Source organism: Myotis nattereri (assembly GCF_964212035.1).
Source record: "Myotis nattereri genome assembly, chromosome: 4".
NCBI lineage: Eukaryota > Metazoa > Chordata > Mammalia > Chiroptera > Vespertilionidae > Myotis > Myotis nattereri.
The window spans coordinates 54,526,582-54,670,760 of record NC_138079.1 but is presented as its reverse complement, the minus strand read 5'-3'; the positions used below and the strand labels follow the sequence as shown (position 1 = coordinate 54,670,760).

Here is a 144,179-nt window from a genome sequence, read left to right as displayed (position 1 = left end):
ATTCCATCATATAGATATACTGCCAATTTCTAGAAGCTCTCTACCCTCTGTATCTTTAAGATTCTTACCCTTTTCCCCACCTCAGTCCCCACAAAACCTCTCTCAAATACCCTTAGTATATTTTACAGAGTACCTACCATTGGAGTCATAATCACAATCTGTGCTAAGGCAACCTGCAATCTTCATGATCATGGTATCTCCCCTGCCAGGTAAGTATGGCAACCTGCAATCTTAAAGTCACCTACAATTAATAGACCAGTGATGGTGAACCTTTTGAGCTCGGCGTGTCAGCATTTTGAAAAACCCTAACTTAACTCTGGTGCCGTGTCACATATAGAAATTTTTTGATATTTGCAACCATAGTAAAACAAAGATTTATAATTTTGATATTTATTTTATATATTTAAATGCCATTTAACAAAGAAAAATCAACCAAAAAAATGAGTTTGCGTGTCACCTCTGACACGCGTGTCAGAGGTTCGCCATCACTGTAATAGACAGTCTGTGTTCATCAAAGAGAGCTTTTCTCTGTTAAATGACTTTGACTATATGAAATTGATGGCATCATACTTGGTTAAAATTTAAAATCCTAAAAGATCAAACATGGAAGAATCATATTAAAATTTTGCTCAAATTATTCAGTGCTGCCTATGTTGTGGTAAAATGGGCACAATTCTGTAAAGTAATATATACTTAATGGTAATGGAGTTTGGCTAACTCTTTTGGAAAGCAAATACCTTAAAATTGTTCTTATCTTTGACCTAGTAATTCTACTTCTGAAACTCTATCCAATGAAAATAATGCTAAATATAGTCTAAGGAAAGAGTGAGCCTTATGCACAAATACTTTCGCTAAAGCATTATTTCTAATATAAAAAATTGATACTACTTAAATATCTAATAGAAAAAGAAACGTTTATATTCACAGCCATTTAAAGTGCTGTTTATGAAAAGCTTTTAATGTTACAATATTAAGCATATGTACATAATGTATAAGCTCAACTCTAATTTTTTTTTTAACATAAAAGAACAAACTAGAAGTCAATAAACCAAAATCTTAGTGGGGACTATAGATTTTTTTTGTCTTCTTCCTACTTGCTATTTTTCAATAGTGAGGCATGAAAATAATAAGATTTTTAACCTTATAAAATTTTACCTTTTCATTGAACTTCTGAGCAGGAAAAAAACTTTGGAAAGCTAGTTTACCCCCTGTACTTTATTGATAAGAAAATCTTATCAATAGGAGGCACAGAGAGTTTGAAATATTTGTATAAGTCCACAAAGTGAGTTGATAGTACTCTAAAACTGATATTATTGGACACAATACCACATTTTGGTTATTTTTGCCATGTTCCAGCCTCTATTTCTAGGGTTAGGGCTTCATATTTGGTTAAAATTTGGTTCACAAGAGCAATATTTAATTAAAACAATTCAAGGTTTATTAAATAATACACCTCAAACTTAATTTTAATATGAATGCTCTAGAACCTGGAATATGGGGGGGGGGGAATTAGTTATGTTTTCAATGAATATTACAAATGCTAAGTAAAAGTGAAGTTTTATTCTAGAAAGCTTTCCAGTTTTGAGATTTAAGATGAATAATAAAGAATCTACATTTTATTTATTAAAAGCTCACTGTCCACTTGTTAGAGTTACTACTGTTTGTTTTTAGTTGCTCAAACAGAAATGACAGTGTACAATGTGACCTTATAAATCAAGACTTTCTGACCCCGATAAATTAAAAAAGAAAACCACTTTCTGTTATGAACTTTACTGTTCAGCTCTCATGAGCTAATGATATAGTACTAGTATTGCCGATAATTAACTACTAAATCATACATTGGACATAATAACCTTTAACTTGGTTTTAAATATTCCAAACAATTTTTTCTGAAGTCTTTCTAAATATTAAAAAAAAAAAAAGTTTTTAGTTTAACATTGCATACCACTGGAAAATAATCCAAAGGGAATGTTTAAGGTTAGTAGAGTGTTTATCTTATCAAAAGTGGTTTGGTCTCTTTGGGTTACTGTTTGGATTCCAGCTAATCAGACCTATTTTCTAGATTTAAAACTTTCAGCAATTAACAGTGTTGAACCTGCACCAATCTGCTATGTTATTTCAGCTGGGAAAACAGCTATATGAACCAATACAGTCTACCACTAAAAATAAATGAGAGCAGTTTCCACTCACTGGGGAGCTAGTTTTTAGGTATGTCACAATGTCACACTGAATAACAAAACAAAAGAGTGTGAAACATCTAAATAATAAAAAACCCCAGAAGACATGCCATGTTTTCGAATTTAAAAAAATAATCAAGTAACTTTGCCAATAAAAACATCACTGCAGGAAGACAAAACAAATAAAAGTGAATTTAAGAGGTAGGTTGTGGTCCCTTTTCCATCAAGAACCTTCCTTGTTTTTAAGACTGTTTGGTTATATTGCAATTTTTAACACATGGTGGCTCAAATCAACAATGCATTTGCTCTTCAGACTTTGACACTTCCCCAGCTGCTAGGTCTGTGCTTAACTAAACAAGTACAGTAGTGCAAGTGGAACATTTATGTAACACAAAAACTATAAATCTTTTTTGAGAAACAGAGGCCTTCTCACTCTAGAAGATAGGACAAAGGGATAAGAACATATTTTAAAACATGTGAAACTCCTGTGGGAAATTTATTAACAAAATATCATTTCTTTTCTCTAAATAATTTTTTAAAATTCATTGAGCATCTATCTGGTGTTAGACACCACATGAAGAACTTTACATGTCTTCTCTCATTGAACCCTTGCAACAATCCCATGAGGTATAGATACTAACATTTTTCTTCATTTTGTAAATGGAGAAACTGAGACCTAAAAAGGTTAATACCCTGTCCAAGGTCACTCTGCTAGTAAATACTAACGCATGGTTTGATCTCAGAAGGCCTGACTTCAGAGCCTGTGCTCTTACCCTCTCTTGGCCAGTCAAAATGACACTAAAGGATTTTAAGACTAGAAGGCATATCAATATACCTGAAATAAACATTACTGATAATAAAAGCATAAAACACATCTTATCTACAGCCTTTCTTTTCCCACTAACTTCCCTTATCAATGGTAGCTCTTTTTCCCCTTTCTGCTCCTTCCTCTTCCACTTTCCAGCAAACACACACACACACACACACACACACACACACACACCCCAACAGCTTCACTGATAGTGTATATGGCTCTAAAAAATAGGGTCGGGAAAAGTTAATGTTTTACTTCAAAAATGGACTAAATGGTAAGTGTGGCCTCAGAACTTGTGGGGTGAGATCATTATTTGAACAATTGATTGGATGTTCCCACTTGTTTGTTTACTACTAGGTAAAATCATTTACAGATATATAGTAACAAGAAAAAAAAAGTCTTCATTGAAGAGCTGGTTAACTGGGTTTCCTTCACTTCTCTGCTCAAGCCAAGAGGCCTGCTATTTACCTGACAGAATAAAATGTAGTGAGTTTTCCAGAAGAGTTAAAATGAATTTTCCCTGAATAAACTTAGCTCTTAGTGAAGCAGATCATATAGACTAGTATTTTCCAGTCTATGGAACTTTATATGATGAAAGAAATGTTTAACATCTCTGTTATCCAATATGATACCCACTAGCCACAAGTGGTTACTGAGAGCTTGAAATGTGGCTAGTGGGACTTGGGAACAACTTTATTTATTTATTTATTTATTTATTTATTTATTTATTTAGTGGTAGAGACTGGCTAGCTATTCATGGAACCTCTCAGGAACAAACTTTTTAACTTTATCACATGTTAATTTAAACAGTCACATATGGTTAATGGCTATCAACTGTACAGAACAGCCATAGACTCATCTCAATAACTAGTATTCACTGAGTATCTATTATGTGCTACATCGCTACCTTTGAGAAAGGTACAATTTTGTCCCCATTTTACAGATAAGCAATTGAGCCGCAGAGGGGTTACGTGACTTGCTCACAGATCTGCAACTAGTACGTGGTAAATTCTGGAATTGACACCCATGTCTGTCTCTCTCCAAGCCTGGTGTTTTCACAAGCGGTTCTCAACACTGGCTGTATACTAGATGGTGTGCTTTTCTCCTCTTTTCTTTTTTTATATGATGGTGTGCTCTTCAAAAACACTTGTTCCATGTCCCACTCCCCAGAAATGTTCATTTAGTTGGTCTGGGGCAGGGTCAGGGCACACGCGTACCTCTTGAACCCTCCACTGGGTAACACCGCCCGTGTAGCCCAGGCCCCCCAGCAGTGGATAACCGTTTCCAGAAGGAAGCTGCGATGAAGCTCTGCCTCTGCCTCTTTTGTAAGGCATGTTAATGCTAAAAAGAGTCCCACTCTTTCCTTTTGCAGATCAGCGTCAAATACAAAAGAGCCACTACTCCAAGCAAGAGTGAGGCCACATAGCTGGTGTCTTGGGAGAGCTAAGACCAGGTTTGTATGTAAATGCTTCAATTTCTGGAGTCGTGGGATAGCCAAAAAGCAAAGGTCAGGAGATCTGAGTGATTTAAAGCCCTATTACAGCAGCTCAGAGGCCGGAGGGTAAACAAAGGCTGGGAGTGTGTACTATTAACTATTTCTAGAGCTAGGAAAACTCAGCTCTCCCAGGCTTATCAGCTTCATCCTCTCCACCCATTCTTTCTGCCCTCCCGCCCCCAAAGGTCCTTAGGAGAGATCCAAGGGCTTCTGTGCAGCATTTTTCTCTGTCAAGGTTGCCTTTTATAATTGATACATAATTGGCATATAACATTATATTAATTTCAGGTATAAACATAATGATCCAATATTTGTACATACTGAAAAATGACCACCAAAATAAGTGTAGTTAGCATCCATCACCATACATGGTTAGATTTTTTTTTTTCTTATGATAGGCTGCCAAGTTTACTTCTAATGGATGTAACCCTACCCTGACATATGGGAGCTGTTTAATATTATGACTGTGAAATGAATGAAAGCAGATTTTGGAATTCAGGAGACTCAGCTTCTAGATAGGTTCAGATATCTGAATATGCATTTGGTAAATAATTTTTAAAAAATCAAATTAAAATTCCCTTTAGAACCTTTGCATTTGCCTCACAAAAGTAGAGAAGATGGTATCAGTCTCCAGGACAGGATTATTTTTTGTTTCAGAGATTGAAAGGGATTGAAAGTGATGAAATAAGAATAAAAATGAGAATATTGACAAAAAATTTAAACAGAAGAAATTATACCATACTCAAACGTACTCCAAGTGTCCTGTTAAGCACTGGCAACCTGCATTTATTGTTGCTTTGGGTCAGGAGACCACTAAATCAAGTTCTGGGAATGAGAAAGAAAGTCAACAGTGCAAGGGCTTTAAGGAAACTGCCACAAAAATAGAACAAACTGCTGTAAACCTTAGCCTTCAGACTAGCCAAGTATGCCTTTCTCTCCTACAATAAAGGAATTAAAATAAAAATAATTTGTGTTTTAGATTATCCTCAGGAAAGGTGTGTGACTATAAAATGCACTGTGGAAATCATCTCCATTCAGGAAGTCAGCATAGCTGCTCCCATAAGGAGGCTGTGTATATTCTAAAGCAAAATGAACTTCTGTTCTAAGAATCTGCCTTCAGAAGCAGCATCTCTGAAAGTAATGAGCAAAAATCTCAAGGATGATTGTAGCAAATGGTTTCAAATAGAAACATCTAGTTTGTCGGCAAGTACCCTTTAGAAGGCTGAACTTGAATTCCCTTGAAACAAAATCACCAATCATTCTTACAAAACAGCCTGCTGCTTACAAAAGTAAGAAACACACACAGGTTTTTCAAGCTACAGCTACAGATTCAAAAATCAGTTTATGCCAGTAGATTTTGCTTTAGTAATGTAAAAAGTGAAGCACCCCAATGAGAGCAGAAAGAATTAACTAAGGGTGTTTAAAGATGTGAAAGATGATAATGGTAGAAAAAGCCACCTCAAAAATCTCCAGATTTGAATTTCAAGCCACAATTTCTTCTGAACCTTATCTGGCTGCTTTCCATTCCCCACCCTCCCCCAGACCTACCTACCTACCTACCTACCTACCTACCTACCTCCCACTTCCCCCGGTCCCTTCCTCCCTTCCTCCCTCCCTAGTAATACATGCCCAAGGTTTAAAAATAACACACAGGTATGTAAAACAGAAACTTAAAGTCCTCTAATTCCTATCTACTCTCAACCCTATTCCAAATGCCTATTTTTTTTTTTTGTCATTGTCTGTTACTTAAAAGGTTAAAGCAGCACAGTGTCTGACGTGTAAGTGTGCTGAGGAAGTCTGTTTCTCTGGCCTCGAATTTTCCATTAGGGGCCCGTTGTGTAAGCTAGAAAATAGGAGAGAATCACAGGATGGAAGCTGCACTCCCCACTTTCTTCCCAACCAGGTTTGTGCCTTTGAGCAAAACACTTCCCTCCCTGAAATTCTTTCCTGTCTGGGAAAGTAAGGAAGGTGACTGTGCTGATTCTTGGTTCACTTTGAATTCAAGCCTTCCATACCAGCACTGTCTAACAGAAACGTAAGTGAGCTATAAATGTGAGCCACATTAGCAATTTTATTTTTTTAAATATATTTCTATTGATTTCAGAAAGGGAGAGGGAGAGAGAAAAACATCCATGATGAGAGAGAATCATGGATGGGCTGCCTCCTGCACGCCCCCTACCGGGGATCAAGATCACAACCCAGGCAGGAGCCCTGACCAGAACCCAACCTTGACCTCCCTGGTTCATAGGTCCATGCTCAACTGCTGAGCCACACCAACTGGGACACACTGGTAATTTTCATATATATATATATATATATATATATATATATATATATATATATATATACACACACACACACACACACACACACACACACACACACACACACACTAGAGGCCCGGTGCACAAAAATTTGTGCACTGGCGGGGTGGGGGGTGGGGGGGTGTCCCTCAGCCCCACTTGTGCCCTCTCACAGTCTGTGACCCCTCAGGAGATAACCACCTGCTGGCCTTGGCCCGCTCCCCGGGTGGCAGATGGCAGGCCCTATCCCTCGGTGCCTGCCCCGCCTCCCCAGGTTGCACACACAGCAGAGCCGATCCAGGGGTTGGGGCATCGCCCCGGGTCAGGTCACACACAGGATGCCCGGCCAGCGGCCGGCGGGCCAGCAGATCGCTACTGCCCACCCGGCTCCCCCGAATCGGGTCGCACACGGACACCCACCGCCCGGGGTCGCAGACAGCAGGCCCGGATGGCGGCAGGGCAGGCGGGATGGCGCTGTCCCGCCCTGCCTGCACTATGCAAATTAGCTGCCATCTTTGTTGGCGGTTAATTTGCATATTGTGCTGATTAGCTGATGGGAGGTGTAGCAAAGGTACGGTCAATTACCATGTTTGTCTATTATTATATAGGATATTTATATTTATATATTTATATATATATTTATATATATATTTGATTTTTTACAGAGAGGAAGGGAGAGGGATAGAGAGTTAGAAACATGGATGAGAGAAACATCGATCAGCTGCCTCCTGCATGCCCCCTACTGGCTATGTGTGCCCGCAAGCAAGGTACATGCCCTTGACTGGAATCGAACCCGGGACCCTTGAGTCCACAGGCCGACGCTCTATCCACTGAGCCAAACTGGTTAGGGCACACACTGGTAATTTTCAAAAAAATGTAATAACCACACAAAAAAACATGTGAAATTAACTTTAATACTACCTTTTTCAAGCTGTTATAATTCAAAATAGTATCACTTAACATGTAATCAATATTAAACATGAATATTTTAATACTATTATGAACAGTTTACATTTCATTTTTTAAACTCAGTCTTCAAAACCTGGGGTGTACTTGGTACCAGAACTCTGGATGCAGACCAGCCACCACGAGTGCTCGGCAGCCTCATGGAGACCTTTGCTACCATTCGCAGCGCCACGGTTTTATGCCAGTGCGGGACATTATTCCTAAAAAGTCCTTGATCTGTGAGTAGCTCCCCTCGTCATCTCTATACTGGATTTCTTCTGTTGCCAATAAAACATTATTATTGATTATCACTTGCTGGCAGTATCTAATTGCCAGCCACAAATGTTGGACCGGCTCGCATTACTCAGTTTCGGCCTCAGAGCTTTGATTAATATCAGGACCGCTTCCCTGCAATACATTCAGTCTTCAAGGGAATGTTTCTTGTCTGCCCAGTCATTCCGACTGAATTTTAGGTAATTTACTCGAACCGTCACAGAACAACTAGCCTATAATATCCTTGTTCATGAACAATTTGGGAAGGATCCTATGCTCTTAAAACGCTGGCTACATCGCCCACGTGCATCCTGTCAATCATGGTCTGCATTTCCCAGCCCTCCAGCAAAACACCGAACATATTACAAAACATAAGGCTTCGACCGGCAGGGAAAGTTTCGTAAGTGGAATATCAGACACGGTTAAAGTCAACAAATCACTGGCACATACCTTCCACCGGGGCCTGCGCCTGGTTGTGAGGTTCCCGCCTCGGCGGTTTGACTCCAGCGGCTCCGCCCGAGGAGCCGGCTCCGGGGCTCCGGGGGCTCCAGGGGCTCCAGCCGGAGCGGGCGGCGCGGGTGCACACGGCTCGTCTTCTGAGGCCTCTTCCCTCCAGACCCACTGCCCCCCGACTTGGACTCCTGTGTAAGCAGACCTCTTCCTCTCCCTTCAAGCTTATTCTGCCTGGAAAACAAATTATGCTGGAATACACTCCATACCACCTTTGGTGTGTGTTACAAATTTTAAAAGTAGTGCATGCTCACTGTTAAAAAAAAATATTCACAGAAACCTAAAATATATGAAGGAAAAAGTGGAAGCTCACCCCTCTCTTAATGCATTAGCCACCCAGCGCACTTCTCAGGGGTGACCACTGTTAAAAGTGTGAAAAGTAATAAAGACAAACCTCCTTTAAAATGGAGTCGGGAGGCGAGGAGAGAGAACTCTCCAGCCCACGCCATTCGGTGCAGACCCTGACAGGAAGTGGCCCTGACAGGAAGTGAGTGCCTTGCATCTCTGGTAGGAGGTGATACTACTTTACTATCTCAGCAGGAGGAAGAAAAGATTCCTCCTTACCAGTAACAGCCCAGCCAATGGGAGACTGCCATGGTTCAGCCAATGAAAAGTCACTATACTTGGAACTTTCAGATTCCTCCAATAGACTCTAGGTTTACAACAGCCCCTCCCAAGTCCATAAAAGAGTTCCCAGGCTTTTGTTCTTTGGATTTGCAAGTGGTTCCTCATCATATTGCATGTCCTGCATTACAATTCCTTGTTCCCAAGTAAACCCATTTTTCTGGAAAATTGTCTGGCTGTATATTTGTCTAAACTCAACAAAAGTTTTATGAGTTTCATCCCAGAATCCCCCAAACATGTAAATATCTACACTAATAAAAGAGAAGCATGCAAATTGGTGTCACTCCACTATGCCCACCAGCCAATCAGGGTGAGTGTGCAAATTAACCCAACAAAGATGGCGGTTAATTTGCATATGCAGGCAAGGAGCGAAGACTGAAGATAGAGTAGAAGGAAGCCAAGCGCTGCAGAAGGGAGTGAAGCAGTGAAGAAGAGAGGGAGCCAAGGCAGTGGAGATGGGAGCGGAGACGAGGCAGCGGAGAAGGAAGGGAGAAGGCAGCGGAGAAGGGCCTTCTCTGCTTCGCTTTGGCTGCAGGAAGTCCTATTCTTGCAGGAATAGGCCCGAGGAAGCCCTATTCTTGCAGGAATCTTTCTGCAACGGGCCTCTAGTCCTATATAACAAAAGCCTAATATGCTAAGTGTCTGGTTGTCCAGTCGGCCATTCAACCAATCAATGTGTAATATGCTAATGATATGCTAAGGCTGCTCAACCTCTTGCTATGACATGCATTGACCACCAGGGGCCAGATGCTCCGACTGGTAGGTTAGCTTGCTGCTGGGGTCCAGCTGATCAGGACTGAATGAGACAGGCCAGACAGGCCCTGGAGTCCTCCCATGGTCCCTCTCTGGCTGGCCAATCTCCCGCATCCCTCCCCGGCCCCAATCATGCACCAGTAGGGTCCCCTGGCCTGGCCTGCACCCTCTCGCAATCCGGACGAAGGGACCCCCCCACCCACCCCTGAGTGCATGAATTTTGTGCACAGGGCCTCTAGTGTATACATAATTATCACACATGTACACACATGTATTCATATACAAATTTTGAGATAGTATTTTAAGGTAACACATGATTATGAAGAAAATTCAAATAATATAGAAATGTAAGAAATGGAATGATCAATATTCACATACAGTTTTTGTGAGGGTATTTGAAAATAAAGTTAACACATGGTTATCGAGAAAACACAAATTTTTGTAAAATACAAATTATAAAATCTAAAGTGAAATCTTCCTTACCCCATATTCCCACCACCTAAAAATGATAACAAATGCCCAAAGGTCTTTTGTATATATGTGTGTAAAATTGTAAAATTGGCTATGAATGCAGAGATTATATATATACTTAATCCTATATAATAAAAGCCTAATATGAAAATTGTCCCCTCGGGTGGTCGTTTGACCAGGAGTTCGACCACTTGCTATGACATGTGCTGACCACCAGGGAGTGGCACGGAACATGGCAGGCGTCAGCAACATGGCGCTGGCAGCGGGCAGCAGTGGAGGTGCTGTCAGTGGGCCCCGATGACAGCAGGACCACAGCGGGATGGTGGAGCAGGTGAACGGGCGGTGCCAGGCCAAGGTGGATCGAGCGGGGGCCTGATCGCCCCGCCGATCACCCTGCAGATGGCGACCAGCAGTGGCAGTGGGGGCGGGGCCACCATCCAGCTCCCAGGCGCTGAGGGAACCAGGCAGGGGGGGACCCAGCCCCAATCAATTGCTCCGCAGGTGGAATGGTGGAGCAGGTGAAGGGGCAGCACCAGGCTATGGCGGGGTGCCAGGTGGGGCTGCAGGGCTGCAAGGCTGGGGGCATGAGCTGGGCTACAAGCCTGGAGGCACAAGCTGGGGCCTGACCCTTGCAGGCCACCCCAAGGGACCCACCCATGCATGAATTCGTGCACCGGGCCTCTAGTGTAGTTATAAAATGATAGTTTTTATTTTGAAATCTAATATATACCAGTACACATAGATAAGTGTCCAAAACAACAAAGTGAACCCTATGGCCATCACCACCTACTTTCCCTCTCAAAGATTTTCATTATCCTGACTTTTAATCAATTATTTATTTGTTTAATTTTACTGCCTAAGCATACATCACTAAGCACTATAACTTTTCCTGTTTTTAGATTTTCAATAAATAGAGTCATATCATATGTATTCTTCTGTGTCTGGCTTCTTTAATTTGCAATCTTTTTTTTTTTTTTAGCTTAATACATCTTGGGCATCTTAGTCAATATATATGGAATTACCTCATCCTTTTAATTCCATAATATAAAATTGAACAAAAGTCCTGATAAATAACCAAATTATTTTTACTTGGTCATTATGAATAATGTTGTAAAAGAACATCTTAGGCATTCATCTTTGTAAGTCAATTTTTTTTAATTTAAAATGTAATCCTACTGCTAAGGTAAAATGAAGTGGCATGTTAATTATTTCAGAAGTCTTGAACAAAATTCAGTTTCAATACAACAAAATTTTAACAAATGATGTTCCCATCTTCTAAATTTTACTTTGCTTAAAGACAAGAAGACATCTTTAGTTGTGTCACCATTGGGGACTGATGGGTACATGGGAGTCTATGTACTATTTTTATAATTTCCTGTGAGTCTATAATTATTTACAAATAAAATTAGGGGGGTTGGTTTTTTGTTTTTTGTGTTTTTTTTGAGGGGGAAGATGGGGATGTGGAAAGGTGGTTCCAAAACCACCTTTGACATCAGCTGGGAACTTGATAGAAATGTAGAATCTCAGGTCCCATCCCAGATCTAAATTAGAATTGGCATTTTAACAAGAACTTTAACAAGGTGATTCATATGCACATTTAAGTTTATAAGCATTGCTATGCAAGAAGCCAAAATGATATTCAAGTATTTCTTATTCTTTCAAAAAGACAGTTTCTTCATTTTCTTGTCAGAAAGGTTTTTCCAGAGGCTCAGGGCCTAATTCATTAGTATGCAGTTAGTTCAGCCACACTGGGTACTGGACCAAAAGACTCTCCTCCCCGCAGTGAGGTTTAATAGTCTGTCTTGAAATTCTTAATTTTATTTTTGCCTTTGTGTTTTTTAAGTGAAGTTCTATGAGACCACGGAGCATGCACTAGGAACTTCACGCCTCAGCTTATCTAATAGCCCACTTCCCTGACTCACTGCGATGGGGTTCTAAGCTGCCCTGGCCCTTTGGGACCCGCAGCCTCCCCTGTCCTGGTCCTCATCTGGTAATTGCTGTTGACCTTCAGCAGAGGTCTGTGCATAGACAGAAGGGTTGCTGTTGCTCCCTGAGACATCTCAGGGCAAGGTTTAACAGCACCCATTCTTGTCCCAGACTGGCAGCACTATGGGGTGCTTACAGGTGACTGGTGGGTGGAGAAGAGCTTCTTACCCACCTCCAATACAAGTACTTAGCACATTCTGGCATGGAGGTTGCACTACCCTCAGAGGGCCCCTCTTCCACTGTGGGTTCCCATGGGCACTGGGCCCAGGGATGCCTGGCATGATTTCTCCATCTCTTGCCAGGACATGAGTTTGTCTAGAGGCTGGTGGAAGGGGAACCCAGTAGCTGGTGGTTGGCATATGTACTTAGTCACAGGATAGAGCCCTGTGACACACTGCATTTGTCGGGCAAGTGTGACCATGCCTGAGGACACAAAACATTAAATAGCAAATAAAAATGCCATTACAGATTGAAAGACTGTGGAAGACAGGAAACACTTTATATTTTAATTTTCTTGGTCTTTAAATAAGGGGCTCCACATTTTCATTTTGTGCTTGGCCTGGCAAATTATGTAGTCAGTGTTGCAGAGGCCACTGGGAATCAAAAGGAGAACTTCTAACACCCTGATGAAAGAAATGTTTAACATCTCTGCCAATGGTGAACTCTAATGGGTACTAAAAGCAGCCTTCATTACAAGATGGTTTCAGGAATCCTTCAGCAACATAAGGTTTGCTTGTCCCTCTCTTTAAAGACTTTCCACCATGGAAAATATAAGCCTGCATCAAGCATTGTCAGTACAAATCTCTGAATTCTTTCTGTTTATACCTAGTATCCAGTTTCACTTCCCTATCTTCTAAACTTTTAAAAAGATATAATCAGCAGTAACTCTTTCCACTTTTAAAATTTAAAATTCCTGAGTGGCAGAACATTAAAAAAAAAAAAAAAAGTGAGACTTTGGAATAAGTCTGGGAAGAAAGAGAAAGAATTTAAAGTTTTAGGAACTATGTTTATATTCCTACTAGAGGCCTGGTGCACGAAATTCATGCGCAGGTGGAGTCCCTAGGCCTGGCCGGTGATCAGGGCCCCTGCTTGCACCCGCCTTGGCGTGGTGCCACCCACTCACCTGCTCCACCATCCCACCACGGTCCCGCTCTCATCAGGGCCCACCGGGGCTGGCAGCACCTCCACTGCCACCTGCTGCTAGCACTGCATCGCCGACGCCCACCACATTCCACACCGCCCACTGGTGGTCAGCACATGTTTAACTCCCAGTCAGTCGAACTCACACCCGTGGGGACAATTTGCATATTAGCCTTTTATTATATAGGATGTATTTAGCTCTTCCTTAATCCATTCCTACACTAATTATTCATTGAGCCACTCCCCAAAAGATTACTGGTGAACTTAATCCAATTTTCTCTGAAGCAATTTTGAGGTCTTACACTTTTTCTATATTTTAAATCTCTGCCTTTTTCAACTCTTTCCCATAAATAATTTATTACTGAATAAAAAATTATAGATTATTTATTATTCATTGCTTGTTTCTCTACCTTGATTAATGTCAAGCATCCTTTTATTTACATCCTTTATCTTGAACTTATCAATATTTAGCTTATGTCATGTATAACTGAGGAGAAAGCAAAAGTGTAAAAGTTATTTTGTCTTACAAGGTGCTCTCAGTGAGTTTAATGGGATAAAGGCAAAGTTTTATCTGTACTATGACCCCATTTAATCTCATTAATACATAGGATGCCCCCCAAAAAATGTATACACTCACTTTGAATAATTATAAAGGCAGTGTTTATTAAAATACATTTCAAAATTGAGCTATCAGCTGTTAAAGTGTATATACATTTTTGGGGGGACATCCTGTATATAATTGTGGCTAGGAGGAGCTAATACATAAAGTTCTTAGTAATGGTTGTTTTAGGGAATGGAATTATAGGTGATTTGTTTACTTCTGTTTCTCTATACTTTCCCAGTTTGTCCACAGTGAATATTAAGGGGACATTAGCAACATTACATGATAGGGCCCTAATGCTTCTGATACTCATTATTCTTTAATACGAACTACTTGGATTTTTTTCAGAAATGTAAATATATATATATATATATATATATATATATATATATATATATAATTTCAGAAAGGAAGGGAGAGGGATAGATAGAAACATCAATGATGAGAGAATCACGGATCGGCTGCCTCTTACATGCCCCCCACTAGGGATGGAGCCCACAACTGGGGTGTGCCCTTGACTGGAATCGAACCTGGGATCCTTAGTCTGCAGGTCAACGTTCTATCCACTGAGCCAAACTGGCTAGGACTAATTTGATCTTTTGGATACTGCTACCAGTTCACTGACAGGACTAATGAAGCCAAGTGTGAACTTCCCACATTTAAGGGGTGTTAATTCATTCAATAGCCCAATTAAGTAACTACCTGATAACTCAATTCATTAGAACATATCAGATTCAAAACACATGCAATTAATTTACTCTTCTGCTCTACATGAGCATACATATCCTGTCTTTGTTAACTGTATCATTAAGTTTGATATACATTGATTTCAGAGAATAAGGGAGAGGAAGAGAAACAGAAGCATCAATGATCTGACAAAAAATATAGGTATAATTTTTATTACCTCACACCGGACAGCTATTGTTGTACTGGCTGTTGTCATCTTTTAATTTGACAATCTAAGGGGAAAATGGTCAGTGTTCCTGACTAAATAGTCAGGTATTGCATGTTTTAAAAATTCTTTTGGTATACCGGTTGAAATTGCTGATCTAGTCTAGTGGTTCTCAATTCTTACTATACATGAGAGTCCCATAGAGAGGTTTTTTCCCTCCAAATTACAAGAAAAATTTCTTTAGAAAGTTACAGAGGTAGTAGAAGCGAGCCGGCTGGGCTGTATAGGATCAGGAAACAAATTACAGAAGCAAAAGAAAGGTCCTCTGAGCTCCTGAGAGAGAATGGCTAAGGTAAAGAGCCTGAGGGAAAGAAGGGGAAGGGAAAGGCGAGAGCTTACTCCCCAGAGGGGGAGCTCTAGAGTTTTTAATATACTGAAGCCTGAGCCCCACCCAGATCAATTTAATCAGAATGTCAGGGTGGGGCTTGGGCATGGTATCTACTTTATGTATTAGTCACCATTCGGAGTGCCTTTACATATGGTAAATCATTTAATTCTATACCTCATGACATAAGTACTATTATTTTCTACATTTTACCTGTAAGGAACTGAGGCTTATTGAGGTAAGTTGAAGTAAGTGGCAGATCTAGGATCACACCAGGCTGCATCACAGCCTGTATAATGCTAAACAATCTCACAAACCTTCAAACGATCATTCCAGAGCCTGGAGCACTGCCATACAATTCTTGGTCCTGCAGAATTCTACTGGACAAGATACAGCCAGAAATAAATAATGCAGAGATTGCAGACTGGTTTTAGGGAGAGCTAAAGGCACCAATGCGAATTGGAGAGATGACAGAAATCTTATAAGGTAGCCTGAAATTATTAAAATTAAGATAGCATGGTCAGGCTGGTGATGATAAGGTCATGCTATCACTTGTTGAGTGCTATTTTATAGAAAAGAAAACGAAGGCACAGAGAGGTTAAGTAACTTGCCCAGGGTCACACAACTAGTAAATGACAGGACAAAGATCTGAATTGAGGAAATGTGACAGCCAAACCTATGCAACTGGAAAATAGGGAATGAGAAAAGACATCTGCCAACTTGACAATCAAATTCCCCAATCTTTATTTAGGTCAAGTCAACGTAAGAAACGTCCAAGCCTGAAGAGAATTTTTATGCATTTATTTGAGCCAAACTGATGATATTTGCTGGGGAGCAAGATCTCAAATGCTCCAGAGAATAACAGTTATGTACTTTCTTTTATGCATTTGAAATTAGGAAGGAACTAAGGAAAATTACATGAGCGTAGGAGAAATGGAGGTGAGGATCGGATTACAGGGTACTTAAGGTTATGTGCTCTATGCTTTAGAAGGAGGGGTCTGAAAGGGGGCATTTCAACAGTATGTTAACCTAGGTGCACAAATGGGGCTTCCTTAAGACAAAAATAAGCCTTTTATAAAGAAGTTATATGCCTGGGGCATGACTACCCACCAGGACCAGTCCCATTAGGAATTTACGATCAAATCACTCTGAGTTTACCTTCCATAGGACCCCTTTTGTTGTCCACAATCAATTATGCAAAATAAAGCTGTCTTCCTAAAGAAGCTGAACTTTATTAGTATAATCTTATGGTGATTAAAAATGCATATTAGTGATATAGAAATAGCTGACAATTAAGTGACAGAGTTAAAGTAGAAGCAAAATGAGATTTAAAAATTAGGTAAGTGGCCCTGGCAGGGTGGCTCAGTTGGTTGGAGCATCATCCTGTATATCAAAAGATTTTGGGCTTGATTCCCAATCAGGGCACATACCTAGTATGTGAATTAGATCCTGGTTGGGACACATATGGGAGATAACTGGTCTATGTTTCTCTCTCACATCAATGTTTCTCTCGCTCTCTCTCAAACCAATAAACATATCCTCAGGTGAGGATTAAAAAAAAATTAGGTAAGTAATGAGATTGGATGTTCTTTAAAGTACCTTCTAACTCTGGCAGATTCGATGAATGTCTTTGCTTTGTCAAGTTTTGCTTTGAAAAGTTAGAAAAGTTTCATAAGGTACATACATGAACCCAAGCATAAGACTTCCAAGGAGGGAAAAATAACCTCTGCCCTAGCTTGTGTAGGCTCAGTTGGTTGTGTGTTATCCTGTGCACTGAAAGGTTGTCAGTTCGATTCCCAGTCAGGGCTGATGACTAGGTTGTGGGCTTGATCCCTGGTAGGGTGCGTGCAGGAGGCAGCTGATTAATGTTTCTTTTTCCCTCTTTTTTCCTCTCTCTCTAAAAATTTAAAAGTAATCTGTCTTGGGTGTTCTAATTCTGCAAGCTGCAGCACTTTGTCTGAACTTGAACACTAGGTCAGTTAATCTTATTTCCTTTGTTCCATATAGGAAGACCAATTGACATCCTATCATTTTCGTTTATGGAGCTGCTCTGAGTCCAGAAACTAGAAACGCTCCATCTTACCTAAGTATCACAAAAAGGAGGAGGAACTCTTGTTCAAAATATATTTAAGCTATTGGTGTGGACAGATGGAAACATGTAATGCTAGGTCTACAGAATACCTGAAGGAGAATCTGGATTTGATTATTTGCATTTGATGGGATTTTTAGATTACATTTAAAAGTGGGTCATAAGTGCCTGCCTAAATTAGAGGAGGACTCTAGGGACTCCTGTTGTCCTAGAGAGAAATCTCTTAAGAAATCGCCTTTGGGACACAGGTGTCTTGTCCTCAGAAAGGAAACTGCCCTTTGAAGATTACAGGCAACAATTTCTATCTTGTTTCCAATATGACCAGAATGGGATGAAGCCACAGGATTAGACACCCCCTGGCTATTGTCAAGGGATCAATTATAGCTAACTTAATGGGATCCTGAGTAACATCATTAAGGGCACAGCAGGCTATAAATGATTATAAAGAACCTCGAAAAATTCCCCAGGTATCTATGCCTGGTCTACCTCCCTTATCTAATACCATCTGTGGATGCATAGATGACCTGGAAATGGAAATTGTGTAACTAATAACTTCTAATTGAAAGAAATCTAACTTAAGTCTCTGTATACTGCTCATTGCATATATATCTTAGTTAAATACCTTTGGTATCTGAACTATTTATTGCTAACCTCTTTGGAACTCTGAAGCTCAATCATCATTAAGTTTTATAATACCTACTTGCACTAAGTGAAATAGTATTTTAAAAATTCAGTTGAGAGACAATAGTTTTTGTTTGGAGAATTCTGCAACTTCTTTAGAGATGACTCAGGGTGTGAAGTGACATTGTTATTAAAATGCAGATGCTTGGCCATTCACTACTTAGACCAACTAAATCCAAACCTTTTAGGGCTGAAGCCCAGGGACCTATATTTTAACAAGCTCCCCAGGGGATTCTTATGTACTTTAGAGAACTTCTGCACTAGAATATCACAAACCCAAACCTAAAAATTACTTGTTACTACCAAATGTTGTAAAATGTTCAACTTCTGCCCAGCTGGCATGGTTCAGTAAGCATTGACCTATGAACCAGGAGGTCATGGTTCTATTCCTGGTCAGGGCACATGCCCAGGTTGCAGGCTTAATCCCCAGTGGAGGGTGTGCAGGAGGCAGTTGATTAATGATTCTCTCTCATCACTGATGTATCTATCTCTCCCTCTTTCTATGAAATCAATAAAAAAATCAATAGAAATATTTAAATTTTTTTCTTATATTGTTCTTTCTAGTGTATTTATTGACTGATTGGCACAAAAACTTTTCCTGATAGTTGCAAACTTCTTTGATCTCCTAACAGATATTATGCTTTTTTAAAAAAATATATTTTATTGATTTTTTACAGAGAGGAAGGGAGAAGGATAGAGAGCCAGAAACATCGATGAGAGAGAAACATCGATCAGTTGCCTCCTGCACACCTCCTGCTGAGGATGTGCCCACAACCAAGGTACATGCCCTTGACCGAAATCGAACCCAGGACCCTTCAGTCCGCAGGCCGACGCTATCCACTGAGCCAAACCGGTTAGGGCCAGATATTCTGCTTTGAAGTAATATTCATAAGTCTATCTGAACTAATATCTAACATAATTGCAAAAAAAAGGGGGGGGGGTGGGGACAAGGTGAAATCGGCTTCAACAGCCCAAGGCAAAGACCATATCCTTAAGGTATAGGAGGTGAGGCTATCCTCTCAGGTGCTCGAGAATGCTTCACCGTATCCAAAATGGAACAAGTCATACATATTTTGGTCAGAGAATATTTCAGCTTATAAAACTATTAAAGAATTGGTATTTCAGGAACTTTTTTTTTAGAAGTTTCCATGCATATTTGTTTTTCAGGAAGAAGTAACAGCCAGTACAAACACTTGATGAAAACAATATTTATATATCTAACTGAGCTGACACAGACACTGGAAATTGGAACATACTGGTTAAAAATGAAAAGTGCTATTGCTGAAGCACTAGAAATCTTCCATAAAGGAAATTCTCCCAATCAGACACAATTTGGGCTGGCTCTATTAGCATCACTTCTCAAAAGGCAGAAATCTGAAGAGGGATGAATCATAACAGCTCTAGTTAAATGACATAGCTCACAGGGATCCCTTTCTATCTAGAGCTATGGCCCATTCTGAGTTTATAATCACTATGTAATTTGAATAAAGATAGAAGACATTAAAATTGTTGAGAAATAATACATTTGCTTGGATAAGAAGATTGAAAAGGAAATTGACTAGACTGCCATAGAGAACTTGTTTCTACCAGAGAGGTTTAAAGTTATGTAATTCTACTCTAAAGCTACAATAATCATGACAATGTGTAGTATTAGTGAAAGGATAGACACAAAAATCTTCTATGTTCATATGTGTGATATATTTATTCTCCACTTTTTGCCATATCATATTTTAGAAACCATGTTATAAAGTGAGTGGTATTTTCCCATGGGAACAACTACTCATTATCAAATAAATCATAAACAACATGCAATAAAAGCAAAGTTACAACAACTGTAAACCCTTATAATTTAAAATGATATGGACGTTTTCAAGTGGGCATCCTGACTGTATATTTGTTATATCAAGCATTCTAATATATCACAAATTATCTATGCCACCTATAAAAATAAAATTAGCTTTCCTAAATATCACTAAAGTCAATAAGCTAGCTATAATAAACCAATGCTGAATGGATCATTTTATTCGCCTTATTATTATTTAATTGTACATCTGATGTTTGTGTAGAGGAAGTGATTCAAATGACTTTAGTCTGGCTTTCAACACCGACAATAAAACCAACTCCCAAGCTGCCCAAAAAGGTAGAACCAACAATTTCCTCTTTATTAATTTTACTGTGACAACCTGACATGTTCAGTATACTAGTAATTTCTCAGAACTTAGAGCCATGTTCAAAGATAGAAGGGCTACATGGGGGAAAGGAAATCTTAGGATCTGACTACACTCTGTCACTTACCAATTGGGTGATATGCAGCCTCTCTGGGCCTCATTTTCCTCAAAGGTAAACTGAGTACAAAACAATGGCTACTTCACAGAGAGAACATTCAAGGAGACATGTGACTTGATTGCTTTTAAACTGCAAAACCCCATAAAGAATAAGCTATTATTAATTACCAATATTGTTCTTGATATTGGAGTTTGACCCACTATTAGTCTATTTAAAAGTGAAAAGCTGCGGAAACCGGTTTGGCTCAGTGGATAGAGCGTCGGCCTGCGGACTGAAGGGTCCCAGGTTTGATTCTGGTCAAGGGCATGTACCTGGGTTGCGGGCACTTCCCCAGTGGGGGATGTGCAGGAGGCAGCTGATCGATGTTTCTCTCTCATCGATGTTTCTAACTCTCTATCTCTCTCCCTTCTCTCTGTAAAAAATCAATAAAATATATTTTTAAAAAAAGTGAAAAGCTGAAAAGACCACTTTGCCCCCTTTAGTCTTTCTACCTGCCCAGTTTATTCAGAAATACATGTGCTCCTTTTCAGTACAAAACAACATGAAAATAAAAAAAGTTGTGAGGTCACTCTTTACCATTCTGCTCAATCTCAGAGTTTGTTTGACACTTTTCAAGGCACTTTGCAATATGCTAAAAAGCCATAAAAACAATAATATGGGAGAAAAGGCCGCTTTGGTCACTATATTGTGCAATTCTGTAGACAGGACATTTTTTCAAGCTTTTCAAATTACTGTGGTGGACTCATAGATACAGAGAATAGATTGAGGGTCCCCAGATGGGAGGGAGGTTGGGGGGAATGGGTGAAGAAGATAAAAAGGATTAAGAAATACAAATGACCAATTATAAAAATAGTCACGGAGATGTAAAGTACAGCATAGGGAATACAGTCAATATTGACATAATCATGTATAATGTCCTGTCTTACTGGGATGATCACTTCATAAGGTATAGAAATGTCTAACCATTATGTTGTACTGATATAATATTGTATGCCAACTGTAATTGTAAAAGAAAAGAAAAGATACCTTAATGGGGAAAACAAAAGAGGGGGGATTTGAACTGGAGGTAGGAGAATATCAGGAGGATGGAGGGTACTCTACTTACTTCCAGATCACATTATTTGAAATGAACCAGACTGTTCCAAAGAGGGGGGAAGCACTTTGGAGACTAAAGAGTATAGAGGTGGAAGTCTAAGGGTAGGATAGTTTCCCCCAAGATTTGAAAGGGGCAGAAACTGCCAATCCCAGGAGCTGAAAGGACTTGGTGTACCTGAAAACCACTGAGTCCTTCAAACATCTCCAGTTCACTGCCCTTTCAGCACCTTCTGTTTTTGTGGCATTGTGTATGGCCTCCTTCAATCAGTTTGGGTACCTAATGGCCTCTGAAGGCATCTGAATTGGTGACCTCAGCTCCAAAGGACAAGTGAGAAATGGTCAATAAGTATGTAGCAACCAGGAATGAGGGGTGGCCCAGCATTTGGAGGCCAGCAAAGGCCTTGATGTTCACACATCCTCCTGCCTGCATTGTATACTAAACATCAGAGATGGGACAGGCCCTGCATCAGATTACTTGCTTTTTGCTTGTTCCTTGCATTGAATTACTATGTAAGACATATTTTTCTCAGTTATTAAATCCAAATAGTAGCCACTCAGTTAATATAGTGACTAGAAGGACACTTAAACAGCTGATTTAGACTCTATCTCCATCTCTCCTGGTTGCAGTAAGTTGTGTAGAATGAAAATGAATGGAGGAAACATTCAAATTAGAGTCAGGAAACTATGAAGGGAGAGCTCTGAACACTCGTGGAAACTTACATAGCCAGCAAGATGAAAGATTTCTTCCCTGCTTGCCTCAGCATCAGTAAATGCTCTCTGGTTGCTGCTAATAAAAAATTGCCACAGCCTCAAATTCTCCTTTTTCACCAATAGGCTCCTGTTCAAAACAACTCTTCCTAATTTGAAACCCAATAAAAGCTGACCTCCCTTATCTCTTTGTACTTGCCTACGGCTAGCCATAGTTTGTAGGTCCCAAATTGCAATTCCTCTGCTATTCTCAAATAAACTCAGTTGCTACTTGAATAGCCTTTGCTATTTAAATTTAAAGTTTGACAGCTAGTTGTTTTAAAATTAATGGTGTCTCAATTTCCTCATTCGAAAAATGAATGGGCTCACTTAAAATGACCATTAAGATCATTTTTAGTTAGCCTCTCCCATCTATACCACCTCCACTTATCTAGAATCTACGCTGCACTTGAGAGATGTTTAAGTTTCACCACCTCCAAAAAACCTCTCCAGACTTCTCCTTTCTTTAAATTTTTGAGCTTATCACCATTACCACCCATATTAGCATTTATTAAGTATCTACTTGCTTTGCTTTGAGTATGTTCATTCATTTGCTATAGTAAACAGAAAATTCCTTTAAATAAAAGACTATATCATTTTTAAAAAGACTATATCATTTAATTTTTAGCCCCCTCCCCCACAGCATTTTACAATTAATTGGCATTCAATAATTATTTGTTAATTATTCAAACTGAATACAGAAAATATCTACAACATGGCGAACTTCCCAAAGAGCAACGTTCATTAGCCCTCTCAGAAGGAATTATGCTTGTATCACAACTTGTCCATCTGATTCAGGCAGTTATAATGAGTACTACGCAACACTACATGGTCATTGCTTCCTTCCGTAGTGGAAAAGCTCAAAAGAGGAAAACGACAAACAATAACCGACTACAATAATTTATTACCCATTGAAAGATTGTTACCCCTAAAATAGGGGATGACATGAGAAAATTTCTTCTACTACAATTAAGAAAATAAAATCAATTACTAGAAAGTGACTGCACATCAGACATTTGAAAACTGCAGTGAAAACCACCCTTGCTCCTCCCCCACCCCGGATGTCCTCAGAAGTTCTGAGAAAGAGTAGGCCATATTAAGATGCCCTGTGGGAGGGGATTTACCCACCCTCACAGGAAAAGCAGTGGGATACAGGTTTTACTTGTTCTGGTCAAACTCCTCCCCCTGACAAATAATTAAGGCTTTAGATTTGTCAAAGTAAATACTTGCCTACCAAAGTAAAGCAAACACAGGAAAAAAAATTCTAGTATAAACTTATTTTTAAATTTTTTTCTGATTCCCTTAATTTCTCTATTCAATGAATTTAAGATCATTAACACTCTAGTAAACTAAATTAACAAGTGCTAATCTTGTATTCACAGCTAGCCAATTCTAGTGGTTTGACAGTAAGTCAATTTTTAAAATGCTCTCCTGTGATGTACCCAACAGTTAATAGAGATGTTTTCCACGTAACCCATACTCTATAAAAGAAGAATTAGTTCTGTAATTCATACTGTACACGTACAATTCTTGAGCTTCCGAATCAAGAGGTAGTGTACCTGTGGGCTGAGGAAGGAACTTATACAGGTGCGGGGGCGGGGACTGGGGAAGTAAATCATGAAAAATACCCACTTGGACCTTTTTGGAAAATCTAGCTCTATCCAATTTAAAAGGACGGGAAATACTGCCTGTAAATTTTCCTGGGGAATCCCTGTAAAACGCAACAAGGTTTTACAATCTGAGAGAAACAAGCGTCCCAGTATTTTTTTTTTTTTTTTAGAAGTCATCTTTAAAAACTGCTTTTCAACATTTTCAAGCCTTTCCGCGGTTTGTTTTCTATCGGGTGTTTCTGATCGCCCAGTTAATGCCTCCTCCTGCCGGGGAAGCCTGTGGGTCCGTCCACGCACGCACAGCCTCAAGAGGGCTCCTCGTTAGTTCCTCCCCTCGCCACGCCCGCACGCGGAGCGGCGCGAGGAATGGAAACTATGCTCGGCCTCCGCACAGCCTCACACCCCCATCTTCCCGACTTCATCCCAGTAGCTGAAACCCCAGCTAGGTTTGCCCACATCCCCGTCAGATAAAATGGACAGGACTCCAAACCGGATCAGAGAGGTGTCGATGTTTCCTTTGATTTAGGTGGAGGCAAGTTCTCCTCTCCCAGGATCCTTTAAAGGAGGGAACCACCCGCCCCCCGAGAAAAGAAGCACACAACCCCGCCCCACGGCGAGCTCCAGAGGAACGGGACGTGTTCCTATGGGATCCCAAGCGGGCACGGCGTGGGAAAGCCACGAAGTTCCATTTTCTGTAACGCTATACCCACCACACCAAAGGCATTTAAACCTTAGTCATGATATTGTACTGAAGCTGTCCCACACAGTCTAATACAAACCTAAGGTCTAGGGTCGACTCTCGAATTTCAAGTTTAGGGTGAAAACACTAAGAAGGCGTCCCCCCCTCCCCAATTCCATCCGCTCAACAGCGCTAAACCGAGTTTTGAGGAGCAGCCCTCCAGTGACCCCGCCTACTGCATCCTCCTGCAATCTCCCGTACACACACCCCAATCTCCAAACGCTTCCCGCGGCCGTCGGGGGACGAAGTCCCCACTCGGACACACATTTGGAGTTGAGGGCCCTCCTCTCTCAGGACTCCGACTCCAGGTAAACAGACCCGGCTACTTGGACACCCAATTGGCAAGGGACCCCCCATCCAGCCTGCCCAATCGTGGCCGGGGAGCCTAGACAACCAGACGTGACGTCAGATGTGATTAAGTTTGCGCGTCACCTCGACGTCAGCCTCTCACCTCTTGGATGTCCCGTCCTGCGAGCCAAACTCCAGCGACTTTGGGCTCCGCCCCTGTGAGGGCGGCGGCCAATGAGGGCGGCTCTGCGGGGAACCGGGCCAGTGAGACGAGCTGGGGGCGGGGCCCGGGGCAGGAGGTGGGGCGGCGGCGGCGGTGGCAGCCCGAGGTCTCGCTGCGCGCAGTATATGACAGTACGTCAGCCGCGGGATGGCCGTAGCTGTGGCGGCGGCTGCAGAAGCCCGAGCAGCCGCGGCCGCAGTGGAGACTAGAGCCGGAGCGGCGTCGGCGGCGGCACCCCGGGGAGTTTAAGATGGCGGCAGGGGGGGCGGCGGGCCTGCGGGAAGAGCAGCGCTATGGACTGTCGTGCGGACGGCTGGGTCAGGACAACATCACTGTCTTGCATGTGAAGCTCACCGAGACGGCGATCCGGGCGCTCGAGACCTACCAGAGCCACAAGGTGAGCTGGCCGGGCTCAGGGAGGGAGAGGGAGAGGGCGCCCCCCACAGCCTGGCCGCGCCATCCCCCGCCCCCGGGACCCGTCGCGGGACTGGGGGCGCTGTGACTCGCCGGCGCGGCCGTCAGCGCCCGTGGCCGCAGGGCCGGGCAGGGTCGCAGAAGACGCCGTCCTGGGCCAGCCGGGCGCTGGGGCGCCGAGAGGCAGGCAGGCGGGCGGCCCCTGGCGGCGGGGCCGAGGCAACCGCTGCTCTACTTTGGCTGCGCCGCCGCTGCGGGACTTTCCGACGGCGCCCGCGGGTTTCCTGGCTTTTTCTGTCCCAGGGAGGGAGAGAGGGACCAGGGGTCGAGTGAGGAAACCACGTTGCTTACGGCTGCTGGTGGTGGGGTGGGGGTGGGGGATGTGTGTGTGTGGGGGGGGGGGGGGGGTGCAGCGTATCGGTGATGAACTCCCGAGGATCTGCGGGCACAAGCCGTCTGCGTTTGGGGGTAACAGGCACCGTAGACCCGCAGAGACGGACCTAGGCGGCCCGCTTATGGAGCTGGGGCACACCTTGTACTCGCAGGGACTTGGGGACATAGGCGCTTCGTGAACGGCGGGGCACACCATGTACTCGCAGAGATGGGGGCACAGGCACTCCGCATATGGGGGCGGGGGGGACGCTTCGCGTACTCGCAAAGGCTGGGACACAGGCGCTCCGCGTACGAGTGAGGGGGGGGGGGACACCTTCGTGCCCCGCACACCCAGGGACTTGGGGACGAGGCGTTTTGGGTTCCCGAGACGCACGAACACCGCGATCCAGGGAGCTACACACCCAGCGCTCTCCCAGGAGCTAGGCACCGGTTTCGGGGACAGATTGGTGGAGGCTCCTCGTACCAGGAAGATGCCCCGCTTCTCCGGGAGGTGGGAGGAAGGGGGGAAGGGGGCTCAAGGACGTAGAGACATGGAACGAGGTTAAGGGTGGGGGGAGGATATACTGCATCCAGTGTCTTACCCCGCACCGCGTTCCGTACACAACTCGAGTACAGCGAAGGCTCTTGTAGACACACACACGCTGCAATTGGAGTACAAACCTCACGTTAAAAAAAAAAAAAAAGTGAGGGACAGAGAAGAGACACTGCAATCTGGGTGCGTGGAGAAGCCGTTTATGGACATGTGTGGATGAGGGAGACCGGAGTGGACACATCGCCTAAGGGGAGGTATCTACCATATGTGGACGGGTAATATTTACTCCAAGAGGAGAGCCAGTTGGGGAGAGATATAACTCACAGAGCAGCCTAACAAATAGCTCAGTCCATATCAAGGAAACACGCTCTAATTAACTGATGTCATAAAACAGGCACAGAGGGACACTCACATGCAAACTCAGTTATTCAGATAAAAGTGGAAATTTAACATCTGTTGAGCTCCCACTAGTGCCAGGCACTTTAAATGCATACAAGGAAGACAGAGGTAGAGAGCCACAGGAGGTGTGACCCTGGTTCACAGGGACATGTGAACCCGAGCCAAGGGAGACACATTCAGGGAGGCTCCCTACATAAACATGCACACAGCGGGAGGTATTCAATTGTGCACTGCTTGGGGAGTGAGTACATGAACTCACAGGACCGTGTAGGTGCAAACATCAGGAGAGAGAGCGGTGAGCATGGTCTCAGGAGGGCACTCACAGAATTGAGTGGACACATGGATGTTCACATCAGGGCACATATGTTACCCTCCAGAGAGACATATAACGAGAAACACTCAGACTTGAGAGGGGAGGGAGGAGTGCGTGCAGAGGGACAAAGCTACCTTTACCATGAAATCCCAGGGAAACTGTCTCATGTATGGCTGAGAGGTCAGTGTACACCCAGCAATAGGAATGCAATGAGAGGCAAGAAATACAATACTGCATGTGTTAGTTAGACAGGTGCACCTGCAGGGAAGAGTCCAGCACCAGCATGGAGTGTGGAGGCCCATATGGGGGAAGCCAGATAGGCAGGCTGAGGGACAGAGGCAGACAGGAGGGAGAAACTCAGCCCTGCAAGATGGAGATAAGCTTGCCTGTTCCAAGGGGAGGACGTGGGAAGGAATGACAGTGGGAAGAAGGTAGGTCAGGGGATGTAAAGAGAAAAACACAAAGGCGGGAGACAAAGCCAGCAGGAAGAGGCTAACCTCCAGTCAGAAACAGATCCAGGGAGCAAAGAAAGACTGACACACAGGGTGGAGACGCATCTTTGGGGACAGTAGGTCAACTTTGGGAGAACAACAGGTAAACTGTACAGTCGATTACAGCAAGATTGACAAACAAGGATGAGGTGCATGAGGAGGCCCATAGGGGAAGGGGATGGAAAGTGAGGTGACTGACAGGCCCTCAATGCTCACTGATATGTATGCCCACTGAGGCCCAGGAAGCAGGTGAGAATGTTAATTCTTAATGGTTGAAAAGTAGGAAGAGACTGGAGAAAAAGAAATGAGGGACTCTTCAGGTGACTGTCACCCTGTTGGTACTATTGCAGGGTCCTCTGGCACATTCAGATAATAGTTGCCAGCATTAGGCTTCAGGCTGAGCTTTTATCAACCAGTAGAAGGATACTTATTTGGTATTTTACACCTTCCACACTTATCAGAAGTAGGGCTCTTGACTTTAAATTGTAGCTGCTGTTTGGAAATATGTTGGCATGTGTTAGGTAATTGGGAAGAAGTTTCTGGTGGTCAAGCCTATTCTCTCTGGGGGGAAAAATGACTTTAATTTCTTACATAAAACTGCCCCTATTATTCCTGTGTTTGGAAAGGTGCATAATGCTTGACAAGTGGCCTCCAAGTGGCTTTGGCCTGTACAAGATTATTACTATTACTCCTCCTCTTCTAATGACTTTCTAAGAGCCAGAAATTTCAACATGTTAATTTCCTAAATTAAGCATCAGAGAGTTATTTTTATCCAGATTATTTTTGTCCATTGGATTTTGTATTCTAAATTAATCCACTGACTTAAGGTTTCAGGGAGGTAAATTCAGGAATTTTAGGAAACTGTGATTTAGACAAAATACAGTAGTTCTTTAGATATAAATGAGCAAGTATATGAAATTATTAAGGTTCATGAAAACATAATCTTTAATTGGAAACAAAACAAACAAACCTAATTGACCTTCATTATTTAAGTTTTCTATTTTTAGACAAGAAATGAAGAATGCTAACTTGGGAACCTTTTTAAGTAGGGATTGGGGTGGGGGAGAGAGACATTTTGGGTGCAGGAATGGTAGTTACAGTTGGAGTAAATATCCCTAAAAGTTGTTTTTCCACTCAGTTTGAATACAGAAATAGTTTCAAATTGATTTTTATATAAAAAATGTTAAATGGAACATTATTTTCATAGTTTGCAGAATAAATTTAGACATACTGATATTGATGTGGATCTATTGCAAAGGTACTTTCTTTTTTTACTATAGATTATTTTGGATGAGGGAACAAGTTGCTATAAAAAATAAATAAAATCACAAATTATAACTTTATAGTTATCCTAAATTGATGTCTGTGATTGTGTGGTCTATATAAGTTCTACATTTTTTAAATGAGCACATATTACTGTAATTACATATTTCTCCAAAACGTATCCTAAAACTGTATTTACAATTAAAACTTAAAATTCTAAAATATATCTTAGCTAAATTTTTTTAGTAATGTAGCTGGCTTTATTTTGACATTTGAGTAACTTATTGGTAGTAATATAAATCTTATCAAAATAGTCTAAGAAGATTCTGCCGTCCTTGAGCCTGTCAATTTTTTTTTAATGTTTACCTAAAGCTTCAAATGTGGTGGTAAAATAATATTATAATGTTTATCCAACTATTACATAAAAAGTCTTGCATAGATGCATTTGAGGATGGGGCTTGACCTTCATTCTCTGTGTCTGAATATCAGAAAGTAAATGCTTTTAAGAAGGATTCTGTTAACACATTCTCTTGTCAACTCTATTGGTTTAGTTTTCCTGCCTTGATTAGTGTCTTTTAGGAAAATAATTGTGTTTTGAAAGTTTGTACAAATATACTTACATTTAATTTTTGCATGAGGAACTCAATCTCTCTCAGTTGCCAGATACTATTATTTACTATCAAAGCATAAAGTCTTATTTAAACCTCCATAGTAATGTCCTTCATAGTTCCTCCCTTTAATGTGTTACTTGATCTATTAAAATCACTGATCTCACAGGTCATGGGGGGTAGGTGATTTCCTCTCCTTAGCCTTTCATTCTACCAGGATAACTTTTCAGCATTTAATTAATTGTGGTTTAAGGCAGAGAAAAGACTCATACCTTATTTTTCCCTTAACTCTTCCTTTTTTCGTTTGTCCTCAATTGTGTGTGTATGTGTGTTGTGTGTTCAATAATCTACCTTATAAATACTACAGAAGACCCTTTTCTCCCAAAGGCACCATTCTAGCGTCCAGACCTGCCAGCACAGAGCTGCCACTGTCATCTGACATGTAATTAAGTAAAACAATGAGGCTTGCATTAGCACATTCCTTTTGTTGCACTTTTTAAATGTAGCCAGGTTTAATTTAAATAAATTAATCTTACTGACTTTTAACTTAGACCTATCTTCAAGCTGAACTTGATCTTAAAATGCTTTTTATCAGTTAAAGTCGAGTTTGTGCCCCATGTTGCAGTATGATTGAAAAGTTTATTCAAATGATCAGGTGCTCAGGGCAAAGGAGAGGCCTCCTCCCAGTGAAAAGCAGTGGCCAAATTGACTAAAAAGATAGACGGGGGATCTTGGCACCAGAATTGGGAGAAGAAAGAAAGAACATATGTGAAGGATTGGAACATGTTCAAGAAAAGAATTTAAAAGGAAAGGGGCGTAGAATTCTTGGAATGATTTACAGAAAAGCTTACTGGAGGACAATCACCAAATCTGCCTTTCCATTTGCCTCATTTGCACTGTGGAAGTTGTGCTCAGTGCACGTATTAGGTAGTTTGTGATAAAGCCAGCAAAGGGAGGAAAATGAGAATTTCAGCTAAACCAATGCTGGGTCATTTTTAACAATTTGCAGACCACAGTGAAGCTCATACCTGGCACCAGAGTTTAATCGCACTTATTTGCCAGTTTGGGCCAAATATATTTGGAGTACTTGAGAAGATGTCCCTAAAATGTGCTTTTTTTGGCATTTATGCATATAAGATGAGCTAAGTTTTAGAATAAAGAAAACAACATGTATGTAACCCCACATTTGACTGTCCTGCATACCTTTAACTCCATATGACATTTCTCATGACTTAAGCAAAAATCTAGGAAAATGGGTCTGGAATAGAATACAATAATTTAATGGCCGTGTCTCCATAGCCAAATAGAAGCTGAAATCGATGCATGCATAACTCAGGTTAAATTTACCAGGAAGAATTGCTCTCAGGGTTTTTTTTTTCTTTTCTTTTCCTCCCTCCCTCCCTTCTAGTTTATTTACCTATCTATAAATATACTTGCTCAATTATATCTAAATTAATTAGGATATGCTCCTTAAAAGATTAATGAATCAAATTACCACCTTGAATAGGTCTCTACAGTCAGAGCTTTTGGCTACTAGTTTCATAGAGCTAGATTGTTAGACAAATGCCATAGTTTTTTTCTTTTGGGGGGATCCTGTATGTTATTGATCTACAGATCATGCTGGGGTCTTAAAGGATTTTAGCAAGATTTGAGCAGGCAAAGACTAGATGGTGGACCACATTTCCAACAAAGGGAATGGCACGAGCATGGAAAGGACAGCAGTAGAAAAGCTATAACAGGCTTCAAGAATTGTAAAGAAGCCGAAACCGGTTTGGCTCGGTGGATAGAGCATCGGCTTGCGGACTGAAAGGTCCCAGGTTCGATTCCGGTCAGGGGCGTGTACCTGGGTTGCGGGCACATCCCCAGTAGGAGATGTGCAGGAAGCAGCTGATCGATGTTCCTCTCTCATCGATGTTTCTAACTCTCTATCTCTCTCCCTTCCTCTCTGTAAAAAATCAATAAAAATATATTTAAAAAAAAAAAAAAAAGAATTGTAAAGAAGACCTTGTTCCACTTAATCTGGAGGGGAGGAGGAAAATGTAATTGGATTTAAAGAGGAAAGGCAGATTGGAGCAGGTTAGATTTTATTTTGTCAAGACTGGTGAGGCTGAGTAGAAATTTAAGGTGATTTGAGCTATGCTTTCAGATTATTCTGGCCTCAGTGTACATGGTAAATATAAGGTAAATCTGGAAGGAAATAGACAAGTTATAAACAAGTATGTGGTTCAGACCAGAGATAATTTTGTTGTAAAGTAGATGCTTGTGATAAATAGAATCTATAGAATTTAACAACAGGTTTTAAAGGAATAGGGTTGAATTGAGATTTCTAGCCATCAGCACTAGCAGGAGTAGGAACCCTTAGTAGAAAAAGGAAAATCAGAAGCAGTTGGGAGGGTAGGGTGGGGTTGGAGATAAAAAGATGATGTGTACCATGTTAATGAGCATTCATTCTGTCTTTTGTTTGGTGATTAAGAGACTTAGGTTTGATTAGATGTTTTATATTTGAGAAGTGTATTTCGGGGTTTGAGGCTAATCTAGAACAATATTATATTGTTCACATATTTCATATAGACTTACATTTGGATGGAAATTTGAGGGGAAATTGGAATTATTATGTGGAAGAAATTTATGGTTTTAAGCAGGAATTTTTAAAGTGTTGTTTGTATTTTTATGGACTTCCTTTATTCAATAACCTTCTCTATAAATTGCACTTAAAACCATCATAGAACACGGATAATATGAAAGGAAAATTTGATTTTAACATGAAGATGAGACCTGTAGCTTCTGTCCCTGCAGATTATTGAAATGTTAAGTAACTCTCTATAATACACCTGGATATACATTTCAAGCATCATTTTGAAATGATTTCTAAAGGTTTTGAAAGGGTCAGTGTTTTCACTATTTCTACATTAATTCCATTTCTGTTTTAGTGTTTTAATTATCTTCTTTCTTTTTTGATTGACAGTTTCATTGTGAAAAACAAAACAAAAGATCATCATGAGTAAATAATGCTTTTGTACATACATACACATTGTCATGGTCTAGTTATGGGTGCTTGATTCATGGTCCATGAGATAATCTTGGCTAGAAGACTTTTTCACTGAACAGTGAGCTTGTTCAAGGGTGAAGCCAGGCTTATCCTTTCTAATAAGATTCACTAAGATACATCAGAATCTAAATATGTTTACCTGGAAATTTAAGTGTTAGCATATTTTAGAATAACATTTACTTAGTATCATTGCTTTTGTTTTCAATTATTGGAAACCCTTTTGCCTCAGAACCGGAAAACATACCCATGTAATAAAAACTCCGGTGAGTATTTTAAGATGTTTTTTCTTTAATAAAAGATTAAGAGGTAGGAGTCAGAATTATAACTACCAAATATTCATTGATTCATTTAGCAAACATTTATTAATCTTCTGACAAGTGCCAGGCATAGAACTAGGCACTGGAGATGTAAAGATTAATGTTATGGGCAGTCCCTGCCATCAAGAAAGTACAGACATATGGGGAAAAAAATTCAATAAACTCTTTATTCAAGAGGGACATCTATAAAGAGAATAATTATGTTTGAGAATGTGCCTGAGAAGCAGTGTCTGCTTCTTCACTTCCCATCCTCTCCTCAGCCCACTCCAGTTGAGTTGTCTCCACCACACTCCTGAGACTGCAACTGACTAGATCCCTGTTACCAAGTCCGATGTCATCTTTCTGTGCCTGTCTTACCCACCCTCAGCAACATTGCATCCTGTTGTCCAACCTCTCCAGTTAGAAATTATTCTGATTTTCCTCCTGCCTCCTAGCCCAATCTTTCTCACTCAGTTCTGCTGACTAGCCTCTGCTTCCCTAGCCCCTGAATCCTAGAGGTTCCAGCTCCCTTCTCTTTATTCACTCTCCTTAAGTGAGCTCATCTAGCCCTATGAATTTAAATGCATTTATGTTAATGATTTCCAAATATTATCTCTAACTCTGATCTCCCTCCAATGCCAAGCATTTACTTCCAACACCTCACCTCCTTATTAGAGTTTAATAGGTATCCCAGACTTAGCAGATCCAAACACAATTCTTGATTTTACTCCTCAAACTTACATTTTCCTGAGTGTTCGCATTTTTGTAAGTGGGATTAACTAGTAGTCCTTCATGTGTCTCTTTTTTGACTGATCCATCCGCAAGTCCTGTCAGTCTTCAGTCATCTAAAATCTAACTCCATCATCCCCATCACCAAGCAAATGGAGACCAGCTTCTTAGCCTAATATACGACCCCTTATATTCAGGCTCCTGCCTTCTCAGACACAGCTCTCATTAAGTCCCATGTAATACCCATGTAATAAAAACTCCGGTGAGTATTTTAAGATGTTTTTTCTTTAATAAAAGATTAAGAGGTAGGAGTCAGAATTATAACTACCAAATATTCATTGATTCATTTAGCAAACATTTATTAATCTTCTGACAAGTGCCAGGCATAGAACTAGGCACTGGAGATGTAAAGATTAATGTTATGGGCAGTCCCTGCCATCAAGAGTCCCTGCCCTTTTTCAGTGTGCTCTATCAGAAATGTCTTTCCCCCAAACTAGCCCACACTCACATCTGGCTGTTGTCTGCTTGGAAAATTCCTACTCATCTTTCAGATCTCACTCCCCACAATGATTTGACTGCCCCTTTCTTTTCTCATGACACTAAATCACTTCATTGTATTTGTTTGCTTACATATCTGCCTATTCCTTACCCAATTAAACTTTTTATTTTTAATTTGTGATTGCACACCATCTGACAGGTTGCCTGGTACATAGTATATATACTTGATAAATGTTTCTGGAATCTATATAATAAAGAGCCAGGGTCGTAAGGACCGAAAGCTCGACCATACAAGAAGTCAGTGCTGGGTTGGCGTGGTGACCCAGCACTGATTGGGGCGCTGAGGGCACCCAACCAAGCACTTACTGCCTAGGGGGCTGCGGATCAGTTCCGGAGAGAGGCCTGCCGAGAGAGAGGGGCAGTGTCTGATCCATATCCTCTGTGGCAGCCATTGATCAGAACTTGCCTCTCTTTCTCTCCCAGCCTGGCCAACAGCCCTGCCTCCATTTCTCTCCAGGCCTCCACAGGGCTGCTGATCATCCCCACCTTTCTGATCAGGCCCTGTTGATAAGCCCAGAGTCACTGACTGGCATAGAGACTGACCAACCAGAACCAAATCTGGGTGAATGTAAGTAGCCAATGGCTGCCTAGGAGGCAAAGCTTTTGACACTGACTGGCATAGAAACTGTCCAGTTCAGAACCAAATCTAGGTCAACTGTGAGGAGCCAATGGCTGCTTAGGAGGCGAAACTTTTAATGCTGACTGGCATAGAAACTGACCAATCAGAACCAAATTGGCCGGCAGAGGAGGGCAGTTGGGGGCGAGATCAGGCCTGCAGGGGAGGGCAGTTGGAAGCGAGATCAGGCTGGCAGGGGAGGGCAGGTAGGGGTGATCAGGCAGGCAGAGGCAGTTAGGGGCAATCAGGCAGGCAGGCAGGTGAGTGGTTAGAAGCCAGTGGTCCCAGATTGTGAGAGGGGTGTCTGACACCCCTTTAGGGATTGGGCCTAAACCGGCAGTCAGACATCCCCTGAGGGGTCCCCGATTGGAGTGGGTACAGGCTGGGCTGAGGGACCCCCCCCCCCCCCCCCCCGCTCCATGCACAAATTTCATACACCGGGCCTCTAGTAAAAAATTAAAAAACAAAGTAAAACCTAACTCCATCAATCATCACCACTCAAGTCCCAGGCACCATCATTTCTCTTGAGGACCACTGTCATGGACTTCCAGCGAGTTTCTAAGTTTCCAAGTTTCCACTCTTCCTCCCATAATTTATTCTCCATGCAGCAACCAGAGTGATCTTTTTAAAACATTAAGTGTGATCATGTAGTTTTCTGATTTTTACATTTCTAACAGCTCTCTTGTAAAATTGCTTTTAATGCTTCATTTTAGCAATTTCTAGTATTTAAAAAATAATCTCCATCTTTGAATCCAAGCTTATTTTATCACTCTCCTTACATTTCTGCTCTAGGGATTATGATCCCAGGGGATAAATCTTCATTTACATTTATAGTCAGATTTGACATGTAAGGTTATTATACAATTACTAGAGGCCCAGTGTACAAAATTTGTGCACGGCAGGGGTGGGGGGTGCGCTCAGCCTGGCCTGCATGCAATCCGGGACCCCTCAGGGGACATCGGGCCTAACCTGGCAGTCAGGCATTTCTCTCAATCCGGGATGCTGCATGCACCAGTGACCTTACTATTCATACAGGTGAAAGGCATCTTGCTGTTGTATGGGTAGCTACATATTTTTGCCCTGATTATAAAAAGTAGTACAGCCCTAACCAGTTTGTCTCAGTGGATAGAGTGCTGGCCTGCAGACTGAAAGGTCCCAGGTTTGATTCTGGTAAAGGGCATGTACCTTGGTTGCAGGCACATCCCCAGTGGGAGGTGTGCAGGAGGCAGGTGATTGATGTTTCTCTCTCATTGATGTTTCTAAGTCTCTATCCCTCTCCCTTCCTCTCTGTAAAAAAAAAAAAAAAATCAATAAAATATATTTTAAAAAAAAATGGGCATGATCCTTCTGAGGCAGTAGTACCATTTTTCCCATCTTATGGGTGGACAAACTGAAACAGAAGTTAAATAATTGGCTTTGTCACACAGCTATAAGTGTCAGAATCAGGGCTAACCACAAAATGTGCAAGCCAGAGTCCATGCATGTCATCGCTGCATCATCCTGTTTTTTCAATGTTAGAGTAGCCTTGCCAGGTTTTAATTTTTAAATCTAAGAGACTGTTCCCAATAGGGTTCTTAGACCTGGCTGGTGATCAGGGCCTTCTGTGGGGTGAGCGGGGTGATTGGGCGGCTCCTGCTGGCACCCGCGTTGGCTGGTGGCCTGGTGCCACCCACTGTCCAGCCCCGCCCCCTGCAGCCACTGCTGGTCATCGCCTCACTCTGTGGGGCAACTAGCGGGCAGGGTGATCGGAGGGGGCCCCCATGGCACCTGCCTTGGCTGGCAGCCTGGCCCCCTGCACTGGCAAGCTCCACCCCCCCCCCATTGCCGCTGCTGCTCACCTCCCCCTGGTGGTCAGTGCGTGTCATAGCAACCGGTTGTTCCACCAGTCGTTCCGCCGTTCAGTTGATTTGCATATTAGGGTTTTATTATCTACATATATAAAGAGGTAATATGCTAATTGGTCCTAACTGTGTCCCAGTCACAACCATTCAACAGGCTGCGCGCGCACAGGAGCTGGTGGGCAGGGACAGGGGCGGGGACTTGCACCACCGGAACATGAGGCTGCTATCGGGGGTGGCCCCCCTCGCAGAGGTGCGCACAGGCCCACCGCACCACCCGGCCTGGAGGGGGGGGGTGTCAGGATGGGCCCTGTGGCACCCCCATCGGAGGCACGCGCAAGCCTGCTGCGCTGCCGGGCCCAGAGTGGGGGTGTCAGGATAGGGGCAGCCCTGGCACCACCCTGGAGGGGGCCATTAGGACAGGGATGGGGCCTTGGCAGAGAGCTCTCAGCACTCCTGCGTTGGGGTCTGAGGGTGCGGAGAGGAAGGGAGAGCAGATGGCAGTTAGGGGGTTTAGGCCAGGTGGGGAGAGCAGATAGGCAGTTAGGGGGACCAGGCCAGGAGGGGAGTACAGATAGGCAGTTAGGGGGATCAGGCCAGGAGTGGAGAGCAGTTAGGGCCATCAGGCTGGCAGGGGGGCAGTTAGGGGCATCAGGCAGGCAGGCAGGTGAGCGCTTAGGAGCCAGTGGTTCTGGATTGTGAGAGGGATTCCAGATTGGAGAGGGTACAGGCCAGGCTGAGGGAACCTCCCTCCCCCGTGCATGAATTTTGTGCACCAGGCATCTAGTATAGGATAAAGCCCACATTAAGCTCTCTTTTGGAAAAAAAGTGATAGGATGTTATACTTCAAGTATTATTGGTTAAAGGCTGGTTCACAGTAACTAACTTTTTAGCTGGTTCAGATTAGATTTTTGCCTTCTATATTCCTTTAAGAGCTATTTGAAATAGGAAGATTTAAGACAACAGTAATGCTTGTAATAATTTGGCCTGCATCAGTGACAGTTTGCCAGAAGCTATGTTTTAAAACAAGGATTGTGTTAACTATATTAAGTTTTTGACCTCTTCTCACTACTGTTTTGGTAAGCCTTTTTATATTTCACTCTTTTCAATGCTATGATGGCCAGAAAAAGTTTGGATTGACTCACAAAGCAAAATACTAGATTTTGTGGAGCTTAATGACTCTTTTTTGGAGGGTGGGTATCTAATAAAAGATTGGGGGCACAGAAGGAGACAGCCTTTATTAAGGCAGCTTTGGATTATCTCTAAATTTCACATTCATGCTATCATTCTAAACATATTACCAGGCCCTAGCTGGTTTTGCTCAGTGGATAGAGCATTGGACTGTGGACTGAAGGGTCCCAGGTTCGATTCCAGTCAAGGACACATACCCGGGTTGCAGGCTCAATCTCCAGTAGGGGACGTGCTGGAGGCAGCTGATCAATGATTCTCATCATTGATGTTTCTATCTCCCTCTCCCTTCCTCTTTGAAATCAATAAAAATATATTTTTTTAAAAACCATATTACCAGTTTCTGGTAAGAGCTGAGTATATTTGATTTCTTCATGATCAACAGTCTGATTTTCTGGCCTGTTTCCTGCTTTAGCTCCAATTTTCTTTCTCTTCTCTCCCTACCTAGATTTTTTGTTTGTTTGTTTGTTACAGCAGTTAAAATATAATAATTGTATAGTTTTTGCTTTCTCTATCATGAGATATTTTAAAAAACAGAATAAAATAACTTTTTAAAGTAATAAGTCATAAATACAAGTTATTAAAATGGTATAGTACCTCTTTTAGGAATGAAATATAGTCTATCTTATACAAATTGTATACCAGGGAAATAAATACTTTTTGCTGTTTACTTGCACAGGTGAAAACAAATTCAGGTGTCTGATATTTTCCTTAAGCTGTAGTGCAAAACCAAAACTAGTGATCCCCTCAAAGGCTCTCAATTCTTATTTGTTATTAATATCCAGCTTTCAGATGTTTCACTTTTTATTTTTATTTTTTAAAATATATTTAGAGAGGAAGAGAGAGGGAGAGAAAGATAGAAACATCAGTGATGAGAGAGAATCATTGATGGACTGCCGCCTCTATGCCCTTTATGGAGATGGAACCTGCAACCCAGGCAGGCATGTGCCCTGACCGGGAATCGAACTGAGACCTTCTGGTTCATAGGTTGATACTCAGCCGCTGAGCTACCCTGGGCGGGTAGATGTTTCACATTTTATATAACTGCTAGTGGGCCAGTGCACAAATTCATGCGCACTGAAAGGAAATTAATGAGAAGAAATATTTTAATATCTCTATGCGCCGATTCTCTATAATAGAGGTTTCAACCAAATTCACGATCAACAATGACAGATCGAAACACACGCATACAATTGGTGCCAATGAGAGCTTTATAGGTATTGCACATGTGCAAGTCAACATAGCCTTTTATATATATAAAATAAACTTGCTTAATTACACCTGCTTTCTGATGTAGCTAAACTTTTTCCAGCCCAGTGAAACACCCCAAGTTCTCCTTCAGGTAATTGTCAGCAACACAGCAGTAAATATCAACACAAAGCACATTATTATTGTAGATCACGCAGGGAGAACAAAGGGTAAAATATTTAACTGCAGCAGTGTTCGACTATATTCTGCACAGTGAGAAAACCTGAAGTCATTTTCAAGGTCCACCATTTCTTCTTTTTAGTCGGGTCAAGTTTCTAAGCTTTCTAAATCTCCGTTTTCCAGCTAATGAAAAGAAAATAGGATTTCACTGAGTCTCCTATCTACCAACTCCAGGACTTCTGTGAGGATCAAATGAGATGAGGCACAGGAAAACGCTTCACAGACATTTAGTTAAAGTGTGAAATGTTTGTACCTGGCTATAAAGCAAGTCATGTTCATAAGCTGAAGAAACTCCAAGGAGGCTAGTCACTAGGGAGAGGAAGCCAGGCCTTGCTACATGATGTCATTACCTGGCGCTCATAGCCACCATTTCTGGGCTGGACTGGGCTGTGGACCACATTTTGCACCACAGGGTCTCAACAGCATTGGCTGCAATTTGGTGATATGTTGCTCCGGCGTGGTGGTGGGGCCTGTGTCCCACTTGGTGGAAGCCGAGTGTTGCTTTGTGGGCGCCAGGTCCACGTTGCCGTTTCTTTGTAAAAGGCCAGTGCGCATCACGGCAGCTCCTGAATTGAGCACTCGCCTCCTGGTGGTCAGTGCACATCATAGCAACCAGCCAGATGGACACTTAGCATTTAGCATTTTATATATATAGATATTAACTATTTTAAAGAGGGGCAAGAGAGGCTAGCTGTATATAGTATGGGTGGAACACAGTTTTTAAGGTGAGACAGGCCAGGGTTTGAATCTCAGATAATTTATTAGCTATGTAACTTTAGGTAATTCATAAGATTTACCCAAGAAGTGGAAATAATAGTATCTACCCCATAAGAGTGTTCTGAGAATTCCCAGAAGTGTTAATAAAAAATGATTGTAGTGCCTGACACATTTTTAAGCACTCAATAAATAGTGACTAGGTAGCTATAATTGTTTCTTAAAACAACCCCACTTAAAGCACTCACCATTTATAGAGTGTTCTGGTTTTGGTAAAGTTCCAAAACTATTTTTGACTTTGGAATTTTTTTTAGCACTGTCTTTATCATAACTTATAAGGCAGCTTAAGTATTCAGGTAAATATTCGGTATTTACTAGTAATAGATGCTGGTTTGTTGATTTTAAATAATTTAAGAATTCTTAAGTAGTTCAAGAATAATTCAAAAGTTAACTGAGTTAAAGTTCCATGATGGTTTCAGAAGGGAAGCGGAAGGTATTTTAACCTTAGGGAATAAAGTTAGAAAACAGATCTCTACAATGGTTTTCTTAGAGAAATCACGCTTTCTTAGACCAAGAATGCCATTTCTTATGTTTGTATATTCACAAAAACAATGGTGGTTGATAGAGTAAAAATAACCATAGATTTAATTTGTCTACATGCATAAGTAATATATAAACAAACAAGAGATGGTTATAACAACTTTTATAGGGTAAATTTCTTTTGTTCACCTCCAAAGAAACCTGAGCTTTGCTCCTTCTCTTTCATCCTAAAAGAATTATGTCAGAAATTAATATTACTCAGTAAAATTAAGATTACTTAGCAAATTACATATTACTTTTATAGTCCCGACATATTTGAGGAATAGTCCCTGAAACTAAGTGGACATAGAACAATTTTTTGTTGCAGTAGAATTGGCATGTAATGGCACATGTCAAGAGTATAATCAAACTTTTGAGCATTTTAGCATTGCCTACACCAATCATGTCAAACTTGTGGCCCACAATGAATATTTTTGCGGCCCAGCCAATATAAAGGTATGTAAGAAATGGTTTAACAAAAATTTCGTAACTTAATTTTTACAGTATTCTGTTATACATAATTATTAATAATCAACTATAATGATCACTAATGACTGATTACTATAGTCGTGTTGCATTCATTTCCCTTACACGCCTTATGTGCAAGCGAATCATTTCTCTCCACTAATACTAGCAGCAAATATTTTAGCAGCCAAGCCATTAGTTTTGGACTGACTTGTCTGGTGTGTGCAACAGGAAATATTTTGCTTTCAGAGAACAAGAAAAATAGGTTTATTTGCATTACACTTATTAATTTGTGCAGTTATTCAGTGTCTGGTAAGCTAATGTTCAAGAAAAAATAATTTTTATTAAAATGTTCTATTATTTTATGTTAATGATTACTCATTTATTTCAGCCCTTTGTATTCAGCATGTCTCTATCGAAATAAACCTACGTTTCTATGAAACTTGAAGCTTTTGTTTTTTTGCAGCCCACATAAACTTAAACCTTGTTTATTTGGCCCATGTTAGCCTTTGGACTAAGAACTTAAAAGACCTTTTGATTGCAAAACATCACCTTTATCAGGTTATTGAAGCATTTGTCAAAAGGAGTTTCCCTAGCCAGTTCCAGTTTGCATTGTTTCTTGGCTGGATGAAGATACCTGATCACAATTTTACTTAGATTATAAATTGACTACTATTCAGTTAAACCCTATAGTACTTGATTTTTAAAAGAGCTGTTTGGTGTCACTATTTAATTGAAGCTAAAAAATCAAAAGTTGAAGCCCTACTGAAATTTATTTGTAATGGGAATGTACTTAGTGAGTTAAACATTATTTTAAAACATGCCATATCATATTTGGCCACCTATATTTACATGATCATTTAAAAAATGTACAGTGAATTCAGGTTATGTTTGTGCAGTTAGGCTTAAAAACATTTAGATTAAAAATTAACTGCTTGAATCATTTGCTTTTTGACTCTTAGAACTTATTCCTGGTAGCTATCCCATTAATACACTGGTCAGATGCATAAGTGGCATAAAGTTCTAGCTGCCTTTTGCATTTTTTAAAATCTAAAATTGGGGTTAAAATCAATAAAACATTTGAGATTCTCTTCTGTATTTTTCTTTTCTAGGTTGTCAGATATCTTAAGAGAGTTTTTTTAGTAACAGTAATCTTAGTTTTCCAGTTTGGATAAGCACACAACTATTGTAATTTTTTTCATAAATGAAAAATGCTAGCACAAATATTTATTATACATGGTCCTTATAGCAAAAAAAAAAACCCTATTATTTTTATTATTTTTTTAATCCTCACTGGAGGATACTTTTTCCCATTAATTTTTAGAAACAGTGTGGGAGAGAGGGAGGAGGGTGGAAGGGGAGGGGGAGAGGAGAGAGAGAGAGAGAGAGAGAGAGAGAGAGAGAGAGAGAGAGAGAGAGAGAGAGAAACAGAAACATCCACGTGAGAGACACATCAATTGGTTGCCTCCCCCATGCACCCTGATCAGAGCCAGGGATTTAACTGAAACCGAGGTATGTGTCCTTGACTGGGAATTGAACCAGAGGCCCTTCAATCCTCTGGCCAATCCTCTAACCATTGAGCCAAACTGGCCAGGACCAAAACCTATTTTTTAATAAGAAACTGAACTTTGGAAATTGTAGTGGTTTTATGAAATTCATTTTCTTTGGGAACAAAATGCCAGAATAACTGAATGAGCATACGGGCTTTTAAATACTCAGCACTATGAGATAACTGGCTATAGAGACAAGAAAAAGAAAGGGATTCAGGTGGCTGGATTTGAGGTCCAGCTCTGCTAATCATTAGTTTGATGATCCTAAGCAACACACTTTACCTGCTGGAGACTCATTTATCTCCTCCTCTGAAATGGGGAATAATGATACCTTCTTACCACCCAGATTTGGTTTTAGAGGACTCATTTGAGACAATGGGTACAAAAATGCTCTGTGCATTACAAAACTATATAAACAGAACTATCATTTTTGTTGAGGAATCATCAATACAAATAGAAAAATAAGCATATCAGGAGGTTAGGTTCTAAATTCAGTGATAAGGCAAAAAAAAAACAAACAACTGGATAAAGTCAAAATTACTCTTAAAAGTTTCTAAATTGATGTAAAGCATAGTTGTATTGTTTTGTCTATACAACCCTGAATAGTAATCTGTAAGGTATACAAGTATATAGGGTGTACCACATATTTAAAGAGAACATGGCCAAATAATTTTATATTATTTTTTTAGCTGAGCATAATGCAGAATGAATACTTGTAAGCTAAATATGTGTTAGATTCCTCTCTTTCATTATAACTAGGAGTAAGACAATCTATGAAAAAATATATCCCCAACGTAGTAGAATTGTAAACACAGGCATCTGGAAAAACGGCAGCTAACAGGAGTTAATTCAAAGTGGGTATAGGTCAGAATTAGCAAAATGGTGGCAGCATTGTTTTTTTTTGGCCTGAAAAAAATTTAACTTTTAAAAATTTGAATCCTCTCTAGGTTGGGCATTTATTCTTCAGGTGTTCACTCCTTATTGCTTTACACCCTGTCTCACATTTACCTGCCTTATGTTATTAAACACATTAAGTCTTCCATTCCTGATGTATCCAAAGGAAGGCCTAGGTGAGGAAATTAATCTTAAACTTAAATGTTAAGTGAGTGATTAACATGGATTGGCAAAATGTGTTTGGGAAGGTATGCCAGGTTGAAGGAACAGGAAGAAGGTAGAATAATAGAAAAGAAAATGTTCACAAAACAAACAGACAAAAAGGTTAGCATGGCTGAACCACAGTTTAAGTGTAGTATGAAACTGGTTGATCCTGTAGATGGCGGCAGGTCTGTTTTCTATGTGGAGGAGTTTGCTTTGCCTTGATGAAATCCATTGCAGGCTGTGACACATGCTGAGAGTGGTGTCTGAGAGAGCTTCTGCTAGCTATTTGAATTTGGAAGGAATTGAAAGTAGGGAGGAAGGCCTTTATCTAGATCAGCAGTTCTCAACCTGTGGGTCACGACCATTGGAAAACACATATAGCATATCAGATATTTACATTACGATTCATAACAGTAGCAAAATTACAGTTATGAAGTAGCAATGAAAATAATTTTATGGTTGGGGGTCACCACAACATGAGGAACTGTATTAAAGGGTCGCGGCATTAGGAAGGTTGAGAACCACTGATCTAGATCAAGGGTAGGAAACGTCCGGCTCCTTGAAATCATTTGGTCTGGTCCTACCTAGGCATTAGGGGTGAGTTAATTAAATATTTGACCAAATATAGCAGGCTAATTTTTTTTAATATGTATTTTTTATTGATTAAGATATTACATATGTGTCCTTGTCCCCACATTACCCTCTACACCCCCCCCCCCCCCGCTCATGCCCTCACCCCCCCGTTGTCCATGTCCATTGGTTAGGCCTATATGCTTGCATATAAGTCCTTTGGTTGATCTTTCCCCCTTACCCCTCCCCTCCCCTACCTTCCCTCCAAGGCCTGACAGTCCAATCAATGCCTCTCCGTCTCTGGATCAGTCCTTGTTCATCAGTTTATGTTGTTCATTACATTCCACAAATGAGTGAGATCCTGTGGTATTTATCCGCTCTCCAGTTCCATCCATGCTGTGGCAAATGGTAAGAGTTCCTTTTTCTTCTTCCTCTTCTTAAAGAATACCTTTCAGCATTTCATATAATGCTGGTTTGGTGGTGATGAACTCCTTTGGCTTTTTCTTATCTGTGAAGCTCTTTATCTGACCTTCTATTCTGAATGATAGCTTTGCTGGATAAAGTAATCTTGGTTGCAGGTTCTTGCTATTCGTCACTTTGAATATTTCTTGCCACTCTCTTCTGGCCTGCATGGTTTCTGTTGAGAAATCAGCTGACAGTCATATGGGTACTCCCTTGTAGGTAACTGACTGTCTTTCTCTTGCTGCTTTTAAGATTCTCTCTTTGTCTTTTGCTCTTGGCATTTTAATTATGATGTGTCTTGGTGTGGTCCTCTTTGGATTCCTTTTGTTTGGGGTTCTCTGCGCTTCCTGGACTTGTAAGTCCATTTCTTTCACCAGGTAGGGGAAGTTTTCTGTCATTATTTCTTCAAAAAGGTTTTCACTATCTTGCCCTCTCTCTCCTTCTGGTACCCCTATAATTCTGATGTTGGTACGCTTGAAGTTGTCCCAGAGGTTCCTTACACTATCTTCATATTTTTGGAATCTCTTTTCTTTTTTCTTTTTCGGTTGGGTATTTTTTGTTTCTTTGTATTTCAAATGTTTGACTTGATTCTTGGGATCCTCTTATCTGCTGTTGGATCTCTGTAAATTATTCTTTATTTCAGTCAGTGTATGCTTAATTTCTAGTTGGTCCTTTTTCATATCCTCCATGGTCTCACTATACTTATTGAGGGATTCATTAAATTTATCGGCGGTTTCCATAAAATTCTTGAAAAACCTTATAAACGTGGCCTTGAACTCTATATCCAGTCATTTGCTTTCCTCCATTTCTGCCATTTGTGACCTGTTTCTTTGTCTCCGCATTTTGGCTGCTTCCCTGTGTTGATAGAGTGGCCCTGCGCGCCAGGTGTCCTGTAGGGCCCATTGGCTCAGCCTCCCCAGTTACCTGGGGTGGACACTCTTGGTGCACTCTTGGTGCCTTGGTTGTTGTAGGATCACTGGGAGGAATTGACCTCCAGGCCCATTGGCTGTGAGAATCAGCTGTGTCTGAAGTGGGAGAACTTCTGTGCTGAAGACACCCTTCTGGGGCAAGACTTGCTTCAGTGGGGCTTTGGTGCTCACTGAGTCTGCTCCCTGAATGTGTCCCTTATGGATCTGAGGAGTTGCAATCTGGATGGTCCCCCTCTGACCACTGGGTACAGTGGCTCCTGGATCTAAGGAGGTGCTAATTCAGCCTCTGCCTGAGGCCACACAGCAGGAGCCACAAAGAGGCTCAGCTGTGAAGCAATGCAAGCGGCTGTGGGGCCTTGGGCCTTCTCTTGGAAGTTCCGGGTCTGCCTGGCTAGGCTGCAGTTAAGTACATTCACATGGAAAAGCCTCTGCCGCAGCCTGGGTGGGGCGTGGTTTCAGGGAATCAAAGGGCAGAGCAAGCAGCTATGGCTGATTCTCCGCCCAGCCCTAAGGAGTCGCGCGTCTCAGTGACCCGATAATTGCTGCAAGCACCTCTGAGGGAAAGCCGCCCTCAAGTTCGCCCACTGCCCGACAGTCCAGCTTCTCCCCGTATGAGTCCTGGGTCCCCAGAGACTTCCCGGAACCGGAGTTCAGAGCAGTCGGGAGCTTGTGATTCAAAAAGACAGCCGCGTCCTCAGGTGCCACCCCCTTTCCGCGCACGCACGAGCCGCCGTACCTCTCCACTTCACCTCCGCAGCTGCTCTGGCTCTCAGTGTGCTTTTCTTTCCTTCTAGTTGTAGAATTTACACTCAGCCAGCCTTCCTGTTGTTCTGGATGATGTCCACTCTGTCCTTTGCGGTATTTTTCAATTGTTGTGGGAGGCGGCAATTTCCCGGTGTTTATCTATGCCGCCATCTTAGTTTCTCCCCAGCAGGCTAATTTTTAAGTTGGTAATTTTGCATGGCCTGCGAATGATATTATAAATATCCAAATGGCCCTTGACAGAAAAAAGTTCACCACCCCTGATCTAAGTACTTGGTGATAAGGGCTTGAAACAGACAGAGGCTTCCAAAGGTGAGACTAAGCTTAATTTAAGGAAGTTTGGAGCTAACTGGCCAGAGATGATGATTGGGACCTCTGGAGCCACCTTCACTTCATTTTTCTTTGGTGCCTGGTAGTCAAGCTTTTAGCACATTTTATCTTTCTTCCATCGGAATGCTTGTTCCAGATGAAGTAATACTAACTTAGGCCTTTCTCACCAGAGTATCTCCAAATAAAGAATCCCCTGGAGCTAATCCTTTATCCTAGCCCCAATCCGTCCATCTCCATCTTTCGTACACATGACTGAAGGGACTACTTTCCCTGAAACACTTCTTTCAGCAACTCCCTCTCTTGTTCCAAAACTTAGATGAGTCTCCAATTAGTTGTCAGGTCTAAGGCCCTGCCTGAGAGGGTAATGGGAAGGATTAGGGTGGGGTTATTTCACAGGGTGATAAATCTTTTGAAATCCCAGAGGTCTGAAATTTAAATTACTGATTGTCCTATTTATTCTGTAGTGGATAGAAGCAAAACTGAAGACAAATTTTCAACCCAAGGAAAGATTAGACAGGGATTTCCAGGTCCAATTCTTACCCTTTGTGTAGTGTTTCAAGTATGAAAGAACTCTACACAGAGAGACATTTGTCCTTTGCCCACATAGTATTCATTCCTGTCTCCTTGCTTTTCTGTTCAGGCAGAGCACTTTTCCCTGGAGTTAGTATTTTCTAAATTGCTACCCAAGATCCACCCTTTCCACAAGATCTTTGGCTTTTCTAGTATATCTTATAACCTATAATCTTCTTCCCTTTTTGAGAGTCCTTACTACACCTCCTGGTAGTACTTAGCCTAGTATTTAATCATTCTCTAATATTCCCTAACTAAAATGTGAACTGTCTGGCATGAAGGAATAGGCCCCCACACTCTTGAATTTCTCATAGCAGATGTGTGTGGCACACCAGGTAGTAGAAGAAATGCAGCATGACAAAATAGGAGGATTGAGTCCTGAGTCCCAGCTTAGTTAGTAATGGGACACATTGCCTAAGGGGGATGGGCATCCTATCGAATAAAAAGGAAATATGCAAATTGGCCATCACTCCAATACACAAGATGGCCACCCCCATGTGGACACAAGATGGCCGGCAGGGGAGAGCAGTTGTGGGTGATCAGGCCAGCAGGGTAGGGCAGTTGGGAGAGACCAGGCCTGAAAGAGAGGGCAGTTAGGGGTGACTGGGCCAGCAGAGGAGGACAGTTGGGGGCGACCAGGCCTGCAGGGGAGGGCAGTTGGGAGGGACAAGGCTTGCAGGGGAGGGCAGTTGCGGGGGGGGGGGGACCAGGCTGGCAGGGGAGGGCAGTTGGGGGTGACCAGGCCAGCAGGGGAGGGCAGTTGGGGGTGACCAGGCATGCAGGGGAGGGCAGTTAGAGGCAATCAGGCTGGCAGGGGAGCAATTAGGCGTCAATCAGGCTGGCTGAGGAATGGTTAGGGAGTGATCAGGCTGGCAGGCAGAAGCTTTTAGGGGCAATCAGGCAGGCAGGCAGGCGAGCGGTTGGGAGCCAGCAGTCCTGGATTGTGAAAGGAATGTCTGACTGCCCATTTAGGCCCCATCCCGGTGGGAGAGAGTGCAGGCTGGGCTGAGGGACACACACCACCACCTCCCCAACCCCCTCCCCGCATGAATTTCATGCACTGGGCCTCTAGTTAACTATATTATCCCTGGATCAGAATTATGTGATTCTAGTGGCCTACAATTGACTGATAGAATATGGTGGGGGTGAAGAGAGAGAAGACTATAAATTTAAGGTTGTGATCCCGGAGAACTAAAAAGATAGAAGTACCCTTGATTAAAAAGTGGGAAAGAGGTGCCAACTTGGGGGGTTGAAGTGGGGTGGTTTAGTGTTTGCCAGTTTTGCTGTCATTGAGTAAGGGAGGAAAATGTAACCAGCCTCAGAAATGTTCAATGTTTGTGATTTGAAAGGAGAGCCAGGAGGTAGGACTGATGGAAATATTGTGAAAATTTGAGCCTAGACCTGTGTTACCCAAATTGTAGGGCAACTTCTACAGAAGAAAGACTACTTTAGGCTTCTCCAGGCTTATTGCTATTAGTTCAGGAAGAAGTTTAGGTCTGAAAGGTAGGTTTGGGTAGGGTTTTCTTTCTCTAAGGAAATTCTAGCATTAATCTATAATTTGTATATTCATAAAAGACTATGACTTAGAAGGAATCACTATTAAAAATCATTTTACAATTTCAATCATTATCTTTTTATCTTCCCTTTAAAAAAAAAAAAAAACAACAACCCACTTCTCACACACTAAAAAATGAATTTGTTACAAGTATTACTTTGAGCCTGCTGATAAGTCTAGAGTTTAGTGATCATTTTAAGGTAGTAAAACAATGATAATAGTATCTATTATAATGTTTTTTTCCAAGATGTTTATCCATTTATCCTATATAATAAAAGGCTAATATGCAAATTGTTCCCATGGGTGGGAGTTCGACTGACCAGGAGTTAGATGTGCGCTAACCACCAGGTGGCAGCGTGGAACATGGCAGGCATCGGCAATGCGGTGCTGGCAGGTGGCAGTGGAGGCACTGCTGGACCCAATGGGCCCCGATAAGAGTGGGACCGCAGCGGGATGGTGGAGCAGGTGAGCGGGCGGAGCCAGGCCAAGGTGGGTGCGAGTGGGGGCCCTAATTGGCCCACCGGTCACCCCACAGACAGCGATCGGTAACTGCAATGGGGAGGCGGGGCTGGAAAGCAGACAGCACCAGGCCAAGGCGGGTGTGAGCGGGGACCCTGATTGCCCTGCCGGTCACCCCACAGATCAGCCTTGATCACCGGCCAGGCCTAGGGACCCTCCCTATGCACAAATTTTGTGCACCAGGCTTCTAGTATAAAATAATAATAGAATGGTTAATGCTACCATGTGCTTTTATATTTAAATAATCTATCTTTTAAGAAGTACTCATCCTTTCATCTAACTCTTTAGTTTATTGTAATACGGATTAATAAACTTTTAAATCTGCAGGTAATGTGCAGTGGTTGAAGGGAGGGGAACATGGGTGCCTGGCTCTATTTTATTGGAGATCAAGATGAAACCAGAAGCCACTGTTTCTGTTTTTGTGTACTGTATTTGGATATAAGGATATGAGGACTAGTTTACAGGTTGATATGTTATTATTAAATGTTACTCATATCTGATTTCCTTGTGAATTTCTGTTAACAATTTAGAAAAGCATTCCCATAAAAACCATTCTGGTGACTGTAGATATAGGATATCATGCCTGAGACTATGGTAGATATTTATAATTACAGCTTTTCTTAAAATATTAAAGCTATGAGAATTCATTACAAAACAAAATATTGTTATAGAAATTATAATATTCTCCTAGTAAGCATCTTGTGAGAAAATTGGTAACCTGTTTGACCCTTAATTAGAAACTAATCTCTGGTAAAATGTGAGAAAATAGAAACAATCATTCAATCTCAAATACTCCAATTTTATATTTCTTTTAATTTTTAAGTATTTTTTTAAATTTTATATTTCTAATGTTCTATTAGGGTTTTGGAAAATTCCTCCAAATATCTTTCCTATCTCCACCACTTTTAAAAACATATGAAGAGCCCTAGTCAGTTTGGCTCAGTGGATCAGAGCGTTGGCCTGCAGACTGAAATGTTTCGGGTTCTATTCTGGTCATGGGCACATGCCTGGGGTTGCAGGCTTGATCCCCAGTAGAGGGCATGCAGGAGGCAGCCAATCAGTGATTCTCTCTCATCATTGATATTTCTATCTCTCTCTCCCTCTCCCTTCGTCTCTGAAATCAATAAAAATATATTTTAAAAAGTATGAAGAAACTAAGCCAGAGTATGATTTTTCAATGTACTAGTAAAATTGAATTTGTATACTAATCATATTTTTACCAAATTGTATCAGTCATTTAAAAAAACCTGATCAGCTATACTGCCAAAAGATACCTTTGGTTGTATTATTCAGAGAAATGTCAATAGTGTGCTACTGTTCATCAATGCATCTTAATAAAGTGATGTGTAAACCTAAGTACATGATGAAAAAGTATTTTCACAGACTATACCACTGACCAAATGCACAGATTTAAAGTTTAAACGTTTAATTCTGTGTCACAGTAATCAAGTTTGACCTGTTTGTTTCTTATGTTTCTTTTAACAGAACTTAATTCCTTTTCGACCTTCAATTCAGTTCCAAGGGCTCCAAGGGGTGAGTACTCATTGATTTAGCAAGAAAAGCTATTATTTTCATACATTGTTTTACCTAAGTCTTAAAATTTGTTTTCACCTGTGCCTCTTAATGTACTCATATTTTATGAACTTTGTGACTAAATGTAAATTTCTGACACCTTTACAACACTTGAATTATCTTCTTTTTAGTTAAAAAATAGTTAAGATATACTTATTGAGTAGATTTTTGCAAATCATGGGTAATTGCATTTTTTAACCATTTTATTGCAATGTAACATATTCAAAGTATAATGAGAATGTCTTGTTTACCACAATCCTATATAATAAAGAGGTAATATGCAAATTGACCATCACTCCAACACACAAGATGGCCGCCCCCATGTGGTCAAAGATGGCCACCATAAGATGGCCAGCAGGGGAGGGCAGTTGTGGGGGATCAGGCCAGCAGGGGAGGGCAGTTGGGAGGGGCTAGGCCTGCAAGGGAGGGCAGTTGGGGGAGATCAAGCCTACAGGGGAGGGCAGTTAGGGGTGACCAGGTTGGCAGAGGAGGGCAGTTGGGGGCAACCAGGCCTGCAGGAGAGGGCAGTTAGGGGGGACCAGGCCTGCAGGGAGGGCAGTTGGGGGGAACCAGGCCTGTAGGGGAGGGCAGTTGGGGGGGACCAGGCCTGTAGGGGAAGGCAGTTGGGGGGAACCAGGCCTGCAGGGGAGGGCAGTTAGGGGCAACCAGGCCAGCAGGGAGGGCAGTTGGGGGTGACCAGGCCGGCAGGGGAGGGCAGTTGGGGGTGACCGGGCTGGCAGGGGAGGGCAGTTAGGGGTGACCGGGCTGGCAAGGGAGGACAGTTAGGGGAAAGCAGGCCTGCAGGGAGGGCAGTTGGGGGTGACCAGGCCAGCAGGGGAGCAGTTAGGCGTCGATCAGGCTGGCAGGGGAGTGGTTAGGGGGTGATCAGGCTGGCAGGCAGAAGCAGTTAGGGGCAATCAGGCAGGCAGGCAGGCGAGCAGTTGGGAGCCAGCAGTCCTGGATTGTAAGAGGGGTCCCAGATTGGAGAGGGTGCAGGCTGGGCTAAGGGACAACCCCCACCTCATGCACGAATTTCATGCACCGGGCCTCTAGTTAAGTTATAAAGAGTTATTAATTTCAGGCAAATTCTGATTATGTGATATTGTTTTTATTAACAACTATTCTATTTAATTTCTTTGATTGTAGATACTAGGAAATTAAATGTATAGATAGAAAATTGAGTTTTTCCAGTACACAGAATAAACAACGAGTTCTATTTTATTGCACATTTAAAAACATAATAAATGATAACTCCTAATAAAATGCACCTATGAATTTTCTGTTTATAATAGATGATAGACCTTACAGTACTGTCAGTATTATTTATTACTATTACTATTTAATATTAAATAAATAGACACAGTCATTCCGTCATCTAAATTAACATGCATTTCTGAATTTGTCTCTGTATAGTATAGTATGGAGAGTTGGAATATCTGTAAATAGAGTTAGCCTATAGAGAAAAGGCAAGTTGGGGAGGCGGGGAGGTTATATTTCTGCTTACTATAAATCTACATACTTACGACTTTTATCATGTCACAAAATGCAAAGTTCAATGTAAATAAACCCAATCTTTCTAAACTTTATAAGTTGAAAACATTTCAAGAGTTGAGATTAGTTATATCATTCAACACCAAGTAAGAGTACTTTTAAATTTTGTGTAATGCTAACTTGAAAGAGATGTTTGTGTGTAGATGTCAGAGCTTTACGTGATAGCTTTATAAGAACATCCTTTTTTTTTTTCTCCCAAGTTACCAAGTGTTCATGAATGGGATTGTAATTGGAACAAGGTTCTCCTGAATTTTGTTTTATAGCTTTTTAGGTAGTCTTTAGCACATGCTGATTCTGTCTCTTTTGTTTTTTTGTTTTGTTTTTTTGAGGTGTTCATTTCAGTTGTTTACTTAAGGCTTCTTAAAAATTTCTGGAAATTTTTAATGGTATTAGTTATATCTTAAGAGATGTTCCAGAGGCAGGCCTGGGTCCATGTACCCTGGAGGGCTCTACAGAAACAGTAAAGGGTTATGTTGACACAAGAAACACTCAGACCTGCAAGAATTTTTATGAGTTTATTTGAGCCAAACTGAGGACACTTGCCAGGAAGCAAAATCTCAATGGATTGAGAAAATGCTCCGGAAAAATGGCAGGTTTTTGTTTCGTTTTGTTGTGTGTGTTTTGTTAGTGTATGTTTATTAAACCTGGGGACAGTGAATGGTTTAGGATAGAAGAAGCAACTGGTGAGAGCCTAGGTGGGGCTGCTTGGCTCACTGGGAAGTCAGAGGAAAGGGGGCCTTGGAGACAGGTTTAGTGGGTTAGCCCAGGACAAGCTGCCACTGCCCTTTGCTCCCCTGATTGTAAGTCTTGTGGGTACCCTTAGAGTTTAGGAGATGCACACCTGAGAGGGAAGAAAGGCATGGGCATGCTCCCAGGAGGGAGAGCACATCTAGCTTTAGCACTTATTGTATACATCGGATTCAAAGGGGGAGATGTAGATGGGTTACATGAAATTTGCTGGTGATTAGGGAGACTAGAGAAAACAAAGCAGGAAATCTCTGGGTTTGGATAAAAAGTAAAAGGAATGGACATACACTTCTTTTGCATAGGTGGATATAGGATAGTTAATAATTAACACGATAACAATAACAATGAGGGGCTCTGTAGTCTTCTGCTCTGGTGGGAAATAGTGCCCTGAAGGATTTGGTAAAAGGAAATTAACCCTAATTTTCCAAAGGTATGTTATCCTAGATGCAAAAAGATAATAACAGACAGGCTCATTTAAGGTAAAGATTGACCTTTGTCAAGGAAGATGCTGGCCTAGATCATGACTACTCACCATGACTTGCTTTTATATGGAAAGTTTTTATTTCAGACCAACTTATATCATTACTTTAGGTCTCAGAATTTATAAGGTCTACTATACAGGCCTCCCCTGAGCTTGTCAAGGAGGAGAGGGCAAGACCCTCACTCACAGCTGCCCCTTTGGGTCTGCTTCTGCCTTAAGTCTCTCTCCCAGTTAGAACATGGATGCCAGGGCAATGCAAGTGAATAACATTTTCTTAGGGAACACCAGTTTGGATTGAATAATGATGAACCAATATGTGCAGGCTTTCAAACTCTTGATTCATGCAGACATATGCAGCTTTTATCAGTCTTAAGGAATATAGTTTTCCTACCAATTGCTCTCAGGCTGTAGGCATCATTGCAAAGCAGGCAGTTTATATTTGAAACCTTGTACATCCTTTTCTGAATTCGACTACTTCCCCCAAGCTTGTCTGTCTCAGCTTCCCCAGTTTATCTATGCAAGCTCCATTCTCTCTCCCTATTCCATCCTCACCTGAGTATAATTCATGATAAAAGTAATTTGGATATAAATTCCTGATAGGTTTAAATTTTAATAGGTATTTTAATTTTAGCAGATAGGCTTTTTAACTCAAATGAATAGTTATTGGATTTCATAGAGTAGAAGATAGAGGGGTGAAAGAGGAGGAAGTTGCAGACTGACAACTGTGGGATATGTGGCCCAACCTTGCTTATTGTGGGTTCTGTATCCTTGTCCCCTCCACCCCAACTGCTGTCCACTTTTTATTCTAACTGGGAACAAAATATATGGACTCAGCATTGTTTCATAGCCTGCAGCTGCATTCCATCTGCCCCTCCCCCCTTCTCTTTGCCTAGCTCTCACCAGCCTTTTGGGACTTAGAGAAAACAAAGAGTCATTACGGGGGAGAGAGTGGGTTGGCACTGCCCACAGGGAATACACAGGGCCACAAATGTGAGGGTCTCTGTACAGTGCTCCTCTGTTTGTCTAGAGAGGCATGGTAATTTAACATTGCCTATGCTGATTGCTCTAGAAACTCTTAAGATATACACTTACAGTTTTCCTACGTGGAAAATGTTTAGGACTTCAAGGGGAAGGTTTAAATTTAGGTTCCCACAAAAGATACTTTTCCTTAATGAGAAATTTTAGTTCTCTTTTACTACAGTGTTTCAGAAACTTTGAAAAATGTTTCTAGAAAGGATTTAGCAAATCAAACAAATTTACAGTTTTTACATCAAACATGTTTGAAAATATACAACTATCATGATAATGTCATATGTAGGCATATTTGAAGCATAACCGAAGCATTGTTAAAATATCATTTTAAAAGTGAACATTTACTGTTAAAAATATATCTTGATGCTGAGCACTGCATGGTTATATTGTTCCTTGTTACCAATATAGGATTTCCCCCCCCCTCAGTAGTGTCTTTAGAAGGTCAGAATTTGAGTTTTGGCAGGTTAGCTTTTAAGCATGTTTACTTTTATGCCTGAATATGTTCTCTGAGGTTGAAATTTTCTTCTAAAAAAAGGCAGAGTGGAACATTAAACAAAGTATAGCAATATACTGTTACGGAGTAAAAATTCTGAGAATCATTGATTACCTGGATTTTTATCATCACAACTGGGCAGCAACTTTTATAGCATAAAAAATGTAAATTGTATCTTTCACAATTCATCTCCCCCCTTTCCTTTAGCAGGGTCGAGGTGGGGAAATCATTTGGTCTAGCCCTGCCAAGGCATTAGGAGTGAGTTAATTAAATGTTTGACCAAATATAGCAGGCTACTTTTTAAGTTGATAATTTTGTATGGCCCTCGAATGATGTTATAAATATCCTTGGCAGAAAAAAGGTTCCCCACCCCTGCTTTAGAGGAAGAGGGTGCTCAGGAAATTGAATGGTCATTGAAGGCATTTTATGGATTCAGAAAGAGGAGGAAATATCTGTAGGAGTAGTTGATTGTGATTTCTAAACTTGTGATTATCAGGAGCTACATAAATCAGCTACAAATGTCTTATTAACTTCCCTGAAGAGTATGAGTCAACTAATTATCCTCACAGTTCTAATCCATATCTATGATGCTCACTAACTAAAGGTTTCCTAGGATTATACATCCTGTAGACCCATTTCAATTGAACAGAAAAAGTGGTAAGATTCACGTGGGCTACAATATTGAGGTGTTCAGGTTACAACATTCAGAGGAAAATGCTGCATCTTTATTGTCAGGTAAATTTTATACAAATCAGAATAGTTCTGTTTCTTATATTTTAACGGAAATATACTGAAATTGTGGCAGGTGGAAATTTTCTCAAAAAGTGTGTCTCAGTGCAGTTTTAAGAACTAAAACCTGTATTTTAGACAAATGTTGAACAGAGATATGGAGGCAGACCTGTAACTACACTGTAGGTCTCCACATCACCAGGGGAAAGTTCTCCTTGCTATTATTGCAAAGTTTTAAAAGGAGAAGCAAATTAAGTCAGTGTTTTAAAGTAACAGCAGTTGTAACTGATGAAGTTATCTATTAACATAATTATTTTTCACAATAAACTGTCATCAGTGGATGTGCTAATAGTTTTATTGTTCTGCTTGTTTCTTATTTTAGGACACATTCTTTTAGCCTAGGGGTGGGCAAACTTTTTGACTCCAGGGCCACAATGGGTTCTTAAACTGGACTGGAGGGCCAGAACAAAAGCATGGATGGAGTGTTTGTGTGAACTAATATAAATTCAAAGTAAACATCATTACATAAAAGGGTACGGTCTTTTTTTTTTTTTAGTTTTATTCATTTCAAACACCGTAGTTTGCCCACGGCTGTTTTAGCCCCTATAGTTCCACATACTCTGCTAAGTGTTTAGTGTGCAAAGATACAGGGGTGGGTAAAACATAGGCTCTGCCCTCAGAGCACTCCTTCTGACAAACATACAGACTAATACTCAGAAAAGAATAATAATGTAGAGCATATCCAGAACCCTCCACTGGGGACTTCTATAGAAATAGGGGACTGTCAGGAATAAGGCTTATGTGTATATTTCTGATTGATATGAATCAGCATTTTATTTTTTTATTTATTTTTTAAATATATTTTATTAATTTTTTACAGAGAGAAAGGGAGAGAGATAGAGAGTTAGAAACATCGATGAGAGAGAAACATCGATCAGCTGCCTCCTGCACATCTCCTACTGGGGATATGCCCGCAACCCAGGTACATGCCCTTGACCGGAATCGAACCTGGGACCTTTGAGTCCGCAGGCCGACGCTCTATCCATTGAGCCAAACCGGTTTCGGCTGAATCAGCATTTTAAACAAAGGTTTCAGTAGATGCAAAATACTATATCCTGGCATAGGTATGTAAAATTCCTATGGGCCTATTAAAATCCATGCGCACACATACACAAAAAGATAGATCTGTGGTATGTTTATAATTTGGACAAAATCTGAAATGGCAACGTTTTTTGCAGAAAATAAAGGCCACATCCTCTGGTGTGCGGCAGCCTTGCAGAGTGGACTTGCCTGCTGCCTCAGGGACTCAGGTGTGCAGGGAATGATTGCCACAGGACATTGAGAAACAGTGTTAACTTTGTCACAGCAAATGGGATCCCAGAATCCTATATTAACTCAGTATTTGCTATGAGAATGTTGTTCTAAATTCTTTCTAATTTAATTGCTTACTTCAGACTCAGCAATCCCAGAGGCTTTAAAAAACAGAAGTTAGGTTTGCATACATAATTTAGAAATTACTTGTAAGAAAAGGACTGAAAATAGAATATATATATAAATAAAATAGAGGAATATGCAAATTGTCTGTTACAGCATCACGTTACAACTGGATCAGCAGGCTGTGTCCCGTTCTCTGCTCAGGCAGCTGCAAGGCCCAGGGTAGGATAGGTTATGATAGGAGGGCATAAGAAAGGAGAGGGAGAGGAAGGCAGGCCTACATGCAGACATGCCAAGAGGAGAAACAGAAATATAGAAAGGGAACAAGAAAAAGATGCAGGAATGGAAAAGGGAAGGAAACACAGGGCTGCACAGGGGCGGGGGTGGCGACCATGGGAGGTGCCCTGCCCAGACTCGGGAGGAGAGCGGTGGCCCCCGAGGCGGGCCATTGGCGGGGAGGCACCCGCAGGTCCGGGACAGAGTGGTGGATGGTCCGAAGCCTTCTGGGCAGAGGCACTCCTGCTTTGTGGCAGCAGCCCCCGGGCCATGCGGGCCTCGGCCACCCTCGCTGGGCTGGGAGCAGGACAGCAGCGGGGAAGCTGGGGAAGGGGAAATGGCAAACACCTGGCCGGGGCTGAGTCCTGGGCTGGGGGTTAACGCCCCCCCCCCCCCAATGGAAGCTTTAAGAAGGGAAAGAGGGAGGGAAGAACCTTATAAAGGAGTCAGTAGAGAGCAGAGTTAAAGAAGGAAAGAGGCTGTATGAGTGAACTGTAAGAGCTATAATGAAAATCAAGTATAGTTGTGTAATGGGGACAGATTTTAAAAGTAGGAATCAGAAAAGAAAAAAGATAAATGATAGTGACTAATTAGGCAGGTAGATAGATATTAAAACAGTGGAAGTAAGTAGAGAAGAATGTATGGGAAAGGTAGGATAAGAGAGAAAGAGGGAGGGAAGAAAAGTTTTAAAGGGGAGCTGGTAGAGCTTAAAAGGAGAATGGGAAGAAGAAAGAAATGGGGGAGGGAGCAAAGCAGGACCGAGGGAGGAAGTGAAGAAAAAAAATTAAGGTGGGAAGGAAGGAAAAGGAGAGGGAGGAGAAGGTTAAAGATAAAGGAAAGAAGGAATGTGGGGATGGAGGGAGGGTAGGAGAAAGATGAGAAAAAGGATGATGGAACAGAAGTAGGAAATAAGGAGGAAAGAAAAGTTTATAGATGATGAGTCAGTAGGAAAAAGTATTACATAAAGGAGAGAGAAAAATTGTGTGAGAGGGAGAAGCCAGTAAGGAAGTCAAATACAATTGTGTGTGAAGCAGATAAGATTTTTTTTAAAAAAGTTAATAGGGGGCAACCAAGCCAGCAGGGGAGGGCAGTTAGGGGTGACCAGGCTGGCAGGGGAGGGCAGTTAGGGGGATCAGGCCAGCAGGGGAGGGCTGTTAGGGGGATCAGGCAGGCAGGCAGAGTGGTTAGGGCAGGCAGGCAGATGAGCAGTTAGGAGCCAGAGGTCCCATATTGAGAGAAGGATGTCCAACTGCCAGTTTAGGCCCAATCCCTGTGGGCAGTTGGACATTCTCTGAGTGCTCCCAGATTGGAGAGGGTGCAGGTCAGGCTGAGGGACACCACCCCCATGCACGAATTTCATGCACCAGGCCTCTAGTTTTCTTTAAGTACCATGGAGTGTCTCCTATAAAATACAGAGTCATGCACACTTTTCCAAGAATAAACAAGGAATAGCCAGCCAAACAAGTTTTAAATGTATGTCTTTCTAAAAGGCATAGTGACTTGAAGATTAATCAGCATTTAACTGTTAACTTTAAAGGCTTGAATAGTGCTATAAAATTCTTGCAGTAGAGTCATTGACACTAAAGAACACAGGTTGGATTTTTCTTCTCTTTTTTTTAACTTCCAAACTTAGCAAAGTGCTTCAAGTTTTGTTTTTTTAATTGTTTATTTTCCTTTGGCAGGCTGGGGAGAAGATTGGGTCTGGAAAAACTAAATTACACAGTATTTGAAATTAGTAGGCAATTTCAGCCCACCTGCAAAGGCTTCCTGAACACTATCCTTCTCTAACCTACTTGATACCTGGGAAGCAAAGATAACTTTCCACTTGAAATAGTAACAGGGATAAAAATAAATCCCCAACACTGCCATTTGTTCTTAGATGATATGCCTGCACTCTGACTGCTTTCCCTGCTGATTTTGGTTTGGCTTAGCCCACTGGTTTTGCCAACAGTCGTGTTTAGTCAGTCTGCTCAAAGGTTGTTGACTAACAGCTACCTTTATACACCCTGCTCTGAATGTAATTAATACTAGAAGGATGCTAAAATTATATCCTTTTGTAACTAGTTCTGTTTTATTTTTTTAATACTAACTGACTGACTTGTAAATAACATTTTAATATTTGCATTGAATTATAACTCTAACCACATGTTAATTTACTAAGGTATTAATACAATAGAAAATTATCTAATTGGAAATAGTTAACTTTGATATATATCAAAGGTTATATATATTATCTAGTATATATTATAATTGTATGTATAATATGTAATATATCTATACTAATAAAAGGGTAATATGCTAATTAGGGTGGACATCTTCCAACATCCATCCAGACAAAGCCATAGCGGCTATGAGGCCCGGGGCTCAGGCAGCCGTGGGCTCAGACAGCCTCCGCGGCTGGCAGTGGCAGCAGCAGCGGGGTGATGGGGGCGGTGCCTTCCCCTGATCAGCCCAGTTGCCTCCCGCACAGGGAGGCCAGACTCGGTGTGGGCTACAGCAGATCAAGCTTCCCAAAACATGATCAGGAATAGGAGTTGAAGGTAAAACCATCCTGCTCTGCCCTTCACCAAACTGTGGTCACTTTGGAAAGCAGCAACTGGAACTATTATTGAAATCTATAGCTGTCACAAATACCATAAATTACATTCTTAGCAGTGAGTTAAGCTGTCAATAGGACATCCCCTGAGGGCTCCCGGACTGTGAGAGGGGGCAGGCCAGGCTGAGGGACTCCCCACCCCCCAGTGCACGAATTTTCGTGCACCAGGCCTCTAGTAAATGTGTAATTATACATGTATATGTAGAATCTCATATTTGGCCAAGGGAATGGTCTGACATTCTGGAAACTTGTGATTTCAAACAATAATTGAATCATAGTTTGAAGTTATTGTAAATTGACCAACTTCTCTATTTTATGTTGTCATTCTCCTCTGCCCTCATCTTTCTGTATAAGAACTAGCCACAGGGTTTCTCAAGGAGAGTAGTGAGCTAAATTCAACATCTGTGTCTTCACAACTCAGCCAGGTACCACTACAGGCAACAGTGGCATAAGGGGGACCTAGCCCACCCCCTGCCCTGGAAGAGTGCAGAATGGTGGAGGATGGGAGGGTAATTTTGTGTGTTTCCCCACTACCTGGGGAAAGTGTTTCAAAGTACTCATGGACCACAGCCTCACACAGGCTCTGTGTGGGCTACAGCGGATCAAGCTTCCCAAAACATGATCAGGAACAGGAGTTGAAGGTAAAACCATCCCGCTCTGCCCTTCACCAAACTGTGGTCACTTTGGAAAGCAGCAACTGGAGCTATTATTGAAATCTATAGCTGCCACAAATACCATAAATTACATTCTTAGCAGTGAGTTAAGTTTACTATCATCATTCAGTAAGCATTATGCATTCTCACTGTGTACCAGGCACCATGATAGACAATGTATAGACAAAGGTACTGGGACCTTGAAATATCAGCTCTTGTTTCTAATTGACATCAACTGTTTGTCAATAAAATCTGCCATGATGGCTTTGCTTTCTTGTTTCCCACCTAAAACTGAAACTTATGAAGTTGAGTCACCTATGATACAGACATTGTCACTTTAATATCACTAATTTAAGCTTGGAAAATAATCTTTTAATCAGTTTATAACATCTGTGCTTCTTACAGCCAAACCAACCTTAAATTTAAACCATGAGCATTATTTAAATATCTTTTGACCTCTTACTATGTGTATGGCCCTGTCCTAGGCACACAAGATGAGCTTATAGGAGCTTTCTTATAAGGAAGTCAAATTTTAAAGCAGGAAATACAATTTAGCATAATATGTCCAAGCCCAAGATCTTATTTCAAACTATTTAACGCACACACATACACAGAAAATGCTGTTGATTTCAAGGTGTGTTTTATTTTTAACATTGAATGTCTTTGGAATTGGAATGCTTCTCATTATCAGTTGCATCTTAGTATTGTGTCATAGTTTGTCAGCATTTTATATTATACAGTGGTGCATAAAACCATGAATTGTTTTACAATTGCTGGCATCTTAGATTTAATTAACCATAGTGCAGTGGAAGTAGAGTTCCTATGTTCTGCAATAAGAGTTTATCTAAATAGAGTTATCTTCAATAGTTTTATTTCCTGACCTCCCCCACTCCCACCCCTCTTGACTAGCTTGCTTCTTAGCTCAATATGTTAAATAATCTGGAGAATTTATAGGGAAGGTATATTTTTATAACCATTCTTGAATTGTGATATAAACTGCAAGGAACAAAAGTATAGAATTAAATGTTCTCAAATTTGTTTCTTTGGCTAAAAACCTTAACTTATAAAAGTAACTTGTTTTGAAAACAAGTTTAGAAGAAAAAAGTTATTGACTTAAAGACTTCAAAAGCCCAGTCTTGCTTTGAGGCTAATGAATTTGCCCTTATTAGGCTAAGAATTTTCAAATCTCTCTAATTAGTACTATATTTAGCATATAGTACTACAGTGCTAAATATAGTACTACTAGAGGCCCGGTGCACAAAAATTTGTGCACTGGTGGTGGTGGGGGGGGGTGTCCCTCAGCCCGGCCTGTGCCCTCTCGCAGTCTGTGACCCCTCGGGAGATAACGACCTGCTGGCTTAGGCCTGCTCCCGGTTAGCAGAGGGCAGGCCCAATCCCTAGGTACAGCCCCTGGTTGGGCTCAGAGCAGGGTCGATTGGGGAGCTGGGGCGCCACCCCCTGTTGTGCACAGAGCAGGACGGATCAGGAGGTTGCGATGCCACCCCCAGTCACACTCAGGGTAGGGCCGATAGGGGGGTTGGGGCACCGCCCCCTGTCACACTCAAGGCAGGGTCGATGGGGAGGTTGCGGCGCCACCCCCTGTCATGCACAGAGCAGGGCCGATCAGGGGGTTGGGGCACTCCCCACTTTCACGCACAGAGCAGGGCCCATCAGGGGGTTGGGGAGCTCCCCCCTGTCATGCACAGAGCAGGACCGATCAGGAGGTTGGGGAGCTCCCCCCTGTCACGCACAGAGTAGGGCCTATAGGGGAGTTGGGGCACTACCCCCTGTCACGCACAGAGCAGGGCAGATCAGGGGGTTGGGGAGCTCCCCCCCTCACCCACAGAGCAAGGCGGATCAGGGTATTGGGGCGCCGCACCCTGTCACCCACAGAGCAGGTATGATCAGGGGATTGGGGCACTCCCCGCTGTCACACTCAGGGCAGGGCCAATTGGGGGGTTGCGGCTCTACCCCGTCACACACAGAGCAGGGCCGATCAGGGGGTTGGGGCGCCTTCCCCCGTCATGAACAGCAGGGCAGATAGGGAGGTTGTGGCCCCACCCCCTGTCACACACAGAGCTGCAGGGCCATCAGGGGTTTTGGGCACTGCCCCCTGTCACGCTGCTCCAGGAGCCAGGAGGCCTCGTGACTCCGCTGATCCCAGTGGTGGGAGGCCTCGCGGCTCCGCTTGACACCAGGACAGTGATGCCTCACTGCTCAGCTGATCCCGGTGCTAGGAGGCCTCGCTGCTCCGCTGATCACAGTACTGGGAGGCCTCGTGGCTCCGCTGATCCCAGTGCCAGGAGGTCTCACGGTTCTGCTTACCCCAGTGCTGGGAGGCCTCACTGCTCCGCTGATCCCGGTGCCAGGAGGCCTCGCTGCTCCGCTGATCCCTGTGCTGGGATGCCTCATGGCTCTACTGATCCCGGTGCCAGGAGGCCTTGTGGCTCCGCTGATCCCGGGTTCGGGAGGCCTCGTGTATCTCAGTGCTAGGAGGCATATTACCATTTTACTATATAGGATAGAGGCCTGGTGCATGGGTGGGGGCCAGCTGGTTTGCCCTGAAGGGTGTCCCGGATCAGGGTGGGGGTCCCGCTTGGGTGCCTGGCCAGCCTGGATGAGGGGATGATGGCTGTTTGCAGCTGGTCACACCCCCTTCAGGGTGGGGGTCCCCACTGGGGTGCCTGGCCAGTCTGGGTGAGGGGCTGAGGTCTGTTTTCAGGCTGGCGGGTGACTGAAGCTCCCAACCTCTCCTTTTTTTCTTTTCTTTTTATCCTGGGATTTATTTACCTTCTATGGCTGTCACTGGAACTGAGAGCCAGCTTTAGCTCTGAGGCTCGGCTCCAGCTCTGAGACCTCGGCTGCTGATCTGGGTTTGTTTAGCTTCTATAATTGAAACACTGTTTCAGCTCCAGCTCAAAGGCCGCCAGCTGAAAGCAGGTTTCTGGAGCTTGTTTAGCTTCTATAATTGCAACATAGTTGCTTAGAGTGCAGCTCAGAGCTGGGCGGCGACAGGCGGGGAACCTTAGCTTCCTCCATCACTGGAGCAGGCAAGCCTCCTGTTCACTTCAGCTGCCTGGCTGCCGGCCGCCATCTTGGTTGGCAGTTAATTTGTATATCTCGCTGATTAGCCAATGGGAAGGGTAGCGAAGTTACGGTTAATTACCTTGTTTCTCTATTATTAGATAGGATAATTAGTACTATATTTAGCATAAATGCACAGTTATCTATTCTATTATTTTGTATATAAATTCCAATTATTTTTTTCTTTAATAAATAAAAAAGTTCCATCATTGCAACGTATGTACTTATGTGCTTTATGTTTTTTATTATTTATTTACCACAAGTAAAGGTCAGGAATTGTTAGCTTTCTTTTAATTTTTTTTTTTACTGTTTCACTTCATTACTGCTGTGTATGTGCTCCATGTGAGTGACGTAGGTGCTTATGTAGGTGGGTTCTGACTTACGGTGAAAATCATGTTATGTTGCACCATAGGGAGGGATCTCCGATGTAACCCGAGGACCTACTATAATTACAGCTAAAATTTATTAAATACTAGAGGCCCAGTGCACAAATTCGTGCACGGGTGGGGTTCCAGTGAGTCATGTGGTTAGGTTTGCAATTTAACATGCTTATTCAGTAGCTACCTTGACTTAGTTATTCTTTATATATGGGAAGGAAGGAAAAAGAGGAGTCCAGGATGGCTCCATATATATATGACGAGCATTTGGTTAGATAGTGAGGCCATTATTCAAGATCTGAAATAGATGAAAGAACAGATTAAGGTAGGAGACATGGGGTGTGTTTGTTTTGGGACATGCTTTACAGGTGTTCAGATAATATATCACACCTTATTTTATCAATATAGTGCTGTCCAGAAGGCATGGGGAAGTTAGAACAAAAAGATTTTCAAGAAGCAACTCCAAAAGGACACTTAATAGGATTTAATTATACTTGGAGGCCCAGTCTTGAGAAGGAGAAAAGGTGTATTTACAGATAGAATAAAATCATAGGTAAGGGTTGTTGTTGTTTTTAACTGTCAAGAATACTGGCTTATTTGTGAACACTTTTAGGAGTGTTGATACTTTTAATTACTGACACTTAGGGAATTTTCAGCTCCTGTTGTGAAATTTTGTTCACACTAATTAAGAACAATGGCAGGCTAATAGAGATAAACCATGACATATTGATGCAGTGGAAAAGTACACAATAGTGAAAGACAGTGATTTACTAGTAGACTCTGAATTTTAGAGTATACAACATGGTAGTGAAAGCCCTAAGTGGGCAGAAGACTACATTTGGTGTTACACGATTTTTTTTAATATATATTTTTATTGATTTCAGAGAGGAAGGGAGGGAGAGATAGAAACATCAATGATAAGAGAGAATCATTGATCGGCTGCCACCTGCTCACCCCACACTGGGGATCAAGCCCACAGCTGGGGCATGTGCCCTGACTGGGAATTGAACCATGACCTCCTGGTTCACAGGTCGATGCTCAACCACTGAGCCACACTGGCCGGGCTGATGTGACACCATTTTTATAAAGTTCAATAAGAGGCAAAAATCAAACAATATGTTTTATATGTATATGCACATGTGATAAAATTATTAAAAATAAATGATGATAATCGCAAAAGGTAGAAAAGATATTACCTCTGGTAGAGAAAGGTAGGCAGAAGGGCCAGGAGAAGAGCAGATGGGTAGATAACATCATTGCTAATGTTCTGTTTCTTAAGTTGGGAGTTGAGTTCACAGGTGCTCATTGTGTCATCAAACTTCTTAACTATCAAGCTGTATTTGTTTTGTAGAAACAAATATTACATAAATTAGTTTTCATTATGGTTAACTTTAATTTGTCATCTTCATGGGTTAAATGGGGAAAAAACACACACAAATTATTTCAATAGATGCCAAAAAGGCATTTGATAAAAATTTGGTATTAAATCTGGATTAAAACTTTAGGTAAGTAATAGAAAGAATAATTCTTCCTTAACATGATGAAAAATATCTTTGTCAAACTAATAGCCGGTTATCATACTTAGAGAGATAAGACAATATAAATATTCTTATTAATGTTAGCAATAAAATACAAATGCCCACTATCATCTCTATAGTTAACATTATTCTGAGAATGCTCGGTAATGACATGGAAAGAAAATGAAATAAAAGCTATGGATAATAGATAAGTGGGAGCAAATTTGCCAGTATCTGCAGATAACCCAAGTAACCAGGTTAAAAACTTATAAGATTTTCTTCAGTAATGTGGTCAGTTCAGAAATAACTGTTTGAAAAAACTAGCACCCTAATAGTGGAAGGGTAGAATGAAGAGAAGTCTCTTTTAAAATGGGAGGAATATCAGAATGTTTGTAAATTGATGAGAATGATTTTGTGTACTTACATTCATTCCACATAAAAAGATATGATATTTATCTTTCTCTGACCTATTTCACTCAGTATAATGCCCTTGAGGTCCATTCATGATGTATGTGTACACACGCACACATATACACACACACACCACAATTCCTTTATCTACTCTTTTATTAAGTGACACTTAGGTTGTTTCCATATCTTGGCTATTGTAAAAAATTCTGCAGTCAATGTAGGGGTGCAGGTTCTTTTTGAATTAGGATTTTCATTTCCTTTGGATAAATACCCAGAAGTGGAATTTCTGGATCATATTCTATTTTTAATTTTTTGAGGAACCTCCATTCTGTTTTCTTTTTTTTTTTTTTATTAAGATTTTTTTTTTAATATTTTTTATTGATTAAGATATTACATATGTGTACCCTCTACCCCCCCTCTCCCCGCTCACCCCCTCACCCCCCCGTTGTCCGTGTCCATTGGTTAGGCCTATATGCTTGCATATAAGTCCTTTGGTTGATCTTTCCCCCTTGCCCCCACCCTCCCCTACCTTCCCTCCAAGGCCCGACAGTCCAATCAATGCCTCTCCGTCTCTGGATCAGTCCTTGTTCATCAGTTTATGTTGTTCATTATATTCCACAAATAAGTGAGATCTTGTGGTATTTATCCGCTCTCCAGTTCCATCCATGCTGTGGCAAATGGTAAGAGTTCCTTTTTCTTCTTCCTCTTCTTAAAGAATACCTTTCAGCATTTCATATAATGCTGGTTTGGTGGTGATGAACTCCTTTGGCTTTTTCTTATCCGTGAAGCTCTTTATCTGACCTTCCATTCTGAATGATAGCTTTGCTGGATAAAGTAATCTTGGTTGCAGGTTCTTGCTATTCATCTCTTTGAATATTTCTTGCCACTCTCTTCTGGCCTGCATGGTTTCTGTTGAGAAATCAGCTGACAGTCGGATGGGTACTCCCTTGTAGGTAACTGACTGTCTTTCTCTTGCTGCTTTTAAGATTCTCTCTTTATCTTTTGCTCTTGGCATTTTAATTATGATGTGTCTTGGTGTGGTCCTCTTTGGATTCCTTTTGTTTGGGGTTCTCTGCGCTTCCTGGACTTGTAAGTCCATTTCTTTCACCAGGTGGGGGAAGTTTTCTGTCATTATTTCTTCAAAAAGGTTTTCAATATCTTGCCCTCTCTCTCCTTCTGGTACCCCTATAATTCTGATGTTGGTACGCTTGAAGTTGTCCCAGAGGTTCCTTACACTATCTTCATATTTTTTGAATCTCTTTTCTTTTTTCTTTTTCGGTTGGGTATTTTTTGTTTCTTTGCATTTCAAATCTTTGACTTGATTCTTGGGATCCTCTTGTCTGCTGTTGGATCTCTGTAAAGTATTCTTTATTTCAGTCAGTGTATGCATAATTTCTAATTGGTCCTTTTTCATGACCTCCATGGTCTCACCATATTCCTTGAGGGATTCATTGAATTTATCGGCGGTTTCCATAAAATTCTTGACAAACCTTATAAACGTGGCCTTGAACTCTAAATCCAGTCGTCTGGCCTCCTCCGTTTCTGCCAATTGTGACCTGTTTCTTTGTCTCCGCATTTTGGCTGCTTCCCTGTGTTGATAGAGTGGCCTGCGCACCAGGTGTTCTGTAGGGCCCAGTGGCTCAGCCTCCCCAGTTACCTGGGGTGGACACTCTTGGTGCACTCTTGATGCCTCGCTAGTTGTAGGATCACTGGGAGGAATTGACCTCCAGGGCAATTGGCTGTGGGAAGCAGCTGTGTCTGAAGTGGGAGAATGGTCCCCCTCTGACCACTGGGTACAGTGGCTCCTGGATCTAAGGAGGTGCTAATTCAGCCCCTGCCTGAGGCCACACAGCAGGAACTACGAAGAGGCTCAGCTGTGAAGCAATGCAAGCCGCTGCGGGGCCTTGGGCCTTCTCTTGGAAGTTCCAGGTCTGGCTGGCCTGGCTGCAGTTAGGTAATTATCAGGTTGCAAAGTTCTGGGGCATTCACATGCAAAAGCCTCTGCCGCAGCCCGGGTGGGGCGTGGTCTCAGGTAGTCAAAGGGCGTAGAAAGAAGCAATGGCTGATTCTCCGCGCCCGGAGTCGCGCGTCTCAGTGTCCCGGTAACGGCTGCAAGCACCTCTGAGGGAAAGCGGCCCTCAAGTTCGCCCGCTGCCGCCTGAGAGAGCCGCCTCTCCCCGTATGAGACCTGGGTCCCCAGAGACTTCCCGGAACCGGAGTTCAGAGCAGTCGGGAGCTTGTGATTCAAAAAGACAGCCGCGTCCTCAGGTGCCACCCCCTTTCCGCGCGCGCGTGCCGCCGCCGTACCTCTGCACTCAGCCTCCGCAGCTCCTCTGGCTCTCAGCGTGCTTTTCTTTTCTTCTAGTTGTAGAAATTACACTCAGCCAGCCTTCCTGTTGTTTTGGACGATGTTTGCTCCGTCCTTTAGGCTAATTTTCAATTGTTGTGGGAGGCGACTATTTCCCGGTGTTTATCTATGCCGCCATCTTAGTTTCGATCCATTCTGTTTTCTATAGAATGGTAATGTTTTATATAGTGGCTGCACCAATTTATTTTCTCACCAACAATGCACAAGAGTTCCCTTTTCTCCACATCCTTGTCAAAACATGTTATTTCTTGTCTTTTTTTTAAATAATAGCCATTTATTTAACAGGTGTGAAAGTGACATCTCACTGTAGTGTTCATTTTGATTTCCCTGATAATTTATAATGTAGAGCATCTTTGCATGTACCTGTTGGCCATCTGTATATCTTCGGGAAAAAGTCTATTCAGATTCTGTGGCCATTTTTAAATTAGATTGTTTGGTCTTTTGCTATAGCATTGTATGAATTCTTTATATATCTTAGATATTAACCCATTATCAGATTCATGATTTGCAAATATTTTCTCACATTTAATAAGGCAAGGCTGCCTATTAATTTTGATGATGGTTTCCTTTTCTGTGCAGAAGATTTTTAGTTTAATGTAGTCCCACTTGCTTTTGCTTTTGGTATTAGATTTAAAAAATTACCAAGACCTATGTCAAGGAGCTTATCACCTATATTTTCTTCAAGGAGTTTTATAGTTTTAGTTTTTACATTCAAGTCTTTAATCTATTGAGTTCGTTTTTATGTTTGGTATTAGATCGTGGTCCAGTTACATTCTTTTGCATGTTACTCTCCAATCTTTCCATTATTTATTGAAGAGACCCTTTCCCACTGTATATTCTTGGCTCCTTTGTCATAAATTAATTGACCATATATGCATGGGTTTGTTTCTTTGCTCTCTATTCTGTTCCATTGACCTATGTATCTGTTTTTATGCCAGTACCATGCTGTTTCAGTTGTAGCTAGTATGTGATACAGTTTGCAACCAGGGAGCATGATGACTCCAGCTTTGTTTTTTTCTTTTGAATTTCTTTAGCTATTTGTTGTTGTTGTTTTTTTAATGTTCCATACAAATTTTAGTATTTGTTTAATTTCTGTGGGAAATGCCATTGGAATTTTGATAGAGATGCATTGAATCTGTATTGCTTTCAGTAGTATGCGCATTTTGACAATATTAATTCTTCCAGTCCTTGAGCATGGAATATCTTTTTATTTATTTGTGTCTTCTTCAATTTCTTTCCTTAATTTCCTTTTCCTTAATGTCTTCTTCAATCAAAGACATAGAGTGGCTGAATGAATTAAAAAACAAGACCAATATGTATGCTGCCTACAGGAAACTCAGGTCAGATATAAGAACACATAGAGACTAAAAGTGAATGGATAGAAAAAGATATTCCATGCAAAAACCAAAAGAAAGCTGGAGTAGCTATCCTTAGAGAAAACAGACTTTAAAACAAAGACTGTAATTAAGAGACAAAGAAGGACATTCTGTAATGACAAAGGGACCAATCCAATATGAAGATATAAAAGCCTAATATGCTAAGTGTTCACTGATCCAATCAAAGTATAATATGCTAATGATATGCTAAGGCCGCTCAACTGCTCGCTATGATGTGCACTGACCACCATGGGGTAGACAGTCGAACAGTCACTATGTTGTGCACTGACCACCAGGGGCCAGATGCTCCAACCGGTAGGTGAGTTTGCTGCTGGGGTCTGGCTGATTAGGACTGAGTGAGACGGGCCCGATATGCCCTTGAGCCTTCCTGCTGTCCCTCCCTGGCTGGCCAATCTCCCGCATCCCTCCCTGGCCCCAATCGTGCATCAGTGGGGTCCCTCGGCCTGACCTGCACTCTCTTACAATCCAGGACCTTTCAGGGGATGTCAGAGAGTCAGTTTTGGCCTGATCCTGCAGGCCAGGCCAAGGGACCCCACTGGTGCATGAATTTGTGCACCAGGCTTCAGGTTTGTAAATATTTACCCAACATAGGAACACCTAAATATTAATATAGATAAGGGAGCGATAGCAATATAATAATAGTAAGGGGTCTTTAATACCCCCTTTACATCAATGGATAGATCATCCAGATGGAATTCAATTAAGAAATATCAGCCTTAAAGAACACATTAGACCAAGTTTACCTAACAGATATTTACAGAACATTCCATTTCAAAGCAATAGAATACACATTCTTTTCAAGTGTACATGGAACATTTTCTAAAATAGATCACATGTTAGGCCAGAAACATGTCTTAATAAATTTAAGAAGATTGAAATCATGCTAAGCATCTTTTCCAACCACAATGGTATGAAACTAGAAATTAATTCATGGGGGGGGGGAAAAAAGGAAAATTCACTAATATGTGGACATTAAATAACATGCTACTGAACAACTAATTGGTCAAAGAAGGAATCAAAAGAGAAAAAATATAACTGGAGACTAATGAAAATGTAAATACAACATAACAAAATTTATGTGATATAGTGGTTCTAAGAGGGAAGTTAATAGCGATAAATGCCTACCTCAAGAAACAAACAAAAAAATGTTTCTCATAAACAACCTAATTTTACACCTGAAGGAACTAAACAAACAAATAAAATAACAAAATTAGTGGAAGAAAATAACAAAGCTTAGAACAGAAATAAATGCAATAGAGACTAAAAAGACAATAGAAAAGATCAATGAAACTAAGAGCTGGTATTTGAAATGATAAACAAGATAGATAAACCATTAGCTAGACTCACCAAGAAAAAAAGAGAGAAGACTCAAATTAGAAATGAAATACACGTTACATTCAATATCACAGAAATACAAAAGATCATAAGAGACTACTGTGAACAACTGTATATTAACAAATTGGATAAGCTAGAAGAAATGAATAAAGTCCTAGTATATACAACCTACCAAGATTGAATCAGTAATCAAAAACCTCCTGACAAACAGAAGTTCATAACCAGATGGCTTCACTGGTGAATTCTACCAAACATCCAATGAAGAATTAATACTAGTCTTTCTCATACTCTACCCAAAAATACAGGAGACGGGAACTCTTCCAAACTCATTTTATGAGGCCAACATTACCCTGATACTAAAACTAGACAAGTATGCCACAAGAAAAGAAAATTATAGGCCAATGTCCCTGATAAATAAAGATGCAAAAGCCTTCAACAAAATATTAGCAAAGTGAATTCAACAATCCAATAGAAGGATCCAATATCATGATCAAGTAGGATTTATTCCAGGGATGCAAGATGATTTTTAACATCTGCAAATTAGTCAGTGTGATACACCAGATTTAAAAAATGAAGGATAAAAATCATATGATCATCTCAATAGATGCAGAAAAGGCATTTGAGAAAATTCAACATCTATTTGTGATTAAAAAAAACAAACCAACTCTCAATAAGACAGAGGGAATGTGCCTCACCATAATAAAGGCTATGTATATGCCAATCCACAGTTGACACCACACACTCAGTGAAAAGCTGAAAGCCTTTTCTCCAAGACAAGGAGGCCCATTCTCACCACTTTTATTCAACATAGTTTTGGAAGTCCTAGCCAGAACAGGTGGCAAGAAAAAGGAATAAAAGACATCTAAATTGGAAAGAAAGAATTAAAACTGTCACTATTTGAAGATGACATGATATATACAGAAAACCCTAAAGATTCCATAAAAAACAAACAAAACTGTTAGAACTAATAAATGAATTCAGTAAAGTTGCAGGATACAAAGCCAATATACAAAAATCTATTGTGTTTCTATACACTAATAGAGAAATTAAAAGACAATTCCATTTACAGTTGTATCAAAAATAATAAAATGCCTAGGAGATAAATTTAACCAAGGAGCTGTAAGACCTGTATACCAAATACTGTATACAAAATGTCATAGATGGTGATTTACAATACATATATCTATATTTACTATATATCTATATATTTCCTAATTGTTCTAATTACATAAAAGAATTTTTTTTTGAGATGTCAAGTTTAAATATGTCAAGAGTCCAGAAGAAGGGTTTAATGAATATTCAAGGTTTAAAAAACAGGATGACAAGGAAAATGGAAAAGGTAGGTCTTGAGAAGTTATCTATAGCTAGACACCAGCTAAATATTTTGCTTGATAGAGTTGCTTTGTCATCTATCAGTGGAGAAAGAAAATGTTCTTCCCATCTGTGATCTTTCTCCCAAGTAGAAGGAAAGCATGAGCAGGAGTGCTGGTATTATCAGTGGCTTGGGAGAAGAGGCTACTTTCCTTTCTGAGTTAACAGTTGACATTTTGGAGCAGGAGTCTTGTGAAGTCCCCTGGGATGGGTCAGATCTAGAAAGGTCAGATTGTAGGAATGAAAAGTAGTAGTCAGTTTGAATTGTAAAAGATAAGGTTTTTAAGGACCTTCAGGTAATAAAACTCGAATGCAGTGGAGAGCTGATTGAGAATTAAGTTTGGGCCCACAATATTAGTTGAATTGATACTTAAAGCAGCCATAGTAAAAGGGCAGTCTTTTATGATACCTAGAGGGTTTAATAATCACTCAGTTATATAGGGGATATCTTATTTTAGAATGAGAATATAAGCCTTATACTATAAGGCATAGTCATATTGACATATATTAATATTTTATTAATACTAAGAAATTCTTTCTAATGACTAATCTGAATGCCTTTTAGTTTTCTCTTAATCTAATTGTTTTTGTAATTTGTTAAAGTCAGTCTTTACAGATTAAGAAGGAGGGAAGGTACTTGAGAGTGTTCCATTTCCACTAAACAATAAAGATGTTGCTGACATATTTCCACAGATGTTTGAGAGTTTTGTATTTGACTAAAGAGAAATCTCATACTAGGGATATTTGTTGTTTGTTTTTGCTTTCTTTCTTTTTTTTATTTTTAAGGAAGATAGTGTTCTGTTCCTTCTTCAGAGAACTTGAATAAGAATTATGAGTCAGGATTAATTTTGGATAGTCTTCTAGTATTTCACAATTTCTGAGTCTGTAAAAGTAATTTTTTCAAAAACATTTAACATGATTAAGTCATGAAGAGCAAATGTCATAGTGAAAACTTAAATTCTAAGTATTTTTTAAAGCAGAATTTATTGTTTTTCTGATAGAAAAACAAATGAATGCACATTTGAGAATTATAAAAGTACATACAAGGATAAAGATGAATAATAATGTTTCTAACAGTGAAAAACATTTAGTGTTGGATTTCTTCTAGTTTTTTTTTTTTCACATTCACACATACCTTTCAAAAAACTGCATTCACAGTGTACTTACTGCTTTTTTATATCCTGATTTTTTCATTTAACATATGTCATGAGAATTTTCCTGACATTAAATAGTAAAAGTTACTTTTAAATAGCTACCTAACATTTTTTTTTTTTTATTATTAGTTAAGGTATTACAAATGTGTCCTCATCCCCCCCTTTAACTCCCAACCTCCCCCCCACACACAAACTCATGCTCCCATCCCCCCGTTGTCCATGTCCATTGGTTTGGCTTATATACATGTATACAAGTCCTTCTGTTGATCTCTTCCTCTTACCCCCGCCCTCCCCTACTTTCCTTCTGGGGATTGATAGCCTGATCGCTGTTTCTCAGTCTTTGGGTCTGTCCTCTTTCATCAGTCTATGTTGTTCTCTATAATCCACAAATGAGTGAGATCATGTGGTATTTATCTTTCTCTGACTGGCTTATTTCACTTAGCATAAGACTCTCCAGTTCCATCCATGCTGTTGCAAAAGGCAAGAGTTCCTTTTTTTTTTTACCGCAGCATAGTATTCCATTGTGTATATGTACCACAGTTTTCTAATCCACTCATCTGCTGATGGGCACTTAGGCTGTTTCCAAATCTTAGCTATGGTGAATTGTGCTGCTATGAACATAGGGGTGCATATATCCTTTCTGATTGGCGTTTCTGGTTTCTTGGGATATATTCCTAGGAGTGGGATCACAGGGTCAAATGGGAGTTCCATTTTTAGTCTTCTGAGGTAGCTCCATACTGTTCTCCACAGTGGCTGCACCAGTCTGCATTCCCACCAGCAGTGCAGAAGGGTTCCTTTTTCTCCACATCCTCTCCAACACTTGTTGTTTGTTGATTTGTTGATGATAGCCATTCTGACAGGTGTGAGATGATAACGCATTGTCGTTTTGATTTGCATCTCTCGTATAATTAGTGACTTTGAGCATGTTTTCATATGTCTTTCTGCCTTCTGTATGTCCTCTTTCGAAAAGTGTCTATCTAGGTCTGTTGCCCATTTTTTTATTGGATTGTTTATCTTCCTTTTGTTAAGTTTCATGAGATCCCTGTATATGTTGGAAATTAAACCCTTATCGGTGGTATCATTGGTAAATATGTTCTCCCATGTAGTGGGTCTTCTTGTTGTTTTTTTGATGGTTTCCTTTGCCCTAACATTTTATTTTATAGCTGCACTAGTATTTCTTTAGCCATTACCTATTACTTAATAGTTTCTATATAACAGTAATGGTATGATGAACAAACAAAATCTTTACTTCCATTTCTAATTGTATCTTCAGGCTAGATTCCTAGATGTCGCTTTAATAGGTCAGAAGGTATGAATGCTTTTAAAGTTATTTATAACTGTCTCCCAGTTGCCCACCCCACTGCCACCTCCACCTTAACCCCACAAAGCTGCTGCTGCTATTTCCACCACTGTTTTAAGTGCCTGTCAGGAAGTGTTTCCCCTGGCCAATATTGAATACATGTTTTTTAAATTTCAAAAGTAATTATTTGATAATGTTTAAAAACTAACAGTATGATTTGCTTGATACTATTTGGCATGGGTAAAATACTACAACATGAAGTATCATCAAATGTGTTGTCTCCATCTGATATTGCTAGGAGTGGTTTTGAGTTTTTAATTTCTTTCTTTGTTTCTCCCATTATAGTGGGGAGAAGTTTTTATTAATTCATGGACTTTCTTTGAAATAATTACTCGATTTCTGTAAGTCTTTAAAATAGTTACTCTATTTCTCTAACTTTTTACATATTTTGCTATTTTGTCATTCTATTTACATTGTTTATGGTCCTAATAATTTAATGCTTTTGAATTTCCATCCTTACCTTTAAATGCCTGTTTTTCTTTTCCTTTAATTTTTTATTTTCTTGATTTTAGAGAGAGAGAGGGGGGGGAGGGGGAGGGGGAGAGGAAAGGGAAGGGAAGAGAAACATCGATCTGTTGTTCCACTTATTTATGCATTCATTGGTTGATTCTTATATATGCCCTGACCAGGGATCAAACCCATAACCCTGGAGTATCAGGACAACACTCTAACCAATTGAGCTACCTGGCCAGGGCTGCCTTTCTTAAAAGAACATTACAAACTTCTTATGAACCCATCTTTTTTATGGGGCAGTGAAGTGAGTTATTAGCAAGTGGATAAAATGTTTTGCTACCTCATATAGTTTCATTGTTCTAGAGCAGCGGTTCTCAACCTGTGGGTCGCGACCCCTTTGGGGGGGTCCAACAACCCTTTCACAGGGGTCGCCTAAGACCATCAGAAAACACATATATAATTGCATATTGTTTTTGTGATTAATCACTATGCTTTAATTATGTTCAATTTGTAACAATGAAAATACATCCTGCATATCATATATTTACATTATGATTCATAACAGTAGCAAAATTACAGTTATGAAGTAGCCACGAAAATAATTTTATGGTTGGGGGTCACCACAACATGAGGAACTATATTAAAGGGTCGTGGCATTAGGAGGGTTGAGAACCACTGTTCTAGAGGAACATTGGTGTGTATGAATCTGCCTTCTAACAGAATTAAATAATTATCTAAAAGATAATCAAACAAATGCTTTACAATATGAATTATCCAAATACAGTAATTACCTTAGCTATCTAAATGTAAACCATTGTCCTTTGCCAACATATTTCTTTCTCTATTTGAAGACATAGCTTTGATAGGTTTACCAAAAGCTTAAGCATACTGTTCTTAAAAATGAATATTTTTAGTTCTGTATTTATTATAGTCATAAAGCAGTTGATCTAAGACACTTGACTCTTATTTACATCAGAAGGACCAATTCTCTTAGAAATCAGAACTGCTGGGGTGTTTTTTTTTTCCTTTCAGTTACCTAACCTTAACCCTAACCCTGTATGTCCATCGATATTTGCTTTTTTTTTTTTTTTTTTAAATATATTTTATTGATTTTTTACAGAGAGGAAAGGAGAGAGATAGAGAGTTAGAAACATCGATGAGAGAGAAACATCGATCAGCTGCCTCCTGCACATCTCCTACTGGGGATGTGCCCGCAACCCAAGTACATGCCCTTGACCGGAATCGAACCTGGGACCTTTCAGTCCGCAGGCCGACGCTCTATCCACTGAGCCAAACCGGTTTTGGCAATATATTTGCTTTATATATACAGTTGCTCCTATGTTGGGTGCATAAATATTTACAAGAGTTATAGCCTCTTATCATTATGAAATGTCCTTTTTTTCTTATAGCTTTTGTTTTAAAGTCTAGTTTTGTATGATATAAGTATTGTTACCCCAGCTTTTTTTTTTCCATTCCTTTAATTTTATTCGGTTTGTGTTATTTGATCCGATTTGTGTCTCTTATAGACAACATAAATATGGGTTTTGTTTGCTTATCCATTCAACTATTCTATATCTTTTTATTGGGCATTTAATCCTTTTACATTTAAAGTGTTTATTGTTAAATATGTAGTTATTGCCATTTTATTATTTATATTTATGTTCCTTTATTTCCCTTTTTCCTAAAGAAGTCCTTGTGACATTTCTTGTAGTATTGGTTTGATGGTAATGAACTCCTTTAGCTTTTTCTGTCTGGGTCAGAACTGCAATTTTTGTCTGGGTCAGAACTGTATCAATAGCTTTATACATGTAAAATCAGAAATAGTGTTACTTCTTTTATAGTCTTGAAGGATATTGGCACATGAAAACTGACTAGAAAGACATTTTATGAAATGAACCTTACCTAAGAAACAATTTCCAGGATAGATGTTTTGAAAGAGATTTATAAAATGTAAAATACTGTAGGCTTTGACAAGAGCAAAGAAACACAACCCTTAAAGTATTGTGTGCATTTATGAATATTGACTGCTGTAGTCACAAAGTTGTGTTTCCCATGAGAATCCTTAATTCTATTTTCTTTGTTTCTTTGTTGTACTGTAGCTAGTATCTGGGGCTCTCTGGGGCTCTGAAGGCAGCGTTTTCTTTTTATGGATAGGGCTCATGGGAAGCAGTGTTTACTACCTACCCTTCTAGAGTAGCAGCAGCCATCTGCAATTTTTCAGCCTTCCGTAAACACCTGTTGTGACTTATTCATTCTTGTATCTTTTCTTGCTGAGTTAAGAACAATTAGAAATATTGCTAGTCTTTTGGATTATTTGCCCAGATAGCTTCTTCTAGCTTGTTTAAGGTAATCCTTAAGTTATGACCTTGAAGGTTTCCAGCCCCTTACTTTTGTAAATATCAAGGATTCAGAGTAAGTGTCAACTTTTGAGTATCCACAAGGCATTTATTACCTGTCCTTTACCATTTGAAAATTACTTTAAAAATCAAAAGCATCATTATGTTAAGGAAGGCATGTGTGTGCTTGAATCAAACAGGCTGAAATCAGAGTGTGAGCTCCCTAATATTGTCTTTACATCATCAGAGCAAACATTTTTGGACACATGTGTGTGCTAGATATTTTGCCAAGTACCTTAGATGGGTTGTCTTTTTTCTTACCTATTCTTTTATTACTAAGCTATAATTGACATACAACATTATCTTAGTTTCAGGTATACAACATCATTATTTGATATTTGTATATATTGCAAGTGATCAGCACAATAAGTCTAACATTTATCACTACACAGGATTAGTTCTTATTCAATCAGAGAATGGTGGTGAGATAGGTTTATCTTTTTAAACTTCACAACAACCATACAAGGTAATATCATTGTACTGATGAGGAAACAGGATTAAAGAGGTTAAGTTACAAGTAACGCAGGTAAGAGACTCTGGAGTCAGACTTGGAAACTGGGCAATTTGCTGCAGAGCTCATGACCTAGCACACTGGATGTAGTCTATTTGCACTTCCCCCTTTCATGTGTGTGTAAGAGAGTTCTTTTTTCTTATAACGTTGAGGGAAACCCACCTTTGAACTGGAAATACAAGCTGATCCAATAATAAAGAAAACATTTTTAAAAGCAAAGAGAACAAGGCAGTAGGACACCATTTCCTATCTTTGGAATCCTTCAAATATTTGGCACTAATTAGCATAAAAAAGGCACAGAAGAGTTCATATTTTGTAAACAATCTGTCATGTTTGTCATTTAAGATGTAACTAAAATTAAATTAATACAGTTATATCCCCTGTTTATGTTACATCTTGTTGCTATTTCTTTTTCCTTAGTGTGGAGCCATGGTTCTGTGTCTTTGGTCCCAAGCCTGGAGATTTTGTGATGTTATCATTGAGGCTGCCTTAGCATTCCCAGTCACTCACTATTCCTTTTCTCACCCAGAGCAGCTCTGACTCTGTTTGTAATATGTGGTTGGTTTCCCCATAAGATTTTGTTTTTTTAATATATTTTTATTGATTTCAGAGAGGAAGGGAGAGAGATAGAAACATCAGTGATGAGAGAGAATCATTGATTGGCTGCTTCCTGCATGCTCCCTACTGGGGATCGAGCTGGCAACCTCGGCATGTGCCCTTGACTGGAATCAAACCTGGGACCCTTCGGTCCGCAGGCTGACACTCTATCCACTGAGCCAAACCAGCTAGGGCATCCCCATAAGCTTTTTAAAAAATATTATTCTATAGCTTTAAAAAAGGTTTGGCTATTATTGATGTTGAAAAATGGAGAATTAAGAGTTAAATATACTTCCAAATCTGTATAGAAATAGTCTTCAGACTTAAATATTATTTATGTGATTCAGTTTACAAGTTTTCATGGTAACATTGATTGAGTTGGGGTGAAACCATGTGTATTGCAAAATCTAGGACCTGGGTCACTTTCAGCAACTTAATCTTGAGGGTTCACAACTGTCAAGTATCAGTCTCTCCCCTAGAGTCAGACTTACACAACTGTCTCTAACGGCCATGCGTCAGTTTTCTTCCCACCGATGTTTCTGCAGCAGTTCCTGCTGGTATGACAGAAAAAGTTTTCCTCAAGACTCCAAGAGAGCAAGAAAAGGAGAAGATTGGCAATGAATTTGGAAATTGACAAACACATTTAAGATATTTTTCCTTGTAGAACTCAGGTTTGGGTTTTGTTTTGAAGAAACCAATCATTTTTAAAACAAAATTCTATTTCCTGCTTGACCAGGAGAATTACTAAATTGATAATTATTTACTGTGATCTCCCTAAATCCTTTAAAATATAAAGTGGCTTAAAGATGCTGTATCATTATTTTCAAATGGAATTTGGGGAGGCCAGAGTATTTTGTGAGTGTTTAATAAAGATACTTAAAAAAATAAAATAAAACTTATAAATTTAAGTTCCACAAACCCAGGAAGCTACTTGGTCTAGGTTTTAGGGCTAAATATAGCACAAGAGGGGCCAGAAACGTTCTCATCCTGATATTTGTACCACATAGCAGGCAACTGTGTGGGATTTTTTTTTTCTTCTCCTTTCATTTTGTTATTTATTTTTGCCTGTTCTGAAAGATCTGGTTTTCCACAGACTCTTCAGTGATCGATTTCAGCTACATCTCTACTTTTTTAGTGTCTTTATCATAAGGCTTCTTCTGAGTGAACTTAATCTAGACCCAAGTTTCTTCACATGAATCCAGTATATTTTTATTAGGCATTTTCTGTGTCCCAAATACATGTAAAACTGTGGTCCTTGCCCCCAAAGAACTCAAAGTTTGTGGGGAGGATGACACATAAACAGGTACTTGGCATGCAGTCTAGTGAAGGCAGCAGTAGAGATGGACCCAGAGGACTGTGGGAACCCTGACAGGGGGCTTCATAAACCTACCTCCCTGGTGAAGGAGATGTCCCTGAGGAAAGGGTTTATGATATGAGCCTTAAAAAAAGGATAAGTTAGCACAAGCCAAGACAAGACAAGAACTGGGGATATCAAATATAAGTGGAGAGTCAGGCCCTTCTATTGAGAAGGAACCTCATATGCTCTATTAAGGGGCTTAGACTATATGGTATATATGTAGTAGGGAACCGTGAAGAAATAAATTATTCTTGGGACTGACATGGGCATTTTATGAGACTAGTTTAGGCAGCTGAATGATTAAAGGATGGGACCAAGAACAGGCAGAAGTGGAAATTGAAAGACAGTTGCCCAAGCAAAGGTGATATTGACCCAAAGCAGAGGAAGGAGATGAGAACATACATTTGAGAGATCATTTAGGAAGTAAAAGCAGTAGGGCTATGGTTATCTGGATGTTGAGGAGTGTTCAGTGGTGTGAGAGAAGAGTCCAGTTGACTCCCCAGGATGCCAGTAACCTCAGTCACTAGATGAATAGCAGTTTAAGAATTGGGAGATGGATGATGTGGGAGGGTGGGCAGATTTAGGGATAAGATGGGAATTCTTTTCTATATATAAGCATTGATTCTAAGGAATATAGTTAAGTTTTAGAAGGGACTGATTAATAAAATGAAAATGAAAAGCAGTTTTATGATATTTACAAAACTAAATGAGAGGTTTTAGTTTTTGCTATCAAAGAATGACTTGTGGATTAATAGCCATGATGTGGATTGAACAGACTTCTTAGTTTCTCTTAGTGGCTCTCTCACTTTCCTTCTAAAAGTTACTTTGGCGTTTAAATCAGTTTTACAGTAATTTTCAAATACAGATTTTCTATTCTCTCATGCTTCATAATACGTATATCTTTCCCCTGATACAGTATCTCTAGTATTTGCTATTTGCATATTTCCTCTGCCAATAACTGTCAAACATACACCCACCTTTTTTTTTTTTTTTTTTTCCTGGAAATACCCAGCTACCAACCAAAAGACCCAGCCACCTGGTCTTTTCTAAATAATTTTTAGACATGACACTACAAAATGAGTCATAACAGAACTCACTCTGAAGCCCCCTTTTAGCTGGTGAAACCAACACTGGTCATTTGTATTTTACTGCACTTACCGAGTATGGACTGATTTAGTTATATTAATACATTCATTATCATATTCAAGATACTATATACATATATATAGACACATAAATATATTTGAATACACACACACAACTCCGTTCTTTTAAGGAAAAACACATTAGTGTTATCCTTGATTTCTCTCTTTCTTTCATGCCTCACATTCAGTATGTCTAGGAATCTTGCAGATTGTATCCCAAATCCATCTACTTCTCCCCATTTCCTGGTCCAAGTCACCATCATCTCACTCCTGGATTTCTATACATATGCACCTCAATGCAGGGATCTTTGTCAGTTTTATTTATTAATGTATCTCAGAAACTAAAATAGTGCCTGACACAGTGGGCACTCAGTTAATATTTGTGGAATAAATGAATTAAATGAACAAATCCACCAATCAGTGTCATCTTACTAGACACATTTAGAAGGCTGATTTCATATTAACAGAGCCAAAAATTACTCAGGGAAGTTGTGTGTTTTTTGTTTTTAGTTTTAATTATATAGTAAGTTGGGTATATTTGACTTTTAAAAATTAGCACTTTATTTCTATAAATGTTATTGCTTATTCATAACCAATTAAAATTAGTTTTGAAATATTGCCATCAATGGTTTCTCCAAAATGGTCATGAATTTGAAAGAATATATTAGGGATGAAAATGCAATTCTCAAGAAATGATTTTTCTTAATAAACCATATATCCTATAGAAGTAACATAACCAAGAAAGCTCAGTATCAGCTTATTCTATCCTTTCATCAAGAACTTTGTAAGAAATTTTAATAACTGGATCTAAAGAAGTTATGTGAATAATAGGGAAAGATATTGTACTTTACTTTTTTCTTTAATATACATCTTGCTAAAGACAAAGAATATAAGGAAATAAGTGGACTTGCTTTTACCTGAATTATACATACTCATTGCTACATGGCCTAAATTTTTTTATAACTGCCAGTATTTTCTTTTTGCGCTAGGAAATTTAGCATTTTGCACTAGTTGTCTCAGTAAAGTATCATGTGGAAATTTCAGGTATTTTTAGCATGTATGGGGACCCTATCTACCCCTGCCATTCTCTGTCAGTGGGAATATTTATTTCTTATTGATTTCTGTAATGCTACTTCATGTTTTTTATTGCCAGTGAAAGATACCCTGCCTTTCTTACTCTCCCAAACTCACCCCTTTGGTTTCCACATCTGGGCTGATCTGAGAGGCCTTTTTGTTTTCCTTTCTAAACCCATAATGTTAGGCCTTAAGTCATAACGACAGCTCTAGTTTGAAAAATAGGACTTGTGGCTTTCAGGTTGAGGTTTCTATTTTCTGTTCTGATTCTAGATGTTTTATGTTGCCCCTAAACTCTGACACCTGAACAGTACATGCAAATGCACTCCTCTAGCTAAACTGACAGAATCATTAAAAGTGTGGAAAGGATTTGAGAATAACAGGGAATTCTAAAGTTTAGATGTTTGTAGCAATCTTTATCCATACCCAAAGTAAGATATATAGTGTATATGTAGCAAAATAGTAGCTATAGTAGTCAAATAATACTATGAGCCAAGCTGGCCTCCTGAGATATCAGAAGAGATGGGTTCTGAGGTCATACAAATTGGGAAACGACTAATTTGAAAGGACTTATAGCAAAGAAAGTTGTTTAGTTTAACCAGGCATTTCCCAAATTTATTTGAAGACAGAACCCCTTTTTCAGGAAACTTTTCAACATGCTTTGGAAATATTGGAGGAAAGAGAGCAGACACATTAGTTGTTCTAGAACTAGCTCAGACATTAATCAACGTTTTCATTCATTCCACAAACATGTATGGAGTGACTGCTTTGTGCCACACATTGTTCAAGATGCTGGTGATATATACAGAGAACAAACCAGACAAAAGTCTCCATCTTTCCAAGGATTATATTATAGAAGAGAATATTATATTATAATATAATATTCTCATATTATAAAAGAGAATAAACATACTTTGTGATTTAGTGCAGGTACTGAATGCCCTAGACAAACATGGGGGCAGGGTTAGGAGGTCGGGAGTAAGGAGTTGCAGTTTTAGATAGAGTCATAACCCTTGAGCAAGTCACTGAACCTCTCTCTATTCCTTTTCTATGAAATGAAGAAATTCAGCTAGATGATTTCTAAGGCCTGTCAGCCCTATGGGTCTGCTTTAAAGACCAAGCGTTATCATACCAAGCTGTGGTACTGCTAGGTCACAAGCATCTCATTGTGTGTTTATAGTCACCTTAGCAGGAAAGGCTCGATATTAAAACTCACAGAGTTACTGTCCAAGAAAAGCTTCTGTAAGTTTAAATCATTTGTAATACCCACAAAAGAATAAAGCATTTATTTTAAATAAATGTTAAAGAAAAACCTGATGGTCTTATTTTTAATCTAGTGTGTTACCTCAATCTAATATTGAGTAGAAAGTATTTGACTTAAGGGTAAGTAACCCCTACAGTAAAGATACCAATGGCTTTTAAGCAGATGTTAGCACACCCATGTGAGAAATTTGCAGCAGTGTGCACATTGCATTTCTGCCCTACATCCTTATGTAAATAGGAGATCCGTGACTTGATGTTGAAATGACCTTTCAGACAGTATTCCATTGCCACATGCCTGAGCTTGTATCTCGGAATAATTAGAAGCCTTGACTTACAAATCTCGGAATACAGTGTTTATGTTAATTATAAATGTCTGAAGGTTTCCTGAAACTTTTTCTTCAGAGCTTTTTATCAAAGATAGACTGGAGTTTGGGAGGAGCGTTGTGGAATGTGGTCCTAAATCTTTGATTTTCAATCTTTCATTTTTGGAATGAAATTTAAAATCTACTTTTCCAGGTACCCAGAAGATGGTGGTATATTTTTATATTCTTCATCTTGAATAAGAAGCTGTTTGGAATCATAGTCTTAGATACTTTTAAAATATTTCATTCTTAAGGCATTTAGCTAAACATTTCAAGCTGACCATATTTAGAATACCTAAATATAAAGTTATACCCACTTAGCTATAGAAAAAGCTTAAAATACTATAATTAAAATTGAGAAGTTCCTATCACTAAAGGGATACTCTTCCAAGATGGCTTCTAAATCAGACTTCAGAATTTCTTTTCCCACGGTGGCTAGCCCAGTCCCTAGAAGTTGACCCTAGGCCCACTAATAACAGTAATTTCATTTTCATATTCCGTAAATTCAAAGGCCAGTTGATAAGAAATGCTTTGTGACCATTCTGGAAGAAAGGACCGACTCCTATTTCACTGTGGAATAGGCTCCTATATGTCAGAGAGATGAGTGATGAGTATTCGCAAGTTTCCTCACATCTAGTCTCTGAAATGTCTCATTATTGCCCTTGATTAGACAAGCTTTCAAATCCCACCTTACCTGTGGCCTTAACAGTTCCACAGAGTGGACCAACAGGCTCTGGTTCCCTCTGAGGTCCCCTTGGTTTAGTTCTGAAGTCTCCATTCCCTCCACCCTACCCACCCCTGCCTGCCTAAATTGTCACGTACAACCTGCTCTTTCCACTGAGTCAGTCTCCTGCTTTACTGCCCATGGGACCAAACTGTTATGCAGACTTACCAGCTATAAACATTAGTACTCCTTTGTATATTCATTTTATTTGTAAGAGTATATTTAGATATTGATACAAATAAATTTGTATCTAATTTGTACCATCTTCAGGAAATTAGATATACTACATCTATAGACCATGTAATTTAAGCTTTTGAAATTTTGAAGATATAAAGATCACTTGATGACATCTATTCAGATCTTTTCCAGGAAGCGCCTGAGATTAGGTCAGTTTGTACTATCTGCATTGCTGCAGCTCTAAAAACCACTGATGTAGAGGTCATACATACTTATATTTTTTTAGCACATTAATGAGTGTATGTGTATGTGTATGTGTATGTGTATGTGTATGTGTATGTGTATGTGTGTGCATCCACACACACCCGACAGCCAGTTAACTCTGAGTCTTATTCTTCCAATCATGGAAAGGACAAAAGGGGGGAGAAGAATGAGAATTATACAGCACTTTCCCCTCCCGGTTTTGTACTAAATTACTAAGACTATGTGTATTTGGGGGCTGGACAGCAGGATGTCATATTTTACATTCGTGCCAACAAATCCTTTCTGTAATTGTCCCTATGGTGGCCCCTGCAGACCCAAGGGAAGAAAGGTTTCAGGAGCTGGAAAGAGTGGAACAGCTGAAAGACAGTGAGAATGTTCCAGTTCATTTGTTCACAGATGTTTATGAAGCTTCTACCATGTGCCAGGAATATGATCCTGGTGCAGGGGCTCAGTTGTCTAGAGCAGTCCTATCCCTTCCCTCATCTAGCAGAGAAACCAGACTGAGCAAGAGCATGGAAAACATACTGTTTCACAGTGTTGCCTGGGGCTCAGCCTCACTGTGCCTTGCAAAACCATCTCAGTAGGCTGCTGACCCTGTTCTATAAGTATAAAGATGAATGAGGGGTTCATTTTGCTGTAAATGTAATTATGGCATTCACGTTATGCTGCTAGATATTATTCAAAAATATTACTCAATGTAGGAAGATTTAAATTAAATATGTATATATAATAAAAGAGCAAAAGATTGGGACATGGACTTTATCTTAGAAAGCATTTAAATGTGTTCTTTAAAACTGATTTTAGGAGAGGAAGGGAGGAGAGGGAGAAACATCAATGTGAGAGGAACATCTATTGTTTGCATCCCAACCTGCAACGTGGGCATGTGGCCTGGACAGTAATCGAACCAGCAACCTTTCAATGCATGGGATGACACTCAACCAACTAAGCCCATAGGCCACAGCTATCGTAGAGAGCATTTAAGTATCTAGAACAGGGGTGGGCAAACTTTTTGACTCGAGGGCCACAATGGGTTCTTAAACTGGACCGGAGCGCCGGAACAAAAGCATGGATGGAGTGTTTGTGTGAACTAATATAAATTCAAAGTAAACATCATTACATAAAAGGGTACGGTCTTTTTTTTTTTTTAGTTTTATTCATTTCAAACAGGCCGGATCCGGCCCGCGGGCCGTAGTTTGCCCACGGCTGATCTAGAAGCTATTCAGCAAGAGGTCATATTAGCCAAACAGAATCTGTGTAGCTCAAAAGAGGACGAATTTTTTGGCCAATTCACTAGTAACTCTTTCGTGTGAACTGTAATTATTTGCTTATTTGCAATGAAGATGGTTCCTCTCATAAACTAATTGCCGGGTAGAAGTGATTACTGGCACTTTAGGGTAAAAGTGGACATGAGAATATGGTGAGTTATAGATATACTTGCCAAATTTCTTAGATGATTGGGTAACTTAAATGCAAAATAGGGCTCGGGCATAAAGTGAATGTTACTTGAAAGACAATCAGCCATCAGATCATTTTATAGAAAATTTATAATTTGAGGTGTTTTTCTCTTTTCCTCTCCTTTTAGCTTGTCAAAATTCCCAGAAATGATCCCATCAATGAAGTACATACATTTAACTTCTATTTGTCAAATGTGGGTAAAGACAACCCTCAAGGCAGCTTTGACTGCATTCAGCAGAGATTCTCCAGGTAAGTACATTTCAGGGTATGCTAAAGGAAAAATCATTTTTCTCTGAGGGTTTTTAAAAAATTAAACAATAAAATACATAGTAGTCATTTATAAATATTTATTGAATTGAATGGCAAAGCTCATTTATTTACAGTATTTGAGAAATATTGAGCACCTACTCTATGCTAGTAATTACATTTGTCACTGTGGGCAATGATCACAAAAATTTTAACATTCTTACTCTTGAGGGATTTTTAAAGTACAGATTTTTTTTTCAACCTATAAAACATGGTTTATTTGCTTGTTTTATTAAAGACAAGTTTGGGGATTTAAAAAAAGTTTATATTCACTGCATTTAAATAAGAGTGCCTTTTATAGTACACTCGACTAGTAGTTAAGGGTAAAGGAGGAAAAAATCCTATATACCTTGCATATTCTTTTTCTTCTTCCCTATGCAAGCCATATTTTAAAGTAGATTTTTAAAAATCTTTATTCTGCAGCAGAATGAAAATAAGAAATTAACCCCAGCATAGCATTTTTTTTTTTTAAAGAAAGAATACAAGACTACACACCCACATCCCAGGGTACCATGGAACTCTTATCTACTTAGATTCTCTTAAACAATACGCTACTTGTTTCACTCTTCTTTGCTCTGGTTGTTTCTGATTAAAGAATGGGCCCCTTGAGTAGGGGGAGTTGTTCCGCCTGTGGATAAAGACAAGGCCTTAGAGCCCTTAACCTCCCAGGAGTCACTGATACTGGCTCAAAGTGCCCTGGGCCATCCATCCCTATCTTGTCTGCTCTGCACTTGAAACTGTGTTAATGCTTGCTGTGCATGAGAGGAAGAGAAGGGAAAGGTGTGTTTTAAGTGAGCACAGTAGGCAGAGATATAAAATAAGACACATCACTGAAAGAGTTCTAAATTTCTCCTCTCATTTAAGGTAACTACCTTTTAATCTGCCTTTTCCCCTGAGTATATGTTAATTTTGCTTTCTAAAAATTGCCCACCTCCAAACTTATATTTTTGGTATAAATTGCATGTTATAAGTCTTATAGAGCTTTCTGCACTATTCACTGGAATAGCTAATGACTCCATGTGGCTATTTACATCTCAATTGATAAAAGTGAAATAAAATTTAAAACTTTTACTTCTTCACTCAGACTAACCACGCATTACAGCCTCAATAGCCAGGTGTCTGGTTGCTATCAGAGTGAACAGCACAGATATTAATCATTTTCACCATTGCAGAAAGATCTATGGGACAGTATTACAATCAATTCTAGAATCACCAAGTATAAGGGTCCTTGGTAATTGTTCAACCCCATCTTTTTACAGGTGATTTACCCACAGGTACATAATTGTTTAGTTAGTGACTAGGCTGAATGAGAACTGAGTTCTCTTAATTTTAGTCCAGTGTTCATGGCATACCACACTATATACCAATTTCTAATTGTGGTGCATTCACCTGGAATTCTTGTCTTTAGAGAATTATTATACTACCAGGGCCCAGTGCACAAATTTGTGCACCTTGAAAGGAACTGTGGGCCAAGAGGCTGTGGTGGGCACAGGGGTGGGTCTCAACCCATCCTCTACGCCCTCACCCAGCCCCTCCCGCCGTGGCCCCGGTCCCCTGTCTGCCTGTAGTCCCACTCCCACTGCCACCACTCCCACACACGGACGGCACTGGCCCCACTCACACCTGCTGACGACGCGGAGCGATTGGTGCCAGCACCAGCAGTGGGTGCAAGTGGGGCTGGTACCATCAGTGGGTGCAAGTGGTGGCTGCTGTCCCGATTGCCCCTCAGGAGCAGGGGGAGGTGAAGAAGCCCTCAGGGGCAATTGGGGCCGGCAGCCACCGCTCGCACCCACTGACGGTGCCAAGCCATTGGGGCCAGCGCTGGGTGCCAGCAGCAGGTATGAGCAGCAGCTCTGGCACCAGCTGCAGGTGTGAGTGGGGCCATCGCCGGGTGCTGGCAGCAGGTGTGAGTGGGGCCGGCACTGGCAGCAGGTGCGAGCACCAGGCGTGACCGTGGGCACAGGAGGAAAGAATTTTCAATAACCACCAGAGGCTCTCCCCGATGACAACAACCAGTGCCCTGCCTTGGTCTGTCGCCCCCACTCACCTGTTCCACCATCCCGCTGCAGCCGATGTCCACCATGTTTTGTGCTCTGCCACCTGCTACCAATGTCCACCATGTTCCAGGCACACCTCCTGGTAGTCAGCGCACATCATAGCGACTGGTTGTTTGGATGTTCTGCTGTTCAGTCTATTTGCATATTAGCCTTTTATTACATAGGATAGGATAGTGATATCATTTTGACATCAAATTGAACAATGTCCCCTTAGGAGTTTTATTAACACGTTAAGCACCAAGTCTGTTTTGTCTTCCTTTCCATTTAGCCCGCAATATCTGACTTCACCAATATGCTGGCGGCACCAGTGACTGACCAGTCCAGATGGAAAGTATAGTGTCAGTCACCAGTGACTGACATGGTGCTTAACATGTTAAAGAACTTAATTCCCTCTTCAATACCAGTCATATCATCATAGGTGATATGGTTTCTCCCTTACATCACAAATATCCTTTGTGCTTATTTCTACTTTGCTTGTTTGAAGAAGGATTTAAGGCAGAGGTTCTCAACCTGTGGGTCACGACCCCTTTGGGGGTCGAACGACCCTTTCACAGGGGTCGCCTAAGACCATCCTGCATATCAGATACTTACATTACGATTCATAACAGTAGCAACATTACAGTTATGAAGTAGCAACAAAAATAATTTTATGGTTGGGTCACAACATGAGGAACTGTATTTAAAGGGCCAGAAGGTTGAGAACCACTGGTTTAAGGTCACTTAAAACTATACATGATGCAGGCAAGAGAAAAGAAATAATTATTGTGAAAAAATTGGAGCAAATGCAATAATATGATCCAAGTGTGCTGTATAAAAAGTGTGATCCAAGTATAAAAGTATGATTCAAAGTGCTTTATAAAATGGTGTTGTATGGTATAAATTGAAATTTGCCACTAAAAAAACAAAAGTACTCAAACTTTCAGTTCTGAACCTGGCAAGCAAACCTTTTTAATCTGCATCCACCTTTCTGTTTGATTTCATTTTTATTTTTCCCATGGATCCTGTCTTTCATGCAATTGTGCAAGCTCCTCAAAGGCAGGGGCTTTCTTATGCCCTTTTTCTAGACTTACAATGCTGGTGCAGCTCAAATTAAATGCTTAATAAATAGATGGTCAAAAACTACATATTAACTAGTCTCCTTTCTTATCTTTCTTTATAAATCTCCTTAAATCACACTTTCTCCTATGTAAAATGGAGGAAATCCCAAAGTCAAACTTACTTTTCAAAAATTCCTTAAATTTGCTCATTCACAGACCTAGTGAAAATATATAGTTTGGAGGACTCAAGTATGGGAAACAGTGAGCTAGGATAGAGAAAGACCATAGGATGTTTATATACATACTAGAGGCCTGGTGCATGAATTTGTGCACCAGTGGGGTCCCCTGGTCTGACCTGCGGGATCAGTCTGAAACCGGCTCTCCAACTTCCCCCAAGGGGTCCTGGATTGCGAGAGGGCACAGACCAAGCCGAGGGACCCCACCGGTGCACAATCAGGACCAGGGAGGGACTCGGGAGGTTGGCCAGCCAGGGATGGCGGGAGGGCTCCAGGGTGTCCAGCCCGTCTCACTCAGTCCCAATCAGCCAGACCCCAGCAGCAAGCTAACCTACCAGTCGGAGCTTCTGCCTCCTGGTGGTCAGTGCACGTCATAGCAACTGGTCAACTGTCTGCCTCCTGGTGGTCAGTGCATGTCATAGCAAGCGGTTGAGTGGCCTTAGCATATCATTAGCACATTACGCTTTGATTGGTTGAACGGACGAGTGGACAACCAGACACTTAGCATATTAGGCTTTTATTATATAGGATAGGATGTCAGTGTATTTGAACTTTTAAGGTACCTCAGTTGAAAAGGGATGAATGGGAATTCTAGAGAGTACCTTCTTGCTTGCAGGGTTTAGTTTTCATGTAAAGATCTGTTTCTTGATCTTCAATTGTGCAAGTTGAGAAAGTTGTATTTCAAGTGAGCACAGTAGGCAGAGATGTAAAATAAGACACATCTCTGAAAGAGTTCTAACTTAATCTTGAATTGTGCAAACTAAAACTTCATTGTGATTGGCAACACATTCAGCTTATTCTCCCTATGTAAATTACATAGTAAGTAATGGGAGATCTTGGAATTCAAACTTTCTGCCACCTGTGGTCTTTTCTGTACTCTACTGCAATCTTCTATTCCTCTTTTTCTTCTCCATCCTGATTCCCCTGAGGCTTAAATCTCTCCCTCCCTCTCTCATTCCCCTCCTTTATCTGTTTCTCAGCATTCATACATGCTCAGGTGAGTCTGATTTAAAAAGAAAATAAAGATAAATAACCTCATTTGCAGTCACTTCTGGAGCCAAAGCCTGGCTTTAGTCCCCATTATTCCATTGAAACTGCTCCCCAATGGGATTCCTTGACCTCCTTGCCCTGAATCCAGTGAGTGCTTATTAGTTTCTTATTACTCTAGATTTGTTGCCAACATTGCACACTGTTGACCACTTTGATTCTTGAAGCATTCTGTATCAGTGGCTTCCATGACACATTGCTTTTCTGGTTTCCTTGGCTTACCTTTCTGGCTTACCTTTTCAGTCTGCTATGGTCTTTTCATCTTCTTATTGCTTATTCTAAATATTAGTATTCTTCACAGTTGGTTCCCTCTCGAGATGTCTCCTAATTTCTTCAGTCACCATGTCCAACACAAAACTTATTTTCTCTCTTCCAACCCCACCCCAGTGTCTCAATAAGTGTTAGCTCCACACATTTGGTAACCTGGGCACAATCTTTTAACTTCTATTCCCCACTCTCTCCCTTTATGGCCAATGACTGACCAAATCCTATCAATTCTGCCTCCTCACTATCTCTGGAATCTGTTTACTATTTTGCATCCACACCACCCTACACCGGTTCAAGTCATCACTTCTTGCCTGTAGTTCTTCAGTAGCCTCCTAACTGCTCTCTTACCTTCTTCCTCCCAATCTGTTCTTTATCCAAATTGATCTTTCTGCCATACAATGGAGATATTTTCAGCTTCTTTTATTCTTGGGATAAAGTCCAAAATCCATACCAGGGCCTCAAAGCCCAGTGTATTGTACATCTCAGGCCCTCTTCAGCCTCATCTCTAATTGTCCTTTATAACTCCCTCTGGCTTAACTGAAAAACTCTTCCTTGCTCCCCCTGGGTCTGCACAGGTTGATCATCCTTCTGGGACATTGCTGTCCTTCTTCCCCTTTGTCTAGTCATCCCTTTAGGTCACTTGAGCATCACTTCTTCCAGGAAGCCTTTGCCTCTCCCCTCTCCCACACGTCCAGATGCAGCACTTCCTGGGAGTTCTCTACCCCTGGCATTTATCACATCATGTCATAATTTCCAGTTTGCTCATCCTTGTCACCCATTAGGCAGAGAGCTCCTTGGAAGAGGGACCAGATCTGTCTCAGTCCTTGTCATAGGCTGTGTACTCACACATTGCTGGCATTCAGTCTCTGCTCCATAAATATTTATGAGACGAATAAACTGATTTTTTGAAAGCATTTGTACAGACAGTTATTAGCAATTTAATAAATTTTTATTAACTCTTATTTTTTAGCATTATAACAAAGCTATTTCCAAATAAGTTTGGAAATCGAGTATCAGAGCTGCAATGGCATTTCATTACTTTTATAGTCCAATCTGTTTTAAGGCCATGGTAATTATTTCTGACAAAATCTATCCAGTATTTTCTTCAATATTTACTATATAAATAGGTCAGCTTAAATAGACATTTAACAAAGTGTTAAATATAAATTCTACAAATGTTTAAAATCTTTGGGCTAATAATAATAAGTAAGTTTTAATGTGGCAGTATTTTAGCTTTAAAATTAATATCTTATTAAAAATCAAAAGAATTGCGGTGTGTTTGTTTTATCTAGTCTTTCTATCAACTATGTATATTATGGTCCCATTATAAGTGAACTTTTAACGTTTCTCATATCAGTGGTAGCTAATTCTTAAAAATAGTTGACTATTAAATGAAAGAACTATAGTACTCATCAGGATTCTGGTATTCACTCCAAATGCTGATTTTCCAAAAAAATTTCATGGATTTTATCTCTGAGAGCTCACTTCATCCACTCTTTTCACAATAATAGGAAAAAAGGTGACATGAAATGAAGAAGAGAAACTCAAATATTTTAAATAGTCTTTACAATTAAATATTACTAATATTAGTTATTTTAGGATTTCGGTTCTTATTCAGGCTGCTGATTTTAGGATTGTACAATTCTTTCTTGTACTTTATTGTACAAAATGAGGGGCATGTCTAACAAAGCCATCGCCTTACTTGACAGCTCTGGAGCCTCCCAGCTCAATTGCCTGGGATTTATACAAGATAAAATTACAGTGTGTGCAACAAACGACTCGTATCAGATGACACGAGAAAGAATGACCCAGGCAGAGGAGGAATCCCGCAACCGAAGCACAAAAGTTATTAAACCCGGTGGACCATATGTAGGTTTGTATATATATCTTTCTTCTTCTCGCTGATTGATGGGAATATTGCAAGATCACTGTAGGTAAATACTGGTAATATTAATTTCATGAAAACACAAAAATTAGTTTTCAGAACAGTTTAGATAACATTGTCAAAAATCATTTGTTCTCTTCAGACTACTGGTTAATTGAACAGATTTAAAGCTTTTACTTCTTTCATAAATCTGAATTCTGTGTTAGCTAATGGTTATTATTTTATGATATTGAGATCTGGTCAAGTTATTTTACTATGTGAGTTGTAAGAGTGGTACCATTGTATTTTCTTTGTCATTGGATGATGTAATTTCAATGGTGGATGGTGTGGTTTTTGTTTTGCACTTTTGTAGGATTATTTTTACAAAAATCTTTTTGTAGGATTTATGAGTTGATAATCTTATTGTTGTAGCTTTTGCTTCCATTTTCAGAGGATCTTTGCATAATAGTGAGTTTTATTACAAAAGTATAAGATGTGTTTATAGCAAGCATTAGGGTTATGCCTCCTTCGTACCTCAATTGTGATGTCATTTATGGATCCTCATCCTCATCCATTAATTAAGAGCCTGCCCCACTTCCATTATGTTTCTCATCAGTTCACTCATATGCATCAGATTGAAGGGAAGGAGGACCAGCAAGATGAGTCTCTCCTTTATGAGCAGTGACCCTAACAATTTTAGAGTTCAGTCACAGTGACTGTTAACAGTAACAAAGGGAATTGTCAAGACTGAGAATGAACCCTTTGAGGCTTTGGTCAGATTAGTAACATAAGTCACTGGATAGTAAATGATGAAAGGATATTAATTTGGAAACATAAATGCTCACAGAAATAGTCTCTTGAAGAACCAAATCTCTTAATCAATATCTTTCCATAGTTTGTTAGAATCCTGCTTCTGTAATTTTCCCATTGCTGACCTAACTACAATACAGTCAGCTTTGAGAAGCTCCACTAGTGTCTTTAATAAGTATTTCTTTGGAACAAAGCCAGTGCTCTTGGGACCTGGTGCTTAGCTTAGATACATGGAGTTTGGTTTAACAACAATTCATGTCTATACCCACGGGGTCCAGCTCCTGCCCAGTAAGTTACCAGCCATGAGACTTTCACCTTCCCTTTGCTGCTGAGTGAGCTAGCAACTTCCAACCTCCGTTCTTTCCCTTTTATCCTTCCTTAATTAATTTCTGTATTAGCAGGCTAAATCCCAGATTATTTTTAAAATGCACAAGATCTGCTGCATTTATATTTAAGTACAAACTATGAATTTGCTATCCCTGTCACTTTAAATGTATTTTTTTTTTTTACTGTCCAATACCACCATTTTAGAAATAGTGAGACAAATTGGTGTGTTTGACAAAGGAATAGAAGACTCAAGCCATCAAAATCAGTTTTTCCCTCTCAGTATAACTAGCTGAAAACCCTTATGTTGATTTATTCCAAAGCTTGAGAGTCAGCAATGATTACTATACTTTTCCATTGAATGATCCTTGGGTGCTCCTTATGTCCATGTGTTTTTGTTCATTTTGATAGGGTCAGGTACAATTCATTTGCAGTTTACACAACAGACTTTTTAGCACCCAGAATCCCATAGACCTGTGGTCGGCAAACTGTGGCTTTCGAGCCACATGCGGCTCTTTGGCCCCTTGAGTGTGTCTCTTCCACAAAATACCACATGCGGGCGCGCATACAGTGCGATGCGATTGAAACTTCGTGGCCCATGCGCAGAAGTCGGTTTTCGGCCTGGGCGAGCCTCTTTTGAAAAAGTACTGTTGATATTTGGCTCTGTTAATGAGTTTGCCAACCACTGACATAGACCATATACTCCCTAATTGTATGGGGATTTTAGAATTTGCAAGGTTTTTTATAGGCACTACAAATAATTTATATTTTTGGGAATGACCCACATAAGATTTGAGGTCACCTAAGTTTTAATCTGAACCACATTCCATCTATGCCATTCGAAGAGCTGGCCCCCTCTTTGCACACATGTTCCCACATGGGAGCCCTGCAATGGACTCTGCCGGCCTGAGTGCTGAGTCTCCTCTGTGCTGTGTCCTCAGTGCCCCAGCCACTCACCATCACAGCACAGGATTTTTCTCTGGTCTTGAATCTCGTCATTAACCTCCTCAGCCTTTTATTCTCTAGGTCAAATAACCCCAGCTCCTTTTAACTTTTCTTAATATGGCCTGCATCCCAACCCTTTAATCATTTTTATTGCTCTCCTCTGTACTACCTTCAATTCTTCACCTCACAGTTCAAAACTGGACAAGCTACTCTTAAGAAAAGTCTCATCAACTCTGAACTGAGGGGAGCAAAAGACTAGTATCCAGATGGGCTTTTCAGTTATTGTTGTTTTTTATTTACTGTTCTTTGTTATCCTATGTTTTGATTTTTTTTCTTCTTTTTCCATCATTAGTCCTTTACCATGTGTCTTTCCTTCTAGGTATCTCAATGTATATCTTCCTGCATTTTTCAGTATCTCAAAACTACCTGACTCATTCAGCTCTCTAAAATGCAATCAGTCACCCTTCAATATTAATATTACCGAGCCCTTATTGAGTACTTGTGATGTTTAAGGCACTGGTTAGCATTTTACGTACCACAACCACCCTATGAAGTAGATTATGATTACCTCTCCACCTCTCCTTTTATATATCAAGTTGTTGGTATCAGCAAGTAGCAAATGATATGAATTTGGCCTCACTAACACGTTATGTTATTTTCTTAAGACAATAAGAGATACCTCTTTAATTCATAATTGAATATATCATATAAAATGATAGCAAAAGTTCACTTATGCCAACTTAGAGGTACCTGAAGAATAAGGTTTCTTTCAACAGTGTCAGCCAGGCTAGAGGATAAATGGGAATAATGCTGGTCCCACTGTAGGATTATGGTGGCATAATGCCCGGCCAAGCCTCTGTCGGTTGAATTAGGGCACAGGCCAAGTTTAAGGGAAAGTATTCCTTAGGGGTCACCTGGCTTAGTCATCCAAGAATATGAGCTTTGAAAGCCTTTTGTGGGCTGAAAAGAACCAAAACCTATTTTGCCTGGAGAAGTGCAGTAGAAAACATTATTTCTTCAGTCGAATTTCTACGTTGAGTCATAGCATTTATATCAGTGGTAAGCACTGTAGTGTTATAATCCTTCTGTTTGTTAAGAAGGAAAAAATCACTACCATTGCTTCAGGTTTACTAGTATCTTAAGTCTGCTCAGTGACTCCTACCAAAATTCTAGAGTTGTACTGGATTACAAATTTTTATAATGCTAATATTTACTTCGGTATGGAAAACAACCCAACCAATCTCATTTCTCAGATTCTGTTCCCAATTTTCCTAACTTCTGCCCCCATCCTTCTCATTTCTTATGAGTTAGTGCATGTTTGAGTGACCTCAGACAAATCATTTCACCTCTGTGGACCTTAATTTTCTCAAATATTAATTAAGGGGGTTTGAACTACATATATCTAGATTCTTTGTAGTTCTAACAATTTGTATCTGTTGTGTAAATATATTTTGATAGCAAACCTTTTGAAAAGTGGTCATAAATGCCACATGGTGGAGATGGATTCCACTGCAGGGGAGTATGTATTTAACCATGGCATTCACACCATCATCAAAGTCCTGCCAGTGTTTTTAAAGCCTTGGGTCAGTGTTGTCAGGGCTTCTGGTCAGGTTCCACAGAACAGAAAAACAGCTGTAGGAGATGGCTACAATCCCTGCTCTCTTTCTGATGTACTGTTTTAAGATTTACCTTCCAATTAACTCAGCCATTAGATGAAATGCTACATACTTCTACCATCTCATTAAATGGGGAAGCTAGAAGTGGACCCCTTGTTATGAAACAACAGTTTAGATATAGTCCTAGATTACCCAATCCTATCAGGCCTACTCCTGCTGTTTATATAAGGAGCCCAGGGAATTGATTAGCAGTTGGGTCTGGGAAGAGAATTAAGTTCTCCCATAGGCTTTATTAAAAGGGCTTTTCTGAGGCAAATGTAAAAAATAAAAATAAAGCCTTTTTTCCTTCCACTTTGACCCTGACATTTTCTAGCTTTACTTTTTTCATTTTCTTTAGCATCTGAACTCTTTAACCACTTACAGCACTAATCTGTAGGCTCTCTAACCTTAACCAGAGGACTCCTTCCTAGTTTAATAGGCACAAATTGATCAGGAGTCGGTGAGCAAGTAATTTTTGCATAAAACTAATTGGCCCAGTGTGGCTGGATTGTTCTTTCAGCATTTGAAAGAAATGGGTTACCTCATGACTGGCAATTTAAAAGAAAAATGAAGAGATTCATTGACTAATGGATGACAGTCTAGCATTAGGCCCTAGGTGACTCTAACACTGTCATATCCCTGTCCAGATTCTATTTTCTATTCAAACATCATACTTACACCCCTCTTAAGGGCAGAGTGAGCCTCACTTGTCTGCTGTATGTCTGCTTCAGAGAGGGGTGCGGGTAAACTCAGGAGACCTTGGGGTTCTCCTGAGATTGAGGATCAGAGGTGGGTCAGACGTACAGAAGAGTAAGACAGCCCAGAACACAGAGGAAGTACTGTCACTTTGTGTTTTCAGTTTTATTTGCCTGTCTTGTTGGCTTGAATTAATTCTAAATGACTAGTCATGGTGTGTTGAGCTTAAGTAAACATTCTCTGCCCACCTCCCTCCCTAGGGAGTTGGGGTACCCCACAGTAATCTTGTTTGGGTCAGAGTAAGTTAAAAAGGTTTCAAGAGGAAGGGAGTTTGAAATTATAGCATTTCTGAAACCTTTGTGACCCCAATTTTTTCTCTTCCCCCACCAAATCCCTATTAAAAATTCAGAGAATAGTACCGTTTGTTAGCACTATTGCAACTGAGAGATGGTGGATTGGGAGGTTTGCATTTGCCATTTTAGAAAGTTCAGTGTCTTCCCATTCTGGCAGTCTGGCAGTGTGGGAATATACACCGTTTTGATTCTGGCTTCTCTACTATCTAATTGTTCTCTTGCTGTCTTCGCTTTGACACTTTGCTAGTCTTTCACTTTGCTAGCCATTACATTCTGAATCAAGGTCTGCTGAGGGACAAAGCAGCCACAGCCCTGCCTGCATGGAGCTTGCAGCCTAACATGAAGCAACAGTGGGCATTAGGCATTAGTCCATGAAACTTTTCCACAAAGAAGTACAAGTAGGAAAACTTGGGTATTTATCATAGAACCCTCCAGATGCTAAGAGAGCACTTTACCATTTGAGCTTATCCCATTGAAAGCAGTGCCCTCCCCAACACATAATTGATGCATGATCATCAGTTTGTTCCCAGCCCTTATGACATTGATCTAGCTGTCTCCAAATTAAGAAAAATTCAGAAACCAGATCTAAATCTAATTCCAAAACTCTAATTGCACCCTAATTTAACAGCTTTTCTTATCGTGGGACAATATCCCTTTAATGTTGAATCCTTAGTTGTGCAGTGTTTTGATCTGATATTTAAAATTAGTTAAGTCCAGATAGTAAAGAACAATAAGAGCTAGTGACAAATTCATCCTTTCCCCTTTACTTTCGATAGGATGGTTTCAAACAGCCCATCTGGCCAGGCCTCCGGAGCCTAGCATGGACAGAATTATTTAGTAAATCTCCTGCCCCATTAAGCCAGTCATTTTCACCCTAGACCATAGCACTTAAATGACTGCTTTTACTTCGCCATTATTTCTAGTTGCTAAACTTGTACCTAAAGCTGTTGCCCCTCATTGTATGTCACTACCAGTTGTTTCCGCTTTTTAACCAGAGTGAGCAGTTAGGGGCTTAGAGTATATTAAATGAGTTAGAAGATTACACCTCAGACATTATAAAATGAGGATCTTATACAGTTTCATTCTAATTTTTTTCTAGGTGTAATTTTAGAAATAATATGTAAGATGTTTAAGTTCTGTAAATTTTCATTTAACATCAAATACCTACATCCTTAAAATTTCCACTTTGTTGCTATGATGTGTGTCACTAATTATTATCAATGCATAGCCAAGTGACCAAAATACTTTTATAATAAATATTTATTTCAATAAATGATTTCATCAAAAAATTCCTAATTCATATTATTACCCACAAATGTGTAACAAATATCTTTTCCACTGGACTGTAGGGAAAAGAGTGCAGATTCGGAAAGCACCTCAAGCTCTATCAGATGCAGTGCCTGAGAGGAAACGGTCAACCCCCATGAACCCTGCAAATACAATTCGAAAGACACACTGCAGCAGCAGTGTTTCTCAGCGGCCGTATAGGGACAGGGTGATTCACTTACTGGCACTGAAGGCCTACAAGAAACCTGAGCTGCTGGCTCGACTGCAGAAAGATGGTGTCAATCAAAAAGACAAGAACTCTCTCGGAGCAATTCTGCAACAGGTAAGAACAGCAGGAGAGAGTTCCTTCCACCTACCTTCTTATTGAGAAGTTCATTTAAGAAGGCTTGTTTTTGCATTAACCATTATTATTATTGAGGTAGAGAAATTTCAGGACCATTTTTGCTATATGAAATATAGCTCCTGAATATTACATTAAAGCATTTGTTTAAACACTTCATTAAAAACTAATTGAAATGTGGGCATTTATACTAGGATTTATAAGTTAGAGGCTTCTGAATTGTTAAACAATTAAAGTTTTGAGTCACTATCTTCATTTGGGTTAAATAAACTTTACCTTGAAATTTCATTTTAAAAAAGTAAGCAAGACTCTCTATTGTCTGTTTTTAATATTGAATCACCTAAATGATTGTCATAATTTTTATTGGTTTATATAGGCAAAGTTGTACAATGTATTACCAGTCTCTAGGTGGTATAAACTAGAATATTTTTACCTACTACATAGTGTCTTGCCCAGTATTCTACTATTGCGTAGGTTGAGATCACTTGTCTTCATTAAAGGATATGAGTGTACGAAGTATTAGTTCTAATCAGTTATCTTACAGTCACAAGCTTAATTATAAAAGTAGGTCATAAATTTTGTTAAAGTCAATGGTTTGGAACTTCCTATATTTTTTATACTGACTTTGGGTTATAAATGTTGATTAGCATTCAAATCCACCATAGATGATGTCCATCTGTGAACTTTTTTCTAAAGCAGAAACATTTCAAAGTTCTTAAATTTCATCATTAAAAAAAACAAAACACCCTGCAGGTTTTCATCTATTATTTAAAGAATAACACTTTTAAGTCTGTTTTTATCTATTCTCTCTTACATTAAAGGCATGATACTAACTCTTATGAGAGAGTAAAAGCATAATCTCTAGTTTTGGGGTGTTATTAGCATGTGTAGTACCCCGGATAATAGGAACTCTAAGGATTGTTATATTATTTCACTTTGAGAAGTCTGGTATCTCATGTCAGTTTATTTGCAAATTTAAATTTAAGATAAGCCTACCATTATCTACTTTATGACAGTATTAACATATTAGTATTCTGCCGAGCTGTGAGAAAAGCATATACTATCCTACTATATTTAATAGTACTTACACAGAAGTCAAGTTATTAAAAAGAAGACCTTTCCAGTAGGAACTGACAAGAGGAATCCTTTTCTGCCAGCCTTAAAAATGACTCTCAGTTTGATTCCTCAATCAGTACATTTGTGTTGTTAATAGAATCTAGGACTGGACACTCTAGGAATTGTAGTTAGGGGATAAGAAAAGATTACACTTGGGAATAAACTGGCAGACTAATAACAGTAATTGTATGTCATTTGAGGGTTATTTTGATTTGTTTCCATTTACTGGTTTTTGGAATTTCAAGGACTTTGAATAAGTGGTTCTTATTATCCAAGAAAATGACAAAGTTGTCAGAATTGATACTATTTATGGAGATAATTTCTGTTGATTACTGAAGGGAAAGTTTGTAACCTAACATTTGGGCACTGCTTGGTTTCTACTTAATACAAGTGACTAAGGAATCAAAGTAGATAATAATGATAACAATGATGTTGATAATATAACTGCTTTTGGATTTCTTTGACTAGAAAAAATTTATTTAAAAAAATCTTCAACTTTTTGCCTAATGTCAGCTTACTATTTGATTAGAAATATGACAAGTGCAATGGCCATTTAGGGGGGAAATTCTTTTAGCTATTTACATAAAATTTTAATTCCCCAAATAAAGTTGAACAGCATTTATTGAGAGCATGTATATGCAAAATGAGCAGTCCCTCTGTGGCCAATTGATGCAGTTATTTTCAATATAACTCCAAAAAGTTACCTGTTTTAGGTTAGTAAAGAGCAAAAGAATCTAATATTCTGTTCTGTTTTCACACCATGTATCAGGTAGCTAATCTGAATCCTAAGGACCTCTCGTATACCTTAAAGGATTATGTTTTCAAAGAGCTTCAGAGAGATTGGCCTGGATACAATGAAATTGACAGACGTTCATTAGAGTTTGTGCTCTCAAAGTAAGTTTCTTTTCCTTTAAAAATGATGCATATAAGATTATTTTAGTCATTGTTATTTTAGTGTTGAGCTTGGAAAAGAGAAGCAAGGGTTAGCTTTCTATCATGAAAATTCTCTCCATAACTGGAACATGTGTGTCCTTTACAGAAAACTAAATGCATCTCAGAATGCTGCCAGCACCAGGCGTTCAGAATCTCCTGTATGTTCCAGTAGAGACATTGCTTCTTCTCCTCAGGTATTTCATAGAATTACAGTCATAGTCTAAACGGACCTTTGGGGCATCTAGTTCAGTTCCTGTATTTATATGTGAGGGAAGTGAGGCCACAGAAGATGCGTTGCTTGTCAGCCCAAACTCACATTGCTAGTTTATGGCAGAACTTGGTATGGAATTCAGGTACCATCTCTCAGCCCAGAACTGTTCTCCACTGTACTATAGTTCTTGTCAAAGTACTTAATGTTTACCTTGTTTTTCCATTTTTAAAGCTTACATTTTGTAAGATTATCTACTTTTCCATTTGGTCACTAACTTGAAGACCTATCCAATACTATATATAGTCTGATATTATATAGAAAATTGAATATATTTAATTTTATTTGAAACATGTTCCAGAAAAATATTCTTGGGGAAAAAATATGTTTAAAACAAGCAAGCAAAAAATTCTTGCCATTTTTATTTTCTGAAAATAATTTCAATTAGAGCCCAATCAGAACGCTGCAATTAGAAATTTAATCTGGCTTAGTTTCCCCTAAGCAATTCAGTTTTTCTTGGAAAAAGGTACGAGATCCTGGAGAGTATTAGAGTTCAAGCCTGCTTGGTTCTCAGAGGACCCAGTCAGCCTTGAACTCTCTCAGTTTCAAAGGGCTTTGGGACTGACAGTGGGACAGACCTCTTTATCCCATACTGCTGACAGAATGCTCCTCTCTCTGGACTCCCCTCCCAAGGATTAAAGAGGCAGGACAGATGTGTGACAAGCCGCAAGCATGCTCTGGGTAAAGGCTATTTGTGTCAGAAAATATTAGCAGCCTGTTGTGAGAAACAGAGGAGGAACAAAATAAAAGCATTTCTGACCTTGTATGTACATTACTATAGAAGCCTCAATTGTAATGCCACTACCATGAAGCTGCTTATATTTCTGACCTGATTATATACTGGGTGCCATATCAATGGTGCTAAATTGAAAACAGATTAAATTAATGGGATGATTAACTTATTTTATCTCAAGCTGCCATTTAAGCCACAGTATTTCATTGGATGTATGCTTTATACTTTTCAACTATCTGAATTTTCTTTTTAAATATTAATGTTGCTGGATTGGGCTAATCTTAGCATGATTTTTTTAAGTGTTTGAAACAGTAATTCCATATCATTTTTATGGACCAGTTATTAAGACTTATTTTCTAATCCAGTGAAGGGAGAAAATGAGTAATATTTTAACAATGAATAGTATTTCAGAGATACTTGGAGAAATTACTCTGAAGGTGCTGGCTGTTCCCATTTCAGACAGGTAAAATAATAAATGACAGTCAAAATATTCATAACTGGAGCATCTTACATTAGAGATTAAGTGTAGGCTTATTGTTCTGACAGAGTGAAATGGTACAAACTGTGTCCTCCTCTTATTTATTATAAATAGGTCAGGAGGCTACTTCTGTTTAGTACTCTCCTGAGTGGTAAAATTCACATAAATTGTAATAGTCTCTGAAAGAACTTCAGGTGGGGCTGTATGAGCAAAAAGATAAGAACTCCAACAAACATATACAGGGGTGGGCAAAAGTAGGTTTATAGTTGTTCGTATGGAAAGACATGCAGGTTATGATTATTAACAATAGCTTTATTAACTCAAGAATGTCACCATGGCACAGTAAACCTGCTTTTGCCCACCCCTGTATTTGCCAGATTCTACTTCTTTACATTAGACAAGAATTTATGTCACTTGTGTTTTTGTGGCTTGTTTGTTCTTGCTTAAGTTTGGAGAAAGGTTTAACTCAACACCAGTGATAAACTTAAGTATGAATAAAATAACTCAGTTATTCTTATGGTAACCAGGGATGCATATATTGAATTTTAGTGCAAACTGGCTCATATTTTTTTTCTGTTCCTCCCTCCAGAAACGGCTTTTAGAGTCAGAGTTCATTGATCCTTTAATGAATAAAAAAGCTCGAATATCTCACCTAACAAATAGAGTGCCGCCAACATTAAATGGTCATTTGAATTCCACCAGTGAAAAATCTGCAGGCCTCCTGCCGCCCCCTGCAGCTGCTGCCATCCCCACCGCTCCACCACTGCCTTCAAACCACCTGCCCGCCTCCAACCCTCCTCAGACTGTAGATTCTAACTCCAATTCCCCTAGCACTCCAGAAGGCCGGGGGACTCAAGACCTACCTGTTGACAGTTTTAGTCAAAACAGTAGTAACTGTGAGGACCAGCAAGATAAATATACCTCTAGGACTTCTCTGGAAACCTTACCCTCTGATTCAGTTCTACTAAAGTGTCCAAAGCCTATGGAAGAAAACCATTCAATGTCTCACAAGAAGTCCAAAAAGAAGTCTAAAAAACACAAGGAAAAGGACCAAATAAAGATACATGACATTGAGATGAATGAGGAAAAGGAAGAGGACCTTAAAGGAGATGAGGAAATTGCCAAGCTGAATAACTCCAGTCCAGATTCCAGTGAAGGTATTTTATACTTGTAAAAACCAACTACACATGTAAATTAATGGGAAGAGGGGACTGTCATAGTGTGAGGTTAGGCTGTTTATAATAGTATCAAAGGAGCTTCCATTTAGTTATTAATTTTAGTATTGTGGTTTTGAGAAGGCTTTTTTGGTCTTTTTTTATATACCTATTAAATGTGGTTTCTATATCTATATATATAAAAAGCCAGCGACCGGAACACTGTAACGACTGGAACAACCAGTCGCTATGACGCCCACTGTGGCCAACGAATCCCCTGATCGGGGGGTGGGGCCAGCTGGCCAACCTCCCATGGCCCCTCTCCCCATCCATCCCCGCCCCTGCTTGGACTCTCCCACCCTGATCAAGGGCGCGGCAGCCGGCCAACCTCCTGCCCCCCCGCATCCCCACCCCCTGGCCTGCCCTGCCCTTGATGGGCCCCCACCACCCTGAGTGGCCCACAGCCCCTCTCCCTGGCTGGCCCCGCCCCTGATTTCCTGCCCCCCAAACCCCAATAGGGGCAGGGGCAACTGGCCAATCTCCTGCAGCTCCTCCCCCCACCCAGCTCCACCCCAGATCAGTCCCCCCCACCCCAATTGGGGAGGGGCCCGCTGGCCAATAGCCTGCGGTCCCTCCCCCCAGCCGGCCTGGCCCTGATTGGGCCCCGATCAGGGGCGGGCCAGCCGCCCAACCTCCTGCCATCTCCTTTTCCTGACAGGCCTGGCCCCAATCTACCCCGAATTCGTGCACTGGGTCTATAGTTTGTTAATAAGATGGTGAGTGACATTTGGAAATGACCCTGTCATACTCAATACCCCTTTAAAGAAGGGGGGCTTTGCTGCCCTTTTCCATACTGTAATGGTGTTATGCAACCTCAACATGACCTATTATATACCATTCTTGAACTGATTTAGCCAGGCACACGATTAGCAATAAAAATATTCATTTCCTTCTCTGCCAAAGAAACAAGGTCACCCTTGCTTTAATTAATACTAGAGGCCCGATGAATGAAATTAGTGCAAGAATAGGCCTTCTAGGCAGCTGATCGATGTTTCTAACTATCTCTCTCCCTTCCTCTCTGTAAAAACTCAATAAAATATATTAAAAAAAAAAAAAAAAAAGAATAGGCCTTCCTTCCCCTAGCTACCAGCACCAGCTTCCCTCTGGCACCCGGGACCCAGGCTTCCCTCACAGTCCCGGCTTTGTCAGGAAGGTCGTCTACAAGGACGTCTGGTCTAATTAGCATATTGCCCTTTCATTATTATAGATTAGCACAGACAAGGTGTGAAATTACATTTACAGATTCATAAAATCATCTTCATTCAGAGTAAAAGCAATCTGAGTAAACTAACATCATTTGTTATTAGTAAAATTAATCATTTCAAGATGTGGATCTTTAAAAGCCAAATATCTAGAGACCCAAAGAAGCTTAACATAATGCTTTACCTCTAAAGAAAAGCTAACCAATAGGACAGCTTACCTGGGATATATTGATTTTCAAAACCTAATAACAAAATTGGATTCTTTTTTTTAAGAGCTGTCCTCTAAAGCATAATGTTGTACATGCCAGCACACAGAAGACTCCAAACCCATTATTTAGCATTGCTGCTCATTTTAAACCAACATAACTAAGGCAAAATTCCCCAGGAAAATACGACTTTAGAAAAATTATTTTAATGAATAGAGCTTAAGGAGTATTGTCTTTCTGTAACTTGCCCTCAATATTGAAAGTATATAGTCCTTAGATTTAACTAGTGTTTTTACCATGTGAGAAGTTTGATTATAGAATATTTTGTTACAGTGCCTTTATTGATTTGGCTTGAATATATTGCATGCCATGGTATATCTGTTGAAAAATTGGCGTCAGTATGGTACTATATAATGGACTAAGAGATAGGTGTAAGCTTTTTTCCTCAAAGTCATATAGACACAGGTCAGGAAAAGCAAGAGGTAATACAACCTCCTGCTCAGAGTTAGTACATCAGATCCCTGGGTATGCCCCACTCTCCCCACTCCCCACCCTCAGATGGTGATCCTGAGTCAGAGGTTAGTGCTGGGAAGACTGTGTCCCAGGATATAGAAACCTTCTTTAACTTGGAGGCCTGGAGAAGCAGACTTAGTCTTTCTGAATCCTTCAATGAGGATGTGCCATCTTTCAAAGACAATTGAGATGATCAAAGACTGAGGAAAGGTCAGACTCACATCCCCTGTACCTTTTTGTTGGAACTTAGTTGGTGTCTGTGTCAAAGGAGAAGCCAGGTGGCATGCACTTGATGTCTTTTCCTTTAAAACTAAGGCTGTTGTAAAAACAGACTCTTTTACCCTGTGGATAAAATATACAGTAGTCCCCTTTAGCCCCAGTTTTGTTTTCTGTGGTTTCAGTTATCTATTGTCAACCCTGATCCAAAAATATTAAATGCAAAATTGCAGAAATAAACAGTTCATAAGTTTTAAATTGTGTGCCATTCTGAGTAGTGTGATAAAATCTCATACTGTCTCCCTTTGTACCAACCAGGATGTGAATCACCCCTTTGTCTAGTGTCTCCACCCTGTATGCACTACCTGCCTGACAGTCACTTAGAGTTGGCTGGGTTATCAGATCGACTGTCTCTGTATTACAGGGTTTGTGTTCAAGTAACCCTTATTTTACTTAATAATGGCCCCACAGCATAGAAGTAGTGATGCTGGCAATTCAGATATGCCAAAGTGAAGCTGTAAGTGTGTGCATGTATAGGAAAAACAGTATATGTGGGATTTGGTACTGTCAGGGGTTTTAGGTACCCACTGGGGGTCTTGGAACATATCACCTATGTTTAATGGGAGACTACTATGAACAATAAGTCCACAGAGTTTGCATAATTTGTTTAGTATACTTTGTCCTTTTTTAAAATATTAAATCAAAAAATTATCAAATATTCACTTTTGTTTTATATTGAACATGTATGTTTTGCCAGCAGGCAGGGTTACGGCTTGAGTTATTACTTTAATTCTACTTTGAATGATAAAAAATTACTCAAGTAAAAAGTGTAAACATACCTTCTGGAAATGGTGCATTCAAACAATTGAAATACTGAGGGATTTTATACACTTCATAGCATAGTTCTGAGTGACTAGCACTTTATCTGTTTACTTGTCCTTTTAAAACCAAATCTGTTATTATGAGGGTTAGTGATTAGAGGAGTGCAAATCAGTGTTTAGTAATAACTTATTTTAAATTACTTTAAAGCGATGGGAAAATTTCCTACCCAATTCCACTGTCTGCATACAGAAAGGGTAGCAGTAAAAATACAGTGACGGAAGCAGTCTGCTACCTGCCTTCACTGTCTCCTCTGCCTTGTTTGAATCCTAGGAAAAGTAGATGTTGCTGTAAAATTTTATCTCCCATTGTCTGGCTGCATCTGCCACCACAGTCTTTGAATTGCTGGGCAGATGCCACAACTGTTGCTAAAAGAATAGAAGATTGACCTTGGGTTAAGATGGAATTCCTTTATTGTGCAGACACTGCAGTAGCCGGGGTACTTTCAATGCCTGGCGTCGGTTCTGCTGGCGCTGGTCATAGGCCTCTATTGTTCGTGTTCAATTGTATTCCTTGCTCACTGTTGCTTATTGAGATGGAAGAACAGGATTTGAGGGAAAGTGTTCCAGATGTTTCTAATCTATTTTAGAAATATAGGCATTTTTTAACCATATTGTTGGTGAACACTTGAATTTTTTTCTTTGTAGGAGTTAAAGAGGGTTGCCCTGCCTCCGTGGAGCCTTCTTCAACAATTGAACTCCCAGATTATTTGATGTAAGTTCAGATGTTTGCCATTGGGAGAGAACTGTTTAATTTTAGAAAGTTTGCAAATTCTTTTCCCATAATTTGCAAATCAGAAAAGTAACAAGTTCCAGAAATAGTGTCCTGGAGCCACCCCTGCAATTGAAAGGCTGCCATTAAGCCTGCTTGTCCCAAATCCACCCAGTCGGTTTCAGCAGGTTGTGCCTCCCCCTGCTCAGAACTCTGCTCGGGGGCCTTAAGTATAGAGAAGCCTGTCCTTTGTTCCGGAGCCAGGCCAAGCTTTTGATTATGGAAGATTTTAGGGATCGGACTCTTCAAAGCTGACAGTCTATCAATGCACAGACCTTCTCTGCATATGTTACTGGTAAAGTGCTTAAACCTCTGCAGTTAATACAAAGTAGAGATAGATTGATTTTTGTTTAAACAAAGCTATGCCATCAAATTAATTTTGAGAGAACAGTAAAATTTGATCATCTCACTTTACTACAGGTTATAATGCCTTTCTTGTGGCAACAAGTTGCTAAACGCTGAGCTGGGGACATTTTTGTAACTGGCTATCACAGAAATTATAACTTGGACACATAATTCTAGCTTTTTTACAGACTCAAAGGCTTCATAAGAAGAAAATAATTAAGTTGCAAGAGCCTGGAAAAATGGAGAGTGAAAGGGCAAACAGGTCTAGCTGTTGATAGCTTAAAAAATGAACAAATGTGCAAAATAGCTTTAATCTAGAATAGAAACTGGAATTTGGGCTATATGAACAGTTTCTCTCAATTTAGTACCATCTCATGATGGACATAGTTGAATTATGCCATTTAGCCCTCAATATCCAATGAAATGTTCATTTTCAGAGTAGAGAACATTTTATACTTAAAATGTGATACTTTTGCTTAACAGTAGTGTGAAAGCTATTGTTATTGGCGAATGATACAGCAGGAAACCATAAGACTGGTTATCATCTCTTCTTACGTAAAAAGAAGCCATATTTAGTACTCTCTCATCTGAAGCAGTGTATGGTTTTGGATTCTGTGCAGGAGCTTTGAAAAGCAGGCACCACTGAGTTGGCCCAGGAAGGCTTGGTTAGGGGACAGCACCTGTCTCCACCGATGATGCAGGGTTCATTTCTCCAGCTCAAACCCATTTCTCCTTAACAGTGCTATGAAAGTTGACACCCCCCTCAAATAATAACTGCATTACTGTGCTCTCATTCTCTCATGGTGGATTTTGAACTCCTCTTTTTTGCCCTAGTGATGTATACTTGTTACATATGACAGAACATTTAGGGAAACTGAAAAATAATTCTGACCTTCTCCCCATGGAGTAAGGCTGTGTTTTTTCAACCTAATCAGTTAATTCTATATTTAAAAAAAAATTTAACTTACTGATGTATCTGCCTCATCAGTGCATTTCTGTACACTTATGTTTTTAGCTCTTTAAAAATTACAAAAATATATAACCTATGTGATTGCTTGCTTTATTTAAGTAAAAGCAATTTATTTTAACAAAAAAATAAGTCTTGTGTGTATATATATATATATATATATATAAAATATTCTAAAAATGGTGAGAAAGCATGAATTTTCAGAAAAATTACCAAAAATAAACTTAACCTGCTTTCATAAGAAATCGAAAGATCATACTATAAAACCTTAATGGTCAACTTCTGAATAATGCATACTTAATTACAGTATTCCTGATTTTTATATGATAAGAATACTTCTGCTACTTCTGGTTGTAAATTGTCCAAACTGTTTAAAATTTTATTCCATTCTTGCATTAAGAACCAACAGTAGAACTCATACTTTTTGATAAAAATAGTAAAATGCTTTTTGTTAAAATGCCAGTATAATCAAATAATCTTCTATAATAGCAACACAACTGTTGGTCAGTTTGTAATTTTCCTAAGGAATTTATTAAATGAAATATTGAGAGTTTTGAGAAAGAAGGATGAGTATTTTGCTAACAGATTGAACCTGAATTTCACAATCTGTTTAGCCATCTCCTCACATATGCTGTCCCGGGAGCTGTCTCCCTAGTGGGCTCCCTCTGCAGTGCGGTGAGGACATCCCCGTCTGGAAAGGATTGCTTCCTTGCTGGGCTGGCGGTGTTCCTTTTACAGCACAGACACCAGCGGGGCAGCTTTAAAACAGCATACTACCGTAGTCTCCATTACACTGAGAAATTAAACCTCCACCCTAGCTCAGCATGAATAAAAATATTAATGAGGACATTAAGGTTGCTCACTGCATTACTTTTCTCACATTTCCAACTAGGTATCTGTGCTATTACATTTTAAATATAACTGGAAAGTTATCTGAAACCATTTTGGAGAGGATTGAACTCCAAGGTTTTCCCACAGTGAAGAATATTATGTACCCCCTGGGGCTACCTGTTTGAAATTGCTTTGAAATCTCAATTTTTATCTCAATAAAGTCAAGCGATTTTTGCATTCCATGACAGAAGCACAGAGTGCAAAGACCCTGATGTGATCCCAGTCCCTGGATCCACAAATAATATGAATATTAAAATGCTGGTTTAATTTACTTACCACTGAGTAAACTGACACTCTGTGAAAATAGCCTTCATTAACCAGGTCCCTAGAAGTGTTCATACCCCAAAGTAAAACAGCTTTATGGCATTTTTATTAAGAAAGTAAATTAGACTAATAGCACAACACGGCCTTTCTGTTACACAGGTTATACTGTGTCATTTTTTTAAATGACAATTTCCCTTTTGTATTTTAAATATTTGCCTAATCAGAAAGGGAGAAAGGGGAGGAAGCCTGAGGCACCTTGGTGGCAGCAGGTGTGAAAGGCCTAAAGACAGATCCCCTCATAATTCCCTCGTCTTTTTATCATAATTTTCCTTCACTGAAGCTCTTCTATGGGAGACTTTCACCTGGAAGGTCTTGGAAGGAGTGACATGGCTATCTTTTATCCTGTTTTCCTTATTAGAAAATATATTGCTATCGTCTCCTATGAACAACGCCAGAATTACAAGGCTGACTTCAATGCAGAGTATGATGAATACAGGGCCTTGCATGCCAGAATGGAGACTGTAGCTAGAAGATTTATCAAACTGGATGCACAACGAAAGCGCCTTTCTCCAGGCTCAAAAGAGTATCAGGTAAATGCATTTGTTCATAGAAGACTGACTTTCATGTTTTACTTTTTTCTCTGCCTGGCCCAACCCCCAGGCCCCCCGGCATCCTGTTAGCCTTCAGAGTAGGTCTTCTTGCTGACCAGCTTCTCTGCAGCTTTTAGCCTCTATTTAAAATTAGCTGGTATCTAAATATTTGAAGTAGTGCTTCAACCTGTATTTCTGTCCGTGGAAAAAATAACCTTCTATTTAACGTAATATGTGTAAAATATGTAATATATGCTTAAAACATTTACTATACTATGTGTAGTGTATTGGGAAGAATACCAAACACAAATAAACAGGAAAACAAGTTGGATTTTGGATTCATCAAAACATTTTATTGCATTGTCAACTCAACTCAGGCTACAGCTCCAGATCTGGTACTGTTCCCCAAAACTCCAATTCCAAGTCAATACTTTAAGTAATTTTTAAATAACCCCAGTCTGGCATAGAAAATGGAAGATGTAGACATGAAATATAACAAGGGGCTTAATACCACAGAAGTTTGGGGTTTAAGTGAAGAAAAACATGGTGCTTACAGCTGTTCCAGAGACAGACATTTGTTAGCAGGTAGTGATCAGTTTCACTTTCCTACTTTAAGTAGTAATAATGTTACTACAGCTCAAAGAGCAACAGAAGCCTGACCTGATTATTCTCATGGTTCTTAGCAAAAGGGTTAATATAAACGAGTGTTTTCTTGCTTGCATAGACTAGATAATTTGGTCGCACTTCACAGGCATAGATGGTGCCGCCATCCCGGCCCACTGCCATTGTTCTGACAGGAACCCAGCAAAAGAATGTATGAGTTTTCCCACAGGGGAGGGCCTGTGCCCTAGATATCCATTATGACTTCTATTAGGAGGCCTTAGTCTCTTAAACAAGCCGCCTAGAATTATATATTTTTCCAGAGGAGCTGGTGTTTGAGGATGCGAGAAGACGGTGATATGGTGGTTTCGGGTTTGTAGTTTTCTATGTAGTTATTGACCAGTGTAACATGATTGTATTCCAAGGATTGTTTGGTGGTTAGAAGTAGCTCCAGAACCAGAATGCTGGGTTTGGTTCCAAGGTCCTACCATTTAATACTTGTGTAACCTTGGGCAAGTTACTTAACTTGCCTCAAAATCCCCATCCATAGAATGAGGTGACCATAGATTTGTGCAGAATAAATGTAAGCATTTGGAACCTGCTTAGATCCATCGTACATCAGGTTATATGATACTTAAGGGTTAGCCATTTTCCCCAGCCACCCAGTTTTCCTCCCTAGAGATAACCAGTAGTGCTGGTTTCCAGTGTATTCTTTAAGAGTCGCGCATGTGCGCGTGTGCATGCATGTGTGTAAGAGGTATATACACAAGCAAATTCACATATATACCATACATAATTAAATCTAAGAGGTGTAATGACAAGATACACTATTGTGTTATGTTCAAGTAAGTTAAACTATGATACATCTTCACCTGATTTCATTGAGAAGAAATATGCATCTTAGAATTAATGAAAGTCTTAGAATATATATTCTGTTTCCTTCTTTTAAACAAATGATGTCATTGTATAAATAGTTCTGCACTTTGCTTTTTTAACTGAACAGTACAAATGCATCTTAGAGAATTTTTAAATATAAGTACATAAACACTCCTCCCTAGTTTAATGCTCTCCTCAGTATTCCTTTGCATGGATTAATGGACACGTCGATGTGGTTTACTACCTTTTGCTTTACAAGCAGTGCTGCAGCAAGTGACCTTCCACACACATCACTTCACTCAGACACCAGTAAATCAGAAAGGAAGTCTAAGTGCCAAGCCAGTTTTGCATTTGCTATATTGATAACAGTTGCCAAATTACCTTCCTAATTGTACTGATTTACATTCCCATCATCAATATTTCCCCACACCCTTTCAAATGTGTGTTAACTATATATATTGAAAACAAAAAATGTTCTCTTCTGATTTCTAATTTTTAATTTTGTAGAATGTTCATGAAGAAGTCTTACAAGAATATCAGAAGATCAAGCAGGTGCGTATCATTACTGTTGGTTTTCTGACATGGAGTTGGGAAGTAATTACAAACTATGTAACGTGATTCCTCCTGTTCTTTTCCATCTACAGTCTAGTCCCAATTACCATGAAGAAAAATACAGATGCGAGTATCTTCATAACAAGCTGGCTCATATCAAAAGACTGATAGGTGAATTTGACCAACAGCAAGCAGAGGCATGGCACTAGAGCTCTGCTTGGACCAGAAGATGTGAATAAACTTAAGCTTATTTATTTAAAATTCCAAATGAGTTGCTCTAAGATTCTAAAAAAGGAAACTTTGCCTGTTGAAAGTTTCAGTATTTGTAAACTTGAGTTAACTATTTTTTCTTTCTTTCTGTCCCCCTCCCACAACCCCTAATTTCTTTGCCTCCCTGCAATTTTGAAGCTGCTTTTTCTGGTCCTTCCCCCCCCCCGCCCCCCCCCCCCCCCCCGTCAAGACTTGTGTTTGTCAATAGAAGTAAATTTTTTTAGATATTGGGGATCCAGTATCTATACTTTAAATCAGTTTTTTTTTCTTATAAACTTGTTTGTAATTAGCAATGATTTTTTTTAGATATTGGGGATCCAGTGTCCACACTTCAAAATTATGTGTGTTAAAAAACAAACCAGTAACGTGCAACGTGAAATGCGTTTGGATAAACATAAGCCTATTTTCTGACCTTTCTTAATGCAAACTCTTTGCCTTAAATGGTAGAATATTTAGAAATTTGCACAAAATACAAAAAAAAATTAAAACATTGTATTGGAGGGTTAAGAAATAAAAAGGTCTACGAGTATGTATATGTGTGTAGCTACACATACACATATATATATACAGGCTGACTTAATCTAGAACAGTAAAGTGCCCTGCAAGTTAACCCCCCATTGCAATGGTTGCCTTAAGGTGTTTGCTAGTTATGTACATAGTGTGGTTAATCATTAGCTACACTGCTTCCCACCTGATTGGAGCAACGGGAAGCACACTGTGGCCTACCAGCGTCTGAACGCGTGTGCGCGACCTGTGTGTGTGCAGAGGTGGTGTGGATGTGAGCGTGCATGAAGGAAAAAAAGCTGCTACTCTTAGTAGGCCAAACGCTCAGGTTAAACAACTGACGAGTGTTACTGTAGGTTTTTGTTTTTGTTCTTGTTTTTTTTTTTGTTTTTTTTTTTTGTCCAATTGCTACTTCTATTGTGAAAGACAAAAGCATTTCCATTTCAACTGTTTGTCAGCTTTGTCGTTGGGCAAAATTGGTATGTTATGAAAATGAAACAAATCTATAGTTTTGGGGCAAAATTATAAAATTAAATATGTAGGTAAACTATTTATATACTGCTATAAAGTATTTTTTGAGGAGAGATGTGCAAAGAAGTTATTACCTACATGAAATGTATATTTAAAGATTTTTTTTCTTCATCCTGGGTGCCAGGAATATAAAAAAGAGTGGATATATTTAACAATAGCATACTGTGATTCATCAAACAGCACAAACTTTCAGTTCATGGAGTTTATCTGTTGACGTTGATTTAAACTATCACTTGTTTTATCATGTGGGAACATAAGTTATGTCAAAATGTAAGGATTTTGAACTAATGTTGATTCAAGTTGTGTTGTCTTACCGTATTGTCTTTTCAAAGTGCTGCCAGTTAAAAAGGGAAGCATTATGTTTACAAATCTGTTTTGAAATGTTTGCCAAATTTTGGTAGTATCTTTAATAAAGATGTTTGTCTCCAGCATCCAAAAAATAACTCTGTTGTGTATCACTGTAAACCAGGAAAATGTTATTATCTAGAAAACCTGAGAGAGCATGTAGATGAACTTTCTCTTTGGAGTTCTTAGATAATGTAGAAGTACACAGACTATACCAAGACTAAAACAAGATCCTCTACACTACAACTCTATAACATTATTGCAGAAACTTAATTTCTATGTAGCATGAACCTCCTAGGGAGTTCGATTTCTTTTAGCATTGAGATCCCTGGTGCTCTTCTTTTTTCCTCAGAATTGGTACAATCATTAGTAAATGTTAATTGATTTCAAACTTTCAATTGCAAAAAAGATAGGAAACTAATTGGGGGTAAATTTGGTCCTCATATTATTATGGTGGAGTCTGCTGAGGGATGTGTCTGTAGATAATGACCTCATTAGTGTTTAATCAAAGATTGTGTGCTGCTATTTGCTATGAGTGGTGTTTCTCAAAAGCAAGGTGCTTGGACCACTTACATCACCCAAATTAGAATCTCTGGGTATAGGGCCCAGGTAGTCATCCACATTTTCCTAGTATCCTCCAGGTGACCTGCAAGCTAAAGTATGAGAACCATTGGCTTGGATGTAGTGCTAAACCTTAGGTCTCTAAATCTCAAAGTCTTGAAATGAAGTTCAACTGTTGGCTTTTTTTTTTTTAAACCACCTCTATCAGCAGGCACACATCACTTTTTCCTCAAGATGAGAGGCACCTTCTCAATTGTTTCACTGCCCACTCGTATTTCAGAACTTGTTTACAGACAAGTCTTCTAGTTAAGTAATTGTTAGCCCTTAGAGTTCCTACCCACCCACATCTGCACATCTTCTGGTTTACAAATTGGGTAATAGAAGCTGGAGATGCTTTACAAAAATCCAGCACTGCATACCCATAGACTTGACCACAAACCTATAAAAGCCTTAATTTAGACGTTTATTGTGTACCATGGGCAGATCCTTATAAAATGTGTATCAGTTATAAATCTCTGACTCTGCTGCTACCTGAGGCTGCATCTCTTTTGAAGACAGGCATAAGCCTATTAAAATATATCATTTTTCATATCCTACTGTTAGATTTTTAGATACTTTCAAGTCATTGCTGCAGGAGTGTGTGATCACTTAGTTACTTTGGTCGAAGAATCTATTCAGTTTTTTTGAAAGACACAGTGTAAAAGAGCATTGTCAAGATGAGAGAGGGAGTTATGTTTTCATCACATTTCATGTAAAATAATTTGAAGCATTCTTGAAGATTTTTACCAACACTCATAAATTGATTCTAAATTGAATGAGCAGCTAATTTAATATAAACCAAAAAGAACATTAATTAGATGTGGTTTTGTTTTTTTATGTGGGGATTTCATTTCCTATCTTCTTGGGTTTTATTTCTCAAGGAGTAACTTAAAGAGTTAAACTTTCACCTCTAGTGGTAGATGTTAGGACTGGCTCTCTCAAAAGTAATTGGTGTGGTCAGTTTCTATCATTGCTCCATTCATTGATTCCAAAAATTCAGTATTTTCATTCATCTCTGATGGATCTTTTAACTGTTAGAGGAGTTTTCTTTTCCCTTAAAGTATTTCACTTTATTATGAAAATAAATGCATACTTGCATGTTGGAAGCAAGATGTGGAAATGAGGTTTAGTCACAAATGGTCCATTAGTTCCAACACTGCTTGGTTGCCGTACCTCTTGCATTACTTTGTTCTTTGCTTCTGGAACTTGTCTGAAACGCTTTAGCCAGTTCATTGTCTTTCTGGCAGGGTGAGTGTTATCATGTGTGCTTGGTATATGCCTTTACTACTTCTGAAGTTCTTACAGTTTATTACTTCCCCAAGTGTTACTAAATCCTTTTATTACATGTACTAGATTGGGGAAAATTTATAACCAGCACTTTGAGAGGAACATGTTGGGAAAGGATATTTAATGGACGCTGTTAAATGGAGGCAACAGGAGATATTATCCATTTTCTTTGTAACCTAAAAACCTGAACAAGGCTGTGAGGCTCGTTTCAAAACATTTTGAAGTGTTAAAAATTTATATATATATATATATATATATACACACACACACACACACACACACACACACACACACACACACACACTGTTTCTCAGTTACATCCAAACCATGTTAGGACTCTCAAAGGTAAAATGTCACAGGGACTTTTCAGTTGTTACTGAGCTCAGCAGCTGTAGTGGCCCCTGTTATTCTACACCAATTTCAGTTCAATAAAAATGTAAACATTGCACTGCTGGTATCTGTTTTGCCTTTGTCTCATTTCAAGCCCTTAATCCTTAACTTTGTCTTAAAAAACAACAACAAAAAATGCCCCACACCAAAGTGCTCTCTGATGTCCTAATGTAAATGATCTTCCTAGGACAGATATTTATTGGTGACTCTAAAAGTCGGAGCAGGGTGTCTGTCTACTCCGGAACGCTGCCTGTTTATAATTTTAGGACATACCCTCCACAGGCAACATCTAGGGGAACAGTAATCATAGTTAGCATTTGTTGAGGGTTTTCTGTGGGATGCATACCCTTCTGCATCCATGGTCCCATTTCTCCTCACCACAGCCCTGTTATACCCATTTTGTTGGTGAGTAAACTAAGGTTGAGAGAAGTTAAGAAATTTGCCCATCACCCAGCTAGTAAGCAGTGGAGCCTAAGAAACCTGATCTCCATGTCTGTGTTCTTAATTACTTCTCCACGATATCCCTCATATGTTCGTACCAGTTTAGGGTTAGAGTAATCTTCACAAAGTGATCATTCTAATAACATCGGAAGGGCTAGAAAAATGTTTTGATTCAAAGGAGACTAGAACGTGAGTATGATGTCTACTGGATTATTCTCAGCAGGTTGATTTTATCAGAATTGATAAATTTGAAGGAAGGCCAAAATACTTTTTAAGAAAAGATATGTTCATTTTCTTCATGACTGTGTATAGTCTTAACAAGGCTACTAGTATTTGAAGGAGACTGAGGCAGTGAAGGCAGAGACAGGAGGCAGGGGTATGGCCTTGGAATCACATCATTTTCTTTTCATATTAAAAGGCTGTCTCCCTAACAACAGACTAGCTCTAGGATCCCTGTCTGAATTAGTCATAAGGACATCCTCCTGTTTCTATAAGATTTCTGCAGGAACAATGGAAGATGAAAGGAAGAAAGTCTCAATTAAGCATTGATGTTAAAAACCTAGAATGTTTAGTGCCAGCAGTGATTCTGGTTAGGTTTACAAGGAGCCTCACAGATTAATGAGATTCCTAATGTAATTGTGGCAGCGGCCCTCCCCCACCAGACATTTAACATGTGCTTGTCTTTTAATTCCTTTCCTCAGCTGTAAAGTGGAAATACGCCTTCTTACTGGGTATGAAAGAAGCTTAATTACTGTTTATAAAGCACTTGGGTGTTCCATGAAAAACAGCTATCTAAATTATATATTGTCTGCTGAACGCATTGGGAGACTTGGGAGCATTATTTTCCAGGTGACAATGGGTCTATTTTGACTGATGGCAAAGGGGACAAAGGCAGAGAGAAGAGAGAGGCTGAGGGTTCTAGGTGAGTGCCTGGGGTTTGTTTTATTGAATGCCAGGCTCTCACGTACCTGCTCCACTGGTTTTACCTTTCTGACACGGACAGGAGGCTAGCAGTGGCAAGAGATGGCTCTGATATTTTATGATTGCTTAATTGTCATGTTGGGGTCAGATGATTCTGCTGTGTGTGACTGGAGATGCGTCATTCACAACTCCTGCCTGCTTAATTCAACTGGCCAGCCAGGCTGGTTTGACTGTAATTAGATACTTGGTACAATGTGGGCATTTGTAGATGGACGATAAAAATCCTATATCTGGGTCTGTGAAATGTAGGAGAATGCCTCCTAAAGGTGAGCTCCCAGAATTAGCCACCAAGCCTGAGTTCTAAAGCTGGGGCTTGTAGGGGAATGGCTGGCTGCCTTTCTATACAGGTTCCCAGTGGGCTTACAGAATTCTAGACAGGCAGTGGGAGCCAATTTGCCAGTCTCGTCTCCTGCTACACTCACTCTCTGCCACCAGTCGCACAGGCCTGCCCACAGGTTTTTCCTATCCCAGGCCCTGTCACTTGTTGTCCCTTCTGCACCACCAGCCTTACCTTCCAGCCCTTCCTCACTTAGCTCATCCCTCCTTACCCTGAAGATCTCTGTTTAAACATCACTTCTTTCCAGGAAGCCTCCCCTGACCCCTCAGACAAACTCAGGTGGCCGTGGTATATGCTCTCATTTTATGCTTCTCCTTTAGGCATTTATGACAATTGTAACTAAATGCTAATTGTATTATTACTAATTAAATAAGTGTCATGGCAGTAGAGACTGTCTTGCTCACTAGGGTATCCCCAACTCCTGGCCTAGTGCCTGGCATACAGAAGGTACTCAGTAATAATGGATTGAAAGAATGACCGAAGCAGGCTATTTGTATATGTCACACAAAGTTAACGTTGCAGAGGACTTGGACCACTGCGAGAGTCTGCTGTGTCATTCACTGTGCCCTGCCACTTCTCGCCCCGAAGTCCTGACTGAGGAAAGGCCCACCGGCCTGACTTCGGGAATCCCTTTGCCACGATTAACTAGCTGGACACCTTCAATGTCTTTCCAACATTGGATTCACCCCTCCAGTCACCTTTGGATTATGAGCATCTGCATTAGTCTATCATGGTTTGGAATGTAAAATGAAATGGTTTAAAAAGATACTTTTATTATAACTGACTCATTATATATAACTGACTTTTATTATTCTGACTCATTTCCTAATTACTTTTTTCAATAGTTTTTCTCTCACTTCTCAACAATGTGGGAGAGGATAGCCATCTTAAGATAGTGTTGCATCTCACCTTTCCATCTTCGTGAAAGCATGCCCAGCCTGATGTTTCTTTAAAGTCAACATGTGCTTTTATTGAAACTTATTTTATGCCCAACACTTCTGGAACCACCTAGGCAGTATGCATATAAAGGATTATCCAAGGGTTTGGGGATTCCTGTAATGACAGAGCTAACAGAGTCCATCAACAGTATTAGGCACCACTGCCTTCCCTTCACAGATGATGAGATGGAGGTGTTTGAATGACAGCCCCTCACAGAGCCAGGTGGACCCCAGGAGCTTACATCTTCCTAGAGGGAGGCTGAACATAATAAAGAGAGGGTCTGGCAAAATGCCAAACAAGATGTACCACTCAAGCAGTTCAGAAAGCCTGACTCGGAATCCAGGGTCTGCCACTGTCAAACTACGCACATGGGCAAGCTTATACAGCTCTCTAGCCTCAGTTTCCCACCCGTGAATGGTACAGTGCCCACCTCAGAGGGTGGTTGTGATAACATATATGTGGAATGGTACATGGCACCTAATAAGTTTCCTATACGTACTTTCATGGTTTATTTTCTAATGATTTACTTTGATTTGGACAGTTTTTAGGAATATACCTGATAAATAAGCAGCCAGCCAGAACTGGAAACCTTATTGGGCTAATTTAGATTTTTGCATAACAGTGATGGAGCCCGTATGTTAGATCAACACATCCCAGAACATTTTAAGAGTCACTGCTCCCAATTACTCTATGAAATAAGTTTTCTTTGTGAATCTTATCAAGTGCCACATTAGTGGCCCTAAACAGCACGGATACCAGTCGCTTAGTTATAGTGCTGATGCATTTGTTCCAAACTTGAACATATTCTGTATTAATTCTTTTTTCCAGTTGTCTTCATAGGGGAGAGTTTGTAATGAGCCGTGTTTTCTGTAAGTTTAAGTGCTTCTTGCCCCCTCGTTACTTGAGAGGGTTGACACGGTTCATTTCAGGTAAGGTGAGCTGCGAAAAAGTCTGCCATGAACATGACTCTGTCCTACACCTGTAAGCTTTTCCTTCCCTCAAGGATAGGGCTCATTTAACTCAACTTTGCCAGCGGAGAGCCAAGAGGGTCTCCAGGGGTCTCGGGGCCACCTGAGCTACAGAACTCTGCAGCTGAGAACAGCTATAAAAGGACTCTGGGGACCGCGGGCAAAGCCACCTCCTATCTACCCGCATCCTCCCTGCCTCTCTCGCTGCCCCAGCTGACACGTTTTTATTGCTGTGGTAGCCAATTACTACCACCCCACCTGCTCCTCCCTTCTCAGCTCACTGTTCTCACCTGCATGAACTACGATGGCTCCTCCCTTCTGTTAATGTGCACATCTTATCATTTCCCCTCTGTCTTTGGTTACAGATGAGTTGGCTTATAGATAGTGAGAAGGCCAGTTCAGAACCAGGGACCGACAAGCAAGACACAAAAAGTTAGGGAAGTAAAGTTGAAAATGCTTTGCGATAGAGGGGAAAGAATGCAGTCCTACACCTGGGTCTCAGTCCTAGCTCTGAGATTTACCAAACTATGACCCAGAGCAATTTGTCTAAACCCCTAAGTCTTCCTTCCACCATCTCTTATAAACTAGGATAATACCTACATACTGTAGCTAAGTGAAGATTAGATTGTTGCATTTAACTAAAGGGACTTGGTAGGGCACTCACAAAGCAACACTGTTTATTCTCACACGTGTCCCTAAAAACCCACATTGGTGGCTGTTTCTCTACCCTCAGCAATAAAATCTAGGCCAGGTCTTATAATTTCCCCAGGACAACTCTAATATGATAAGTCCGGTGGTCAGTTTCGGCATAGGTCTCATTTCAGTAACTAATAAGACTAGTCTTATATAGAAGCCAAAACTCTGAAATGCAATTAAAATGAAAGATGTTCCATTCTTTCAGCTTAGGCCTGCTTTAGGCAGGAAGCCACGTGCTTCTTGCCCTCCTCCCACCATGTGCAGTGCCCCCAGGTTGAAGGAGCAGAAGGTAGGGCGAAGAGATAAGGGGCAGGGGAGACTGGCCTTGGCTTCCTCTAGGCATTGTCTGACACTTGGATCCTTTGACCATCACCTCCCCATCTCCCTCATTCCTCCAGCCCCTGCTGATCACCTTCTACTCTGCTTCTATGAGTTTAACTATTTTATACTCCACACATAAGTGAGAAAAAACAGTATTTGTCTTTCCCTGGTCTAGTCTATTTTATTTAGCATAACATACTCTAGTTTCATTTATATTGTTGCAAATGGTAGGATTTCTTTTTTAAGACTGAATATTAATTCAGTGTGTGTGTGTGTGTGTGTGTGTGTGTGTGTGTGACATTTTCTTTATCAATTCATACATCAGTGGACATTTAGGTTGCTTCCATATTTTGACAATTGTGAATATATTGCAATAAACATGGGAGTGCAGGTATCTCTTTGAGGACTTAATTTCAATTCCTTTTGGATAAATATTCAGAAGTGGAATTTTTGGATCATATGGTAGTCCTATTTTTAATCTTTTAAGTAACTTCCATACTGTTTTCCATTGTGGCTGCCCCAATCTACATTCCCACCAACAGTGCACAAGGGCTTGCTTTTCTCCACATCCTCACTGACATCTAAGTGGTCTTCATAAAGCTGCTCTCATTAGCCTGTGGTAAGGGCAAGCACACTCCCTGCTCTATAGAAACCCTCTGATTTCCCACATCAGTGACTTCTCAACTTCAATCCCTATGCCAGTGAGGAGCCAGAAGCTAAAGGGAGCAAACCTGGTTTTTTTCACAACCTCCTATGGAAGCCCTGCATGTGTGGTCCTGCACCTTGCTTTATATTGTGGGGGTGGCATTCGTTGTCTGTGACTTCAACCAAGGCTGTCAGAGTCCTGTGTTAAACCCTGTTATTTGCATTGTCAATTTTAAGTTATAGCATTTGTACATTCATCCAACAGATATTTATGTGTTCCTAGGCATTGTGCTCCTTGGTGGGAATACATAAAGACAAATGTGAATGATTGTGGTAAATGCTGCAAAATAAAAGGGTAGCCATGAGAATGGGTGGTAACAGGACACAGGACAGTGAGAGAATGGGGCAAGGCTTCCCTGGGGAAATGGCATGAAACTAATACTTGAGGGATGAATAGGAGGTGGCTGAGGAGAGAGTGTACCAGAAAGAGAGAACGTGTTGGAAAGGCCTTGGGAAGAAGGCCTTTAGCACTCACTGAATACATGTTTATCCAAATCACTTCTCATTTACAAAAACCTGTAGGTCTTGCTTTTGTGTTGAACTTGTTCCCTCCATTGCTGCTTTGCCCTTAGTATTTCTGGAGGCATGAAGCCTAGACACGATTTCCTCTTGAGATCCGGGCACTTGGGTTATTGCTTATCAGAGACATCTTGGTACTTAGGGTTCTTACCCGGTGGCCTTCTGATGTTGCCAATAAGTTCCAAGGAAAGTTTCCAAAATAGAGGGATATCAATTTAGTGACGTATTGATCTCAAACCAATCCGTGAACTTTCACATGGAGAAGAACTGGGGAGAAACAGTGACGGCCTTTCCCAGGAATTGGTGAGCCCATCGTCTCCCCGTTGGAGGCTGGTGCAGAATGAGCACAGAGAGCCAAGATGGGCAGGTGCCCGCCACTGGGGGAGAGGGTGGTATCTAGGGCTACAGTAAGAAATCTTGGCTACATTGATAGAGTCCTATCAGCCAGAGACAGTTTCTCTGAGAAAAACAATCAAACAAAAACATCTGTACTACTAAAATTACCAACCAGTTCTCTCTGTCTTCAGCAGCCAGGCAAATCTGTGTGGTGAGGCTCTAACAAAGTAATTGGTGGGCAAGCAGCAAACCAAGACAAGAATGGTGAGAGAAAGATGCCAGATGGTCCAAGAAGCTGAAAAAGAGCACTTCTGGGAATAAAAATGAGCAAAGTAGGAGAGTGAGGTGGATACTTTCTTATATACCACTTTACAATGTACAATGTTTTGTGCTTTTTCCAAGCATTTTCACAGATGTTCTCAATTGATCCTCCCTTTAAGCCCTTTACAACGGGCGGGGGGGGGAGGGGGGGGGGGCGAGGAACTTTTTTTCTGCCAAGAGCCATTTGGATATTTATAAAATCATTCGCAGGCCCTACAAAATTATCAACTTAAAAATTAGCCTGCTAGTCCTGAAGGGAAGTTTATAGCTCTACAGGCCTACCTCAAAAAACAAGAAAAAATGATAATAAATTATCTAACTCTACAACTTAAAGAATTAGAAAGAAAGCAACAAGAAAAGCCCAGAGTAAGCAGAAGGAAGGCGATAACAAAGATCAAAGCAGAAATAAATGACATAGACACCAAAAAAAACAAAACAAAACAAAAAAACAATACAAAAGATCAATGAAACCAAGAGCTGGTTCTTTGAAAGGATAAACAAGATTGATGAACCTCTAGCCAGGCTCACTAAGAAGCCAAGAGAGAGGAACCAAATAAACAAAATCAGAAATGAAAGAGGCAAAATAACAACAGACCCCACCGAAATACAAAGGATTGTAAAAAAATACTACGAACTCTATTCCAACAAACTAGACAACTTAGAGGAAATGAACATATTCCTAGAAAAATACAACCTTCCAAAACTCAATCAGGAAGAATCTAAAAATTTCAATAGGCCGATAACTATGGAGGAAATTGAAGCAGTCATCAAAAAACTTCCAGCAAACAAAAGCCCAAGGCTAGATGGCTTCACAGGGGAGTTTTACCAAACATTCAAAGAAGAACTAAAACCTACCTTCCTCAGACTATTCCAAAAAATTCAAGAGGAAGGAAGGAACACTTCCAAGCTCATTCAATGAAGCCAGCATTACTCTAATACCAAAATTAGATAAAGACAACACAAAGAAAGAGAATTACAGGCCAATATCCCTCATGAACATAGATGCCAAAATCCTCAACAAATTTCTAGCAAACTGAATCCAGCATTACATCAGAAAGATCATACACCATGACCAAGTAGGATTTATCGTGGGGATGCAAGGATGGCACAATATCCACAAATCAATAAATGTGATATATCACATAAATAAATTGAAAGATAAAAATCCATAGTCATATCAATTGATGCAGAAAAAGCATTTGACAAAAATCCAACACCTTTCTTGATATAAGCCCTCAGCAAAATGGGAATAGAGGGATCATACCTCAACATAACAAAAGCCTTATATGACAAACCAGAGCCAACATCATACTCAATGGGCAGAAACTAAAACCATTTCCCCTAAGAACAGGAACGATACAGGGATGCCCACTTTCACCACTCCTGTTTGACATAGTACTGGAAGTGCTAGCCATACCAATTAGACAAGAAGAAGAAATAAAAGATAACCAAATTGGAAAAGAAGATGTAAAATTGTCATTATTTGCAGAGGACATGATACTGTACATAGAAAACTCTAAAGACTCCATAAAAAAATTATTAGACTTAATAAATAAATTCAGCAAATGTAGCAGGATACAAAATTAACGCCCAGAAATTTTTGGCATTTGTATACACCAATAGTGAACTTACAGAAAGAGAGATTAAAAAATAATCCCATTTACCATTGCACCAAAAAATTAAGATACCTAGGAATAAACTTAACTAAGGAGGTAAAAGACATGTACTCGGAAAACTACAGGACACTGAAAAAAGAGATAGAGGAAGACATAAACAGATGGAAGAACATATCATGTTCATGGATTGGTAGAATCAACATAATTAAAATGTCCATACTACCCAAAGCAATCTACAGGTTCAATGCACTCCACATTAATATACCAATGCATATTTCACAGACCTAGAACAAAGTCTCCAAAAATTCATCTGGAATAAAAAAAAAAAGACGCCGAATAGCTGCTGCGATCCTGAGAAAGAAGAACAAAGTAGGAGGAATCTCAATACCATATATCAAGCTATATTACAAAGCCACTGTTCTCAAAACTGCCTGGTACTGGCACAAAAACAGGCATATCAATTCATGGAATAGAATAGAGAACCCAGAAATCAACCCAAACCACTATGCCCAATTAATATTCGACAAAGGAGGCAAGAGCATACAATGGAGTCAAGACAAACTCTTCAATAAATGGTGTTGGGAAAATTGGATAGATACATGCACAAAAATGAAACTAGACCACCAACTTACACCATACACAAAAATAAACTCAAAATGGATAAAGGACTTAAATGTAAGACAGGAAACCATAAAAATCTTAGAGGAATCCACAGGCAGCAAAATCTCAGACATATGCCGAAGCAATTTCTTCACTGATAAGGCTCATAGGGCAATGGAAACTAAAGAGAAAATAAACAAATGGGACTACATCAAAATAAAAAGCTTCTGCCAAGCAAAAGAAACCATCAACAAAATAACAAGAAACGCCACTGCATGGGAGAACGTATTTGCCAATGTTAATTGCAAATCTCCGATAAGGGTTTTATCTTCAACATTTACAGGGAACTCATACAACTTAAAAGGAAGATAAACAACCCAATCAAAAAATGGGCAACGGCCCTAAATAGATACTTTTCAAAAGAGGACATACAGAAGGCCAAGAGACATGAAAACATGCTCAAAGTCACTAATCATCTGAGAGATGCAAATCAAAACAACGAGGTACCATCTCACACCTGTCAGAATGGCTATCATCAACGAATCAACAAGTGACAAGTGCTGGCGAGGATGCAGAGATAAAGGAACCCTCGTGCACTGCTGGTGGGAATGCAGACTGGTGCAGCCACTATGGAAGACAGTATGGAGTTTCCTCAAAAACGAAAAATGGAACTCCAATTTGACCCAGTGATCCACTTCTAGGAATATATCCCAAGAAACTAGAAACACCAATCAGAAAGGATATATGCACCCCTATGTTCATAGCGACACAATTTACAATAGCTAAGATTTGGAAACAGCCTAAGTGCCCATCAGCAGATGAGTGGATTAAAAAACTGCGGTACAATGGAATATTACACTGGTGTAAAAAAAAGGAATTCTTACCATTTGCAACAGCAAAGATGGAACGGGAAAGCATTATGCTCATGAAATAAGCCAGTCAGAGAAAGCTAAATATTACATGACCTCACTCATTTGTGGAATATAATGAACAACATAAACTGATGAACAAAAGCAGATCCAGAGACAAAGAAGCATCGATCAGAATGTCAAACCTCAGAGGAAAGATACAAGAGGGTGAGGGGAAGGGGGAGAGATCAACCAAAGGACTTGTATACATGCATATAAGCCTAACCAATGGACACAGACACCAGGGGGGTAAGGGCACGAGCAGGGGTTGGGGGGATAAGAACACATATGTAATACCTTAATAAAGAAAATAAATTAATTTAAAAAAATTAGCCTACTATATTTGGTCAAACATTTAATTAACTCACTCCTAATGCCTTAGCAGGGCCAGACCAAATGATTTCTTAGGCTTTATACAGCCCTCGGACCAGACGTTCCCCACCCCTGCTTTACAGCATGAGGTGGGACAGCCTACCAAGGAGAAACAGGCCCCAAGGAGGGGTGGGGGTCACATGGTATGTCCTCTTTCCAATAAAAGTCTTGTCACGCTACTGCACCCTGCTTCCTGCCATTGTGCCTCGGAACTCACCATCTTGGGCTTGGTGCTGATCCCCAAGATTTATCTGGTGACTGAGGGAACCCAGCAAGATCTCCTCACAGCCCACTCACACTGTGCCTGCATGAAACTTGGTTTTCCTCTAAGAGTATTAAAGTAAACTCCTACTTATAGGAGGTAACATTTCCGCTCCCTTTCCCACGCTCTAAGCCGGGCATTCTCTATTGCCCTCGCCTCTGCAGCCAGCTAAACACCTCTGTGGGCTATGAAAATGCCTTCTTTTCTGCTACCACCAGCCTGAGCCAGGCCATTCCACAAATGACTGCCAGCCTTCCCAGGCTCCCATCCGCTATTGTAACCATCGCCTCCTGCTGTCTTCTGCCCGAAGGTGGAATGTACTCCATCACGGCCAGGTTGAGTTTCCACCTGGCAGTGGGAACAGAATGTTAAAGGCCACTGCCAAGCAAATCAGTTTCACCAGATGATCTTCCTGACTCACCAACCATGACTATTATGGCCATCTAATAAAAAATTAAAGTTTGTCCTTCATCCTTTTCTTAATCTATTGTAAGAAAAAGAAAGTCATTTCTACTCTAAGAAAAAAATTCAAGTAGTAAATAAAAGAAAAAGCAGAAGTCTCCTGTTCTCATTCACGTAACTCAGGCTCCAAAAGTACGCACTGAGAGTACATATCCATGTACAGTTTTCTCTTTTAAAAAAGATACATTTGTTTTTATTGATTTCAGACAGGAAGGGAGAAGGAGAGAGATAGAAACATCAATGAAGAGAGAGAATCGTTGATTGGCTGCCTCCTGCACACCCTACACTGAGATCAGAGCCCACAACCTGGGCATGTGCCCTGACTGGGATTCGAACTGTGACCTCCTGGGTCTTAAAGGGTCAAAGCCCAGGCCCTGAGCCATGCCAGCCAGGCTACAGTTTTCTCTTTTGTTCAAAAAGGTATCAAAGTACAGATCTGCAGCTTATTTTTTATTTAACAACACTACTGGACCATCATCCCATCTTAGTCCCTATTGACTTAGTTCATTCCTCTCACCCGCTGCATGGTATTTCATTGTTTATAACATAATTTCCTACTTTAATCACTCTGATTGAGATTCAGAGTATTCCTAATACCGAAAAACTGAAATCATCACCAACATGGCCAGATACATTCCCTTAACCAAGTGGTTTAACATTTTCACCACTGTCCCTACTGACAATCCCTACCTTTCCAAGTCCTCCTAATGTACGAGAAAACCATTAAAATATAGACTATTTAGAGGATGTTCAGAAATCATTTACAAATCCAAAACTTTTAAATACTATACATCAATTTCTATAAGTTACCAAGTACATTTTGTTTCTTGAATTCAGAAAACTTTTATCGTAGCTATGGCTCCATGCTATGAATGAGGAGAGAAGAAAAAAAGCTAATTTCCTCACTGATGATTTTGGATTATTATATGTTTATGTTACTTTTTATGTTTAGGATTTATAATAGTTGCACTCTATTTTTTAACTTTTCATGCAATTTGGTTTATGTCTATAGTTAAATGGATTCAAGGCTCTCAACTCAGTCCTGTGACACTAAGCCTTTCACCTTTCTTCAGACTTTATTGTGATTCATCTCATAGTTAAGTAGTTGTCTACCTTTTTCTCTAATTGAATTTCTTTATTGAGAAATCTGAGGTTAGCCTGCTCTTTTCCCTCTCAGGACATATGCTTTTTCTACCTACATGCCCATGGGATTCTTCTATTGGCCTTCAAGTTACTTGACTTAATATGTGTCTTCGTGTTGATTCTTCTGTTATCAGGTTTCTTTCCTCTGGAATCTCTTTCAATCTGCAGATCTATTTTATTTTAGTGAAGTTTAATTTTATTTTTGACATTTTTATTTCCTGCCCTATTTGTTCTGTTCTCTACTTCAAGGATATAATTATTCCATACCGGCTGGTTGTTGGCTGTTTGTAATAACTGACATATTCTCCCTACTCAATTTTTATTTATTTGGGTTTTTCCCCCTGTAAATGCTATTTTGTTCCCTTTAGTCTGACTTCTGCATCATGACGATGTTTTCAACAATATCTGTCCTAATGTGATTTTCATTTCTATGATAGTTTTATCTTCAATTTTTTTTTATCACTCTTAGCTTACTTTATCTTCTTTGGCCTATTCTGGTTTGATCTCTTATATTTCATTTATAAATTATTCCACAAAGACATGTATTTTTAAAATTTCTTTGGGAGTGGAGCTAAATTTGCATCTTCAGATGTTTCTTTGATTTGCAGGAATTATTATTTTTAAGAATATTATTCTTCATCTGCCTTCTGATTGTTGGATTTCTTTCCCCCTTTGTTTTTGTCTTCAGTTTTACTTGCTTTTAGGGTTATTGATATGCCTAAATGTTCATGAAAATGTACTCTGTTCTGAAGGGAAAGTGATTCTCTCCTGGCGTGGAGAGAATTAGGGAGAGGAGTCAAGGGGTACAGGCTTCATATTGGATCTGATTGCTCACAATAGCTTCAGCCACATTTGCTACAGTCTCTGACCTTTTGAGAGAGTGGATCACCCAAGCAAGATGTCAGTAAGGATCATGGTGGTGAGGCCCACTCTCAAATCTTTTATTTGTTATTTGTGCTTATTTGTAGCTGCTTGTTTGAATCTGATCAACCACTGTAAAGCTGGTTGCCACTGCTACTTATTCATCCTCCCTGCCTCTCCTCATAAATAGGAATTCTATTTTGAGGGAAAATAAGTATATTTTGCCCAAAACTTCCTTCCATCTGTCTGACTATCCTCTCTTCTACGCAATGTAGAACAACCCTCCAGAGGGAGGTTTGGATTTCTCGTGTCCCATCCACACCTTTAGTGCTTGCTCCAAGGAAAAGATCGTAACTTTGGCCCCTGAGAGCAACTATTTTTAGAGAAATCAGAGCTGTAGCTGGAACCCAGCAAGTGTGTTTCAGCTCTCTGTAGCCTTCCTTGAGTCAGTCCAGATTTGCCATATTTGGCAGATAATGTAATTTGAGATTTTAGCTATTTCCTAGTGCAGTGATGGCGAACCTATAACACTCATTTTTTTTGGTTGATTTTTCTTTGTTAAATGGCATTTAAATATATAAAATAAATATCAAAAATATAAGTCTTTGTTTTACTATGGTTGCAAATATCAAAAAATTTCCATATGTGACACGGCACCAGAGTTAAGTTAGGGTTTTTCAAAATGCTGACATGCCGAGCTCAAAAGGTTCGCCATCACTGTCCTAGTGTCATTGCAGATGGGCTTTTCCTAATCAAAATTTCATCCTTTTTAAATTTTTTTCCATCCTTTTAAATTTTATCCATTTCGTAGGTTTTATGAAAGAGGGTAAAGAAAATATGACTTTATTATTTTTTAATTTATTTCAGAGGGAAAGAGAGATAGAAACATCAATGATGAGAGAGAATCATTCATTGGCTGCCTCCTGAACGACCCCCCACTGGGGATTGAGCCAGCAACCCAGGCATATACCCTTGACTGGAATTGAACCCGGGACCCTTCAGTCCACAGGCTGATGCTCTATCCACTGAGCCAAACCAGCTAGGCATACATGACTTTACACCACCATCTTTTAGCTAGAACTCCCCCACCCAAATTCTCTAGTTAATAGATTCCCTGGATTATAAACATTTTGCATCGCATAGTTTCATTCAAAAGTTTTATTGAGCAGATATTAGATACAGTACAGTATGTAAGATGTTGCGTAAGATATAAAAACGAGTAAGACTCGAAACCTCCTTTCAAGGAGCATATGGTATAGAATAGGTAAGAGGAGAAATCTAAAAGTAAGATGTATGAAGTGGGGTCTATGAATCATCACCATAATGTGATAATGATGACAGGAGCTATGGAGAATGTGATCACCTCCAATCAAAGGAATGATGAAAGTTAAAAGGAAAAAGAAGAAATGGCAGGCAATATTCATCCTGAGTAACTTGAGGTAGGGTGGTTTGATGGCAAGACAATGGGCTTTGGAGCTACACAGACATGGGCTTTCCTCTCATATCATGCAATTACTATATGCCCTCAGTGAAACTAGCCCTCTCTGACTGTCAGTTCTTTTCTTTGGTAAAATACCTAGTACTGCCAACCTGTTGTAAGGCTCAAGTGGAATAATGCATGTCAATATCCTTGCATAGTGCCTGGCTCATAGTAGGTATTTCATAAATGTTTATTTCTTTCTGAATTAACTATAATTGTTTATCATACTTTATCCCTTATTTGCCATATCTGTTGTATTAACTATTTAAACACATAGAAAGTTTGTTTTTTTTTCTTTAAGATGAGTGTTCTTACCCCTTGTTAATTATATATTATACTAGAGGCCCGGTGCACAAAAATTTGTGCACTGGGGGAGGGGAGGGGGGTATCTCTCAGCCTGACCTGCACCCTCTCACAGTCTGGGAGCCCTTGGGGGATGTTCAACTGTGGCTTAGGCCCGCTCCCTCGGGAATGGGCCTAAGCCGCAGTCAGACATCCTTAGCACTGCACTTTCCAGCCTTCAGCCCGGCTTGTGTCTGAGCAGCACTCCCTCTCCCAGTGGGAGAGCACTGACCACCAGGGGCAGTTCCAGCCCCGCCTCCTCCCTCCCCACTGGTCACTGCCGCCCACCCCCCATTGCTGTCCCCTCCCTCTGCCCACTGGCACCCGCCTTGGCTGGCCTAGCACCGCCCACTCGCCGGGCCCGTCCCACACCAACCGATCATTCTGCTGTTCAGTCGATTTGCATATTAGGCTTTTCTTATATAGGATAATTGTATAACTTGACCATATCATTGCTCTATTACCCTTATCTCTAAAAAATCAAATGAGACGATCATGAAAGTGCTCCTCAAACTGTCAGTTAATAGGTGGTGTGAGGAACTGGTATTATCATTAGGTATGCCTTATCTTATGTCCTATCCTTTAAAAAGAAATCTCAGCACCTTCTTTGAATGGAAGACACCTTTCACAGATTTTAACTGGGTTTTACCAAAGTGTGTACTTAGACAATTTCTCTAGTGATTGAAGGCCATTTATCTGAGACTATTTAGCGTCTGCTTGAGGCTGGCTTGCAACCTTGCCAGTATTTTCCAGAGAGGTGCAATATTATACACACAGAAGGAAAATAGGTCAGAATCTCCTGTAGTGTGCTGCCTGGCTCCTGAGCTAAAGGTCATTCTTAATCCTCCCACAGGTCCCAGAGCCTGTTTTGTTTGCAGTGTTCCAGGAAGGAAATGGCGTCTATAAAGAAAAGCAGGGAACAAAATTTTCTTGGGAGCAAGGGACCCCAAATGTTTCACAATCGTACTTAAGACAAAAAGATGACTTCTAGAGAAACTTCATGATGGTGCTTTTCCTATAGTCAAATTTTGAAGCTGCACCCTGGATAGAACCATGGCTGGGACTTGCACCACAAACCTGCTGTGGACGGGAATGGATAGATGAGAGGATTCCGTGGGCCAGTGTCAGCACACATGTGTACAGAGGATGGTGTTAGCCCGGCCACAAACTGTCCACTACACCTAATGACCGCTGAGCTGAGGCCAAAGCAAGACCATACTGCTTTCAGAAACATCGAAATCAAAAGATAGCAAAAGAAACTGTGAGAATGGCTTGGGGCACGCTCAGATTGCTGTGAAAATCAGGGCACTGAACAGAGTGCACAGATAACGAGGAGATGACTTGGAAAGCTGCCTCCTGCCCCCTCGCACTGCCACTCCAGGGGGAACAGCAGCCGCTCCCAGTCCCTGCCGTCAGCCAACCAAGGCCGCTTCCCAGAGACACTGGCAATTCCCCCATTTTGGAAAAGTGCTTATTTTAAAAGTAAATTTGAACCTGTGGTACATCTACACAATGGAATACTACACTGCTGTAAAAAAGGAAGAACTCTTACCATTTGCAACAGCATGGAAGGACCTGGAGAGCATTATGCTAAACAAAATAAGCCAGTCAGAGAAAGAAAAATATCACATGATCTCACTCATTTGTGGAATATAATGAACAACATAAACTGATGGACAAAAATAGATCCAGAGACAGAGAAACATCGAACAGTCCATCAATCTTCAGAGAGAAGGCAGGGGATGGGGAGGGGGGAGAGTAAGAGATCAACCAAAGGACTTGTATGCATGCATATAAGCATGACCAATGGACACAGATACTAGGGGGGTGGGGGCATGTGCTGGGGGGTGGGGGTTGCCAATGGGGAAAAAGGAGACATATGTAATACTTTAAACAATAAAGAATTAACAAAAAAATTAAATTTGTTGTTCTCTCTAAATGATCTCATTTCCACATTTCCTAAAACTACCACGCAACTCGAATTCCCTTTTTTCTATTCATAGTTGTTTCCTCATCCAGTTTCGACTCAACCTTTATCAAAGCATGTGTCACTCCCTTAGACATTTGTCTGGAAATACTGTGTGCGTGACTGACTCAGGAACAACCAAGTAAGTAGACATGAGCACTCCTGGGTCATCCCTTTGATTTACTATCCTTTATTTTGTAAAAGTGATGCTTTATCCAGGTATTAGCCAATAACACATATGAAAAACTATACATATACACATACAGATACACATGTGTACATATATCTAATGCATATTTTATAAATATGTATGTATATAAAATTTGGCTGATGCCAACATAATGCACTGCAAAAGTTGTATACATTAAAAGAAAAATATTATAGCAACATCTCCTTTAAAAATATCCAAATTATCAACAATATGGTGATTGCCAGAGGGAAGAGGGAAGAGGGGGTGGGGGAAGGTAGAAAAAGGAAAAGAGGGGGAGAGTAAATGGTAAAGGACGGAGACTTGACTTGCGGTGATAAATACATAATACAATAAACAGATGTATTGTAGAATTGTATACCTGAAAACTGTATAATTTTATTAACCAATGTCATCCCAATAAATTCAATAAAAAATAAAAATAAATAAAGAGAACTGATAAACAATGTCATTTACAGGTTAAAACACAGTGTTTTTAAAGACTTAGTCAATCTTTCTGCTTTCTTGAGCACACATTCTATACAGATACTGCTTAATGGTGTACATCAATACCTTCTTTGCTTCCTTTTAGTCCCTAAAGTGAAACCAGTTCCCCCAAACCAAACAATGATAGGTTTTGTTTTTCCTTCTACTCATGTGGTATCTTAATTCATGCTGGGGAAGGGATTGCAAATGTGTCCACTGTGAAATGGGTGAAAACACCTTGCTTGGCCCACATTCTGTGGCTGCCTCAGCTGTGGGGCCGGGGGATGAAGATTTACACAAACTCTGCCCAGCCTGGGCTCATTCGATGCTTGAGCCCAAACGTTTCCTGTTTTTTCCTTCTCCCCTCCTTATGTCCTATCATAATGTGGGCCTTAGCTGACCTTCATTTTGCCTGTAACCCACCTTTGTACTAGTCTTCTCAGCTTCGCAAGGGATGTGGAAACTCCCAGTTTAAGTCAAGATAGCTTTAAACGTTTATTTAGATGTGCACTCTAAACTTAGATGAGCTGTTGTAAGGATATCTGGTCACCTTAGCAAAAGCACCAAACAAACATACACTGATTGACTCTGGCTCCTAAATGAATTTTATCTTCATTTCTTGCCATGAAGCAAAAGTTTGCCATTTGGAGATGAGCTGTGAAAGCTGGGTTTCATAAGTAGATGTGCCAAAAAAATACAAGTCATGCTCATCTTCTTAGTCCATGTGGCTTCCTTTGGGCCAGGAGCAAAGAAGCCGCTCAGGCAGGGGTGCTTGCACTGCGTCCACAGACACCCAGGAAGTGGATACAATTCCAAATTTGGATGTGGAAAAGACTCTCTCCTTTATTTTTACTAATTTGTCAGTAATACGTAGCATTTCTTTCAATTAAGAAAACAGGTAACAAACAGCAACAGTTACCTGTGACTTTGTCACCAAAAGTGGTTGTCAATGCTCTGAAATGCCTTTAATATTCATCACTACTTTGACAGTAGAACAGTTACTAAATCTACGAGTCAATCTTATTTAATGTGTTAATAAGGAAGCATCTATGTTACCAAATAACATATTTTTAAAATGTGTTTGATAACTATTCTTCAACATAACTTATTTTCTTAGTACCCTATATATCTTGTTTTATATATTTTTAATTTTTAAAATGTATTTATTGATGTAACATGAGGGAAAGGGATAATTTTCTTTTTATTTTTTAAAATCTCTATTGTTTAAAGTATTACATTTGTCCAGTTTTTTCTCCCATTGACCCCTTCTAGCCTGCCCCCGCCCCCCCGCCCCAGGCCTCTACCACCCTGTTGTCTGTATCCATGGGATATGCATATATGCATACAAGTTCTTTGGTTGATCTCTTCCCACCCACCCACCCTATCCCACCTTCCTTGTTTTATACTTTTAAGAACATCATTCTGAGAAATGGTTCATAGGCTTTACCCAAATTCCAAAGGGGGCTATGGCTTAAAATCAAAGTTCAAAACTCTGCACTAGGGTCTCAGGGATGAATTTGATTATGAAATAATATATCAATTACAATAGGCACATGGCATATGATAATGATGAATGCTTAAGGAATCTGATTTAGGCATCGGTTTCTAACAGGTGTTCAACCCTGCTGGGTCAAGAAACTTCAATGAAAGGGTTGGGAGAAAGAGAAACTATTGTCAGCAAGCTCTAGAACTGCAAGGCCAGCCATTGCATAACTACAGGCTTGATTCACTGGCTGGCCTCCTTTAGTCAGCTTGCTGAGGCTAGGATATTCTTGTCTTCGAGGATGATTATTGGTTACTGGGCCTGCAGGTTTAACACTGACCTCCGCAGCTATTTGTAAATTTTTCTGACTCTCTACTCATTGCCTATTGAGTTCCCTGGTTCTTTGCCCTAGAAGTTCTAGCTTTATTACTTTGAGAGTTTCATTTACAATTTTACAATGCAAAGAAGGTTCTTTGTCTTAACAGAAGTTGACTCTACTGAGGCAGGTCCTACTGGGCTTGAGATGATTCTTCCCTTTCAGCTGATTCATATTCTTAATGGCTGACTCAGAATCATGACTCAGTGATGACATTATTTTACACTTATAAAATTTGAAGAGAACCGTAGACAGAAATAGAAGAGGGAAATGTAAAATGGATGATAGGAATAAAAGAAATACCAAATTAGTGACTACCAAGTTCCTTTGTCTTGGAATAAAATAGAAATTTTACTAATAATAGCACATAATTTAATTTTGAGTAATGCTTTCAGCATCATTATTTTGTTTGGTGTTCAAAACTACACTGTAAACAGTTACAAAAGCTTATATCATAAATATCACATGACCTCACTCATTTGTGGGATATAATAAACAACATAAACTGATGAACAAAAACAGATCCAGAGACAGAGAAGCATCAATCAGATGCTCAAACCTCAGAGGGAAGAAAGGGGAGGGTGGGGGTAAGGGGGAGCGATCAACCAAAGGACTTGTATGCATGCATATAAGCCTAACGAATGGACACAGACACCAGTGGGGGGGCAATGGGGGAATAAGGACACATATGTAATACCTTAATCAATAAAGAAAATTTTTTAAAAACTTTAAAAGCTTATCTTAGCCGAAACCGGTTTGGCTCAGTGGATAGAGCGTCGGCCTGCGGACTGAAAGGTCCCAGGTTCGATTCCGGTCGGGGGCATGTGCCTGGGTTGCGGGCACATCCCCAGTGGGAGATGTGCAGGAGCAGCTGATCGATGTTTCTAACTTTCTATCTCTCTCCCTTCCTCTCTGTGAAAAATCAATAAAATATATTTAAAAAAAAAAAAAAGCTTATCTCAGAGAACCTAAAGGATCAGCCATAGGCCCAAGACTAGAAGTGGGACACCAGCCAGAGTAGGGGGCTCGGCTTCCTGCTCCCAGGACATGGGCTTCTTCTCACAACAAAATCTGAAGAGTCCAGAACCCTTGCAGGTGCTGCTTGAGGAAAACGAATAAAGCAAACAAGAACCATGTGCTGATTGAAACGTAAATGAGATTCAGGAGCAAAGCAGTAAACATAGGTACAATTCACTCATTTTCTGAAAGAAACAATTTGTAATGTTTATAACACCCTCTGAATATAGAAAAGAATAGAGAAGCATTATTGGCCATTCTAAGCGAAAGAAGGAAGGAAGGAAGGAAGGAAGAAAGAAGAAAGAAAGAAAGAAAGAAAGAAAGAAAGAAAGAAAGAAAGAAAGAAAGAAAGAAAGAAAGAAAGAAAGAAGGCGAAAGGAGGGAAGGAAGGAAGGAAGGAAGGAAGGAAGGAAGGAAGGAAGGAAGGAAGGAAGGGAGGGAGGGAGGGAGGGAGGGAGGGAAGGAAGGAGGGAGGGAAGGAAGGAAGGAAGGGAGGGAGGGAGGGAGGGTAATATACACAGAAGATAGGATCCAGCAAAAGAAACTGAAGGTCAAAAACAATTGAGAATCTACTTTAAGTTATATTTCCAATTTTTAAGAAAGTTATTGCTGATCTACTCATAGATTTGGTTTACTTATATATATAGCATTACCCACTAGGTAGCATGATCTATGATACAAATCCTGTCTTGAATGGCTTTTAAATATATTTACTATACAGTTTTCTGAATAGTAATGTCCAACAAAAAATATTATGTAATGTTTTTTATTATTATTCAAAAATAAATAACTTTAGCTTTTGATTATTCTTTTTTTGTTTTTAAATGATCTCTTTCCCACTTATAGGGAAACCTTAGTACTGAAAGAAAGAAAGAAGAAAGAAAGAAGAAAGAAAGAAAGAAAGAAAGAAAGAAAGAAAGAAAGAAAGAAAGAAAAAAAGAAAAGAGAAGAAAAGAAAAGAAAAGAAAAGAAAAGAAAAGAAAAGAAAAGAAAAGGGATGGAGGGCCCTGGCTGGTCTCTAAGCATTGTGCATGCAAGCGGTTGCTACAAAAGCTTCCAGATCCTGAACTGAATCTCAGGGGCCAGAGCTGTGTGTGTTCCACAAAAGGCCCTTTGAGACTCCTTTCCCTTCCTGGGCTGACAAAGCCTGAGATGGCTGACCTTGAGGGACAGACACATTGGTTTGGCTTGGCCTCTGATCTCCCATGAAGGACGGTGAACTATGCTCATCTGTCTAGAGTCTGCTGCCTACTTCCTCCATTATATATTTAGCTCTCTGGTTGTTTTCCTAGTGAGCTGTCTGTTTGCTTCCAGCCTTCCAGCCAGAAAATGAATGTGTGCAAATCATCAGCTAAGTACTCAGTGCTTGGGACCTACAAGGAGCTGTGTTATACATTTTGAAACCCACCCGCTCTAGAGCTCAGGCTGGGTCTCTGTCTCGTCCCTCCCTTTGCCCCGTGGCTGGACAGGTGCTACTCCAGCTAGAGCCTTCCACGGCCTTGCACCTCCATTCTCCCCAACGACCACCCCCATAACTGCCCTTCTCCACCTTGCTAGGTTTGCTAAGGGAGCTAACAAGCAGACTAAGCATGTTCTTAGGGCAGCAGCAATTCAGAGAGAAAGTAGAAGTAAAAAATATTTGAATTAACCAGGTAGCTACCCTGGGAGAATTTTTTACATTTATATTGTGGCTTCCAGCAGTCTTTATTTTGAATTACACATGGTGGTGTGGAGACACATGAATCTTAATATTTTTGATTAATGGGGACTCTAATGTCAACATCAGGCCCTGCTCTCCAGGGTCCTACAGCTTGGATTTTGCCATTCCCTGCTGCCCAGTGAAACGTCCACGCAGAGTTAATGTAACTCAGAGAGGCCAATTCTGGTAGAATCTGGGACACATTGAGCCTCCACATGCAAGAATATGAAGCATTTAGCTCCTATTTTTCAACCCTGCATGGCCCCAATTACCTTAGGAAATTGTTGAAAAGTCAGTATTTTCAGTCTTTAAAGCCAAATGATAAAACCAAATGATAATTTGGTGATGGTTTGGAATCTTTCTTTTCATAGAGTTCATGAACCCCAAAACATATATGGTTATCTTTTCACACATGTAAATACTGCAGGACGCCTACCTCTCATACTTCTAAAGAGCTTATGTGCATATTTTAATTAGGTCCCACAAGACTCACTATATAAAAAGGACACTGATTATTTGTTATTTTAAGACCTAGGAGGTGCTATGTAACCAAGCTCTCCCTAAACCATGAAGAGAAGTTAGCACATCAAGGTGGGAAAGCCCACCATCAATATGTCCCTGCATGTGGACTTGGACAGGCAGCTGCTGTGTGTGTGGTTTTCTGCTCAAGGCAGCACCAAAGGGTGAAAAACCCTTGAAAAGATCTGGGGTTGATTTGGCTGCTGGTAGATATCATCAAATACCGCATGAGTGCTTGACTTGAAATACCTTGGATATATCAAAAATATATAAATTTGCACACAAAAAATACGTAAACCAGTGGAGAGTGTACATCTTTTAGGGGATTCGCAACAACATTCCTTTAAAGAAAAAAACCATACAATGCCTAGAGCATTTTAAATATAGTTTAGGTTTTATGTTTTAATTTATATATGGCTTTTATGAATAATTTTGGAAAAAAATAAAACTATATGCAGAAGACCTAATGATTTGGTTTGCAGTGAAAATCTTAAAATGGCATTTTCAGAGTTCAAACAACCAGTACATGCCCTCACCCCCAGCCCCCCACTGTTACATATTCTTTCCCTGTCAACTTTGTGCTGGGCGGGCACGAAGGGACAGAAGTCTCAAGGTCTACTGACATTATGTGCCTCCTTCCCCTCCTGCCCCGACAGGAAGAAATCATGGGGCCTGGGATTTTGTAAACATGAGGTTCTTGCTCAATGCCCTAGGGAAGGTAAACCCGAGCCCTGGCAGAGGGAAGACTCCTCCCAGTTTCCAAAACTGGACAGTCAGGCCTAGTTTGAACCACAGGATCCAGCTGCCCCAGAGTGAGCCTGGGTGGCCACGCTGTGGCCACATCAAAGTAAAACACACCAGCAGTTTGGGGACATTTCTCCTGCAAGTTTTGGGTAGAAATGTGAGCGGGAGGAAAGGCTGTGACGGCCCCAACCCTTACCCTCCAGGTTCCTGGTCACCTTAGGGCTCCAGGATAAACTGTCCCCCTACCCCCCTCTGTGGTTTCAAATTGGCTTTTGGAGACAAAGGGTGTGTTCAGCTTCACGCATGAATGAAGAGCATATGGAGAAGCCAGCCTCACTGACCGCTGGGAGCCTCACTTCCCCAAGCGATCTCTCCCACGCCCCTCACAGAAAGCCCTCCATCGAAAAATCAATCTCCTGGTCTTTAAGTCAGAGGTTGCCAAGCGTGAGCCATGACGGGGGCTCCAATCAGCAAACAGGGTCTGAGCAGCCGGAAGGAGAGAGCTGCTCTTTAAAAGCTTTTAAATGCTGTTATATTTTTAAAACCACTTACTGAAGAGGTGAGTTATTTCCTACTCCTCCTTCCCCAGAAGCACAGCCATTAAGGTTACCTGGAAACCTGTCCAGGAAGCATGTGGCAAACAGCAACCATGCAATGGAAACATCCCGATCCGTCCTCTAACAGGAGATGCTATCAGCAAGGTCACATGTGGGGGGAGGTGGGACAGGACTGTGAATCAGTGCCTGGCCTGGCTGGCTACTTGTGCATTTGGGAAGGGGCACCTTGTTGGTCGGAGTTGGAAATGAGAGAGAGAGCTGAAGACCACCCCATGGGAGAGGAGTCACGCGGCTGAGAAGGCACTGCGTCTGCTCCGGGGGAGCTTCTGATCTGGTGGGCATGTGGTGTCCTCGGACAATGACATGAGAACAGTTTTGGGGGTTTTTGTTTTTAAGTTTCAGAAGCACAGTAATGGCCGAAACCGGTTTGGCTCAGTGGATAGAGCGTCGGCCTGCGGACTGAAAGGTCCCAGGTTCGATTCCGGTCAAGGGCATGTACCTGGGTTGCGGGCATATCCCCAGTAGGAGATGTGCAGGAGGCAGCTGATCGATGTTTCTCTCTCATCGATGTTTCTAACTCTCTATCTCTCTCCCTTCCTCTCTGTAAAAAATCAATAAAATATATTTTAAAAAAAAAAAAGAAGAAGCACAGTAATGTACCATGAAGAAATGTGTGGTAGGGGGACAAGAAGAGCTCACCGTGAAGGTAATTTTGAGTAAGGTCTTTGAGACAATGAGAACAGCAAAGAGGACATGAAACAAAATAACTAGAAGATGCGTGTTGGTTGGGTGGGAAATTTAGTGTTGCTTATTTTGATATTTTCACTTGTGTGACTATACGAGTGGGAAGGGGAGATGACTTCTCTCTTCTCTTCATAACCTTAGCTCCAGACTTTTGAAAAAAACCCTTCATGTTAGGAAAGCATTTTCTGCTGGGTTTGCTTTTTTTTTTCTGTTTCTAATGTGTATTTCCAACCAACACCCTTCCTATGTCAGATGAGGTGATAAACTTTGTAATTATAGAGGAGATGCAAAGCTGTGACTCAGCTGTTTCACCGGCAGCTTTGCCACCGACGCAGGGCTCCTGGGCTCCAGCTGGCATGAAAGAAGCAGCCCGAGAGAAAACGGTGCATGAATATTGGCTGCGCCCATTCCCTTTTGCTTTACCCCAGAACACATCCTTTTCCTGATTCAGCACGAAGAAAGGTAACTAATGAAACACCTGTAATTCTGGAAGATAAGCTATCTGCAGAACTTGTGAAAATCAGCTGCAGCCAATAAGGCAATCTGGGACAATTCCCGGGCTTTCCACTCAACAGTCACCAGTCCTACCGGGGCATCAGGGCGTCTGCGTGAGTCAGTGAAACATGGTCACAGATACTTGAGCAAACATGGAGAATTAGACACTAAAAATATAGACAGGAAATCGCCACAATGCAAACAACCCCCAGGAAGGGGAGAGGGGTGTGTGATAAAGCCTGGCTGGCATGCCAGACGCCTCTCAAATTACGTAAAACCAACGCTGTCAACTGAGAATATTGAGCAATATTCTAGCCAGTCTCCCTGCCTGCGTGTTTCACAATTGCCAGATTCATCAGGCACCATCACCCCGGAAGCACACTCACCGAGCACTGGGGATCGTGCCGTGGTCTTGGCAAGCCTTCTCGAACCGTCGGAGGTACTCGGCCTGAGCATCTCTGGAAATGGAATAAGGCATTTATCAGATCTGCACCTGATCGTTCCCAGTTACCTCATCAAGGATAAGAGGCAGGAGTTTAAAGACATGAATTGGAAGTCAAAAGCCTTAGTTGTACCCCCGACATGCTATGGTCTCAGAAAATTTACTGAAGTCCTCTGTGAGTCTCAGTTTTCCCATCTCCAAAATGATGTAAATCTGCCTTAACTCTTCTATAAAGTCAGATATTAAAAGTGCCCACTAAAGCAAATTTCCTCATGTACTGGTGTCCTGTACAGATAACAGTTTGCTGGGGAGTTGTTCTTCCTGCGGGTTTTGCCTCACTGTCCCCTACCACCCTGATGCGTTGGAGTCAGCCAGGGTCTGCTACTTAGCAAAGTTTCCATTTGCATTTGTTTCCTCTCTCACCTAAAACATATTACACGCAAACATACACACTCGTAAAGAAGCAGAATTGTTTTCTTTAATCCCTGTATTGCTCCGAGTGAGGAAGAAGAGGATAGACTTTACATCACATGCCAAGAATTACTCATAACATTTCATACATCCACGAGGATATATTGCACATATGAGCATCATTCTTCCTGTGTGGCCTGAGGGGTGGGGATGGGGACAGGGATGAGTTTAGTGGGACAAAGCTAAACTCTGCTAGACTTGGTTTTCAAAGTGTTTGGGGTTTTTTGTTTGTTTGTTTGTTTCTTTGTTTACTTGCTCAGCCACCTGAAACGTCCCTATCCTTGTGTCTGAAAGGTACTCAGTGCTCGTCCGTCCTGCTGGCCCCCATCCAGTTCCACTAAAGCAAGAGGTCAGCAGGGCAGCTGAGCTCAACCCCCACCCGGGGGCTGGAAGGAAAAGAGGCCGCAAACAGTTTCCTCCCTCCCCTTCTTCGGGACCAAAACCAAAAGAGAAATGAAAGCACAAAAATGTCAAGCAGGCATTGAGATTTCTGGAGGAGAACTTTGCGGGGACAAGGTTTGAGATGCCACAAGGTGAGAAAGGGTAGTGGCTGTCAG

At 40.3% G+C, this 144,179-nt stretch overlaps 1 protein-coding gene across 2 annotated transcripts; it reads left to right on the top strand.

The window, feature by feature from the left end:
• Nucleotides 1-25,175: 25,175 nt before the first annotated feature.
• ELL2 (elongation factor for RNA polymerase II 2) lies at nucleotides 25,176-115,638 on the top strand. Of its 2 annotated transcripts, XM_081089058.1 has the most exons (12): nucleotides 25,176-25,524; nucleotides 50,831-50,878; nucleotides 87,189-87,310; nucleotides 93,721-93,884; nucleotides 100,008-100,267; nucleotides 102,171-102,295; nucleotides 102,441-102,528; nucleotides 104,403-104,970; nucleotides 108,691-108,757; nucleotides 111,700-111,871; nucleotides 113,855-113,899; nucleotides 113,992-115,638. In XM_081089058.1, exons 1-12 carry the CDS (start codon nucleotides 25,378-25,380, stop codon nucleotides 114,106-114,108), a joined length of 1,923 nt encoding a protein of 640 aa, XP_080945184.1. In that variant the 5' UTR covers nucleotides 25,176-25,377; the 3' UTR covers nucleotides 114,109-115,638. The 2 variants fall into 2 exon arrangements, 1 of the variants encoding a protein (XP_080945184.1); XR_013995873.1 differs by lacking the exon at nucleotides 108,691-108,757.
• Nucleotides 115,639-144,179: the final 28,541 nt, after the last annotated feature.

Coding starts and splice junctions, on each gene's coding strand:
- ELL2 (XM_081089058.1), top strand. CDS start 25,378: ATGGCGGCAGGGGGGGCGGCGGGCCTGCGGGAAGAGCAGCGCTATGGA. Junction 50,879..87,188: donor AGTTCCAAGGGCTCCAAGGG/GTGAGTACTCAT, acceptor CTCTCCTTTTAG/CTTGTCAAAATTCCCAGAAA. Junction 93,885..100,007: donor ACCCGGTGGACCATATGTAG/GTTTGTATATAT, acceptor ACTGGACTGTAG/GGAAAAGAGTGCAGATTCGG.